At 43.0% G+C, this 140,072-nt stretch overlaps 13 protein-coding genes and 1 non-coding gene across 14 annotated transcripts in view; 7 read left to right on the top strand and 7 right to left on the bottom strand.

The window, feature by feature from the left end:
• The window catches only part of LOC118794134 (SH3 domain-binding protein 1-like), a 13,364-nt gene extending 7,175 nt beyond the window's left edge, over nt 1-6,189 (bottom strand). Inside the window, exons 1-5 of the mRNA XM_036552309.1 lie at nt 5,990-6,189; nt 2,531-2,573; nt 1,702-1,806; nt 1,013-1,089; nt 1-31 (exon numbers count right to left, since the gene is read on the bottom strand). The exon at nt 1-31 is cut by the window's left edge and continues 81 nt beyond it. Of these exons, the coding sequence (XP_036408202.1) occupies nt 1-31; nt 1,013-1,089; nt 1,702-1,806; nt 2,531-2,573; nt 5,990-6,030 (297 nt within the window). The 5' untranslated portion in view covers nt 6,031-6,189. The remainder of the gene's footprint in view (nt 32-1,012; nt 1,090-1,701; nt 1,807-2,530; nt 2,574-5,989) is intronic.
• An 8,169-nt stretch (nt 6,190-14,358) lies between these two features.
• LOC118794559 (interferon-induced very large GTPase 1-like) lies at nt 14,359-21,628 on the top strand. Its single transcript, XM_036552819.1, has 5 exons — nt 14,359-15,001; nt 15,148-15,191; nt 16,781-18,315; nt 18,385-20,122; nt 20,258-21,628. Exons 1-5 carry the CDS (start codon nt 14,359-14,361, stop codon nt 21,626-21,628), a joined length of 5,331 nt encoding a protein of 1,776 aa, XP_036408712.1.
• A 2,466-nt stretch (nt 21,629-24,094) lies between these two features.
• On the bottom strand, nt 24,095-25,150 carry LOC118794558 (galectin-2-like). The gene is made up of 3 exons (XM_036552818.1): nt 25,041-25,150; nt 24,669-24,840; nt 24,095-24,241 (listed from the first exon to the last, which is right to left on the bottom strand). Exons 1-3 carry the CDS (start codon nt 25,148-25,150, stop codon nt 24,095-24,097), a joined length of 429 nt encoding a protein of 142 aa, XP_036408711.1.
• A 1,194-nt stretch (nt 25,151-26,344) lies between these two features.
• pick1 (protein interacting with prkca 1) lies at nt 26,345-34,890 on the top strand. Its single transcript, XM_036552327.1, has 13 exons — nt 26,345-26,710; nt 27,251-27,317; nt 27,778-27,889; nt 28,107-28,235; nt 29,272-29,338; nt 29,620-29,709; nt 30,093-30,146; nt 31,713-31,775; nt 31,966-32,099; nt 32,485-32,577; nt 32,886-32,936; nt 33,627-33,771; nt 34,103-34,890. The coding sequence occupies exons 2-13, from the start codon at nt 27,277-27,279 to the stop codon at nt 34,372-34,374; spliced, it is 1,251 nt and encodes a 416-aa protein (XP_036408220.1). The 5' UTR covers nt 26,345-26,710; nt 27,251-27,276; the 3' UTR covers nt 34,375-34,890.
• Nucleotides 34,891-36,924: 2,034 nt separating this feature from the next.
• Nucleotides 36,925-36,997, top strand: trnar-ccu. The gene has a single exon. It is a non-coding gene; the product is annotated as a tRNA-Arg (tRNA).
• Nucleotides 36,998-37,662: 665 nt separating this feature from the next.
• LOC118794136 (phospholipase B-like 1) lies at nt 37,663-44,470 on the top strand. Its single transcript, XM_036552311.1, has 11 exons — nt 37,663-37,846; nt 38,600-38,822; nt 38,949-39,032; nt 39,165-39,306; nt 39,969-40,115; nt 40,314-40,458; nt 41,041-41,241; nt 41,906-42,046; nt 42,396-42,581; nt 42,807-42,913; nt 43,651-44,470. Exons 1-11 carry the CDS (start codon nt 37,765-37,767, stop codon nt 43,825-43,827), a joined length of 1,635 nt encoding a protein of 544 aa, XP_036408204.1. The 5' UTR covers nt 37,663-37,764; the 3' UTR covers nt 43,828-44,470.
• Nucleotides 44,471-50,031: 5,561 nt separating this feature from the next.
• Nucleotides 50,032-66,057, bottom strand: gucy2c (guanylate cyclase 2C). Its single transcript, XM_036552814.1, has 27 exons — nt 65,856-66,057; nt 64,859-64,971; nt 63,951-64,018; nt 63,386-63,604; nt 62,929-63,047; nt 62,137-62,236; nt 61,624-61,732; nt 61,133-61,280; nt 60,548-60,633; nt 60,115-60,232; nt 59,465-59,546; nt 58,877-58,979; nt 57,756-57,818; nt 57,562-57,633; nt 56,207-56,311; nt 55,929-56,015; nt 55,467-55,599; nt 54,808-54,945; nt 54,372-54,460; nt 53,879-53,970; nt 53,165-53,323; nt 52,868-53,060; nt 51,967-52,141; nt 51,370-51,468; nt 51,151-51,245; nt 50,887-50,963; nt 50,032-50,348 (listed from the first exon to the last, which is right to left on the bottom strand). The coding sequence occupies exons 1-27, from the start codon at nt 66,055-66,057 to the stop codon at nt 50,150-50,152; spliced, it is 3,243 nt and encodes a 1,080-aa protein (XP_036408707.1). The 3' UTR covers nt 50,032-50,149.
• A 5,577-nt stretch (nt 66,058-71,634) lies between these two features.
• Nucleotides 71,635-84,140, top strand: LOC118794148 (phosphomannomutase 1-like). Its single transcript, XM_036552332.1, has 8 exons — nt 71,635-72,062; nt 74,320-74,437; nt 75,440-75,516; nt 75,917-76,008; nt 77,258-77,357; nt 77,921-77,996; nt 81,464-81,579; nt 82,337-84,140. Exons 1-8 carry the CDS (start codon nt 71,979-71,981, stop codon nt 82,457-82,459), a joined length of 786 nt encoding a protein of 261 aa, XP_036408225.1. The 5' UTR covers nt 71,635-71,978; the 3' UTR covers nt 82,460-84,140.
• A 1,443-nt stretch (nt 84,141-85,583) lies between these two features.
• Nucleotides 85,584-90,618, bottom strand: csdc2b (cold shock domain containing C2, RNA binding b). Its single transcript, XM_036552336.1, has 4 exons — nt 89,986-90,618; nt 87,432-87,784; nt 86,893-87,015; nt 85,584-86,187 (listed from the first exon to the last, which is right to left on the bottom strand). The coding sequence occupies exons 2-4, from the start codon at nt 87,608-87,610 to the stop codon at nt 86,025-86,027; spliced, it is 465 nt and encodes a 154-aa protein (XP_036408229.1). The 5' UTR covers nt 87,611-87,784; nt 89,986-90,618; the 3' UTR covers nt 85,584-86,024.
• A 547-nt stretch (nt 90,619-91,165) lies between these two features.
• Nucleotides 91,166-95,269, bottom strand: polr3h (polymerase (RNA) III (DNA directed) polypeptide H). The gene is made up of 7 exons (XM_036552334.1): nt 95,176-95,269; nt 94,586-94,697; nt 94,224-94,320; nt 93,515-93,601; nt 92,849-92,912; nt 92,249-92,465; nt 91,166-91,666 (listed from the first exon to the last, which is right to left on the bottom strand). The coding sequence occupies exons 2-7, from the start codon at nt 94,694-94,696 to the stop codon at nt 91,616-91,618; spliced, it is 627 nt and encodes a 208-aa protein (XP_036408227.1). The 5' UTR covers nt 94,697; nt 95,176-95,269; the 3' UTR covers nt 91,166-91,615.
• Nucleotides 95,270-98,132: 2,863 nt separating this feature from the next.
• LOC118794131 (aconitate hydratase, mitochondrial-like) lies at nt 98,133-110,347 on the bottom strand. The gene is made up of 17 exons (XM_036552307.1): nt 110,296-110,347; nt 107,421-107,563; nt 106,689-106,947; nt 105,973-106,065; nt 105,395-105,553; nt 105,030-105,180; nt 104,704-104,808; nt 104,489-104,580; nt 103,697-103,802; nt 103,237-103,394; nt 103,034-103,107; nt 102,819-102,930; nt 102,147-102,425; nt 101,446-101,637; nt 100,605-100,737; nt 100,056-100,177; nt 98,133-99,756 (listed from the first exon to the last, which is right to left on the bottom strand). Exons 1-17 carry the CDS (start codon nt 110,329-110,331, stop codon nt 99,622-99,624), a joined length of 2,349 nt encoding a protein of 782 aa, XP_036408200.1. The 5' UTR covers nt 110,332-110,347; the 3' UTR covers nt 98,133-99,621.
• Nucleotides 110,348-111,591: 1,244 nt separating this feature from the next.
• LOC118794155 (PHD finger-like domain-containing protein 5A) lies at nt 111,592-113,914 on the top strand. The gene is made up of 4 exons (XM_036552338.1): nt 111,592-111,666; nt 112,180-112,203; nt 112,584-112,750; nt 113,616-113,914. The coding sequence occupies exons 1-4, from the start codon at nt 111,615-111,617 to the stop codon at nt 113,703-113,705; spliced, it is 333 nt and encodes a 110-aa protein (XP_036408231.1). The 5' UTR covers nt 111,592-111,614; the 3' UTR covers nt 113,706-113,914.
• Nucleotides 113,915-114,774: 860 nt separating this feature from the next.
• LOC118794144 (protein Tob2) lies at nt 114,775-121,194 on the top strand. Its single transcript, XM_036552328.1, has 3 exons — nt 114,775-114,984; nt 117,604-117,702; nt 118,045-121,194. The coding sequence occupies exon 3, from the start codon at nt 118,047-118,049 to the stop codon at nt 119,274-119,276; it is 1,230 nt and encodes a 409-aa protein (XP_036408221.1). The 5' UTR covers nt 114,775-114,984; nt 117,604-117,702; nt 118,045-118,046; the 3' UTR covers nt 119,277-121,194.
• A 3,072-nt stretch (nt 121,195-124,266) lies between these two features.
• tefb (TEF transcription factor, PAR bZIP family member b) lies at nt 124,267-132,229 on the bottom strand. Its single transcript, XM_036552331.1, has 4 exons — nt 131,471-132,229; nt 129,311-129,667; nt 128,783-129,003; nt 124,267-127,999 (listed from the first exon to the last, which is right to left on the bottom strand). Exons 1-4 carry the CDS (start codon nt 131,595-131,597, stop codon nt 127,784-127,786), a joined length of 921 nt encoding a protein of 306 aa, XP_036408224.1. The 5' UTR covers nt 131,598-132,229; the 3' UTR covers nt 124,267-127,783.
• Between the last annotated feature and the right edge of the window lie 7,843 nt (nt 132,230-140,072).

The following is a 140,072-nucleotide window of genomic DNA, read 5'->3' as shown; positions in this document are numbered from 1 at the left end:
CTGCATGAAGCAACACATCTCCAGAACCTTCCTGAAACAGAGAAACTTCTTAAACATTTAAAAAAATTCACAGCTTTATTAACACTAAATATTAATTCAATAGAACATGCAAAGGAAAACCTTTCCAATGTCAGTAAAAACAGGAACCGATTCGAGAGACTTGTTGATACTACCGCGCTTTAAATTACCAGACCGTTACAAGAAAGTTACGCTATTAAGAGCTGTTCCGTCCTCTCACAGGAAGCAGCTTTTTTCATTTCTTCACCATCTATGCCAGGGGTGCCCAAACCTCTCCTGGAGGGCCACTTGTCCTGCATGTTTTAGATCTCTACCTGCTCCAACACAGCTGATTCAAATGATCAATTCGTTACGAACTCCTGAAGCTACTGAATAACAAACTGATCATTTGAATCAGCTGCGTTGGAGCAGGGAGAGATCTAAAACATGCAGGACAAGTAGCCCTCCAGGAGAGGTTTGGACACCCCTAGTCTATGCTGAAATCTCATCCACACGTAAATGGGCAGATCACCTTCTCATCTGAGAGGCGGTGAGCAAACACAGCTAGGCTAATGCACCTGCACATCCATACTATTCAGTATTCTATTCCTATTGATCCAGTAGTCAACCCAGTGCCCAGATGCACGCACGTGCCTTGCATTATAAAAATGCATAATTTTGCAGAGAAAGATATGTTCATAGGACAAAATATTTCAGGCAAGCCACGGCTGCAAGAGAGAGAGAGAGGACGGAAAAGCAAAGAAATCAAGTGGTGGGGGGAGTCCGGGGTGTGAGAGGATTGAGTGCAAGAGAAATAGAACTTGAGCAACAGGGTGAAAGATGACCAAGATAGCCAAAATAATGCAAAATAAGATGCTATTGTAGAGGAACTTTCATTTCATTTCACTTCTCAAAAGAAACCAAAGGGAGGGGAGCGCTGGCACTCAGTACAGTGGTGGCGATCAGTGTGGTGATAAATGAACGATGAATGAATTATCTTTCATTCAGTTCTCACCTTATGGGGGACTCTCCATCGAAATCCTTCAAGCTTTCTGCCATGCTGACGGACAGCATCATCAGCGGGAGCTTTTTCTGAGGGGTTGGAGGGTAAGAAACAGGAAGCCGTTAGAATCACGCTGACCGTGTGATCACATATTGTAGAGGAGGCCACAGAATCAGATGTGGCAAAGAAAACAAAGACTCCAGGAGCACAGGGTCAGAGCATGCGGGGCCTGACTCCTGGCCAACAAGAAGGATCCAGTGCCCTGTCACCCTGAGCCACAATTCCCCTCAGAGCAGGGCAGAGTGGTTCAAAATAATTATGAGCTTTCAATAAACAATAACACAGAGAGCAAGACCATACAGGACTACAAATACACACTCCCTATCTTACAATGAACATAGATATAAAGGTATGACACAGATGAATTACATACAGCAATACTGAGGCTCAAAATGATATGATGAGGGGAGAACAAAGCTTCACAAATCACAAAATGGGTGGATCTTTCATGCAATAATAGTGAATTAATGTCCTGAGGATGACAAGATTTTTTTTTTGATTGGTTCATTATGTGTTTCGCTGATTGACAGCATGTGGTTCCCCTACCCATTGTAGCATTCATGAAGCTCAACATCAGTAGCTCAGTTCAGGGCACACACAGAGGCACACTTGGAGTGCCAGACAGGCGTGTCTACGGTTACCGTTCGCTTCTCCGCATCTAGCCCCAGCTGGCTCTGCAGACAGCCAACCAGTTTCTTGTGAATGATCTGGGCAGCCTTCTTGGCTGGCTCCACCCTCTGCTCCACCTGCAGCCAATGAGATCAGAATGTTTGTGCTTGCTCAGCAAATCATACAGGTGGGTGTTTTAACATAACATCACCTGAACACACAGGTATTAAAAAAATCTTTGGGGAAGAAAGCATGGGGTAGGTATAGGGGTGGGTGGGCAGACGAAGGGAAACTTTTTGGTTGAATTTGTTACTGTTCACTATACCTGTCGGATTAACTATGTATCACACAATGAAACAGAGTATCAAACTGCCGTTCTCTCTATGACAATCTAACCAAGACCTCCCAGGATCATATTGTCAGGTGTTTTAAAATGCTTTGATGGGTGGAATGTCTGTATTCCCACTCAAAGATTGTCTATTCTTTCCCCAACAGCCAACGAAAAATAATTAAAAAATGGCACAGATCACCTTCTGGCTAGACACCTAGCATGATAGATTATGAGTAATGGTACTTCTGCGGACTGGTGTCCCCTCCTTTGAATAAGATGTGATGCTCTGTGCTGTCAAGGCTGGAGAGCCCGGCCTACTGTACACTACTTGTGGTAGGGCTTGAATGGTGTTATGCTCACGCTCACTGGTCTGGGAGTGTTGTTAGCCTGGTCTGACACTGTTGCTCATTCAGCTCGAATGGATACACTTCTGTTCTTTTGTGCTCAAAATGAAGTCACTCTGGATAAGAGCGTCTGCTAAATGAATGTATGTAATTATGGCATGAGGACACTAGAAGGGTAGGACTCACCAGTGCCAGATCCTCAGTGAGAAGGTCAGTGGCATCCTGTGCCCTGAGGAAAAGGGGACAGATGAGAAAATCAGGAAATCAGGAGGCCAGACCAGGAGCACAGAAAAAGATGCCCAAATGTACAAAGCGATTACAGAGTGCTTTTTTTTATTGCAGTAACCATGTACTCACTGCGACTGCAAACACATGGGTTCAACACGGTTTGATACACACCTTCTTCAATCAGCACCGATTGTTTTGCAGTTTGTTGTTTATGAGAAGTGTTGTGCCGTCGATCTTAATACAGTAGGTGCGTGCTTATTTGCTCCATTAAATGTTTTGCTGATTGTTCATCACAGTTTTGCATTGTCCCTTGGAGCGCCTTTGAGATCCGAATCCATTCTGCTTTCACACAATGACTCTTCCTCTGCCTACTGTATGCTTCCCCCACCCACTGCACTCAGCCTCTGTTTCATGTGGCTTGAGAAGCAAAAAGGGTAAAAGTCGTGCGCTAAAGTGAAGCCTCAGGCTGAACTCATTAAATGTTCAGCAGCACCGGACCACGGCACCCTCTCTTCTGATACAATGCAGTTGCGATTCTCACTCTTACAATCCGCTTGATATAACAATTAGAAGTGTAGGACATGAAAGACTGTCAAAGCCACACCGTGCAACTTATACCAACCACTTCCAGAGGGAGGAACAATGCAAACAATGAAGAATAATAAAGATGACGAATATAAAGAAGGAGAAGGAAGTCTGTCAACACACATTTATATTAGGGGGTGCTCGTTATTTATAATTCAGCGACAGAGGGTTGGCAGGGACGTCCTAAAATAGGAGTGTGAGGAAAGGGGTGGGGGGCAAGGAGGGGTTTGCGGTTTGGGTTGAGGCCGGATACAAAGTGGGAGGGGAAGTGAGCGAGTTCCAAAACACACATCTGCTGGTGCTCTTCCCCATCCGAGATCCTGCCGTCTGAGGTGATTGACGGCTGCCGTTGCAAAATAAACTGGATTTGTCTGACAGGCATCTGTACAGGGGCCTAAACGATATTGTGCAGAGCGTGTGCTGTGGTCGTATGCACAATATGTCATTTGCGGTGTGAGCAGAACAGCAAAAGAGCTCTAAAGTGACATTAAATCTCCTTAAGCCTCCCCCTCTCGTCCGGTGTTGTCTACCTCCTGTATCACACTTAGTAGAACGTTCTAACGTCACACAGAGGACGTGAGAGATGAGGAGGAGGATAGTCCTCTTACCAGCAGCCCGACTCTCCTGCACAATCACACAATTACACAATCACACAGTTACTCACACTCACTCAGACACAGACAGACATGCACATAAATACAATTAACACTCACACACACACACACATGCATAGGCACACATGCACAAACTAACACACAGATGTATTGAGAGAGTCTTGTCATTTCTGGCCAGTTTCTTTACTCTTAAATCTGGTCACCTGTAGCTACAATATTCTCCTCCAAGTACTGTTTTTCAATCTATTCAAATGTGAATTTGACACAGCAAACATAACAAAGCCGAGTAAAGACATTACCCTTCTGTCATATCTCACTGCAGTTTCTGCGTATCGTCTTAAATGGATCTGTTCCCGCATGGAGTGCATAGAGACTGAAAACAAATGCTTTTGTTTCCTTGCGTGCAAGTAACTTTGAATCACAAAATCTGCTGTAAAACTGAGAAGAGTGGGGGAAAAAACTCTGAAGCACCTGTTCTAAAATAAAGTTGGTATGGCTGCTGCAGGCCTTGCTCTCTGGGCTGTGGTGAGGGTGCAGAGCCTGCAGAGGCGGCACGGCATTGCCGAGCACAAGTTCTGTCATCTGCAGGACTGAGTCGGAGGAGATTAATAATAGCACAGTTACAAGAGCAGCCTGCAGAAGCTCTCTGCTCTGTTGCAACTGCAGGCTGAAGCAGCAATCAGCAACGCCTGTTATAATCCCACACAAAAAAAGAAAGAAGAAAAAAAAAACAGACTCCACAGAAACCAGCCTGCCCTCATTCGTTTGCAGCTACTCTAGCCAGACATGGACAGCTCGTGCTTAAGGTCACAATGATGTAGCGATCCCCCTCCCCTCCCTCCTCCCCGCGCCCCCACATTGTCAGGCTCAGCTACTTTTTCATATTTAAACAGAGGAAATGGGCCAAACATTTTACACTTCTTAGCGGCAAAACAATGCATGAATGTGTACAATGTGTATGTATGTGAACAACGCAGACGCAGCCTTAAAAATCTTGATAGCTGTTATTTATAACCCATTCCAACTAAAGCATCATCATTACACCCTATCTGTTTCTTCTATTCATGTTTTTTAAATGGTCAAATTAAAAGAAGTTAGGTGCTTATCAAACAAATAAGACAATACAAGAACAAATCTTTTAGTAACATAATGCATAACGATAAGAATACCTAACTAACAGGGATAACAATACATATGTCAATTGGGGAACCTCCAAAAGAGGTTTGGCTCAATTGTGAATGCATTCATCGTAGGAGCAGCCTAAGCCCCACAGAGCGGGTTCGAAGCCAGCTATGTCAGCTGCCGATAATAAACAGGAGCCCACAGCACTGAAACAAACTGGCCTTGTTTCACCAAGGACAGGGGTAGGAAGGTTAGCCAGGGTTCCTTTGCCTCTCTACTCTCAAACACATTGTGATTCATCTCAAGCGCCTTTAAACTGATTGAATTATCAATAGTGAAGCCCCTATCCTCCAGTGGTACCTACTTCACTGTGGAGTGCCACATGACTTGTAGCGTGAAGAACAGCTGTTAGCCTCATGTGAGTGTATCAGAGCACTGCCTTTGACTCGCTTCAGCTTTCCTACTGAGACGGGCCTAACAATGAGCCAGATGACAATTTCAAACAGGTTTAAAGGGCAAAAAGCATTTAAAATGAACCTTGCCAAATCCCAAATTCCACATTTCTCACATTTCTTTGACAGGGAGCACTATACAAAAGAACTAACTCTGTACTCTGTTTGCTCACAAAACTAAACAATAAAAGTATCAATGATCACTGACATAAAAAAAAAAGCATTTCGGCACATCAAAGGTTGAGTAACCAGGTCATGTGACCTGAAGAGAATCCATGGCGGTATAGAAACTTTTAAAAGGGCCTTGGGTGACCACTTCCATGACAAAGAGAACTGAATCATTGGACACATCCATGCCTCTGAGGCAGCACCCCTTGGTAAGAGATTATTTTTATTATTTTGTGCAGTGGGGCGAGTGAAAGGGTTTTTGACACCTCTGCCTCAGCTGTCCAAAAATAGAATCCAACCAAAACTCCCAGTTTGAAACACCACAAACCCATAAACAATAGCTTTTCAAAGACATCTGGTTACCTAAGAGTCAAGTAAATAAGAACAATGTCCCAACAAGAGCGTAAAGACAAAAACTCAAGTACACTTTTTTGGTAATGAACAAAAAGGCATTCAGAAATCAAGACAATACTTACTTCCCCAGAGATCCAAACTGCTGTTTAAAGAGGTTCAGCATAGTTTTGCCGGAGATGACTCCTGTCTTTTGTTCCCTATCACTCTCCTCTTAACGACAAAAAAGACATGCAGTCCAACACAACCCGTCCAGTTTGGATCGATTTTCATTCGATAACTGTTTGTCTGAAGCTTTCTGTTTCTTGTTCATACCTAGCCCTGTCACAACCAGCCAGCCAATGGTTTTAGTTCTTGTTTCGGAAGTCTTTGGGGTTAAACTGTCACACACACAACCACACGAACACACACACACACACACACATACACGGGCGTACCTCGGAGGTCACGAAAAAAGGAAGTGACTTTTCAAGCTGCAGATGGCTGGGGTGTTTAGAATTTCACATCACCAAGAGATTATCAAGGTAATTCCCTATGGCTGAAGAGCCATTGTAAACCATCTGCACATGTTACTTCCACATAAGGTATCACATGATTATATAAACAATGAAGAATATGTCAGCAGCACTAAAATGGAGTGGTTGATTTGTTACATGACACAGTGATACAGTGGAAGCTAACTTCATCACCCCGTGAAGCCACGTGTTGTAGATGTATTTCTGAGGCAAAACTGAGAAAAAAGTGGAATGAAGTCACTTATACACTATAATCCCTCTTTGAACTTTCAAAACCCTAACTCATTACAAAATGTCTACCCAACCAAACCCGTCAGACTTAGAGTTTGGAAATGTAATTTGTATTGACGGTTATATCCTAATGAAAAAGATATATAGGTCATTGTACGGAAATCTAATCATACATCATATATATATTTACAATGCATTATATTTTGTAAAAGATTTTACAGTATAAGGATAAAATGACCCACATAAAAGTGATCATTTTGGATTTTATGTTTTAACCTGTTTTAATCACCTTTTCATGCCTGACATGAGGAATGCATATGACACACATATGCAGACAAAATAACAAGCAATAAAGTCGCAGAAGTACACTAAATAAAACGGTTGAAGGAGGGCATTTGTTTTTTTTTTTTTCATGGTAACCAAAAACCAGTAAAGGAGAGAATTCAGAATACCTCACTAACCTGTACAACATATAAAAATAAATTGGGTGTGGGCAGGGGCAGAGGAAGAGCGCAGCCCTTTCACAGGAAGTAATAACTGCATTGCAGTGTGTTCAAGCACCATTGCATAATGAGCGTGACACGTTTCTCTTGGTATCACAATATGGTATTGTGATATGATTAACCTCTGTCGTATTTGATTCGCAAGTACGTTTTACTGAGCTGTGTGGTCTGTTGAGAAGCTGATATCTGTTTCGCAGACTCGAGTCGCTTGCTTGAAAAGATGTAACCTGCGTGTAAGACCCTGTCCTGAAAAATGAGGCAGAGGTGTGTTAACCTTTACATTTCTCATTCTCTTCTGCACCGTCAAGAATTCTGCATTATAATAATAGCATCACAGTTCTTGCCAATGATACCATACCAAACTATATGCCGGGATTCCAACATTGCAGTGAATCACGAAAAGTCTTAAGATATAATCTCACTTAAAAAGACATACAGGCATACGCATAATACATAATACATGATATAGATTTGAAATCAAAAGTCAGGGAAAGCAGATGACTGGCCATGTCGAGTATTTACCTGGTGAGTGTGTGGTACATCAAATCCAGTACTTTCCCTGGGGCATTTTTTTCAAACGTGTGTAAAATTTTTCAGTTGAAATTAAATTCACTTCATGCCTTGAGCTGATGTACACTCAAATGCTGAACTCAAATGGTATTTGGTAGGACAATGACTGCTGTCTTTTTCAGGCAACAGCCCTGGGTGCCATCCACCAGAGGAGTTCAGGAAGTGCTTGTGGTGAGATATCAGTTACAGGGAAGGACAGGAGGGATCAGATTTGAATGAGTGTGCGCCGTAAAAGCAGAACACTTCTTCATCCTCTTTGTACAGTTTCAGAAAAACAAAAAAGAAAAAATACCTTTCAGCTGGGGGGGGTGGCTTCACATCACAGGCTAGAACGGCTACGACGATAAGAAGCTTCAGAGCCAACAACACGAATCAAGCCACTCACGCCTGTTGTCACCAGCACCAGACCCTGCTGACTAAAGGTCAGGTTAGGCTGTGTGCCCTGTGGTTTGGAACACACGCACTGTGGGTGGCTGAGCTGTGAACACCACAGAGCTGCCTGAGAGGAAGGCGGCCAATGGGCTACAGTGAGTAGTCCAGCACAATCGAATACTTTCTCATGATATCAGTGTTAGAGCGGTATAGTAATTCGCCCTGGAGGGAAACATCCTGCACTACTGCAGAAGATACTGGCAGCAGGTGTGCTGTGTGGTCACGTGGTGAATCAGGCTATTCTGCAGTGAAAAAGGGCCCAGGCTGACCAGCTCTCTCACTTGGCTGCTTCCTCTTCTGTAAGAGAAGGGAGACCACAGGCCTCGGGAAGGTGCAGAAAAGTATGCGAGAGAGAGAGAGAGAGAGAGAGAGAGAGAGAAAAGGGAAACAGGCCTCACCGTCTCTTTGTGAGTTTCTAAGGAAATACATACGCTGCATGTAATGCAAGAGCCTCTGTCAGTGGGTTTTTAAAATAGCATGGGGAAAAATAGACCAGTGCAAAACCTTGCAGACACTCTTAAAAGGAGCACATTCACTACAAATATCTGAACCTTCTAAGCCATTCATGTAAACACTGTTCATCAGTACACTGTGAAATTCTGCACATGGAATAACATGACATCTGTGAGCAGGTCTCCCTTGAATCACTTTTGGCAAGTCATGTATTTCTATAGGATCCTATGTTAGAGATCAGGCTATGACTTTTTCATGGAGTTTAAAAAGGTCACTGTTTCCGTTCAATGCAGATGCTGAATATGGCATTTGAAAGCAGGAACACAATCCAAAAATCTGAGCATAAAACACATGAACCTGAAATATAAGCTTGAAGCCATGGAATGCTTATAGTTGAATTTTTTTGTCGCCTTTCATGTGACTTGTGACAGTGCTAGCCTATGCACAACCCATAAAACAACAGAGGGATTACCTAAAATACAAATCATTTTATTTAGTTGTTAAACATTTCTATTATGGAAATCAGAAGGCTGTGTGAGTACTGACCAAGCTCCCATACCATACAGCTGCTCTCCTACACACATCTGTGTTTAAACAAGGCAACTTAGAGAGTTAGCCAGTGTCTGCCTTTCTTTGCTAATGCATTACACACACACATACACACACACACACACACACATGCACAATTATTCATTCTGAAGTAAACCTGAGAGAACAGGTCTGCTAGAGATACATTTGTACATGGTAATGGTTTGAACAATTTAATTGAAGTTACACATAACAAACATTCCTCGCTACACATATCTGACACAGCCTCTGGCACAGTTGCAATTTTCCAGAAGAGGTGAAGACTGAAGCTTCACGTGACCATATTGACACTGAGGTGCACACACACAAGGTGGGCTGCAGGGGGCCTTTTAGGTTTTACAACATACCATGAGAGATATTAAGGGGCGTCTCCAGGTCGTCAGATGTCAGTTTTCAGAGTAGAGGAGAGCTTTAACTGTAGCCAATCAATTAACTGCAGCTCAAGAGGCCAGGAAATTACACTCAATTAACAATGCTTACATTGTTGAATCAATTGCACTGAATGTATACATTTGCCGTGATCAATTGTAAATTTAATTTGTGAGATCAATTGCCTGGTTCTGGACCATGATAAGCCCATGCTAAGCTGATAAATTAATAATGTATGATGTTCTTCAGTGAGGACTGATCTCTAAGTTTTCTTAGTAAGAGTCTCCACCTTGTGGTGAAGTCCAAGATTGCATAGGGGAAACTGGAGCTTTAGCGAGATTGAACCTTGTTGCGTCATCAAATCATTATACTGTTGATGCATACTGGTAATCATTAATCATTAAGTTGATCAATAAAGATATAATGATGTTATGTTTGTCTGTTTATTTCTTGTACATGCCAAAATTTCCCATGTTCTGTTTTTGCTTTTTTTTGCCCAAATGAAGAGAAAATACAAAACTATGTATGACAAGTAGGCAGTGAAGGTTAAATCCAAATAAAGGACATCCAGCCATTCCACCACAAATCAAGAAGCACAAAAGAAGTGTTCATTGTTTATTTACTCTAGATTTGCTATTCATACAAAAATCACTAATTCTCAAATGAAAACTCCAATTCAAGCGAAAAAAAACTCCCATACCTGCAGCTTTGGAGATTAGATTAGATTCAGTGTCACGCAGTATGTCAGCTGCTCTTTCTATTATTGAAAGTCCAAAGTCATCACACCATTACGTAACAGATATCTCAGGCAGCCATGAATATATTGACGACATACACTGATGAGCCAAAACATTATGACCATGTGGTGGATATCCCCCTGGTCTGGGCCAAATGGACCGAGGGTCTTCCTCCACATTTTGATACCTTCTGGAAAATAATACGTCCTCACAGAGTCTGAAGTAATCATGGTTGTTTGGTTTATTGCATATGGTGATCAATCACATACAGTAAACCGTGTTGGTCCACGGAGCAACAGGTGTATATGCGGTGTGTATACATTCACAAACACTCCCCAATCACTCTGCCCTCCCCTCAGCCTGCATCCATCCTTTATGCCTTTTCTCACTCCACCTATCCAAGACCACAATTTCCAACTCCTCCCAGGCTCCTCCTTCAAGATCATCCCATTTTCCATTTAATACACCATTATTTAATTTTTGAGCTGTTACATTTACCCCAGCCTGGAAAGTCCTATAAACTCCATAGTCATTAATTGTATATTATTTTTAAACATAACACTTCTGAAATTTCCCATTATTTCCACTCCACACCTATATGATTTTAAACATAATTAAATAATACACAGCATATATGCCTGGAATATTACCATTATTTCCAGGCCCACATTTAAATAATAAAAAAGGTTAAGTAACTCAGTTAGCCAGACCGCGGTGCTGCAGACTGTAAGAAGGCACACAGATATCTATGTGCCATAAGCTACAAGGTTAGGCCTTAAAGCAAAGGGTCAATGTAAGAACTAGGCCCCGTCTGGACACGGCCCAGGAGATGGGCCGCGAGAGCAAGACAAAGAAGAATTAAACCCCGCGAAGGGGGGCTCAGCAGTTGGCTCAGCACTACTATGATGGACAACTATGACAAATTGCAGTAAACCCACATACAGTTTGCAAGCATTTGCCAGTAGATGTCAGCTAGGCCAAAGCAGGCAATCAGCTCTTATTTTCTAGTTGTATGACTCCTAAAAGAAAATATAAAACTAAAATGGGATGCATATGTTAAAAGGAGGCAAAAACATGCTGACATGCTGTAGGGGCATGTCAAGGGGAGAAGATACAATAAGTGAAGGTGGCATGACTATGAGTCAGAGGAAGAAGATACAATAAGCGTTACTGTAAAACAACAGGAGAAGTGAAGGGAGAGAAGATACAATAAGCGTAGACCATGAACCAATAGGAGAAGGTGGCATGACTATGGAACAGCAACATAGTGCACAAAGGTTCTGGGGTGACTTCCAGGGAGGCAGTGTTCCTTCTCCAAGGTCACCCACTGTCCTGTAATAGCCCCCAAGATTACCCCCTAGCAGTGTCTTACAATGGCCTATATACAATGTTTATGACCTAGGGTAACCCCCCAGCATTAGTTAGGCATAGAATCACATCATATTACTTTTCAGTAGTAGTGCTTAATGCATACAATATTTTCCACTATACAAATTATAATAGAATACATATTATTTAAGGCTAACATATTAGATTGTCTGGTTTCCTTATACACTTCCAGACCTCCACATGTACAGTAAAGATAAAATAAATAGCTAATGTAATATAACAATAACTTCAGTTAATATGTCAATAACTGTGGTTAAAATCAAAAGCTAACATCTGTTGGCAATGCTCATGATGTTTGCTGGCAATAACTTATTTCCACCATGTGACAAGCTTAATCGTACCACGTCAAGCTCCACTTTTCTCTGGGGGGGTGAAAGTGGCAATACTCATAATTTATATATGGGGTATACGCTTTATCAAAAAATTTTCCACCACAACCACTCACAGGTGAACCGAATAACGTTGATCATCTCCAAACAAGGGCACATGTCAAGGTCTGGGTAGATTAGATGGTAAGCGAACAATCAGTTCTCGTAGTCAACGTGTTGGACGGAGTAAAGACCTGAGCGACTTTGACAAGGGCCTAATTGTTATGGCCAGACAACTGGGTCAGAGCATCTTATTCATGTTTTGGAATGATTTTTTAATTTGTTTTTATTTTCAAGTTCAGATCTTGAAATGACGGTATTTCATGACTTTCGTGAGTTCGGTGCTCTGAGATTAGGCCTACTGCATGAATTGTACTAGGGTTGTACTAGGGTTGCTCGATTCTACAGCCACCGCGAAACTTTATGGGTCAGATGTATTTGGCTGTCATTTTATAGATATCATTTTATTTCGGTACCCATTTTGTCCAGTTTATCGCTTTGGAAATGGGTATTTCCAATACAGTATGACACGAGACAGTTGTCACGCAGAAGATCACTGAACTATTACTTGACACCAGTTAATATTTAACTGGCGTCAAGAAAAGTACAAAGTCAGTCTTTTAGGGCATTCTGGATCGTAAACTTAAATTATACTTTACTGTAAGTAATATGAACGTTCCTTGCAGAAAATCATTGAACATCTGTAAAACACACCCTTCCTCCGTTCCCCTCGATATCCATAAACACCGCAACAGAGCGCATTGGTTCTCAGTATCTACGCAGGAGAAATGGGAGCACTCCGAATAATATACCAAGTGAGTACAGCATTGAAGTGCTCGCCATTTGAATTGCCCTTGAAATTCAACAGTCAATTTCGCGTTAATTTGTTAATCTGGGTTTTACTAATCGGGCGCTGTTTCATATTTATCTCACTTTTTGTGTTTCAACTTTTTAGAGGTCAGTCTAGTAGTTTCACTGTGACTGTGCTATTGCATTGATATTATAATTTTACTACGGTTGTAGCCTAAAAAAGCGTAAAATTTGACACGAGTATGAGTTAAGTTATACATACTACATATTACAACATTAGAGAAGCCTGGTTTATATTAAACTATGTAGCCCTCTCTGTCTTACCATTTTAAACTTCAAATAAATGCTGACAATTATCTGAGTTGTATTTGTGATCTGACTACAACAGACTCTGTAGTCATGGCTCGTTTAACAGGAAAACAATGTCTAATCAGAAACTAGCTTACTTGTTTCATCGTGTCCACGGTGTTAAAAACACCTTGACAGACAATGTCCAACATCTTGGGACAGCATAGCATACATAGAGCATCACAAATTACAGGATTTCTGCCAGTAATTGTGAAGTTTACACAAAATAATAGTGCTACAATGACTTATTACAAACAACTTATAACAAATGTATAGAAGCCATATTTGTTATTTTAAAATCTGTATATTAGATGGAAGTTATCTTGTCCATTGTGGTGAATGGAATATGAAAATTAGTGTGTGTGTGTGTGTGTGTGTGTGTGTGTGTGTGTGTGTGTGTGTGTGTGTGTGAGTGTGTGTGTGTGTGTGTGTAAGAGAGAGAGATATAAGAATGCACATGTATCTGGGCTTGATTTTAATCATCTGTATGGTGATTAGATTTTGATTGTCTCTGCAGTGACCTTTGCAGTCACAACACACAGGATTTAAGGTCCTGATTTAAGAGTGAAATGGAGGCTGAAACTGACATGCAGATCAATACAGAGGTAGCGGATACCTCACCGAGCTCACAAGAGCTGACAGGACAGGAAGAAAAGGAAAGTGAAAGTTTCAAAGGACATGACGGTGACAATGCAGATATTCTCATGATGGATTTGGAAAGCAAAGAGCCTGCAGAAGAAAAAAACCAAGACATCAACAATGCAGCCAAACCAGATACCAAATTAAACCAGGAATATGACCAGAGAGACAAAATCAGTAGTGAAAACAGTGAGTATTTTCAATGAAGCATCAACAATCTGGAAATCTGTTGAGAAATTATTCACTATGATGTTTATACTCTGTCATCTATTTAGCACGACAGAACAGAGAATAGAAAAGAGAAAAGAGAGAAGACAACCATTTTGTTTGATAAAATGGATGTCAGACCATAAATATGGGAAAGTTTTGCAATGATAAATTTGCATTGTTCTATAGCAGTAATAACAAAAATATGATTTGCCATTTTTGACAGAGTTATTGGATGGTATATACCATGGAATGTATCTAAGGTTGTGCTATTTAGTGTTTGCTTTTTTTTTTTAGTGATGACGTCTGGAGAGCAGAAAATCATTGAGCCAACTATGGTGCTGATTGGAAGCAGGAGATCTGTGAGGAGAGGGTCTGGAAACATCCTGCTGGGCAGAGAAGACTCTCCACCCGATGCCAGTGAGCCCTCACAGAAAACAGCTAGGAGGTGTGAGGTGTCTGCTCGCTGCTTCTCTGTGATTGACATGATGGGTTCATTGGATGCTGAGCTTTCACAGGACACAGCCGATCATCACATGCACCGCTGTGCGTCTCTGTGTGAGGAGGGAATCCACGCCTTCCTCCTGGCTGTACCCCTAGGTGCGCTCACAGATGAAGACAAGGCTGGAATGGAGTGGCTCCGAAGATCATTTGGAGAAAGAGCCCTGGCCTTCACCATGATCCTCTTCACCTATGAGAGGGAGGAGGAACAAGACACCATTGTGGACGATCTGAAGAACAATACTGTTCTGGAACAGCTTCTTGAGAAGTGTGGAGGCAGGTACCACACCTGCAGCAATGCTATGAGCAATCCATCTGAGATTGCTGTACTGCTGGAGAGGATAGACAGCATGCTGTCAGAAAACACACAGAGGTGCTATACTTGGGACATGTGCAACATAGAGAAAAGAGAGAAGGAGCAATCGCCACCTCCAGTTGAGCACTGCAGTGAACCAGATGGAGGGAAACCTGTATCAGGTAACCTTCAACAGATGTGAATTATTGAAATACGTAAATAAGAAGTAAATTGATATTACATCTTTCTCTGAAGAAAGAGAAAGCGGAAATGTTTTTACATTACATTTTAAATGATTTTACTCTTTTTCTTTCCTCTTACTCAGCAGGAGATAATGGAGAACATTCAGACAACAATGAACTTGAAGACAAGGTAATTATATGCAATATAGCATTACTAGTTGCTTAATATTAATCCCCATAAACATGCGGTCCAGTATATTCTTGGATTCATTCATGACATGCTACAAATGCGATGCTCACACGTCTCACTGTGGCAGGGGTTTGTACAGCATTTGCATTACCTCACAGGTATTTTTTGGCTCAGACCATAAGCTTTCTCTGCACCTTCCATCCTGATACTCATTGTCTCCACACCAAGCTAAGAGGAACTAGGCTTTTTAAAATTACATAGTCAAATTCACTAATCTTATATTCATATCATAAATCAAACATCCAGAATAGAATGTATTTGTATTTGTAAATGCATTTTGATGTTGGTGTGTTCCAGTCCATGTGCCAATTAAATAGTCCAAACTTTGTGTCCGCTACTTGGTTTGCAAACAGTGAACTGAGTTGTCAACACATTGTTCAATTTAGTGCTGTTAAATTTAGTAGTGTATATTCTCACATACTTGAGGAATGGTCTTTAAAGAATTAATTTAGATTAGAATTACTTCATATAAACCGTTTATTTCCCCACAAGAGCGCCTGAGAACCCATTCCAAAGTGACGTATTACGCTCAAATTCTAATCATGTGACCTTAATGCCATCATAACTACAATTTAAGCAATGCGACAGAAATTGATAAAGGTAAAAAGTAGCGGCGGAATCATTTTGTCACATACGAATATATACGATGCCAACGATAACTGGGAGTCCATAGTCTTGGAACAAATCGGCTTTGTTCCACCAAAGGATATAAGGGAGGGTAGGTTGGCCAAGAACTTTTTTTTTGAGTTTTATTTCCAGTCATTGTCAGCGTGACTGCACACAACCAGGCCTTTAAACACAGTGTTCTGAAAGTCAACATCAATTGGATAATATAGCCTTGGGTCAAACCTCTTATGATAGCAATGACTGATTGATATTCAATTGAAAAAAAAAATGAAAGAACCACATAAACCTTTTTCTACTACAGGAAAACAGTCATTAGTATTGTTTAATCATCTGTTTTATAACACAAAGTAGGACGTTCCCTGGTATCCAGGCAGAATTCAGCCATATAATCATCTCTTTTAATGTCCATACATGTAAAGGCAGTTCATCATCATTATTACCATTACAATATCATCTGCTTAATGTTCTTGTAGTGCTCAGCTGCTTATCACTGAAGCACTTGCACCATTTCTTCTATATTTTTGTAAACAAACAATCCCAACTGACAAGCACTGTCAGCTTGAGTGATACCATACTCATAATGGTCACTTTAGCTTTTTCAGTTTTGACTATGGGGTTTTTTTCCCATCTGTTGAGAGTTTAGTGGAACTGACATTTGACAGTTATTGATGAAATCCTGGCAAGTCTTACTATACCAGATAAATGCAATTTGGACTTCCACTGAAACAAAAGGACAATATATAGGCTTGTATTATAGCTAATAAATTGCCACTGGACTAGTTCACCATGTTGAAGATATGAGTGAGGTGGTATAATTATTGCACTTATTCTAGTACAGTGAAACATGAGTCTTTATGAATGTTTATTCAATTAAGTATGACATGCTGTAATTGGTTCTCAAGGCTATGCTGAGTGAAAGTCACGAGCCATTGGAAGAACTATCAAAGACACGGCACAAGGACACAGAGGTGGAAGAGCTGATGCACAGACTTCACCTTGAAGATAAGCATCACGCTAAACTAACAACAGCCGATTTTCTCACAATCAGTTCCTTGTCACTCCACCAACATGAGCCCCAGGAAGAGAAGGAACTAGCTTTTGCTTTTTTGCAGAAGTTGTTGATGCTGGACTACAGAGCCAGATACACTACCATCAAACATGAGATCCATGGAAACGCAAACATTGCTTCTGAGACTGTAGGAGCAGAAGAGAGTGCTTTTAATGCTCTTTTCAGTAAAAACCCCCCAACTGATAATCAGGCAGATAAAAACACCCACATTCACCCAATGGATATTCAAATGGCTGTGTTTCATTGTGCAGACAGCTTCCTTAAGCAGTACATGGTTACTAAGCTGTCCTTGTGTCAATATGCTCTACCGCTGCTGGTGCCCAATCCTTTCACTCCAGAAATTGAGTGCCCTCTCTGGACATTTCGGCAGATTACCAAGAGCTGGAAGTCTACTGATGTAGACAATGTAGTTACCAGCAGATGCATGCCCATATACAAAGCAGAGACGCCAATGGTATTTGCCTTCAGGCTTGGTTCTGTGTCTTGCTCCAAGTCTCAGCTGTTGAATGGCCTGTTCAACCAACGGCACAGCACCTTCTTCCACAGGCACTGCCCAGGCAGCAGCAAAAAACGTCTGTTGATGGATGGAGTTGTGGAGATTGCTTGGTATTGTCCTGCTGGGAAGCCAACTGACAATTTTGAGAACTGTATTGCGTTCTGTAATCTCCATGGTGATGCAGAAGACAGTGAGAAACAGAGAGAGGTACTGACTAGGGCTGCTTCAGTCAACATTGTGCTGTTACCAGGTCTCAGTCAGGAGGACAGAAGGATGGGTATTGTGGAGGAGCTATTCCACTCTCCCAAACCTCTAATATGCCTCCTTGCTGAGGATAATAGTGCTGTGACTCAGGTATCACCAGGAAAGTTTAAAATGGGCTTAAAAGACAGAAATCAATCTGACATATCAGAGGAACTGACAAAGACCATTAGAGGCAGTATGTCCAAATCGTGTCAGCGCTTCAAACTCATGGATGTGGCAAAACACTTCAGAGCAGATGAAGATGATGAGGATTGCCGTAAAGGAATGGAATGTGCTCTGAAGATGAAGAAGTTATTTGAGGGTATAGCACCTTACAAAATCAAAGAGAAGTTCTTGCCTTGTCAGGGAAAACTGTGGCATGATTGGTGTCAGAAAAACAAAGACCTTTACCGTTTACAAGGAAACGTTGAGAAGCACAAAAGTAGCATACAAGAAGACATGAAAGAAATACGAAGACAGCAAAGAGAGTCTGGCCAGAGTGACTTGATGAAGTTATTTGTTGGAAATTTGCTCTCACTGACATCAGACCAGAGAACGTACTTCCTCAAATGGGTTGGGATCCTTTTGGATGACTGTTCCTCTGACAAACTGTCCGATCTTCACCACAAGTATGATGAAAAATGGTCAGAACTCCTGGCCCTGAAAAAAAATCATGATAAATCAAAACAATTGAACAGCAGACAAAAGGAGCTGGAACACATCTCAGAGCAGCTGAATGCTGCAACATTCGGCCTGGAGCACATCCTGAGAGAAATGGGTCAGATTTATGAATCTTGGCAATGTCAGCCTGGAAGAAGCAAGCCAAAGCTGAATATTACCGCTTTCCCAGAAATGGCTGCAGAGATCATGATATCAGGATATCCAGTTGAACTGATGGATGGTGATGCAGCACACGTTCCTTTGAGGTGGATAGATGCTGTTCTGGATAAAGTAATTGAGAAACTAGGAGACAAGAGAGTCTTTGTGCTGTCAGTTTTGGGTATTCAGAGCACTGGAAAATCCACAATGCTAAACGCAATGTTTGGACTGCAGTTTGCAGTGAGCGCTGGTCGGTGCACTCGTGGTGCCTTCATGCAACTAGTCAGTCTATCAGAAGAGATGACAGCAAAGCTAAATTTCGACTATGTCCTTGTGGTTGATACAGAGGGCCTTCGAGCTTTAGAGCTTGCCGGCAAAGCAACACTGCATCATGACAATGAATTAGCAACGTTTGTCATTGGCGTTGGAAATATGACCTTGATCAATATATTTGGGGAAAACCCTGCGGAAATGCAAGACATTCTTCAGATTGCTGTTCAGGCCTTCCTGAGAATGAAGAAGGTGAAGCTGTCTCCCAGCTGTGTGTTTGTTCATCAGAATGTTGGAGACATCACAGCTGGAGAGAAGAACATGGAAGGAAAGAGGCGCCTGCAGGAGAAACTGGATGATATGACTCGATTAGCAGCCAAAGAAGAGATGTGTGATGTGGAGTGTTTCAGCGATGTCATTGCGTTTGACATACAAAGAGATGTCAAGTACTTTGCACAGCTTTGGGAAGGAAGTCCACCAATGGCCCCTCCAAACCCATGTTACAGTGAGAGCATTCAGGACCTCAAGAAGACCATTCTCTCTAAGAGTTCAAAGCCAGGAGGTGTGACGCTTTCACAGTTCAAAAGAAGGATCCATGATCTCTGGAATGCACTGCTAAACGAAAACTTTGTTTTCAGTTTCAAAAATACATTGGAAATTGCAGCGTACAGAAAACTTGAAGTCCAGTATACAGAATGGACATGGAAGCTCAGGAGTGCTATGCTGCACATTGAAAACAAACTCCAAAACAGAATTGATAATGAAAAACTGGAAACTGTTGAGACAAATTTCCTCATGCAGGGAATAAAAGGATGTTATGAAGATGTTGAAAAATCGATGAAACAATATTTCAAAGATGACAGAGACAAAGAGGTCTTAGTTCAGTGGAGAGGAAAATTTGAGTACAAGATTAAGGAACTTCGTGATGATCTTGTTAAGGGAACAAAAAGAAAGCTGGAGGAGGTTGCTCAGCAGAAAGCAGCTCGTAAAAATTTAGATGAAAAGAGAACACAGTATGAAAACATGCTCTTCAACAAGAGCAAGGAGCTGGCCATAAACCTGAAACACAAGGCCAAAGATGAAAAGGAACTGAAGAGAGAATTTGATTCTGTGTGGAAGGTATGGGTTTCAGATTTGACCAAAGGCACAACCTCCATTACAGACAAAAACATCTGGGATGATGTGCAGCGTATCCTGACTGAAGTTCATGAATGTTCTCTTGTCTACAATCAAATGGAATGTGCCTCTTTCAAGGACATATGTCATAAAGGAGATTATTCACAGTACGTGTCACTGAAAAAGCATCACGATCTCAGCAACACAAGAGAAGTTTCTGAAGATGCTTCAGTGAACAAACCAGTGAAAGAGAGAGAATCCGTGAGGGCATATGTCTGGAATTCTTTTAGGCGGTTGATTGGTGTTGGATCACCAAAAAAACAACTTGATCCTTGTCAGTCAAGCAGTGTCTTTACAACAGAAGAGGCAGAGTCAATTAGAGGCTTAATCCAAGACATTGAGAGACACACTGAGATCCTTGTTAAAGAAAAACCTGTTGCAGAGATGGGTTACAATGACAGTTACATTCAAGAAGTTTTGAATTATGTCCAAAGGAGAGTGAAGGAGTTTGAATCAAAATCTACAAGATATGCGTTCAAAAAAGAATTCATGGTGGATCTTTCACTATACATGTGTGTTATTGCAGAGAGGACATTTTCTGAGCATCACAGAGCATTCAGAAAGGCCAATGATGCACTAGCTTACCTTGAGGACAAAAAGTCTCAGTACTATAGAATCTTCCGGAGTTACTGCCAAGGTGCTACATCAACCACTGTGTTTGCTGACTTCATTTGCAGCAAACTGAAGCCATCCATTCTGCTGTCTGTCTATGACAAAACTGCCATCAATGTTGCAGAAGAAATGAGGGCCAGTTTCCCGGCATTCAGTGGAAATAGATCTAACCTTGAGAAACACATCCTACGGTCACTGGCTGAAGAAGAGAACTTCAACAATTTCATGGCTTACATTCACAATCCAAGGAAATATTTTCAACAGTTTATATCAAATGCTGTGAATAAGTACTTGTTCGAAGGTAAGAGTTCCAGAATTCTCACCATGATCAAAAACAACATTAAACTGAAGCAGCACTGTGTAGAGCGTGCAGCAGAGACAGCAACTGCACATGTTAAACGTGAATGTGCCGATATCCATATGTGGCTGAAGAGTTTTTCTAATGCACTCACAGATGAACTGAAATTTACAGAGAGTGGCCTAAAGGGCATTGACTATCGAGACATCACCAACTTTGATTTCCTTTTGGAAAGACTTACAGAAGGCATGGCTAAAGTCATTTCAGAGTTAAATGAAGTGTCTTCCGTCAATGTGGAGATGTTCCGGGAGAAGCCTGATGAGATTTTGATCAGACAGTTGTGCAGGTGCTGCTGGGTGCAGTGTCCCTTCTGCAAAGCCATCTGCACCAACACAATGGAGGGGCACCCTGGGGATCACAGTGTACCTTTCCACCGCACAAATGGAATCAACGGATGGAAATACAGGGGAACAAAGTATCTGTGTATCAGTTTTTGCACAACTTCAGTTGCAAGTGATAAGTCCTTTTGGTCATCAGATGAGAAGTTTCCTTACAAAAAATACAGAGAAGCTGGTCCAAAGTATGCCTGCTGGAGCATCACTCCTGATCACTCTGAGCTGCCGTACTGGAAATGGTTTGTGTGCAGATTTCAAAAGGACTTGGAAGGATATTACAAGAAAACATTCCAGGGAAGTGGTGAAATTCCCACTGCATGGAGGAATTTCAAAAAAGAGGATGCCCTCAAGAGCTTAGATGAGCTCATATAGAGGAAGAAGCAAAATGAGCTAATTTCTTGGATGTAATCCCACAGCAATAGTGTGAGATTACAGGCAGAAACTGTAATCTTGACATATTTTTTCCACCATTTTCATCAGACAAGCAGACTTGTGTAATTGAAGATGTGCTGTCAATGGCAATTCATAATCCCAATGTCAGTAATTTAAGTGACTGAACTACATTCATTAACCTCATCCACATCACCAAAATATCATTTTATTGTTTCCATGAAATAAATATTTTAATTCCATTTAGATGTCAAATCATAGCGTCTTGAGGCAAATCTTGAGATAAGAACAGTGTCTATGACGACACTGAAAAGAATGAAACAACATTTTAATGCAATCTTGGTTTTCTGAAGAGGAAAATTTGAGTGCATGATTAAGATACTTCATTGCGCTTGTTAAGGAAATAAAAAGAAAGCTGGAGGAGCTTGCTCAACAGAAGGCAGCTCAAACAAAGTTAGATGAAAAGGGAACAAATTATGAAACATGCTCTTCAACAAGTGCAAAGAGCTGGTAATAGACCTGAAACACAAGGCCAAAGATGAAAAGGAGCTAAAGAGAGAATTTTCATTCTGCGGGGGAAATGCAGGTTTCTGACCAAATGCATCTGGGATGATGTTGTTAAGGTTTATGATTCTCTTGCTTCCACTTAAAAGCACTGTCCCTCACAGAAAGAGATTTTCTGTAAAGGAGATTATTTACATTATGTACTGTTGAAAAACCATCCCACTCTTTGCACCACAGCCGAGAATACTGAAGTTTCTTCAATGGACGCTTCATGAGAGCATATACCTGGAATTCTTATGGCAGGAGACTGGCTGATGCTGGATTAACAAACGATGAAAACATGAACTTTATGATTCAAGCAATGTCTTGACAACAGAAGAGAATGACACAGTAAGAGGCTTAATCCAAGCCATTATGCAACCGTGAGAAAGGAAATCCAGTTGCAAAGATGGGTCACAATCACAGTTATAGTGCAAGAAATGATGAATGATGACAACACTATGGCAAAGCATTCCAGGAACCTGGAGAATTATCCCATATTTCCCCCAGGGATTTTAAAAAAGAAGATGCCGTCAAGATCTTTGATGACCTCACATCAGGAGGGAGTTAAGATAAATTCTCAAAATCATCCCACATCAGTGTCAGATTACAGAGAAATTTATACAAAAAAATTAAATAGTTTTCTGTAATATTTTTCTGGCTAGCAGATGTATGCATTTCAAATGTGTTTCAATTTCCTGACAAATCAGTACTTTCATATCAATAACAGTCTATTGAAATATTTTTGAAATAATATTTTGAAAGAACATGTTTGTCAAAGAATAAAGTGCTATTTCTTTTTAAAATATAAAAAGTTTAGAAAAAGGAACATGTTATTTTGGTTGAGGGTCTTCCTAGCATCATTTGCAAATGCATTTAATTTTTTTTTTTTGTGATTGTTTTTGTAGATGTAATTGCTTAACATACTCAAAAACTTTCAAAGTTGTTATGCTATAGTTGCTCTGTTGCTGTTGAGTCTTATTTCATTTCATTCTTGTTTTAATTTTTTGACTAAATAATCTATCATCATGAATAAAATTGAAATTATCACATGAATTTCTGTTAGTGCCTTTATTTACTCCTTTCTGACATCGATCAAACAAGAAATGAGTTAATGCCTTTGTTTTCTTCTAAACGTTCTGACAAAGCATTTATTGTTGCTCTTGGTGCTGAGCCTATCAGGTCTGAATAAAAATGAATAGTTGCCAAAGATTTGTAACAAGTTAAGAGTCTTTTCTTGGAGAGGAGACATATTCCATCAGAACCTAAATTGCCCTATACTTGTGCAAACGATATGTATACAGGGGCTGTTGTGAAAGTAAAGCAAATCGGTGGCATTTGAATTCTAGCCCTCCCTTAGAGAAATGGATTGGCAGTGGAATTCTGGGTAAATGTATTCTGGGAAGGAAGTACTGCAATCTCCATTGCTCAAAGTAAGTGGAGACTTACATTAGAAATTAAATAAATCCATCAGAAATTAAGACATTGATACAGAACATTGTCCACCAGTTTCATGTTCATGGTTTATGTAAGGTTGATTAATAGTATACAAGTCAAAGATTAATAAAATGTGTGTAGATATTTATACTCACATACTAATGAACTAGCTTACAGTTTCCCACATAAATCAATATGTGGAGTTGCGATGAAACTTGGCACATATATGTTATGTAATCCCAAGCATGTGAAACAGATAGCACTGAAATAATATAAAACCTTATTTTGTCCTAAGTGAGCCATCTGGGTTTCATACATTCCAGTTTGAATGCCATGTGTGAACGTGCTGTTGGAAGAGAAATAAATCTAGATAGATGTTTTAGAATTTTATTGGATTACACAGTCAGAAAACCGATTTCAGCACATGAATACCCCTGTTCTTAACCGACATTCAGCAAATTAATCAATTCAGCAGATCTTGAAGGAAGTGAATTTGAAGTGACCTTTGACCCGAACGTAGGTCAGGGTTTCCAGGCCACGGCGGTCGGGGAACCTTATCTCGTGTCCCTCCGGCAGCTCCACCTCAAAGCCCTCCTCCGTCACCTTTACTGTTACCTGGAGATGAGAGGATGAGGAGATCAGTGCACGCTGCAAAGGTCACCATAGCTCTTCATCCTCTGTTTTCCTCTTTCCTTATGTAATACCTTTTTACTTCTCTTCATTTTGTATGCCTTCCTTGCTCCTTCTTCAGTTTTCCTGCTGTTTTTCCAAACTCTCCCTACCTTACACATCATTTATACAACATTCTTCTTCGTGCTTGTATCTTTACCTTGACAGTAAGCTTTCAAAGTCCTCCACTAAAATTCCATGTCTCCCCTATTGCTTCTCCCTCACAGTTCTGTTACCAAATTGAACTTCCCACATTTTCTATTTCTCCTCATCCATCAAGCCGTAGATTCTAGGTCCCCTCCTTAAAACCCATCCCATACCCTGATCTCTCCCTCCCTCTCCCTCCATGCCTCCTAATCCTAGTCCTTCTCACCGTGACATTTGACCCCCTATGGAAAGGGTTGTAGGCATCTCTCTGTTCATAGCCCCAACAGCCTTCACACAGGGAATTGCACACGATGACTTTGCCATCATCTTCGTCATGGAAACGGGGGTTAAAGTGCAGTGCCAGATCACTGGAGTCACAACCCAGGTCAATCTGGAACCTAGATTGGAAAGATTAGAAGTGAGAGGCAATGTTCCTTTAATCACAACAGGCTGATTTCTCCTAAAGCAATCCAGCCATCACCAAGGATGTAAGCTTTCTACTGTCTTCCTCTAGTACAACTATGGCCACTATTCTGCCACTGTCACTTCTCTCTCATATCCTATCCCTCACAAACTGAGTCACAACTTATGTCCATACCTCTCTGCATCTTCAGGAATCTTCCCTTTCACCTTCAGCTTGTCTCCAGCTCTTAGTGTCACATTCCTCAGTTCAAGTTCCTGGTCACAAAGGGATACGGGCAGCTTCATGCCTAATGCAGATCCATACAGTTTCATAATGTATGTGTGCATCCATGTGTGACTACATTTGCGTTTATGTGTTTGTGTCACAACTGGGGACACTGCTTTGTCTTCTTTCTTTGTATGCAATATTGAGGTGAATAAAAAACATTTTATTTCACCTGTCTCCCTAGATACAGTCATTTTTGGTTAACAGACACTTTGCTAAACACATTATTATTACATTTTATGCATACAAGTACTTGCTTCTCCCTTCTGGTAATTATGGGCCTGTCTGGATAAAGCTCCAGATTCCATCTGACTCTGTGCCTATACTGTAATAATCTGTAATAATTTTTTTACAAAAAAAAAAGTACATCGGGTCATTGACAATGAATTGTAAAAAGGAATCTACAGGTAAACACACATTTTATGAGAATGAAAGGACATACCATTATGGTGTGGTCTTTCGTGAACAGGAGGTGAGTTGGTCTTCCGCTTGGAGATCTTAAGTGTAGCACAGACTCACTGGCTGACCAGAAAACAACAACCTCACCAAAAGATGAGAGAAAGAGGTGAAGTGAGACAGCCTAATCTGCCCTTTTAAAGGAATTGCCTCCTTCTGTGTCCTTTAAAAGTCACTCATTAACACAGACACACACAACAAACAGACACTCGAAACCGACTCTGCAAAACACAAACCCACCAAATCAGGCCTTTGTGTAAATGGCCAACTGTGAGACTGACACTGAGTCTGAATCCCTAACAGACTGTCAGCCGTATCCAGCTGCAGTAACTGTCCACGTTGGAAAAAAACAAGTCATGTGCTTCTTTCAGTTAAACGTATCAGAAGTTGTGTAGTGCCCTTACATCACATACTCTTATTAAAAAAATAGTATACTCCTCTCTCAATTATGGCATTAGTTATGTAGCTCTATGTGCTCCACTGACGTTTGTTCAAGTAGCCTATACTGTGACAATATTTGTGTCATATATTTGTGTTATATAATCCACTGGCGTTCGAACGCCGTTATTACATGCACTTAATGTTTCTTGGTTTATAAGTCGGTTTGTATAAGGTTGTATGGCAAATAAATACATGTACTCCGAACTAGTATCGCGCTTAGTATTCCGCTCACAATGTGGTAACCTGTTGCGGACTCTCAGACTTCAGTTTAGAGGCAGCGCTGCAAAAATCTGCGATATTATTCGAATTGGCTGGTAGCAACTTAAAACTGACAATGACGTCACTTATTAAGTGACGCGTTGGTGGCGCTGTGTAACTAGCGCCATCTAACGGAGAAAATAGTGCGACACTGAGTATGCGCCGTACGTCAATGGGATGAACACGCAAACACTGTTTCCGGCAAAACCACTGGAAGTGACGATTTTAAACAAACAGAACAACCTGTCGTTGCAGGTGATAGGAGAATTAAAAATGCGAAGTAGCTAGCTAGCAATATATATTTAACATATAGGCAAAGGTGGAAAAGTACAGTCGATAGAAACAGGTCGAACGTGTCCGTACACACAGAAATATCTGTATCATTTGATTCAGGTTGCTAGCTGGCCAGCTTGCTGGCCACAAAGGTACGACATTTTCTCTAAGATAATAGCTAGCAAACATTAGCTGTCTTGCTAAAGGAAGACTAGCCGAGCCTCGTCACCCTTTTCATGAGAGAATATTGCACTTTTGTCATTCCGAATGCAGGTTGCGATATAGCTAATTTATACGTAGATGTTCCTTTTTAACCCTATGATATAGTGTTAACTAGCTAGCCACCCAGGCAGTCAAACTAGTTAACGAACGCTAGCTAGCAGCCTGATGTGCAGATAAAGGAAGAGCGCTGGCTAGCCACAACCCTGTCGCTGTCGCTAAATTTGTGACCAAACGGAAGTAATTCGGCTGATTATAATTATTAGCTAGTTCTGGCTAGATACTTGCTGTTTTGCCAGACACAACCAGATGTGTGCGTGCGCGAACTTTCACTTAATGAGGGCGGTAGTACAGCTAACTAATTGTATTCTAACAGTAATGTAACTGCCTAGAGATAGTGTAGCTGTGTGTTGGTTGCGTCCACTGAGTGTGTTGTTGAAGTGTTCGTTTTTCCTCTGGTCCCTCACTGACAGTGTAATAAACGAGCACAGAATCCGTCATGTTCACAGACATGGACTATGAGTTGGAGGAAGACAAACTGTAAGTAACTTGTTCGTTCTGCAAGTTAGCTGTTAATACTAAAAAAACAAAAATTTGGACGTATTTAACTGAGTGGCAGCTTAGGGTCATTTACAGAGTATACATTTTCAGTACTAATAAAAAAGGCTTTTCAAAATTACTTTTACATTACATTACATGCATTTAGCAGACGCTCTTTTCCAGAGTGCCTTCCAGCACAATAGAACATAACTGTAATGAAATTGTATTTCATTAATGCAGGTTCACTCTAGAAAAGGATTGAATCCAAAATATTATTTCAAATAAATTATTTTTTTAACAACGTGTTCTGGTAGTATACAGCCAGAAAGCAAGTTGGGTTACCTGTATTACCTGACTCCATGTCTGGTCAAAAACCTTGCTTGATCAAGGATAGAGGGGTGGAGTTGGGATATCCTATAAATCGGTGAAGGGTGTTTGAATTTGTCATGTTACCCCACAGAGGGATCCCCACTGTTCCAGGAACAGTGACCCTGAAGAAAGATGCTCAGAACTTGATAGGGATCAGCATTGGAGGGGGAGCCCAGTACTGCCCCTGTCTCTACATAGTACAGGTACCACTCACAGTGTTTTTACTTAATTTCTCTTTTCTCAGTTATGATGTGATGTCTGTTTGGTTTTTTTATCCAGTTGTTTCTTAATCAGTGTGGAATTTTGATATGGTTCACAGTAACTACCATGCAGTTCACAGCATTTGATAACCTCCCGGTGTATCGTGTTACCTGTTACCTGTCTGCGTTTGAGCCGTCGGTCTCCCCCTCTCTCACCCAGGTGTTTGACAACACTCCAGCCGCGCTGGACGGGACTCTGGCTGCAGGAGACGAGATCACAGGTGTTAATGGCAAACCCGTGAAGGGCAAGACCAAGGTTGAGGTGGCCAAGATGATCCAGGCTGTCCAGGTGAGGATGCTAAGAATGGGAGTGAACGGACCGGGGGGGGCAGTCTTTTGTGTAAATGTAAACTTGTGAGACAGATGTCATAGATGAAGGATCTGGCACTAAAATCTATCCTTCATTTCAGCCTGTAATTCACAGCACGAAATTCTGTCTTTGTTTGCTGCGTCTGTATCTGAAGATTTTCATATTGTAAAAACAATGTTCTTCATAGCACAAAATGATGTTAATCACACAACACATAGATGCCAATAGATATAAAAAGCTATTTAAAACATGCATTCAGTATTTTGCCTTACACTACAGTTAATTCACTTTGTAATGTTGTTACTGCTTAAGACAGTAATGAGGAGGAAACTACTCACGTGAGTAAGAAGTGTCACTACTTCTTGGAAAAATAGTGAAAGCAGAGTATTCCCCAGTCTGCACCAGTGTGATCAGCAAAGTGTCCCTATTCCAACGTTCTTTCTGAGGCTATCTGCTGAGCCCTGCTGCAGACAATAAGGAAGCCTCCATACAGTACAGCAGGCCAGTGAGTAATGGGAATAGTGTTGTACCATGGCAGTGCTCTCGGCAGTGTGATTAGCAGTGTTGTTTTTAGGTCTTTTGTGACGAGAGTTGGCAGTATGCTGGCTCTGGGATTTCCTCTTTGTGTAATGTACGCAGGCCTGTTCTGGTGTCGGCATTGGACAGTCCTGATCAGTCCGCATTAACGGATTAGTTTCGGTCCTCGTTTCCTTTGTCTCTGCTTCTGTCCTTTTTGAAAGCTTTTCTGTCAGTTGGATCCTCACCGGAAACTGACATGCTGTCCCAGAAACCTTGCAGTTATCATAGATATGATGACAATGACTTGGATTGAAACGACTATGGAATTATACAGGAGTGTTATAATACCATGTTAAATCCTTATTCATAGACCTATATGTATGATTTTAAATATACAGTCCCCAATTGTCATATGTTGTTCATCTGCGACTATTAAGGCTCAAGTTGATGTATGTGTATTTCTATATTGAATTTCTTTCTCTTTTTCCCAATATAGGGTGAAGCAACAATTCACTACAACAAACTGCAGGCTGACCCCAAACAGGGAAAGTCACTGGACATAGGTACTTCAGGGGCAAAGTGCTTTTGTGTTGTTACAGTCACATACAGTGGTGAATCTGTTACGTGTCACTGTGAGTCGTTCGTGATTGTGTAATGTAGTGTTGGGACTTTTGTGTATTTCATTTGGAGTTGCTGGTGATTGTGTATTGCAGTGGTGGGACCGCTGTGTTTTGTGTGGAGCTGCTGGTGATTTTGTGTTGTGGTGTTGGGACTTGTGTGTTTCAGTATGAGTTGTACGTGATCGCGTCTTTCACTACAAGCCGCCGGTGGTTGTGTGTTGCAGTGCTGAAGAAGGTGAAGCACAGACTGGTGGAGAACATGAGCTCAGGGACAGCTGATGCCTTGGGTCTGAGCAGGGCCATATTGTGCAACGGTAAGACAGGGTGCACACACACACCCACGGTCTGTCTGCTCTCCTACCACATCTCTCTGTCTCCTCCATCTCTGCCTGTTACCAGGGGCCCAGGCTCTGTTTCTGCATGTCCCTTCCACCTGTCTGCTGTCTTTTCTCTGCATCTCTTGCTCAGATTTTTCCCGTGTCGTACATCTGTCTGAGATTTAACCGTAAGGGCAAAGCACATGTGGCATGAAGCATCTTCCCTTACCCCTCTGTAATGCTCTCTCTCTTCGTGCGCTGAGAGCGTGCGGCGTGTCCATGTCCTTTCCGTCCGCCGCGGATCGTGGAGCTCTGTGGGAGGATTTCAGCTGTGTGTTTCAGAGGTGGAGTGTGCTGAAATGAGTCTGCCTGTTTTTCAGATGGGTTAGTGAAGAGACTGGAGGAGCTGGAGAAGACGGCAGAGCTGTACAAAGGTAATGCCCCAGCGGTCCGCTGTTGGCAGGAGTCACATGACTTTGGGATTGTGCACGCACTATAAGAGCATGGAGACGGCTCACGGTGTAGGGGTCCACGACACCCCGGTGGCGGACGTACCTAAGCGGTGAAGGATGGCGTGTAGTGTTACCTTTAGTGATTCCAGAACAGAATCAATCAGGTATTATTCAACACTCCATTTATCTGACTTCAAAGTAATGGTAATTGCTCACACATCTCTCTGTTAACGGTTATTTATTGAATGTCTTGGTATGATATTGTCCACCAGATGAGGGACTACAGCCTCTTATCTTGTGTAGTGTGGCTCTATATGGGTAGCTGTCTCTGGCCTACAGATTCTTTTTTGTGTGGGCAAGCGGCCACAGAGTGCACCTATCAAAATGTATGTGTGTGTGCTGTTAACAGTAACATTAAACCACAATGTATGACTGCAGTATTTAACATTAAGAAGTACCCAGTTTACATTGCATTACATGCATGTAGCAGACGCTCTTATCCAGAGCAACCATCACAGTAGAACTTAAGTGTATCCATTTAAACGAGCAACAGTGTCAGACCAGGCTCACAACACTCCCAGACCAGTGGGTGTGAGTTTAAAACCAATCCATTTGCTAGCCAAAATGTAAACTAGATGCTGAACATGGAAAAATGCAAACAACATAACAACTCAACACAAAATGATGAGATGGCTAAAGGCAGGTGGTACACAGAATGTCGGAATAACGAATCTCCTGGAACTCTTCCAGTTCCCCTTACATACCCAAACATCAAAGGAAAACCTTAAAACATGAAAGGAATAGCTGGACTGGGGCCTGTGGAAAACATGTCACAGGTGGAAATGGTGTAACAGCACAGTGATGAAATAGTAACAATAAACACACGGTCTTCCTACATTGTCTTATAAGCACAGCACGCCACACCAATCATCAAATGATGGGGGTTACAGATGGGCACTGGCAAATGTGAAATGCAGGGGTAATTTGCATTCCCCAGTTTTCAGTGTTCTGAGATCTTTTTTATGCACCAACCATACCAAATCACCAATGACCCTAGCTTGTTTCTCAAGAAATGAGCTTTTCAGTGGCAGCAAACTATGCTGTATGTGAAGATGTCCAGATTTAGTGATTTTGTTAAAACATCACCCCAGTCTTGAGTGCAGGTGCCCTCTGTGACCTGCTTGCCAGAGGCTGTGGGGCACCAATTTTTGTGAGGGGGGGGGTGCAGGGCAACTGAAATAACGACACAGTTCCTTAACTGCATCCTGCTGGCTTCCTGCCAGCACAGAGAAGAACACTTCTATTCCTTTGGGGGATTAGGCAAGAGACGTGATTCTGTAAACCACACTACGACTGATCTGAGCTCTGTAAAAGTGGGATATTACAGGAACAGACATTTTCAGATGCTGTTAAGAATGTGAAAATCACAAAAATTCATAAGAATGGTTATTTTGTTTATTGGTCTTAAGTCTCTACCTGATTGATTTGATTTGGTGGGGAGATGGCAATGTCCTCTGTCTCACCCGTACCTCTCTCCCCATCTCCCAGGATTAATGGAACACACTAAGAGGCTGCTGAGAGCATTCTTTGAGCTCTCTCAAACGCACAGAGGTAAGTTTCCATAGCCTGCCCAACGCTCAACGCACACAAAACGGCTCCCAAAACATTTACATCATTGTTAATTCCACCACTATAATGATAATCCAGTGTTAGGTTTGGGTCAGTGTGTATTTGTGCTCAACCTCAGCCATGTCATTGTTTGTTGTTCTGCGTTCTCTCCTTCACGTGTGTGTGGCGCCAGCCTTTGGGGATGTATTCTCTGTGATTGGGGTACGGGAGCCCCAGGCCGCCGCCAGCGAGGCTTTCGTGAAGTTCGCCGAGGCCCATCGCAGCATCGAAAAATTTGGCATCCGGTTGCTCAAGACCATCAAGCCTGTGAGCGAACAGATTTTAATTCTCAGAGGCACCCTTACTCACTATCACAAATACACACAAACACTCACTCTCTTTTTCTCCCCCACTCACCCACATACACTCTCATTTCTTTCCCCCACATGCACACACAATCTTTGTCTCTTCCCACATATACAAAACACACACATTTAAAATCCGAAACTCCGGTACATTGTCAGGATGTATCAACCATTCCATTTTCAGAGGTTTTTCTTAGGACGTGTTGTCATAGTCATTAACATTGCTTTGATGCACACTCTCTCTCTCTCTCTCTCTCTCTCTCTCTCTCTCTCTCTCTCTCTCTCTGTCTCTCTCTCTCTTTTTCTCTCCCCCCCCCCCACCCGTGTTCTTTGTCGCGTGTGTATAGATGCTCCATGACCTGAACACCTACCTGCACAAGGCCATCCCAGACACCAAGCTCACCATCCGCAAGTATCTGGATGTCAAGTTCGAGTACCTGGTGAGAGCTGACGTCTTCTCGTCCTTTGTCACAACGATAGCCTCCCAATAGCCCTACATTTTCCTGCAGACCTAGGTATCCGTGGTCTCTTGAGTTCCAGAAACACTTTTCAGCCAGCATGTAATTGGTAACTGAAACAACAAGGGATCCGACTTCCCCTCCTGTAAAGTAACCCCATTAAATAATTAAATTTCATAATAGAACAAAGACCTGAAACCTATGGGTCTTCAGGGGCGACTGTGAGTGTTCCCTTCAGTATTATCATGGCGTCCCCATTATGCTGACATGTCAATCTGTTTGTGTTCCAGTCTTACTGCTTGAAGGTGAAGGAGATGGATGATGAGGAGTACAGCTGCATTGTGAGTGTCTCTTTTTGAGCAAGCCCACTGCATATTGGGCAACAACTGTTTACTGAGCAATTTCAGTGGGTGGTGGCGTATGTCACAGTAATGCGGTGTACCCACAGATTTCTGTTTAGTCATTGTGAATGGGCACAACTCCAGAGACGTCAAGTAATACAGCTTTTCCACCTGCTTTACTGTTATGGACAAGGTCACAGAAATATATTTTTTTAAATATTTTTATTTTGTTCATACTATCTAGGACATTGGAACCAAAGGGTAGCATTTTTCTAAGGTGCTATTGTGTAACTTGACATCAGCCCTGGACATCAAATCCCATCTTTAACATGGCAAAATGTTACCCTTTTAACAGACCCCATATCGGATGGCAAGGGAAGTGACCATATCTGTCCAGTACCCACTAGCGAGCCTTTGAGCTACATGTGAACCGTGTTTTAAGTAGTCATCGTTCATACTCCTGAGATATTATTGGCAGCCGTAGTGAGTAGGTGGGACGGCGAGGAACCCATATATAAACGTGTGGGATTTCTTTCTTGGTAGTAACACAGCAAGTCTGCATTTTTTTTGTTAAGGTGATGTGGTTCATAACCTAGTGCTAGTATGCACAGTGGTTGGTCAGTGTCCATCCAGTGACTCATATACCGTCTTGCTCAACCAGGCATTCTGTTTGTGTCTGTGTGTGTGCAGGCAATGGGAGAGCCCATGTACCGGGTCAGCACTGGAAACTATGAGTACCGATTGGTGCTGCGGTGCCGGCAGGAAGCCCGGGCCCGATTCGCCAAGATGAGGAAGGATGTGCTGGAGAAGATTGAGCTTTTGGACCAGAAACACGGTCTGTCTCCAGCATGGCTTGTCTGTGTCGTTGTACCTACACCATCTTTTCAGATATGACCAGGCAGCTCTGTTTGTCTGTGACTGCAGGTGACACGGTTTTGCTGATGACGTTAGATCAGTCGTGAGTCAGTGCATTCATCATCCTCTCTCCCTCTCTCTCCCTCTGTGTGTGTGTGTTTGTGTGTTTGTGTGTTTGTGTGTGTGTGTGTGTGTGTGTGTGTATGTGTGTATGTGTGTATGTGTGTGTGTGTGTGTGTGTGTGTGTGTGTGTGTGTGTGTGTGTTTGTGTGTGTGTGTGTGTGTGTGTGTGTCTGTCTCCCTCTCTCCAGTCCAGGACATTGTGTTCCAGTTGCAGCGCTTTGTCTCGGGCATGTCCCGCTACTACGACGAGTGCTACGCCGTGCTGAAGGAGGCCGACGTCTTCCCCATTGAGGTGGACCTCTCCCGCACCATGATCAACTACGGGGGCCAGTCCCACTCCTACACAGAGGAGGAGGATGAGGAAGAGGAGGGAGGCGGAGGAGGAGGAGGCGGGCAGGAGGGGGGCTCCGGTGGGCAGCAGGCCGAAAACGGAGCCGAAAAGCTGATAGACGATGAATAGCAGAACATGTGCGATCATGCACTGAGGCACTGGCACCCTTCATGGGGACGAGTGTCAGTCATTCTGTACCTACTGAACACTATCGAATTTACATAAACACTAATTCTGGCCTCGAGAGAGAGTACGTGCTCGCCAAATTGGGCTGAGAAAACTTATTTCACGCTTGAAAGATCCACTGTTAAGAGCTGCTAACTTACCGTCTCTCTGGCCACATCCTTTACTGGGTGGGTAATGATTGCGTCCACGGCCCTCCGTTCCGCCCCGTCAGGCTCCGTCTGGAATCTGACCCCCGACTCGAGTATCCGGAGGCTCACCTTCCTCATAAACGAGGTGGAGTGCTCAGCAAACCTCAAACATCATGGCTGCACAAGTGCGAGAGAACGCGTTACTCACAGCCAACCGATCACGTCAGAGCAGTTGCGCTGAGAGTAAGGTTGTCAGTGCCTCCGTCTGTGGCAGCATGCAGGGTGCCGTTGTGTCATGCTCTCCCCTTAGAAATGAGGTCTGACCCCCCCCCCCCCCACAGCTGGTCTCCGTTCAGCTTCACCAGCTATAATTTTAAACTGAAAGGCAGACAGCAGGTGCTGCCAGTCATTTGCCCTTATTGCTCAATTTTCGTAAGCTATATTTGTGGAATATAAATTAGGAAAAAATGTAAACTGCTGTGCCCTGGGAGTCAGATCTACATTTCTTGGGATGTTTATGTTTATCAGCTCACGGAGGAGTATTTTTCAGCCCAAAGGAACTCACAAATAGATTTTGTATTCAGGTTAAACAAACGCCCCCCAGTTTCAAGACAGTAGCTCCATTCACTGGATTGCGCTCCACTGCTGCAAAGGCTAAACTACATTTAATACTTGGGATTTCCCTGACCTGAGACTTAAGACGAGAAGAGATGCACTACTGCTGACAGAAATGATCTGAGTCAGTTCAGGTAGATTTTGCTGCTTACTACATCACTGTCAGGACTGACCACAGTTCATCTGAGTCATACTGGGGTTTACCAGACAAGGGAGTTGGAAAAGTCGCACTGTGTGGCAGTCACTAATCCACAGCAGTTTGTATGTCTCACTTTCACTCTAGTGCAGGGGTGTCCAAACCTCTCCTGGAGGGCCACTTGTCCTGTGTGTTTTAGATCTCTCCCTGCTCCAACACAGCTGATTCAAATGATCAACTCGTTATGAACTCCTGAAGCTGCTGAATAACAAACTGATCATTTGAATCAGCTGTGTCGGAGCAAGGAGAGATCTAAAACATGCAGGACAAGTGGCCCTCCAGGAGAGGTTTGGACACCCCTGCTCTAGTGCATTGTGTCCATCCAGGACGGCCTCTGGGTCTTGGCTACCGTGTGTACTGATAGCACCTGGATGATTGCTGGCTTGATGGACAGGGGGCCAGATGTCCAATATTTATCCTCTCAATTGCCTGCGCTTGCTTCTAAACTGGACCAATTAATGTATTTCCCAACATGAGATGTTGATTATTTTAAGGGATCTTTATTATGTTATACTGTATGTAAGGGCACAGTGTGGTATCCTCTGCGCCCCCCCCCCCCGTTATCCTGTAACAGGTTGAAGGATAAGGTTGAAGGGTGCAGTAAAGGGTTATATCCACTGATAAACTGGAATGTACTACTGTAAGGGACCTTTGATGTATTTATTTATTGGTCATTTTTTATGGGTCAAAGCAAGTGTGTGCTGTAGCTTTAACCTAATGTATGTCTCCTTCAATTCCATTACCGGAGAACCTTAAACCATTCCCTCAGTACCTTTGGGTGTTTGAAACGTGTAAACGCGCACATTTTCTCTGCGGAATTCCGCTCTTCGGCCCAAAGTGACCCGTGTCCGACGTGTGCACAGGGATAACAAAAAAAATCAGCTTGGCGCTAATAACAAAATTGAATGCAAGTCAAGTTCTATACGTATCTGACACCTTGTGGAAAAATATCAGAGGACTTTTATTTCGCTTTGTTGTGGGTGTTTACTTGCGTTTTGGCTTTCTTTCTTTTTATTTGGGCAAGATGTCTTATAGGAATGATGCATAAAGAAAAACGATAATTATTTATAATTTAAGATCAGTCTGATAACAATAAAAGCTTACAAAATGCTTCGTCTCCCATGAGTTTTTCTTTGTTAAAGTACATAGACCTAGCTGTATTTGTGGTCCTGCGCGTACACGTGACGTGTACAACCGAATTGTTCAATCTGCATGGTTTGGTAATGACGACCAGTGTTATTTCAGGTGATCAGAACCGAAGAATCACTGAATCAGGTGAAAATTATTTAACATAATCAGAAAATTTTCCCCACTGGTGGATCCCCAATAAACGCCAGAACGTTGCGGGACCAACATGTAAACTTTGGCTGCTATAACGATGATCAGCAACGTTAACTAGCTACGACAGAGCACGCTCGTTCTTAGTCTTGATTATTTGTATTTCGGAACTCAATTAAACGTTGTTACACAATGGTAAACAGCGCATGTAACAACGTGTAGAGTCCCGTCCATGATACCTTCAATAGCATGAGAAACGAGACAAGCCGTGTACTAGCCCCAGTGGCCTAATGGATAAGGCACTGGCCTCCTAAGCCAGGGATTGTGGGTTCGAGTCCCATCTGGGGTGATAAATTTTAGGTAGAAAAATATGAGCACGTGTCCATCGGGCAGCAATTTTATGCTGTCTATACAGCTTGTAGGACATTTATGATTTTTATTACAAAAATCTATGATATATTAATCAGGTCGTCGGTTAGCAAGGTCACATTTCTCTCCGCGAAATTACTGGCTAGTTAAATCAAATGGAGGGCAATGTGTTAACTTGTTCTTCAGTTAATTTTAATTCCAAGAAGCTGTACGTCGGCTAAGAAACGCATTCGCATTCTCACATAGTTAGCTAGCTAATTACCACATAATTAAGTTTCATTGTTTTACTAGCGAGATATTGCACTCGTGTCTGTACCAGTTAGCTGGTACCCTGTCTGACCAACTATTGAAACACCATGCAGCGCTACTAATATTGTTGACTCCTTAAACGCTTTTTTTTGCTTGTGTTGTACTCTACCTCACGAGTAAGTGGTTTTGGATAAAAGCGTCCGTCAAATGAATAAGTGTAAAAGGTAATATTTTGTAAGGTAGCTAACATGTTACCGGTCGTATGTTTTTCACCTCGACGGTGTCCTGCGTATGGTAGCCAATTGGAACTCGCCCAACACCGTCTGCTCCAATCAGTGAACTTCCCAATACGACTTCCAACCAAGTTTCACTTCTACCCTTAAGTGAGAAGTTGTTTTTAAATCGCGGCTTAAGTCGGCGAGAAGTCTCTCACAAACAATTGCGTTCAGATTTTTTAAAGTCATAATAATTATCTGTAACTCGGTAGTGTTAAAACAAATGGATTTAATTTGTGAAAGAAGACTGTGGGCTGCTGTTGTTGTTTTATCTGTTGTGGCTGCGACCGTCGCAAAGGCAGACAGTAAGTTAACGTTTAAGTTGCTAAGTAAGACAAATATAGCTAGTTGTAGAAGTAGTTGTAGCTAAGCTGATTAGCAGTGTTAGAAGCAGTGGTGAAATTTTACGATCTCTGGTTACCGTCGCTGTTTCTCTTTCTTCTCACCCGGCATTAGTTTTATTAACGCTGTGTATTATTAACACATTATTTCTTATGCAATTTACCGCACGCGTGCAAAACCTTTCCTCCGAAATGTAAAACTGAAAGTTGAAAACCACTCCAGTTCAGGACGTGTTGTGAAGGCTATAAGCAGTACAATAAAAAATTGTGACTACACCCAATGGAAGATTTCGTACTCACAGCCAAGGTCTCTAGCGAAACAAAAAAAAACTTCCACAAAAATGGATTTTCTTATCACAACCGCCCTATATAGTTTCTCCATGCCCCTTTTTCTACGAGCAATATGCAGATGCCCCCGAAATTGAAGCCTGTGTGTTTTACCTTCCAACAGTCACACGATTAATTTGCTGGCATGATAGTTTGTCTTGTGTTGCACCTTTGAGCAAGGATCCGCGCCTTACGGCTGCTGCCGCGCATAACTGAACAGTTTCAGTGAGTTACAAATGGGTGGAAAAATAATTAAACGAAGAGGTAATTCTGGTTAAAATATCGCAACAACATATCAGACTTGATTTGTGCTGTTGCTACCCTAGAGAGCAAGCTGCTGAGTCGTAAATGGCGATTGCTTGTGTTGGTAATGGAGGTATGATGCTTCAGAAATGCAGGCAGCCACGGTGTATTGGGATGCTGCGCACAAGGTGGTGCAGCTCAAAGAAGGAGTGTTGGAGAAAGAAGGGGACGCGTATGGGTACTTCAACGACACCCTGTCCAGCACAGGCTGGGGGCTTCTGGAGCTGCGGGCAGGGTACGGGGAGACCCCAGAAACTGACGAAGTCGTCTTCTTCCTGGCGGGATACCTGGAGGGCTTCCTCACTGCACCGTAAGAATGCCGTGACAAATTCAGGACCGGCGCTGTGTTCTTACCAGGTTTCAGCTGCAGCTGAACAGATTTTTGTGGGATCCGTGCCAGTAACAAAGTTTCATCATGTTTTTTCATTTCCGTCAGGCAGATGTTTAGTCACTACGCTAACATGTATCCCCAGCTGATTAAAGACCCAAAGGTGCTTGGCCCTGTGAAGGAGTGGATGAGGTAAGCATACTCTCCTCTTCTTTGCCTGCATGCTTATTTTTGAAGTACAATCAAAGCAAAATTTTACACACGCATTTACAGACCTTCCTGTCTGTCCCTTTTGCGTGACCGTTTGTCTCCTGTCCCTTCCAGCAAGCAGGACATGTGGACAAGGGATCAGGTGAAACGCAACAAGGCCACAGATCCCCTGTGGCGCCACGCAGGCTTCATAGTGGCCCAGATGGATGGGCTTCAGGCTGGAGCCGCGCACTGGGCCAAGATCAATAAAAGAGAAGTAAGTGTGAGAGGTGGAGGGGTGGGGAAGCAGGTTCCTCCCACCTTTGTTCCCAATCAGGACATCTGCAAATCTGCTGCAGCCTTGCTTACTGACAGCCTTCATCATGTTGGGGTGATGAAAGTTATCGCCAAGCAAGCCAGCGAGCTGGAGGAGGGTGAGAGAGAACTGCATGACTGGATCGATTTGATTGGGTACGCGGGCAGATGTGCAGGGCTGCCTGGTTGTGGTTAGCGCACGTGTTCAGGCCTGCAGTTCTCACTTACCGCAGAAAGCCCCAGGGCAGAGATTGGTTTCGAATCCCCCTATTGTGTTTTGCATTCCCTATACGGTTTCCAGTCATTTCCTCTTGTGAATTGTGCAGTCAGTGAGTGTCTGGCGAGTCAGTGCGGATGGAATTTTGGTTACTTCACATTCAGTTCTGTTGTGCCTGAAAGCAAAAAAAAATCTCCCAAATGGCTTTTGATTATATTTGCACATAGAGGTAAAGTGAACATTTGGTTGCACTAGCATTAGAGCAGTAGAGTGTGGAGACACTGTTTTGTTTCTTGTTTTTGCTCCCTTTTTTGTCCTGGACTCACCACAACTTTAAGTGTGTGCATGTGATTCTCTGTGGTGCTGCGATATGACTGAGTCTCTTGTTCATTGTCCTTCTCCGTTAGCCCCTGTCCATGTTTGCTGTGCAGTTCCTCAATGCAGTGGGGGACCTGCTGGATTTGATCCCAGCCCTGGTGCCCGACGCCGACCCCAACAGCGGGAAGCCGCCCTTCAAAATGCCTGGCATGGGACACTGCTCTGCTCTCATTAAGGTCAGAGGTCAAAGAGGTGCTTTTCTGTTGCTGCTGATTTTGTACTCCGCACAGAGAGTGATTGTTCTGTTGGTTCATAAAGGATTTGGAAAAGCTCTTTTCCCTCCGCAATTTCTGTCTCAGTTTGAAAGGGTGATGCACTGGCAATATCTTTGAGCTGTCTTGGCAAAGCAGTCACCTCTAGTCATCCACCCTCAGATGTTGCCGGGGTTCGAGAACCTCCTGTTGGCGCACTCCAGCTGGTACACCTACGCGGCCACACTGCGCATCTACAAGCATTGGGACTTCAGGGTGACTGAGCCAAATGCCGCAACAGGCAAACTGTCCTTCAGCAGCTACCCGGGTCAGTGCAGGGGCAAAGTGGTGGGTCTGATGCATCACAGTAGTCAAAAAGGTGTCCGTGGGAGGATTTGGAGCATGGTAACTGCATATTTAAACCATGTGGGTTGAACTAATTGATGCCACTCCTGTTGTTTTTCCATGCTCCCACATACTTTACCGGACAAGCTAAAAGCCAGAATGTAAGATGATGTAAACAAGAATCAGATGTGCCTATCAAATACATGAAGGCAGCTAATTAAAATACAACAAAAATGTGAACAAATCACTTTTCCGATCTTATTGTTTTTCATTGTTGTTCTTATTCTCTTTGCGATGCCTGAATCGAAATGTGACCTCAGACAACTAAGTTTTGAAACAACAAACCAGTGATGTCATCGTTGTTTTTAATCTACCGAAAAGAGATTGGCCATTAGCCATCATTAGGCCTCCAGCTTTTTTTTTTTCTCAGAAGCATCTGTTACATGTTGAACTTTTCTTTCTCTGGAAAAAAAATATTAAATCTCAGTAAAAATTCTTTACATGTCTGCAGTGTTGATCTGATATATTTCCTGTGATCGTTCTGATCCATTTCCCTCCTCTGCAGGCTTCCTGGTGTCCCTGGATGACTTCTACCTCTTAGGCAGTGGCCTCTTAATGACCCAGACCACCAACAACGTCTTCAACACCTCCCTCTTCTCCCTGGTGAAGCCCCAAAGCCTGCTGGCTTGGCAGAGGGTGCGGCTGGCACACTCCCTGGCACGCACCGGAGAGCAGTGGGCACAGGTCTTCTCCAAGTACAACTCTGGTGAGCGCCATGAAGCGTGAACTCTCTCTGAGGAGTGGGTTGGTGATAGTCTACTGCACAGAGACAAACACTGTTTCATATTTTTTTTTATTTGTGTTAGCATATACAGGAATTAATTTAACAGTGATATTAGACTTTTTTTATTGGTGTACATGGTAGTATTATAAAAAAAAAAAAAAATACAGCTCTTATTAATGATAATACTCATTCAGGTAAGTTGCTTTTGTAAATGACTTAGCAAACATCCCTGTCCAGGACACTGCCATATTTCTTGTAGATCTCAAAAACAGATATAAATACCTCATATATATATATATATATATATATATATATATATATATATATATATATATATATATATATATATATATATACATATACACCTTGGTTTTTGCAAGGAGACAGAACCTTTTTGTTGACTTTCAGACAGAACCTTTTTATTGACTTTCAGTGTTGCATTCAAATGTATATCCATTTCTTAAAAGCATTGCAGTATTTTAAAAGGTATCATTGGAATTGTTTGAAATGGAGTCATTTTTGGCTTTAAATGGATCACACTCTTGGATGTTTCATTCCCCTTTCATTTCACTGGGACATATCGCGTTGTCAGAGATGTGGGACGTATGTATGAGGCGGTAAGACAGTGCCTGTGTCTGCCTCCCAGGCACCTACAATAACCAGTACATGGTGGTGGACCTGAGCAAGGTGTCTCTGGGCAGCCGAATCGAGGTGGGCGCTCTGACGGTCGTGGAGCAGATCCCAGGGTTGGTGGAATACTCTGACCAGACTCAGGCTCTGCGCAGGGGTGAGATACTGATGGGCATACACACACACACACACACACACACACACACACACACTCACATAGGCACATCCCGTCAGACCCACTGACATCATCCACATACATACACAGTGCACACACGTCTACATTTATCAGTATTAGAGAGGTATACCAGTAGAAATGGAGACAGAAGTAGATTACATCTTCATTACAGTTGGGACATGGAAAGGGTAGAGAGAAAACAGCATGCCTCATCGCACGTACAGCTGAAATGCATCTCTCTGTCCAAGTGCGCACGTTCGACTGTGCTTTTCTGTGTGTATGACCCCCTTCAGCCTCCAATCCTCTGTCCCCTGTCTCTCTCCCACCTCAGGGTACTGGCCCTCCTACAATGTGCCCTTCCACCCGAAGATCTACAACCTGAGTGGCTACGGAGAGATGTGGGAGGAGCATGGAGAGGACTTCTCCTACGACCTCTGCCCCCGAGCCAAGATCTTCCGCAGGGACCAGGCAAATGTGGCTGACCTTGCCTCCCTGAAACACATCATGAGATACAACAGTATGTACAACTCTGGTTTTCCTGGCAAGAGTCCCCATCTCAGGAGAGTTGTTCTAAACTGGTGGGAAGTTGTGAAAGCAGGGGGGTGTTAGTCCATGCAGTCAGGTGTTTGTGTCTGCCTTTTTCTGTGGCCGTACGTGATAACCTGTGTCTGCATTTTTTTGTCTCTCTCGTCTTCTCTCTCTCTTTCGCTAAATGATTTCTGTCATGTTCTGTCATTTTAAGATTACAAGAACGACCCCTACGCCAAAGGTGACCCGTGCAAGACCATCTGCTGCCGCAACGACCTCAGGGAGCAGAACCCACGCCCAGGAGGCTGTTACGACACCAAGGCAATGACACCTTTCACAGCATCAAACATGCACCCAAGCCTCGTGATTCATCAAGAAAAGGGGCACTACACCAATGGAGTTTCATTCGTGCTGCTTCTTAGCTATGAAAGAGTCTGTGTTTGCCTTGTAAAGCCACCACATTAGCATTGTGAACAAGTCATTGCCGGGGTAGAGATGTTCGTCAGCGCTTCTCCTGTAAATAAAATCACTGCCATTTAGTGGCAGCCTGATGAGGGAATGGCAGCATCTGAACACAGAAGAGGTACCGCTAGCATGTCTCATGTAGGACACAGCTGCTCACCAGAGCTTTCCTGTAATGAATGAGGCGCAGCTTTGAGGAGCCTCCCTCCTCTCTGACTGCCAGGAGGATGGGATATGATACTGTATGTCTGCTGTAAACTGGTGATTTACAGTCTACCGTGTGCATTGGTTCAAAATCCTGGACTCTAAAAATCTTTCCCAGCACCCATTGTTCCACAAAGCACCCTTAGGAACTGATTTTACAGAAAAAATATTGCAGCTGATAGTGGGTATTTTTTTTCTGAGAAAAGTGCCAATTTGAATGAATGCAAGGTCAGATAAGGTAAGTTAAACAAGCTTCCTCTACCCCCCCCCCCCCCCCCCCCCACACACACACACACACACACACACACACACACACTTTCTGCCTCTCTTTCTCCCTCTCTTTTCCGTCTCTCTTCTGGACCTAACATTCCCCCCCCCCCCCCTCCCTGCAGGTGACAGACTTCCACATGGCGCAGCGGTTTGAGGCGGAGGCGGTGAACGGCCCCACCACACAAGGCGGGCTGCCTCCCTTCTCCTGGAGCGCCTTCAACCACACCACACACGAGGGGCTGCCGCAGACCTACAACTTCACCTTCATCACCGTGCGGCCCGCGCTCTTCCTGCCCTGAGTCAGCCATGGAGCGACCGGGAAGAGGCAGAGAGGGCAGGAGATTCATGTATACGTGAAACTGTACAAGGAATCTAAAAAAAAAAATCTAAGCAAGGAAAACTCGCCGCACAAATCTACGTAGTGTCTTCAGACGTATGGTCTGTGTTTGAATCCATATGAAATACTTTTTTCAAGCACATTTTGTAAAGGATGTGAGCCTACGTTGGGGCTAAAAAAGTTTAGAGATGATGGATGACGTAGCAGGTTTTTGATTGATTTTTTTTTTTTTTAAAAAACAGGGAAAGGAAAAGAAGTAGTATGTTGCCTGAAAAATAGGGTGGAAAGAAATGTCATGGGATTACTTGTTTAACTACAGAAAATCAATGCAATTGGCCACTGGGGACAAATTGCAATGATATATAATTATGCTCGCTGATACTTTGATACTTTATCTTGAATGCTTAAGGAGATATCAGTGGGTTAATATCATTTTACATTGAATGTGCCCATAGATTTTTGCACCATTAAAAATGTGTGTTGGCCGCAAATGAGCACCATTGATTTTTGTGCAGTTGTATAATGATGATGAAAAACTCAGGGATATAATTTTGGTCTAAATTGCCTATTGTAACTGGTTTAATACCCATTTAAGACATGAGTATGAAAGGTACTTTTTCTTTTTTTGTGATACTTTTGAAAAACTGCATTTGAAAAAAATGCTGTTTTTACGTGAGATTGAATAAATAATAAACGTGGAATGTATTCCTCACAGACAAGTCTCTTCAGTTTTCCTTGTAGTTTGTACTATGTGTATCTAATGTGGTGCTATCCACTACCTTATCCCTGAAGGCTACTGAGCTCCCATAATGGTAGTCTGTGACCAAACAAGATATTCCAGCTGTCTTTAAATCACCAACACTCGCAGAAATAGATGGAGGCTAATGTGACGGATGTGTCTCATATGTCATAAAAAACGTAACCAGTTGTACGTCAATCCTGCAGCTCATTTCCATATTGTTTTGGCACAGTGAGGTCTATTAAAGACCACCGAGAGAAGAGAAATGACTCATTGACGTCAACATATTAGTAAGCAGAACTGATACTTGGCAGTTAGCATTTTATGTGGTGTTTTGAGAAGGCGAGACCCTAAATAAGAAACGCCTCTGTGTGTTGTCCATACTGAAGAAGTTTTTTTTTTTGTCGTGTCTTAATTTCAAGACATTTCCTGAATCAATTTAAAATGGCTGGGGGCACAACTCACAAAGTCTTGGTGACCGGAAATGGTCATCTGACGCTTTTTAATGCTTACAGCGCAGACTCTATAGACTCATGAATATTAAAGTAATTGTTTCTCTCCTTCCTGAACCACCTCTATTTCTCTTGTCCTCGGTTTTAGACATCCCTTTACTTACATTATTTTTGCTTTGTCGTTCCCTCCTCCACAACATTGTTTTTTAGTCTCATTCTTCTCTCCCTTCTCTGACCCTTCCTTGCTGTTTCTGTCCTTCTGTCTGTCTGGATACTCCCAGGGGACTTCATCTGTGTGATTCATATTTTCCTGCGCAACAGAAGAAGTGAAACACGTCTGTTGGGTGTTTGCATTACTGTCGTTCCCTTCTCTCTCTCTCTCTCTCTCGCTCTCTCTCTCTCTCTCTCTCTCTCTCTCTCTCTCTCTCTCTCTCTCTCTCTCTCTCTCTCTCTCTCTCTCTCTGTCGCCAAGGTTGCATTTTTATACTACTTTGTGTCACTTGCACTCGGGTGTGTATGTGTGGCAGTTGTTGCTGACTGGGTTTGCACTACAGCTCAGAAGACCAGCATGGCCACAAGGACGTGCCTCCCTGGATTCACATTTGATCGCCTGGTTAACGACTGCCTCCCATCACAGACTCCCAGTGGTAAGTTGTACTGACAGAGGGCTGTAATCAGGGTGATGGACAGGATATGTCTTTGTAGCTGGTGAATATATGATGAATTATAATAGTAAATGTTGTATATGAAGGGATGAACTAATAAAAACCCCACCATAACTGAAAAATACAATGGATGTAGAATAATTGACAGAATAAAATGTAACTTTTTTTTTCCTTTTCCAACAGAATCATCCATTGTTTTGCAGCCTAGCACTACGGTCCCTTCCCAGGGTGCACCAGAGGTCAGCCTGTCAGTGTGGATCACTGTGGTGGTTGTTGTGAATGGGTCGATCCTCGCACTGTTTCTATGGTTCATCATCTACAAAAGGCAGACAACACGTTCTCACACAGCAGGTAAAGCACTGGCTAAATGAGTGTTGACATGGCTTTGATTTACGCTAATAAGAGTTTATTAATTTTGATATCCTTATTTCACACTGTTGATGGTTGTGCTTCGAGTGCTAGGCGTGGTTTTTCTTTTCTTTTGTGTCTTATACGGTATAGTTATATGTATGTCGTAATCTTTTCCCCATGCTTTGTTAAGGTTAAAGAAGGGCCTTTAAACGTCTTTCTTTCTTTCTCTCTCTCTCTTTCTCTCTGGGGTGGGGGCTAGAGGTGGTGTGTGCAACAACTGATGCTTGACCTTCCTGCCTCTACCACTCAAAGTCAAGTTTCTGTTTCCATCTTTACTAATGTCTCTTGGGACACCCCCCCCCCCCCCCCCCCCCCACCACCACCACCGCCAGTGGCACCACTAACAACCCAAAATACTACATGAAGCCGTTAACTTGGGGGGGGGGGGGGGGGGGGGGGGGGCAAATACACACGAACGATACTTAACAGTTATCATATACATACATCATCATACACATGGTGGGATATGAGGTTATATTAATGGCCCAGTCAAACGTGCTTTGCTACTTTCTGCTGTCAATTTATGCTCTTCGTCAAAGAATAATCTGCACTTTACCTGGTGATTTAACATGTATGGTGTATATATAAATGGAGCTTCAGATTATTTGAAAAAGACGATAAATATTTGAAACTCAAACCCTGGGCAAGTGTTTGGTCAGATGCACTGTGTCGATGTCAAGTCAGTGGATTTCAGACAGATTCAAATGCTTGTTACATCCAACCCACCATGGCTTTCTCTGAGATTTATTTCTTCATAACCTCTTCATAACCTCAGAACCTCAGGTGCATTTAAAAGATTTAAAATGCTTACTGATGGGATTCGAAGGAATGTTTTCGCACAACAGACATAAAAGTTTAGTAAATGTTTCTGGTGATAGACAGTATCAAGGAACATATCAGAGTTTTCTTTCCTCATAAATGCCCTTGCGGTGTGCTGCATTCTGAGCATAGTCATTCTTTATGTCTGTCCTCAGCCATGGTATTTTTCATATGAAGTAAGCGGTTAATATTAAATATGATAAATGTTAAATATGCTGAAGTGATGATGGAGTTCTGTTTTACACACCAGTTGACACAGAAGCCGAGTGTTCCTCCGAGGTGCAGCCGGCTGGAAGAGCAAACCCGTCGGCGGTGGCCGTGGAAACGGAGGAACCTCCCATTTCCTGTCCACACCTGAACGGAGGGCCCCCCAGCAGCGCGAAGCAGGAAGCTCCCACCTGGCAGGAATCCTTAGAGTGTGACGCAGGGAGCCCGGGCGGCACGTACGTGTGTAACGGCAGGAAGGACAAGATCCCGCTTCCTGCCACCGAGCTGGGAGACGCGGCCCTGGTTACCACTAAAACAGTGCAATGTACAGAGTGAAGGGTAGGGGACAAAGCTGCTGGAAATGAGTTTTCACATGTAACATCACTCACCTCTTTCTCCTCATGACTGGGTTTTTTTTTTGTGTACAGCTGGTTTGACTTCTACAAACCCCTTTTTTTATGGTTACAGTATTGGGTCAAGAGCCAGTGTTGGCAAAAAAAAAAGCACAATTGGTGGCTCAGGTTGAGCTGAACTGCTTTTTTTTTTGTATTTTGTAATTAATTTGTGTCCCGATAGATGGTGGCAAACGACCCTGCTTTTGTACAGAACACATACAGTGCATCCTGTGTCAAAATTTAACTGCCTATTTGCACATCAAATTCCAGAAATTCTTGCGTAAGTGAATGGAAATATTAAACTAAATTAATAACAATCTGGCGTGGATGGAACAGTATTGCTCTTTTCGGTATAGACTCACCTCTAGTTTATTTCTATGTTAACTGGGCTTCGAGGGCAAGACTGCGTTCCATTAGTAATTTCACACCCAGTTCATTTGACCTGTTAACTTATTCGGATAGGACTACCTCTGAGAGCAACAGCATCACGCTGGAATGCAAATTAGAGCAACGGAGCTGAGGCCACTGTCATTTCGATCTACCTAAATTTATGTGCTGTAAGTGTTAAAGTAAATGCGTTCGGGTTTATTTGAAAACAAGCCCCCTTTCAGGGGCAATGAGCTGTGAAAGTGACGTGATGAAATGACACATTTCCCCACCCTTCAGCTGCCTTATGTCCTCCAAACGCCACTCCGTGAGTCACTTCCAAAAGGTCTCTGTCTTCTGACTTCTGATACCCTTTTGAAATGACCAGTTTACGCAACTGCTTACACATTGGAAAAAAATAACAGCGTAGCACGCGGGGGTGTTCCTATTCCCCGTCACACTTTTAAATTGTCCCGAGAATTTCCGCTGCAGAACTGGAGGCATTTGAAAAGCTGCGGTGTGAAACGGATAGAATTCCGGCTTTGCGCGCAGCAGCAAGTGGACTTAACAAACAAACGTTTGTTTGCAAATGAATTCAGGCTGAACTGAATTATCCCGTTTTGTATCAAAGAGAAACTAAACTGGAAAAAAAAATGTTCTTCCAAGTGAACCTGGTGTGAAAATGCCCTGTGTGTTTATTACATTCAGAGGAGGCGCCATTATCAGAAGAGGAACCTGCACTACTATAGTTCCCCTGTGGTTGAATGGCATGCAGGAACTCTGTATATCAGTGGGATTCACATGTTTGGTGTCTGTGGAAAATGTGACATTTACTATTTTTATTACTGCTGAAAAAATGTTATATGGATTATGTAACAGTTATAAAAATAGCATACAATAATGCAACATGATGGAGCAAAATAAAAAAAATAGATGGCAGTTTATTTTTAACATAATGTTTCATTATTTTGCTGAAATGTTTTCAAATCAGCATTGCAGTAGTATACAGTTTTCATGTTTTTGGCCAAAACTGTCAAATATCTAAACATCTCCTAATCCCTTAAATTATCTGATTCTTATTTTTCATTGTGAAGCCCTCAATATTACTTGTACACATTACGAAACCATAACAACCATAAGGCACCACAATTCTCAGTCTGTACACATGCAAACTCCAGCACAATATGAGGCATATACATTAATGTGTGTGAAAAGAGTGAGATGGGGAAAAGGAGGAGTTGGCAAAGAGGAAAATCTCCTGAGGTGGAAGGCGAGTTTGAGAGCACCTCAACTGTAAAGACCCTCATCAACATAGCAGTAAATCTCAAGTGATCTGAAGTCATTGCGACACAAGGTTATACAAGCACTTGCAAAGGTCACTGCCGGGCAGGTTAACCACACTTTACCAATGACCTGGAGGAAAACAGGCGCTGCAAGACCTGAGCTTTGGGAACACCATCGCTATGGTCTTCAGAGGTTTTCTGGAGGTCCATAAACTTTCGCCCTGCAAATGCCATCTTTACATCTCATCATTTTTTAGCAATACAGTCGAAGTTATGCATTTACAGTTGATTTAAGGAAAGTCATACATAACACATAACTATATTTTATAAAGCGCAAACAATAGTGCAATCCCATGAGTACACAAGTACAAAGGAGTATTTTTTTAAGAAACAATGAAAATGAGAACTTAGATTGGGCCACCTGTCATTCCATCTTTAAGACGAAAACCTCATTCATTATAAAGAATATAGAATGCAAATTAAAGTGACTGTTGAAATGGGGAAAATCTATAGTTTTCAACCAATTCAGGAAATAAAAGTGCTGATGATAATGAAACGGTAATGATATCGGCAATGGAACAAAACATTATTCGGCACAAAATATAATACAAGCAATACAACAATCTTTTTTTGGATACAAATATTGATATATTAACCCAAGGTGCAAGTGTGCACCTATGGATGGACAAGACCACTTGTTTCCACAGGCAGTCATGTTGTGAAAAGAGCAGTGTCATTCATAGAATTGTTTCATTTAGAATGCAGTTACCTATAGGAGGCAGGTTTTAAACTGTAGCATACTGAAAGTACAGTGGAAATTAGGGCCAGTATATTCTATGTACAGCTGATAAATCTGGACAGCTGTATGAGGATGTTTCTGCCAGAGGGCGGAGGGTAATTTGAAGTCTCTCCTGGAGCTCAGTGCTCAGGTAGAATGGAGTGGGTCTCTACATGTAGGTGTTGAGGTTGTCCACCAGGTGCAGGTACTCGGGCTGGTGGTCGCTTTGGTTCTCCTCCTTCTCTCGCTTCCGTTGCCGTGTGGAGAGGGTCTTCCTCTTTTCCAGCCCACCCGCGCCCAGCGAGCGCTTCTCCAGGCAGGAGACGATCATGTCGGCCAGGTCCTGCTGCAGCCGCTGGAAGTTCTCCCTGCGGGGTGCGAGACGGAGAACATCACAGAGGTGGCCGTGGCCAAGGCAAGGCATCTGTGCTGGTATAGGTACACCCCCCCCCCCCCCCCCGGGCCATGGAGCATACCTCCTCATACCTGAGCCTCCTAGTCAAGTCTTTGGAATGGCTACAGTGAGTAATGAACCCAGACTCCCTGCATGGTAAAGCCTGTGAGGATATAACCCATCGATGTATAATGCCTGTATGCCTGTGTAGGCAAAGCTGTCTGTGCCAGGTAAAATTGGCAATAAATGTGCACCCACTGCAAATATGAAGAAAACTCTGGACCCACACCCATCCAGGCGTATGGTAGATGCTCACTCCCCATGAGTACTTAGAATTAACAGAGGGGGCGGGACAGCTGAGTGATGCTTGAGAACTAAGCAGGCATCTCAGAGACACTTGTGTTCAAGTGTAAAAGGCGAGTCTGGGAGCAGCACAGCCAGGTGAGTCCAGGGTATTATGTGCAGTGGTGGTTTGGATTTGTGTGCATGGATGGATGTGCGGTGGAACTCACGCTGTTGGGGGGGTGGGCAGGTTGTAATCCTGCCCTGTGACTCCTGTCAGCCAGTAGGTGGTCAGTGTGCCTTTTCCCTGGAACACACACATGGATTCAGAGGTCAGCAGCCACTGCACATGGTCAGTGGTCACATGTGGTCAGCAGCCACTACGGTCATCGGTCGCACATGGTCAGCTTTCACTACAGGTGGTCAATGGTCACTGCACATAGTCAGTGGTCACCGCACACCATCCGCTGTACTCCCACCTCACGCTGCCTCACCTTGAGGTAAGTCTCCCCTCGCCTCTCGTACTCAAACTTGCAGTCCGTCCTCTGGAGGATGTTGATGGTGGACTGGCTGACGTGGATCCGCAGGGCTGGCGGGGGGACATGAAAGGTGAGTTACTGATGTGTTCAGTCACCACGCATCTCCCTGCAGCTCTCCTCATTGTGCGGAACTGGGTATGGAAGTGTGCGTGTGTGTGTGTGTGTGGTCCTTACGCAGGCCTGTGGACTCCATGCGTGAGGCTGTGTTGACCGTGTCCCCAAACAGGCAGTATCGGGGCATCTTTATGCCCACCACTCCTGCTGCACAGGGCCCTGACCAGGAAACAGAAAAACACAGACCAAATGCAGCTCAAATGTCCCAGCCTCTGAATAGTATTTCAGTAGAGTATAATAAGGCACTCCACAAAAAAACTATAAACAAATTAACAATCAAAATATGAACAAACACATGTCACTGATTAATTTGAATCAAGGCTTAAAAGAGTGCATTCACTCTATGTGACCAATTGGATTTGATTAAAGTACCAGTTAGTCTCTGGCTATTGGCCTTCTGTATACTACAGATCTAAATGTATACGGTGTCCTACAAATGTGAACGAAAGGAAGTTGGATGGAATTGTAAAGGCCTCTTCTCTAACTCTTATTACACAGTAAGTTTAAAAGATGTCACAAATGACTTTATGAAATAAAAAGTTCATAACATCCTGACAGTTGAAAGCAAATGAATGGTTATTCCTTTACAAGGTTTATGTGGCAATAAACAGGTGTCCCTGATCACCGGGACTGCGGGGCGTGGTTGCCCTCGGGTACCTGAGTGCACCCCGATGCGGATCCACAGGGGCAGCCCTGGCAGGTGCCGCAGCTGGAAGGTGCCCACGAAGGCCAGGATGTCCAGCGCCATGCGGGCGATGTCCACCGCGTGCCTGTTCCCGTTCCTCTTCGGCAGCCCCGACGCCACCATGTATGCGTCACCGATGGTCTCCACCTGGGAGAGAGAGGGAGAGAGAGAGGGAGAGGGAGAGGGAGAGGGAGAGGAAGGGAGAGAGAGAGAGGGAAAGAAAGAGAGAGAGAGGAGGGGAGAGGAAGGGGGAGGAAGCGAGAGAGAGGAGGGGAGAAGGAGAGAGAGAGAGAGAGAGAGAGGGAAAGAGAGGAGGGGAGAGGGAGAGAGAGAGAGGGAGAGGGAGAGGAAGAGAGAGAGAGGAGGGGAGAGGGAGAGAGAGAGAGGGAGAGGAAGGGGGAGAGAGAGAGGGAGAGAGAGAGGGAGGGAGAGGAAGGGAGAGAGAGGGGGAAAGAAAGAGAGAGAGAGGAGGGGAGAGGAAGGGAGAGAGAGAGAGAGGGGGAAAGAGTAGGAGGGAGAGGGAGAGGGGTGGAGAGAGAGAAAGGGAGAGGGAGATAGAGTAGGGAAGAGAACGACAGTAATGCAAACACCCAACAGACGTTTCACTTCTGACTCCCACATTTATACCACACCGTGGAAAAGCCTTGGAAACACTACACATTAAGCAAGAGGGAAACGTTGCCATTACACAGGCTGTGTTTCTCTAGAATACATGCAGTATATGTTGGGTCACATACAATCCATATTCTCAAAGTTGGTGAATATCACACCACATCAAGTTTTATATCAGCGTTTACCCACTACAAACAGCATTGCCCTGGTGACGCCCCTCAGGCCAGAATGGACACGGGTAGTGATGCATATCATCTGTACCTTGTAGACGTCGTGGTGGTCAAGGATGCTGTCGAAGTTCTTGTAGATGTCATTGAGCATGTCCACCACCTCCATGGGCGTGCTGTACTGGCAGAGCGTGGTGAAGCCCACAATGTCGCTGAAGTAGACGGTCACCTCGTCGAACAGCTCCGGCTCCACGCGGCCCGTCTCCTTCAGGGACCGTACCACAGGCCTGTTGCGGAGAGGGGGGGCCAGGAAGTTAGGTTTAGAAGTTAGGTAAACCTTAGCACCCGGTTTAGGGGTGTACACGCTGATAACCCCTCACTTTGGACCTACCCCGGCAGCAGCATGAAGTTGAGGCGGTCGGCCCTGTCCCTCTCCGCCTTGTACAGCGCCGTCCGCTCCTCCACCAGGTGCTCCAGGTTGCGGGAGTACATCTGCAGCCGGCGGATCAGGTTGTCCATGTAGCTCTCGTTGGCGTCGTTGTGCAGGGTGCTGGAAGCGCAGCGCAGCGACACGGCCGTCAGTGGCACGGCGCACGATTGGCTTCGGCTATCATTTCTGCCACCATCAACACCCCCCTCTTTGTAAAGGAGCAGTGCATAGCTGTCTTATGCAGCAGCTAGGCATGATGCACGGGGCAGGGAAACACAGGGCTAAAAATAGGCATCGATGCAAAGCGTTTGGGTGCAGAGACTTTCCTTGCAGAGTCTCTGCAGTAGTGCGGTGACACGCACAGTGACGTGATGAGTCTTTTGAGATCACACTCGGTAACGTGCCTGTTCCTCATTTTGGAGAAACACTTCGGTAAAGACTTCAGTTAGGATACAGATACATACTGATGTATACTTCCACAAGGGAGTAAAACTGAGTACCTGGGGCTTTGACTCTTTGGCTCATTCACAATTGAGCACAGTGCAGCCTAGCACAGCATACGCTGAAAAGAGGATCTGTGCAAGTGTGGACAAGTGTGAACGCCCATGCGACAGCAGAGCATAGACTGAGACCTAGCCGCTCCTTTACACAAGGGTCTGCAGGCATTTGCTCTACCTGACGATCTTGCCCAGGGAGCTCTCAATCTTCTTAAAATCCGGTCTCTTCTCTGGATCCTCATCCCAGCAGCTCCTAATCAGCATACACAGCTGACACACATGGAACACACAGGGGTATGGTTACTCGCAGTGTATACACCCATACACACACAAGGACATGGTTACATGCAGTGTATACATACACACAGAGACATGGATACACAGTGTATACATACATACACACACACACACACAGAGGGACACAGCTATATGCAGGGTACACACACACATACTCAGGGACATGCCAAGGACAGGTTTAAATACACTGGGCATATAGATACATAAACACAGCAAGACATATTTAGATACATATTTATGAGACAGTCATAATTTGGTTTTGACTGACCAGCGTTTTGAAATCATTTGGTGATAATATAGCATGTCATGACAAACCGTAAAAAACGAATCTTATCAGTTTTACTGCACGGAGAGGTTGGGATGGACATTCATACTTCCTGCTCTCTCTCCAACGCTGCCTCCATGTTAAGATCCGGCCTGAAGAAGGTCATGGAGTCAGGGAACTGCACCCGGTACAGCTTCTCTGGAGAGAAAGTGAGGGGGGAGAGCTTAAATTAGACACATCAGGAACCTTTGAAATTAAAAACAAAATCTAGAAACATGTTGGATAACAAAGTATGAACACCATAATGTTAAATTAAGATAGACGCGCACACACCCACACACACGTACATGCAGGTACATGCATACATGGCCACTCCAGCAGGATCCAAGCAGTGTCTTCTTGAGAACATATTCCCAGAGTGACCACCAGGGGGCTCTGTTAGACTGTCAGTCCAAAGCTGAAGGCAGCCAGTGTAGCAACCTATTGCTGTGGACAGATTGAGGCTGATCCTGTATCAATTCTTCCGGGCCTCAGGTGGTGCTCACCTGCTTGACTGGAACACTCCTTGGTGTAGTAGGTGCACCTCCTCAGCAGGATCTCCTGGGCGATGATGGCAAAGCTGTACACGTCCCCCTTTTGGGAGATGCCCCCCTTGCGCAGGTGCTCCGGCGCTGTCCACAGCTCTGAGAGAGGGTCGGAACAAAGAGCAGCAGGGGAGGGGAGACAGAGGCGGAGTGAAGTGGAAAGAAAGAGCGGGAAAAAGAGCGTGAGGGATAGAGGGATGCAGGGATGGAGGGACAGAGGGATGAAGGCAGAGAGACAGAGGAATGGGAGGGCAGGGAATGAGATGGAGAAAGGGGGAAGGAAGGTAAGGGAAGGAGGGATGGGGACAGCAAGAAAGCGGTGTGACTGGAAGACTAGAATTTAGTAGGATTGGCTTTGGAGGGAAGCATATCGTCTGAGCATAGATTCTTTAAAGTATGTTCCTTTTAATAATCTCCCTTGATATCACTGCAAGACATTAGACTGGGAGGTAACAAAAATAAGAGAAAAATTAAAAATCTGATAATAATCGCATCCCAGTTTTTACAGCTGTTTTTGGACTGGAATTACTGGTGAGTTGTAACCTCACAGTGAGGGTGTGGTACTGGCCTACACAGCCTTAGGTGGAGCGGTGGGGGGGTGTGGGTGTGGAGCTTCTCACCTTTGCCAGGGTAGAGAATGCTGTTGCAGCCGAAATCGGTGATCTTGACCACCATGCGGTTGTCCACCACGCAGTTAGTGGACTTGAGGCGACCATGAACTTCGATGTTGCTGGAGTGGAGGTAGGACATACCCTGAAGGAGCCAGAGGGGTCAAAACACACACCCGCATGCCGTCAGCTTCTTCCATAAGATTTTACTTGACTTTCATGATTCAGCTATTAAAGTGTTTTATTGAGCAGGGAATTAAAACTGAAGAATTTTCCATGTATAGCTTTCTAAGTTTTTATGAAGTTCCTTTGCTATATAATTTTTTTTTACAATACCTCTACAGATGTTCCCTTTAATCTCTTTCTCTCTAACACACACACACACACACACACACACACACACACACACACACACACACACACACACACACACACACACACATACACACACACACATACACACACACACAGTACCTTGGCAATGTCAGACATGACAGAGATTTTGAACTCCAGGTCCATGAAGGTCTCCTCTGGATACGATATCTTGTCATTCAGCACATACTGCAGAGAGATTAGAAACAAACAAGCTCCAAGTTTTTGTGTCTGTGCATCTCAAAGTTCAGCTCCGGGATTCCTGAGTACAACAACAGGTCTATAAATTTTATATGTTTATTGTTTGATGGTAGTTACTTGAGTCTGAATGAAAGGCAGTAAACAGAACTTGACCACAGCCTGTGCTGTACTCATCTTACCCGAAGAGATCCTCTCTCGCAGAACTCAAACACTCCAAACACACCGTGCTCGAACTTCACCGTGCCGTAGAACTTGGTCAGGTTGTAGTAATCGATTCGCAGGAGCTGATCAAGAGAGTCGTACGAGAGGCATGAGAGGCGGGGAGAAACAGACAAGATCTAGAGAGACTTTTCACAGAGAGAGATTCAAAGGGAAAAAAGAAAAATGATGAAAACACCTAGGAGGAGATGACTATCAGAGATAGGCTAAAAGGATTGCTTGTACTGTTATATACAAATATTATCCTTTAATGATACACTCTTTACATGAATGCTAAAGTCACAGCTCTGACCACACTCTTTTTTGTGATCATATCAATAAGGTATTTGAAACTGAATTTAAAGGAGGGACAATCAAAGACAGATGAAGAGAGAGAATGAAAGAGACAGACTAAACCAGACAGATACAAAGAAAGAATAAAGGGGCAAGGGGGTGAACCCCAGTGAGGTTAAATAACTTGATCCAGTTCATAGAGGGCTTTGAGGAATACCCTCCACTAACCTCATACCTTCCTGTCATTTATTGGTACACATACTCTCTCGGGTGGTAACACCCCTGTGCTATATTGCCCCCACCTCTCATAAACTCCTGATGGCAATACGCACACGTCACAGCCACCATATCTCTGATGGACTGTGAGATAGTGACAGTATCAGATACAGAGGCTCATAAAAGCCGATTTCTGTCTGACAGATCGGTAACCAGGATCTGCAAACACGTCAACAACCCCAGCTTAAATATAAAAACAAAGCCATGTGTGGAGACTCAGCCAGTCTGACAGTAAATGGGTTTGTATGATACTGTATTTGTGATGCCCAGGCACCAACGGGAACAGTGTGCTGCAGTTGGCAAGGAGCAGGGTTCATAACTACAACGTTGCTCTTTTGATTCATTATCTTTACCCCTGGGCAACGCACTTACCTCACCATTGCCTTATTAAATATCCAGCTGTATAAATGCATTGTAAAATTGTAACCTATGTAAATTACTCTGGATAAGAGTGTCTGCTACATGACAATAATCTGTATTTATCGTCATCCAGCAATTTATATAGGTTAGTGCTTTACATGTTATTTATTTATACAGCTGGATATTTACTGAGGCAATTCTGGGTTAAGTACCTTGCCCAAGCGTACTGCAGCAGTGTCCCAACAGGGAATCAAACCTGCAACCTTTCGGTTACAAGCCCTGCTCCTTACTAATATGCCACACTGCTACTGCTACTGCTACCGCGGTAATGTGTTTCAGGGTTCAGGGCAATCCCATGAAAGGGATGAGAATGCGTGATTAGAATGCATGTCGCTCGGGTCTGTACCGCGTTGAGTTCGATCCTCTGGTTCTCGTTGAAGTAGCCCTCCGTGTGCTTCAGCTCCTTGAGGATCACGATCTGAAACGAGAGGTGCAGTTACAGCTCTGCTCTGTCACACCCCCCCAGGTCAACAGCAGGGACACACCCGCCAGCGCAGACCGGCACAACGAGGGGTCACGGGGGGGGGGTGAGAAACGCACCTTTTTATCATAGCGCCCCCGATGGATTCGGTCCGTACTGTCCTTCCTGTGGTCCTCGTCAATCTGACAAACAGACAGAGAAAGAGAGGGTAAAACAAGAGCGCTGGGGCAAACAGCACTCTGACAGAACTGCAGAGACTAAAACAGCCAACAGGGGGCGAATTATCTCCATCCCAACACATCTCCCACCCACTTATAAACCTCTAGAATCATACTGGGGGTTTACATCAGAGCTGTAATTGAAGTAATGTTTCTAATCACCATTTATCTCAAAATAGAATACGTACAGCAGCACCCCCAAATCATTTAGGAGGAACTTAATTCATAATGCCACCTATACAAAACTGCTAAGCTCCGCCTCATCTTAATGTTCAATGCAGCAGTGGTTTAAAAGCTTCTCCATGCTTTTCTCACTCCTCCTTTAGATTTCTGCAATCCCCGGTGTGGCTGGTGTTCCCACCCCAGCTCTTACCAAGCTTCTGCATGTGCAGAGCTCTCACTCACGCAGGCACACGCCAGCACATTTCTCCAGCACATTCCTCCGGGCCTTTTGAAATGATGCTGGCTGCGGGTCAGATCTGGGGTGTGTTACATAATATTGCTTCAGACCACAAGGCCCTCAGAGGAGCACCCCCCCCCCCCCTCTACACGCCCTCCCTACTCCCTCACATCTGCAGATTCAAGGCTGCGTGAACCACCCAAAACTGGATTCTGTGTCTGTGAGCCACTATCTTTTACAACACTGGCCACTGGATTTTATTCTGTCATTTTTTGTGACTATTTCTCCATGCTTTTACTCTCACACATACTTTGTGTTAATTTTGACTTGTCCTTGTTGTAGCTTGTTCTACTAATATATTGTGATTGATTTAGATCACAAGAAGGAATGCTCATGTTTTTTTTTGGCACCAATCAATGAAGTAGGTTTCACTTGCATCCAGACAACAGTGTATACGAAGAGTGATATAAAAAGCTGCACGTGCGATACTGTGTTGACTGGGGTGAAACTCAGAGGTTTGCAGACAGTCAAGTGAGGAGCTGAAGACAGCCTGAAGGGAGGTCACCCGTTTACCCTGTCTCTGGCACAGAGGCACACCTCCTTCAGGTAAATACGGGCTTACCTTGAGTGACACCAGGCTTCGCTCTCTGTGGTCCAGAGGGGCGACCCGGTCTGGAGGGATGTGGGACCACTTTTTTTGGATCTGCCGTTCTCTCCTGTTTTGCCTGGGGGCCAATTACAGGGGGTTACTCAGTTGGCCAGTTGAAGCTATATTGCCGGTCAGTCAAAACCTATACAAATGACCACCCACCCATATCAGCAAGCAATTTCAAGCAGAGAGATCAAGGATACATTCTATACTGTCAAATAAGAGGTTTGCTTCCTAAGGACATAAACTACCACAGTTCAGATAGAGATAACCTACTGACCTACTGACAGGAGAGTACACCTGGCTGGAATGAAGAAATGTATAGCGCATAAAACAGATGCATTATCTTGCAAAAGGTCAACTAAGACTGCCGCACCCTACTTTTCAGCCTTGTCAGCTGAAATTAAGACGCAAACCTAGTTTTTACACTGGAGTATAAAATACACTGCAGACAGCAGAGGCAAAAACCAAGGGAGTGCTTGTGTGTGTGTTTTTGCGATAGAGAGAGAAAAACATAGGCAACTTTTTAATTTCAAAAAAACAACTATGAACACTCCTTACCTGTAAAATATGAGAGCAATGGCAGTCACCACCACGACAACGACACTCAACACAATGACGATGATGTCAAGGAGTTCCAGGGCTGGAGACACACACACACACACATATGCACACATACCATGGTTAACTGCAACTCCAGTAGGACTTCAGACCCCATCTACTCCAGTAAGGTGACTGACTTCAGCACACATTATTGTAATCACATTACTGTAATCATAGTAACATATGTTTTTTAACAATAATGTGAACGCTGGAAACACTGTCTGACCTGACAGTCTCTTTGTGTGCCAAACATTGCCTTGTTGTAGCAGCAGATGGGTGGATATGGGTGGCTTTATGGGTGGCTGAGTTTGTGAATAATAACAGTTATCCTGATACTACTGATGCTTAGGCAATATTATCATGATTTCTACTATTCATAAGAATATGATTCTGACCTTTCTAAATGTTTTTTTCTCTTTGTTGTTCAGGAAATAGCATGTGTGGATTTTGACATTATCTTGGGTCTTAATGAGCTGTCCTCCCAGTTCAAATTGGCAGTCTCCTTACTGCGGCTTGGATTACAGGGAGCAATGAGGAGCGCAATGGAGAGACTACATAAGATGGTCCTGGATTGGACAACACTCCCGCCCTCTGGGGTCTCCGCCCACCTGTATTGCACTTCGGCTCATCGTTTGGGAGACGGGATTTGCTCCAGAACAGGGATGGGTTTGTGTGGTTGACCCTGGTCTGGTTTTTGGATGTGTCGAACTCAAACAGAGTTTTATACTAGAAGAGAGGAAAAACACCACTCAGACCACGACTCGGTTTTGAGGAGAGGCTAGGCTAACTAACACAGCGAAACAATATTGGTCATGGGGATGCTGAGTTTTAAGAGCCAATATTTATAGCCAAAACCAGCTAAATATAAGTGTAGACAGAACTGACAGATGCTCATACACTTAAAAAGGATGCAGGGAGAAGGACTTACTCACACAGTAATAGCATTATTGTGTCACAGTAATATCACAACAGTCAAAATGAAGATACAACAGACACATAAATGACCATCAACAGTGATGATGGCAGACAGGGGCAGCTCACCTGGTGGTCAACAGTGGACCTGTACATCACTGAAAAATTCACATCTCTGTCCCCAAAGGCATCCAGCTGATAGCGTCCACCCATACCTGTGTAAATATACACAAATGAATCCACTCATGGCAGCTCCTGCTCTAGTGAAGCTGTGAGCTCTAGTGTTCTAATGGAGCTGTGCTCTCTGGTGTTCTAACGACGCTCTGTTCTCTCAGGTTATAAGGGAGCTATGGCAATTACTGTATTGGGCTGTGCAATGTAGTATTCTAACAAAGCTTTGCTCTCTCATGTTGTAGGGGCATTGTGCTCTTTGGTGTTCTAATGGAGATGCTCTCTTCAATGTTCTGACCAAGCCATGTCTGTCCCACATACTGTTTCTGTGCTGTTCATTGACAATGAACCCATCAGCTCTGATAGCTGTGGAAGTAGCTTTGGATAAAGACAGGAAGGGGTTCAGATGAACCCTGCCAATTCAATCTCAGAACTCCTTTCTCATCAAGCCTTTTCCACCAGCATCAACGCCAATGTTGTGCAACCACTGTCCAACTTCACAGCGAGTGTGAGGCCATGGGGTACGATCACTGCAAGCTGTACCACTGAAGGTGACGTTCCGGAATGGGTTAATTTTCAAGATTTCCGCCATCTCGCTGCCTTCACCACGGCGTAGGGTCTCTCTCAGCACATGACCAAACAGCAGCACCCCGTCATGATACCCAGCCACATAGTCATTAATCTCCCGCAACTGGAGACAGAGGGGCACAGAGGAGACACAGGCAGGCTGTCAGTCAGGCCTCCAGAGGGGTCTACAGCCCTACCGGTGGCCCAATACAGAGCCAGCTGTAACATTCTGAGGCACAGTCAGGACTCTGAGAAGGGGAAAGTTGGAGACTGAAGTAAAGAGTTCAAATTGATTCATTTAAACATTAATATTATCATCATTATTGCTGATTTTATTGGTATTATTTTCTTGCTCCACATACACAAGCACCACCACTTCCTGTGTCAGGAAAGAGGAAGAGGAGCATGGATAGGGATATGGGAAGAAATGGAGGCGTGAGCAGAGAGTGGCGTGAGCGACGTCTCACCGTGGCATTCTCCGCCCAGCCATCTGTGTAATTCCTGATGTCAGGCAAGGTGACAACCAGCACATTCTCCATGGCTTTGATCGCTGGTTCACCACTATGATAGTCATGGCTGACGGAGAGGAAAGCACAAGTAAGACCAGAGGTGCTGCTAGTGATTTAATCGCAAAGAATGCGAAGAAAGTTGGTCATGTTCTGGTGTGCACTACCAGATTAACTTAATTATTTTATTATTATGATTATACTTAATTAAATTAATGGAACTCTGCAGAATGGTGCCATCATGGTGATCAGTTGTAAAAAAATTTTGTTTTTGCAGTCACCGGTACAGTCAGCTAAAATATCCAAAACTGCCCGTAGAAGGCTGTTGTGATCAGAGGTGGCCCAGGCCAGAGGTACGGTAATCGAACTGTCAAAATAACACCGGGTGAAAACCCTACAAAGGTTCCACTCTGCAGTGCTGACACCAAAAGGACTGTAAAGTAAGGAAGAGTAAAGTAACACAAAAGCACTGACTTGTAAAGGTCGATCAAAACGAACACAATTTCAGGGTCTAGAGGAGGAAGTCCATTTGTCAGATTGGCGATGTAAGCAGGAGTCGCACAGAGAATGAACACTGCAAAAAGAGACAAAAATCCTTTATGCGTGTGTGTTTGTTTGTGTGTGTGTTAGAAAATGCCTTGTTTGTTATTACGTGAATAACAAAGTGCATATACTCATTTAATATGAGCATATTTATAGGGGAATGCAGATCTAATAATTGTTAACTCCTCTGTTAACAACACAGCATTGCATAGTATGTGTCTGTTCTTATGTAGTCCTTGACCCCTCATTTGAGGGGAACCACACTAAGAAATGGTCCATTGATATTAACTGTTGTCTGCTCTCTGACTTCACCCATAAAAATATACATTTTCTGCCATTTTACTCTCTATTGTCAAAATATTATAAGTAGCAAGAAGTGTCATGTTCTGTTCTTTTTCCAAGCTTTTATTTTTATTAATTATCGATGCTATGAAACATGGAAACAAGCCTTTTTGGCCTGAAATATTCACAGCGAATGAAATATTCACATTTCATTCGCTCTCTTTCCCAAGCAAGAAGAGAGGCCGTTCATTCATTCATTCATTTCAGTGATTATGAGCTGAGTGGCCATTGAACTAATGTAAATTAGCTCAAATTACTTTGAGCACAAGGCATTTACTTGTGAACGAGGCGACAAAATCCGTAAATGAACTAGGCGCAGTTCTAACTGCTCCTAAGAAACTGAAGGAGGGCTGAAGAGAGGAGGAGACGGGCGTTACGCACAGTTGCTTTTCCTGCTTTTGCACGTTAAGAATGAGAGCAGCTCCTCCTCTCCACGAAGCACTGTCCGGTTTACCGTGCCTGGGAAGACAGCCGACGCCGCCTCGAGAGAGTTGATATACCTGGGAAAGCAGCAGAGAACAGACGAAGTGATGTCAGCTCACACAGGGCAACCAACACTGTGACGCTCCAGCAGAGGACACTGTATAACCTTCAGCGAATAACCAGGCATGCTGCCCACGAGCAAACTGTTTTATACAGTTATACATCAAGCATTATATTCATATGGAGGTTTATATACCACCCTACAGCCAATCCTCTCTGTCATAAAATCATTTTTTAGCTTCAAAGAGAGATTAAACAGACCAGAGATCATATCATCAATGACATTTCTGATGTCGCTGCAGCACAAGGCAAATCAAATTTGTTGCCAATGCCTTTCTGCAATGCATGTTCTCACCAGAAGCAGTCTTCTGTGTTCTCCGGTTTCTTGTAGACGTACGCAGACTGCCAGTGTGGCTTGAGTCCATCATACTCGAATTCCCAGAAATAAGCAAAGAAGTCCGAGACCTTGCGAGCAGGGGGTAGCAGGCGGGTGAGGTTGGCCTTGTAGTCACATGACAGCCCAAAGCTGCCAGCTGAGATAATGGGTATGCTCAGAGTCAGCCCGATGTCCCAGCTGTAGACACACGGTCAGGGGGTTATAGACTGGTTATATGGTTATACAAAGTCTGAATTTTCAATGCTTGTAGGTAAACAACATTGCGACTGATACTGTGTGTCAATTAATGATACTCATCATAGCAAAGGATATCTGCACACTACAACAAAAAGGAGATGTGACACAACAGTGGAGGCAACACAGAGGAGAGAACTGGAGAAAAGAGAGAGAGAGAGACAGAGAGAGAGAGAGCGAGAGACATACAAGAAAAAAAAAGAGAAAGTGAGTGAGACACAGGGAAAAGCCAGAGAAAGAGAGAGAGACACACACAGGAGAGAGAATGTGAAGATATCACTCTACTCACTCTACCAGCTGGAAGGTGGCATAAGTACACGAGGGTCCCAGCATGGCACACCCCACCTCATTCCTGTCCTGAGACACAGATTGAAAAGAGGCTGGAGAATGTTGCAGAGACACTACATACAATACACTACATTATTGTCATTTGGCAGATACTCTTACACTCTTAGTGACTTACACAGACTACAATTTTTACAGGTTATCCATTTACACAGCTAATTATTTACTGAGGCAATTAAAATATTTTGGTTACAAGCTCTGCTCATTACTACTATACTACACTACCAGAGGCAGAGGGACATTCATATATTATATAATCTTTGACATTAAACAAATATTCCTGTATGTTCTTCATTCCTGATTGACATCACCAATGCTTAGTCCCTGTTCCTGATCCAATCGGCACACCCCAAGGCTCTCAGTCCCAGTAAAGACTAACAGTAAAGTTAGCTTGCCCAGTAGAGGCATGTACTCTGTACTGACCCAGAGTACTCAGGGTCACGAAAACTGCCCTTTTTCCCCCCGTGTGACCGCCTTCTGATTAGTTTGCACTTGGTTATGTGACAGTGAAGTGCGGATACTGCAAGTGGAGCTACTCCTGTGTGCGCACCAGTCAAATGACTTTGCAAGTCTATGCAGTCAATAGAAAATTGGGGAGGTGAAGACAGAACCACCTAGTTTGAGGTCAAAGATGCTAGTTTCTTTGTAGCACCGTACCTGTGCTGTGTTTGTGAATTTGTTAACTTGTGAGTATGTGTGTGTGTGTGACTGTGTGTGTGAGTGTGTGTGTGTGTGTGTGTGTGACTGTGTGTGTGTGTCTGAGTGTGTGTGTGAGTGGGTGTGTGTGTGCTGGGGGGGGGGGGGGGGGGGGCATGACAGAGGATGATGGGTAGAGATCGTAGCTGTACTCACATGAAGGTCCTTCAATATCTGAACCCCCTCACATGTGCTGCTCCCACAGCCCTTGCGCCGGTACAGAGAGGTGTTGAAGCCGCTGTAGCTGGCCGTCAATGTGAAGTTCACACCTTAACACATATTAGTCATCGGGGCACAAACAGTTGGAGCAGTTACTTAGTCAGCCATCTTGCAAGTTATATTAGGTTGGAACATCAATTTTTGTTATAAATTGTTCATTACATCAGTGCATATCACTTGTTGATAGTAATTTCTCGTGAATCAAACAGTACAGTCATAATTTTAATAACCAAAACAAATGGAGTAATTAAACTATAAAAACAATTTTGCTGTCGGCTTCCTGGTTTTCTCTACCACAGACAAATTCTCCTTTTACCAGTTGTTCATCTAACAAAACAGGGTTTTTTTTCTGCGTGTGTTGTTTTACAAACACAACGAAGTGATATTTTTGTTTCATATCTAACATCACAGCATAAATTCCACAGAAAAAGTATGTATGTTTTAATCCCTTTCCCATTTCAGAACTGAGAATCCGAGAGGGTTCCTGAATATGTCAGTTTGGAGAACATGAACATTTTGGGAATACTTATATTTCGATATCTGTAGTGGTGCTGAAGTTGGCCAAAAAAAATAAATAAATAACAAATGAAAATTCGCTTGACCCACTGTCTAGCACCTGCGTTACGGACTTTTTTCATTAGAAACAAATGAGGTGCTACGTATGATGGTAAAGCTGCAGCTGGTCAAGGTCGTCGTGCCATTTTAAGTTGATAATTACCAGGTCAAGACTCCAAGGAGAAGTATATCATAAAATTAAATAAATAAGTAACGGATGTTTGTGCTCAGAATGTCCCTCGAAATCAAATAACATTGCAAATCTTGCACTATTTGCTTGAAATTTGCTACAGTGGCAGTTACTGCTTGATGTCAATTTCTTCAGACAGGGAGCTACTTTTGATGAGAAAGGGTGTTTGATGAAAATGACGGTTGTTACCTGCTGCAATGTTGAGTCCAGCATCTGTTTTAATTGCTTTTTCCACTGCCTTCCTCACATATGCGAGACGCCACAGTGAAACATCGTCCTCCAGCAGCACCACGTTCAGAGTATATTTCGATTTCAGGCACTGGTTCGCCAACAGACCCTGGATCGCAACTGCGAGAACAGAACCGACGCACAACCAACGGCCGCCTAACATTTTTTAATCCTTAATTTGTAGTGTACATCAAGACAAGATATCACGTTGATGGCAGTGTCAGTGTAAATTTAAGACCAATGATAACAGCGAATCACACTCGCATCAAAGCGATTCAAGAGAAAACACAGATATTCGTATGAATTTACAATATGTGTAGCGTTGAAAATGATTTGACCTCCCTGAGCCAATGTCGGCTTAAACCGTGGCTGCAATTTGTGCCGTCAAAATTAAATTAAAATAAATTTTAAAAATGTATACATATCACATCCCAAAGACCTTCCAGGACTTTTTTTTCTTGAATTCAATCCTCACATCTGCAGTTTATTTCCTTTCTTCAGGTGACGGAAATGTTGTACTCCAAAACAAAAGGGTAAAATCCGTTTTAAAAAATCTCCGAAATGCACACACAAGATGACAAATCCAGACGTAGAGAACGCTTACATTCGGGCAAAAACTATTATTATGAAGTTCAGTTGAACCAAAACAAGCAGATTAATTGTCAGCATACTTCATTCACAGACGTGCTCTGATGCTAGTCGGTTTGTTCCCATTTCTTTCCCTATGGCGTGTTAATGAACAACTAGGACTGAGAAGGACTAGGAGGAGGGAGGGAATGACTTAATACATTCTAATATATCCTTTTTTTAATTAACTTTCTGTATATCGACAAATACGTGGACACCGCCAGCATTCCTACAGTCGATTTTCAAACTAAATAATAAATGTTGTTGTAAAACTACCAAACTCACTGAGCATGGGAATGAATTTCTCTCTCTCTCTCTCGCCGTGTGTGTGTGTGTGAATTTGTGAATAAAAACAACTGAATATGTCAGTGAGTCAAAGAGACACTGTTACAAAATCACACACCACTCTGCCATTGACTGACAATCCTGGACCTGTAGAGCCCTAGGTCTTAAAACTCCATCTTATCTTCCTGCATCATGCAACAGATACAGCACAACGTATTCACTCTAATGGTTAAAATATTTTTTTACACTGGAGGTGTACAAGCAGCTACTGATTATTACACGTCTGTTGTTTATGGATGTTTGACACTAGGGGGTCTTTTAGGGGCTTACATCACCTGACTGTTCCAGTACAGCCTACACCATTGTATAATCAAAATTCTGTACCACGTAACTCAAATGGTTATTTCATGTGACTTTTTAAGGGTAATCACTTACCTGCAATATGGATGCCTTTTGGCAGCCAGATGTTACAGAGTTATGTGGTATCCCTATTTTGAATCTTGTCTACATGAATATGATACCCTACTCATATATTGCATGACCCATGAGGAGGGCCTGTGTAGAGCTGCTCAGAGAATCTGACCATGTGGAAACAGTGTTGAAGGGTTGTGTGGGCCGTGTATTGCCAGAGCCATTTGGGGAATAGCCAGGGGAAATGCTTTTTTTGTTGTATTTTGTTGTTTTTTGTTGTATTGTGAAAAACACAACTTACTACTTGTTTTAGTAGTATTGGTTTTTTGTTTTGAATTGTACATTGTGTGTTTGTCGAGTTTTGTGTGGGATTCAGGGATCTGCACTTGAACTGAAATAAATAGTGTTTTTTAAGGATGGATTAAATGGGTAGCACAGAGGATTTCATACATGTAAATGCTAGTGGAGCATGGGAATTTCTGACTGTAATCTGACTTTTCTGTTAGAGACAGACAGATCTGGAATGACGGACAACTACATAGGTGTGCGCCATGTGAAGAGACTACGAAATCATAAGAGAGAAAAATGGGGGAAGTGCAGTAACAGGGAAAAAAGGGCAGAAAATCCCGGCATCACAGTCATTGATCACCAACAGACTGAACACTGACAGGTCGAGGCCGGATAGAGAATGTTCCAGAAACACTGTGGACGGGAGAGGCTAGAGAGGAGGAGCAAGAGCAATGGGGAATCGGGAAAGAATCAAAGGTTGCAGTGGCTGTAAATCAGAATGCCCGTGAGCTGGTGCTAAATTATCTGTTGTAAAAAGCAATCAGTGCATTAAGCACCTTTCCATATACTGTAACACTGCTTACCAGGGACAATTGTGCCCTGAGGAGAGGGATTTTTCAGGGATTTGATGACCGACTCACTGAATGTCCCCTGGCTTTGTCTATTCCTCTCACTTTATTTTTTCATTTTGAACTCTGACCTTTTTCCATTGCTTTCCTCATCACCTGTTTACCTCTCTGCCCTTACCCACCTTGTTTTCCACCATACCTCTCCTTGCTTCTTTTTGCTTTTTCTCAGACCGTTTTTTCAACATATACGCATACACAAACCATTTTGTTACCTCCTCTTCTCATTTTTCATGCACAAATGCTAAATAATAAGCATGTTATTCAACTTGCAACATAAAAATGCCCTGTAAAAATCTGCAGTTACTCTAGATAAGAGAGGCTCATAATAAATAATCTTATTAAATATAGTATTACTGTAATGCACCCACACCCAAGTACACACACACACGCATACACAGAGCACAGAGCACCGTTTTTGATGCAACATATATTGTACTTGACTTTATAAGCACATTCACGTGTGGCGGCAGTGTAGCATAGTGTAGCCAGCTGTGTTTCCCAGGCGTCCGAGCCCCCAATGCCTAGGCCACAACAGTTCATCCAAAGTGTGTTAATTACCACACATAGTGATGTGTTTTTGAACGAGCAGCAGATGGTACCTGGGAATCAGAGATCCAGGCAATAAATTCAGTGTGTTTTGTGACTCCAATAAATATGCCATGGTGGCAGACTCTGTACAAACAATGTGTGGGCTCACCCTGGCAGATTCAAAGCTTTTTATGTGCATAAGGACAGTCCCCAAATACCCGAGTTTAATAGAGGTAGGTCATAAAGTATAGAAAGGCAGATCTTGGATAAGTTATCATATTTTCCTGTTGCTCTACACCACTCACATATGCTGCAAATGGTAGGTTTAATGTGACAATACATCTGCAAACAATGCTGCAAGCTCTTACAAAGAGGCTTTTTAGGATTCACAGGTTTTAAGAATACATGCACATACATACGTGCATGTAAACACACACATACTCACGGACATACACGTATGCATTCTTATAGACATGTACATGCTCACACACACATACACTATGCTAGCACAGATATTGTCATACATGCATACATACTTAAGCAGACATACGCATACACACACGTACATGCACACACACGTCCACACATACACAAAAACACTGTAAATGTATAAACAAGCACACACATACTCACAAACACGTACACACACACACATTCATACAAATGCAATTCTCTGTTCCCACTTTCTTATCATTAAACTTAGTTCATTAACATTCAGTCTGTCTGTGACATTTGTGCAATGTCTTAATTTTGCTCTAACTGGAGTTTGTTTTCTCACACTCCTGTAGACAATCAATCATGTTATTTGATAAGGTTGCTGCAATAAAATCATGTTGTTTCCTCTTCCTCACATTTCAGTCCGTCCTCTGTTAATTACAATGGCAAAAAAATACTCTGCATGACTTTTTTCCCTGTGTGCAGTATGTGGTACAATTGGTAGAGCAGTAAACCCTGGACTTGAGGGTCAGGTAGGCACACCTGTTTGTACACACCTGCATGTATGTGACTATGCAAGGCCCCTCAGGGAGTAATTACAACAAACTATCACCTAAAATGAATTACAGAAAACTTGTATTAGAAGACAAATGAAATGGAAACAATTAGTGATTTTGTGTACCTGGATAAATAACATTTTCATGCTGAAATAGATGTGTGTAGCTATATACTGTTAAAATGAATTAATTGTATTGTATAATAAGGAAAATATAAATGTAATAACTTTATCAGAAATCAGAAATACTAAAAATCTCTCCACTCAGTCTCTACAGATTTTTATTTATTTATTTATTATTGCTGTTTAAGAAAGACCTCTTATGGATTTTAATTAGTGCTGGGTCCAGAATTTGATTTTCACTTTCTATCAACTTTCTATCAACACCAGCTGACCCAGGATCAACTGCTCCAACCGTCACGCTAACACCAAGTGAATTAAACCTGGCTGATGAGCAGCGCTTGTGGGTAGGATCCACCTTTCAAAAAAAAAAAAAAATCCCCAAAACAATTGATGTTAGACTGCCGTCTGGTGGTGTAATTTACGGTTACGAAATAAGCAAAGTTTCCCTTTCTCCCTTTCCAAGAGATTCCCGGAATGTGTTCCTGAGATCACCGCGAACTCAGCGAATAGTGTGGTCTACGCATAATAAAGTTATGCCCAAAGGGGAATTTGTTCCTGACACACAAAAACACATTTAACGTAATAGAGCAGTAAACAACTTATTGATGTTTTCACAATAATGTGATATAGGTGTTCTTTGGTTAAAGAAATCACTAAGGTTAAAGGTCTTTATAGCAAACATACTTTGATTAATACGTTTAATATTTTTAAAAAATATATTTTTATTTTAAAAAGAATTCATGCTTAAAACACAAACCACAGGAAGCTATTCTAGAGAGAACAAATGCTGGTGCTTTTTAAACGATAAACGAATTTTGTTTGTTAATAAAAGTGACAGCGAAGAAATTTGATGGGTTTCCTTCTAACTAAACCTGTTTATTACATTATTAACAGTATTATATGCATAATATATTCACAGTCTCATTTCATGAGATCTCAGGAATGGTAGGGTGGCATCTGAACGGGCGTTTATTATAACTGTAAGGGGATATCCTGATGGATGAACTGCAAATCAGACTGTGTTAAAACTAAAATGCAAGTCATGGTGAAAGTGTAATAGCGAGAAAAGAAACGTTAAATGGCGCGTTTTTACGAGTTAGCAGTGATCATACAAAACCGTTTCAAATCTTTTCAAAGATGAAGACGCTTATGCATCATGCATTAACGTTTTGAAGTGAGGGCAGAGACGGTTTTAACTCCAGTGGAATGTTAACGCATCCTAATTAATGTATAATAATGGTTGTATTGTAATTGTATTTCGGGGTTAAAAGTACACTTGATGTTGTGTATTTGATAGTTAATGTCAATTTATATTTACTACTTTTCTTACGTCACATTTGGTCGCAGTGTTTATTTGAACTTTATTCCAACGCAAAAAAAAATGTTGAATACAACCACTTCAATCAAAGCGAAGTCCTTTTTTGTCGGTAGCTGTTTAAATGCCTATTGGAACGATCTGCACCACAGCTGATAAAAACTTTCAGTTTCAGGTCATAGCTCTAGTACTCTTTACGTGATGTAGCCGATTCAATGCAGCGTCTGCGCCGACTGATTCGTTTAAAATGATCTAAACAGAAAGTTGACTGATTCAGATCGTGCGTTGATTTAATTTAGATAGTCGGCCTACTAATATGTGTCTTGGATCAGATGATGCGTAGGGCAGACCGGCGTGAATACGGTCTCTGTCCGCTTGTGGGTGAAAGGTCGCCGCGAAGACGTGCGCTGTGCTGACTGTAGGATGACACAAGAGGCCTGCGCTGTGCCGATACGTAGCCATCGCCCCCTGCGCATGTGACCATATCGGCGTACTCTGATTGGCTGCCTGTAACGTTCTCCTTGAGAATGTAGCGACGACAAAATGCAATGAGGCGTTCAATGACCACGATTTTTGTCAGTATCGCGGAGTGGCGAGGACGCAGGGATCTTGAAAATGCCGAATTAGTGACAAAGTGGCTTTGATTTTGTTATGACATTTATCTACCAGAACTGCCTTCCAGACGAGGACGTCACATACTCCAGCCACTGATTTAGTTCATTGATTTAGTTTTCGAAGTATTACCTGTGTTTAAGTTATTTTTTAATGATATTGCCATAGCCTACAGAGTTTGTTGTCGTTTTCTGTGCTATATAGCCTCTTATTTGCTGATTCAGCTTGGCATTGCTGAAGTGATTACGTTTCCAGCTGGTTTTTCCTCAGTGGAAATGGATGAAAGTGGTTGTCTTCCCACGAACAGAAACGAACTGTGTTTATTTGATGTGGACGGCACACTAACTCCTCCCAGAGAGGTAAGTTACATTCATTTCATTAAGCGCTCCAAGTGGTGGCAGCCTGAATATATATATTTTTTAAAGTGTTGATTTCATGACTAAGTTAACATTATATAGTTTGTCTTCTTGATGGTTTATCAACCGGTTGCTGCTGTGTTGATAGTGTCCGCGTGTATTATGTAACAATATTGACTATTTTCGACACAGCCTCTTATCCCAGACCTACAGTGGCAGAAAGTATTGTCAGTTCTGCATTTTCTGCAATTAGTTACCGCGGTGCATTGAAGTGTGATTGTGCATTGTGTCCGTATATTGCGATTGGTTTGTGTCTGCGACTGTAATCAGATAGTACTGATCACACTCGTCTCTCGCGGAGCGTGATGTCTTGTGCAACCCGCGGCACCAGCATGCTGGCGAGGGTCAGAGGAACGCGCCGTCCCGGGCAGTTTGAGCATCACTTGCATAATCCCCGACGTTCTTAAAGTATCAATCGGATTGCAGCCGAGAAGTCGGTCACCGCACGTCCGTCGTGCTGAAAGCGCTTGCGCAACGTTGACTGGTGGCGAGTGTGCGGTTCTTGAGTTCCCCGCTTGCTGTTATGAAACTCGATGCCAGAGAGGTTATCTAAGCATTCAAATTAACCAGCTGTCAGCATGGTACAATGATTGGAGTATGAAGGCCACGACCACGTTCATTTGTTGTTGTTTTGTCTTCTCTTCAAATTGTTAATTACAGCCCGATGTAACTTAAAAGAATGGGACATTCATTATCACCAGGCACGAGTTATCACAACATTAACTTCTATAATTAAATATTTTTCACGCAGCAATCCCTTTTTGTCGAGATTGTAAATTCTCTGCTGATATATGCAACCTCACAGGTGTGTGTGTCTAACAGATTTGGTCAGCAGATGCCAGATGACAGGACTACAGTCAGTGTATGATTTAAACGGTGGTTATTTTGAAAGCAGTTTGTCAGTTACAAAACTGAATTTATCACAGTGATGAGATTTTTTTTTTTTTTTTTTTACCAAACGCGTAGGATGCAAGGGTCACAGCAAGTGAGTTCACATCAGGGTAATATCGGACACAATTCACAGCAGTCCACTGTTGGAGGTATAGTTTAACAGCCATTTATACAGTTGATGAATTTGCTGCTGCATTCTTCCTGGAGTCTCTCAGAGATTTAATGATTTAATGAACACATTCACTGGGATGTGTATTCATCTGACTCTGAAGTGTCTTCTACGGCATAATCCAGTTGGGCATTAGATCGTGATGCTTGTTTCCTTTAAAAAGGTAAATCAGCGAGTTTAGCAGGTGAGGCAGTAAGCAAATAAACAAAAGATTTCCCTGGTCTTATGTAAATTGCCTTTTTTGTTTGTTTCTTGGAAGATGTATCAGTCGGTTGTGGTGTTAGTGTCTGAAGGTGAGCAGGTTGTGTAACATTCCTTGCAGTAGCCAATCAGCACAGATAACCAAGGCACCCATTATGACACAACAAAGCCTGTCTGCCAGCTTACCCCACACCCTCAGCGCAGGGCAGATATCCGCTGCATCTTTTCACTGAGACACTCATCACTGCCAGTGTCCGTAGTACACTTTCAGACCCAGGCACCCTCTCAGTCCTTATCTGCTTAAGATACTTGAGTAGGAACAATGTGAGCCTCACGGATGCTATTAAGGGTTTGTTCCCACGCCCTGCCTTTTTTAAACATGAAAAATAAATAGTAAGAATATTTTTTATTTTTGGCATCTCTGCCCATTATTCAAGACCGAAGTTTGCAAAGGTAGTTTTTTTTTGTCCTTTTTTCAGGTGCATATTTACAAAGCAACTGAGTCCCCTATCTGAGGAATATAACCGGGACGACTCTCTAGGAATCAAAACTGCAGCGTTCTGGTTTTCTAGCCCCGTTCCTTAACATCTACTTATGCTGCTCTGCTACCTCTGCACCACCCCCTTTGTTGCACCTTGTCGACATCTTCAGTAACATCGGCAAACAGATAGGCAGCAGTCTGAGGTCCAGGTCTTCAACACCGTGCTACACAAGGGCAGGAGGACCCTGTTGACAAGATCCGGTCAGGAGCCACAAAGTGTTGACTGAAACTCTTATGTCACGGTGCATAGTGTTTGTCTGACTTCATTCCAGTGTCCTTAGCGGACGTGCGTGCACTCCTTGCTCTTGCTGTTGCACCACTTGGGAACATGCTTGTCTGAATTTTTTGTTTTTGCCTGTGAGGGTCAGACAGTGTCTGTGTGTCTGTCTGCCCTACAGAAGATCGACCCACAGCTGGACTCGTTTCTGCAGTCCCTGCGCAAGAAGGTGAAGATCGGAGTGGTGGGGGGCTCCGACTATTCCAAGATTGCAGAACAGCTGGGCGAGGGTGATGAAGGTAACCGCTTGTCACTGCCAGCCCTGTTTCATTGTCTCTGTACCTCTGTTTAAATCCTCATATTGCTGTCGGTGGAGGGAACCCGAGAGTAAAGGTACCAAGCTGAGGCCGCTGCTGTCTCCCTGGCAATGTGAGCCCAGGGTGGAAACGCTGAGAATTGACTGGCTGAATCAGCCCTTTGAGGAAGTGATTACCATGCAGATGCGGCCGTTTGAGCATGCCTGATGTGGCGGTGGTGAACAGTCCACGCTCATCACATTGCGCTTGTGCACTCACTGACCTTTGGTGTGTACCCTCTGACCCTCCTGTGTACTCGTTTCCCGGGTCAGTGGCATTCCTGACATGCTAGAGCGGATTGACTGACCCAAAGCCACTGAGTCAGTGATAGTGAAAATTCGCATTTTGATGTGAAGATGCCTACACTGCATCACTCTCAGCCAAAGGTGCGCTGACATATCTTTCATCTGATAAAACAGAAACATCAGTGAGATTTAACAAGGCCATTCTGGATGGTGTTCCGCATGCATCCGGTAAATTGCTGCTGGTATTGACAAGAGTTATTTCACCATCCCATAAAAATCTCTAACCATTCCATCCGTCTGTGGACTTATCAGTTATTGTACAATGGATTTTCTACATCAAGGAAGCTCTCGTTTTTTATCATAAATTCATGTAGTCGTTAAAGTCTAGATATAGACATGAACTGTCTGTAAAAAAAGACTATGCATAAATTTCCATAAAAAGAAGAGCTCTGTGTAAGAAGAATTTTCATTTGATGATTTGTACTGACAGACAGGTGGTATTACAGAGCACGGCTGGTGTTTCTCTGTTTATGGCTCTTAAGGCCAAGGGTTTATGTCTGAGGACAGGAGGTGGTGACTCCTTTGTGTTTCACTGCTTCTGGGAAAACATTAAGTTGTCAGATGTTTCGCAGTCCTTGTTGCCTATCATTCCTGTCCCCCGGTGGACTCGCACGTAATCATTCCACCTTGTCTCTTGCAGTCATTCACAAGTTTGACTATGTGTTTGCGGAGAATGGCACGGTCCAGTACAAGGACGGGAAACTCATCTCCAAACAGGTGAGCGGAGTGATTTGCGATCACCTTCAGTCATTCTCCAAAGAGGTTTATGAAGCAAAGGTGCAAAAGTATATAGAAATTATTTCTTACATCATACATTTTGGGGAAAAAATTACTTTATGGTTTCATGCTTTACCTTTATCTCTGCGAACTAGCTTGTACCTTCTCCGGCCAACTATTGAGACTTGATCATGCTGAGCTTCTTATACTGTTGACTCCTTATGTGGCTTTTTGCTTGTGATGTACTGTCCCCAACTTGTAAGTTGCTTTGGATAAAAGCATCTGCCAAACAAATAAATGTAGATGTAAATAAGGGGGCCCGGACACATGTTGCGTGCATACATCAGGTCGTAAAACCTGCAGGACTCAGCTTTGCACCTCTCTGTTCTGTTGTCTCCAGGCCATTCAGAATCAGCTGGGGGAGGAGTTACTACAGGACCTTATCAACTTCTGCCTCAGGTACATGGGCCTCATCAAACTGCCCAAAAAGAGGTGAGGTTTTACACAGGCACATTATGTGATATAACAATCTCTGCGCTGACACTTCCTTTCACTTAATTTCAACTACCCAGATATGATACCGAGTGGCACCCATGAGCACTGCACAGCTAAGAATCGTTACATACGCCATAGTTTCAGTTTCTTAGCATTGACTTAGCATCATAGCTGTATTAATGTTGCTGTCTGACATGATATTTAAAAAAAATGCCCAATTTAATCTTCACTCAAAATTTCATTTAATGACATGTCTCAGTTTGCATCTGTAGGCATAGGTCACTGTACTGTGTCAGGGGAGATCTCAAGTAAACAAACAGTGCAAGACAAAGTTATTGGCAGATGTCGACCCAGAAATATCTTGTTGTGGGTGCTGAAACGTTCGCAGAAGCTCAGCTCACCCCTACATAGCTGACACCGTGCCAGTAGATTGTTTTGTTCCTGTTGTTACACTATAATTAGTGTCAAGTAGGATTCTATTATTGTGTCTGTGCCATTGTTTGTGTGCTGAATATCTGCTCCCTCTTCCTGCTGTTAGCTCTCTGTCGCTGCATGGGTTTTGCTCGCAGCTGCCAGTATAATGTCGTTAAACCAAAGCAGTCTCATTTCTGCATTTAAATGAAAAGGGGGGCAGTGAGAGTTATGCTCACCCGAGTGCAGGGCTTAAAGAGGCTGCAGCGAAACAGTGACATGCCCGAGCGTTAAAATGAATGAAATGGGAATGCTGGAGGAAGCGTTCTGTTGTCACAGGGCTTTTGCTGTGATGAGAATATTTAGAAGTGATGAATGCTTTGAAATAAACAATCAAGGAGTGAGAAATGGCTGAGATGTGGGTGGATTCAGGGTGTCAGTATGAAAAGGGAATCTCACCTTTTTCTCTGTCCTTAAAAGCCTCCATAGATTTTACACCGTCTCAAATAGTTTGCAAGCTGTTGCTCGAACGAATGCATTTTCAACGCATTTAATGAATGTAATTTTAGCAAATTGTAGTGATAATCCATTCCCATTTTTAATGACTAAAATGAACTTAATAGCAAACAAACTACTACATTAAGTAAGATCACTCTGTATCTGTGGGGAATTTTGAGGCTTGTTAATCGGCCATTGCGTAATAACACCGTACAGAACACGACACGAGTTATTTTGTGAAATGCACGAACCTAACACAACACAATGATCATCTCTGCCTTGCTGTCTGTGCTCCCTCTTTCTCTCCAGCTTCATTTTCTTGTTTGTGTTTCCCCAGGGGCACGTTTATTGAATTCCGTAACGGCACGCTCAACATCTCCCCCATTGGCCGCAGCTGTACGCACGAGGAGCGAATCGAATTCTCCGAAATCGACAAGGTAAGTCAAGAAGTTTCACGCTAACCAAACGGCCCTGCGGGCTCTTTGAATGGAACTCTCCGCTCTCTCTGGTGGTCCAGCAGCTCAAGGCAAAGTGGTCTGTGGAAAGGGAGTGTGATATTGACCATCAGTTCTCAGCCATTTGTGAGCGTATCTGAGTCATTGTGAATGTGTGGAAGTGGAATGTCGCTTTTCATGAAGTTTTGTCTAACGCTCTCTCAAAAAAGTGAATTAATACTGCATGACAGGAGTTTGTCTGTTTGTCTGCTTACCTGTTTTCATTTGGTTTTTACAAGATTATAACTCATAAAGACATACATAATACTTTCTTATTTCAGTTTAAACCAGCAGCTCATCAGTCTGTGTTTAGCTTTATCATTTTTTTAGTTTAGATGAATGGATGGGAACTATGGGTGGGGATTCAAACTGCATACAGTTTTCAGTATGACAGAGGACATGCCCTATTGAGGATCCAAAGCCCTCATCTCCTGGTGTTAATGGGCACATTGCTGGTAATTAAACTGGCTTTGAAGGCGTCTGTCTGACTCTCCTCTCCACCACAGAGGGAGAAGATCCGGGAGAAGTTTGTGGAGGCCCTGCGCCAGGAGTTTGCAGGGAAGGGTCTCTGTTTCACCCGAGGTAAGCGTGGCAGGGTTTAGTGTCTGTGGAGCCGGTTCATTCTGCATTATTTTTGCTTATGGTACGTGTCTTGCAGTGAGCGTCAGGAGCATCGACTCCTCCATGCGTGTGTGTATTTGTCTGTCACCAGTTTTTGCGTGCTCCTGTGTGTTTGTGTATGTGCTGAAGTACTGTAAAGACAATCACTCTGAATACGTCACTGTTTGTTTGAACTGCCCATCTTCATCTGGGTATATTGTGTCGTACAGTCGCTGTAGGGTACGCTGTCAAGCTTTCGGCATTTTTCTCTCACAGGAAAGAAACTTGTGGTTTTTAGCACAGAGGCTTTGCATAGGTGTTCCATTGAAAACCTCCCACTTGCTGTTTAGCGGTTTCCAATAACTATGGTCAAAACTTCAAATTTATCACGTTCCAGCTGCTTGCATACATCCTGCAGGCAAATCACCCCACTTTCCTCCTCCAGTAGATGATGCAAGTTGACCTTGCGCTCACTTTCCAAACCGGTGCAATCATCACCACACACACGCACCTCCCCTCCCAAGAGGTCTGGTCAGATACTGTGTCATTCTTTGGCCCTCTAAGCAATGAGGTCCAGGTTCTGGGCTTATAGAAGGCAGTTTGCAATTATCAGTAATACATGCAAGCTCTTGATATTCATCAAAAAGTTACATTCCATTACATTATTGTCATTTAGCAGACACTCTTATCCAGACCAACTTACATAGGTTACAATTTTATCCATGTATACAGCTGTATATATATTGAGGCAATTGTGTGTTAAGTAACTTGCCCAAGAGTACAACAGCAGTGCCCAAGCAGGGCATTGAACCAGCAAGCTTTTGGTTTCTTTTTTACCACTACGCCACGCTGCTGTTCTGTTTAGAGCTGTCCTTTGACCTGTCACAGTGTGTACAAGACATGATAAAAAAGAGTGCCCATTCTCACGTCAGAGCCCCTACCCTGTACTTGTTTTTGAACTGTTTTTCTCCATTTAGGGAAACATCACGGTTTGCTCATTGCTTAACCTGCCGCATCCAGTTAATGATCTGTGAAAGAAGCCTGATTTTACAGCGCAAACAGCCTCAGGAGGTTATGTTTTTGTTCATCACTTTCAGTTACTCCCTCCTTCAGCAGCATCACCTTCAGACCTTATCAACGAACACCCACTGCGTGCATGCATGTGTGTGTGTGTGTTTGTGTGGTGATGTGACTGCTCAAAGCCTATGTTCATAAGTGTTAAATGTTAAATGCCTGTGTGTTGATTGACCTGAGATAAGATTTGTAACTTGAGTAGTTATTTGCCTATGGTGAGGATCACTCACAACGTTGAGGTATATCATTGAAGGCCATTAGTATCCTTTGCTTTAGGGTTAATAATTAGTTACAGGTGTTCTATTTCCCAATATGAGATGAAAAACATCGCCTCCTGACATAGTCTCAGGACAGGGTCCGTGTGCGCCTGATATGTTTTGCACGTTTTTAGCAGTTGCTACTTGCAGTTGAGGATCTATGGCCAAATGAAAGAATAAATCCCAGGGAAGATGGGCAGAAACAAGCGGTTGTAAATTACTCCTGTAAGTGTCACTGTCTTGATGCGTCCAACTCAATACACTGCAGGTTTACTCCGAGAAAAGTCGTATTGTAGGAAGTATTATAATTGGGGTAAATTTGGCCTGATGCGGTACAAACAACCATGGTCTTGTGGGCTGTAATTCCAAGAGTTTGTGTCTTTTTATCACCCTCATCACACACTCAGAGAGAAAGTACAAAATGTTCCAGTGCCTGTTCTGAATGGAAACTCTTTCACTGCCAGTAACTCATGACCCAAAATACATGTTGTTAATTGTGCCCGGCAGAGACATGTGTTTCATGTCTGCCCAGTTGGTTGTGAGTGTTTGAGTCTGTGCCATTTGTTTCAGGGAGAGTGGTGGGGGAGGGATTTAGTCAGGGGAGGGGCTTATTTGTGACTTCACCCCCTCTCTGTATGTCCTGTGTGAACTTAACTTGTTATTGAAGGTGTGCTTAATGACTGTAATTTGATGGTGACCTGATTCTTGAATACTTGGCAGGAGTTTAGCTTTGTGTAGTTTATTTTGTAGTTATAGAGGTCTATAAAACAGTGAGCAAGGGAACTGAATGAACGATAGGAGTGAATGAATTTTTGCTTAGCTGTACAATGTTCTGTTTATGGCTGCTGTGGGTGCATGTCCACATCGTGGTTGTGTGCGTTTATGCATTTGAGCGTATACACTGTGCTACCTCTGCACATAGGAACTTAGTACCTTGTGTCTGTTAGTTTGTGTCTGCAGCAGTTAGTATCTTCCTCAAAACTGTGTTCCCTTTAAGCTGAATACCTCAGACACTGTCCTTTATTTTCAAGGGGGAGAGTTCACATGGGGGGGTGGGATGGGGGATGGGATGGGGGTGTGTACAGCCACAAGGCATACGATTGGTTGCTCCAACATTTTCAGCCCAATAAATGGTTTAGCCCATAAAAGGCAGGGTGGCTAACACTAATCAGAACCACAAAAATGGTTCTACTTACTTTTACACCCAGCCCTCCCCCTCCTCCCTCCCTCAACTGGTGTAATTTTTTCTTCCACTTTCATTGACAGAGATATGTCTTCTGCTTCTAAATGTACACTTCTAGATGATGTATGAGTTCCATTCCAAAAGTAAGAGAACTCAAATGATTCAACAAGAGATCAACAAGTCTGAAGTAGTAACTAATACTAAACCTTCAGCTCTGAGAACAGAGAGAGAAAGGAAGTTCATTTATAAATATATACCTGAGTGTTATGGCAAAGAGATTTAAAGGGAAGTGTTTTGGCATGGCCTCGAAGAGGAAAGGGAGAGAGGGACTTCTAGTAAGCCTGGGGCAATTAAATAGTATCTTAATTTATATTAAAATGTAAAATGCGGCTGGCTTTCAGTTGAACATAACACTGGCTAATTACATTATTGCTCAGAGCTGATTTTATTATGCATGAACGACTGTGCTATTTAATGTTTGAAGTTCTGAATTACATGGTTACTAAATGAGGTGCTCTCAGAGCAAGTTCCAAGAACTGTTATTCAGTAACCATGTTTTGTTTCATATATGGATTTTCTCTAATCCTCCTGCTTTGCTGTTTGCCTTTGAATTTCAAAGGAAAGTTCAGTCAAGCATGATGACAACATGTGACTTCCATGAACACTCGAATGTAAAAGTGCGATAAACAGTAAAAGTGTACACTTTTTCAAATTTGTTCAACCCTCTCTCTCTCTCTCTCTCTCTCTCTCTCTCTCTCCCTCTTCCTCTCTGTCTCTCCCTCTCTCTCTCCCTGTCTCTCTGTCTCTGTCTCTCTCTCTCTCTCTCTCTCTCTCTCCCTGTCTCTCTGTCTCTCTCTCTCTCTCTCTCTCTCTCTCTCTCTCTCCCCCCCTCTCTCTCTCTCCTTGTCTCTCTGTCTCTCTCTCTCTTTTTCCAGGCGGTCTAATCAGTTTTGACGTGTTTCCCGAAGGATGGGACAAGAGGCTGTGTCTGGACGTGCTGGAGGAAGAGGGACTGAGCAGAATCTACTTTTTTGGCAACGAGACGTCGTATGTAAGTAGAGGAGGACTGGACAAGGAGAGCATGGATGATGGCTTAAGGGGGCAGGCGGGAGTAGAGCAGGGTGGGGGGGGCGGGTTTGAGGTTGCAGCCATAGGGGTTAAAGGTGAAAGGTTAATGGAACATTGTGTCTGGCTATGGTAAGAGCAGTGGACCTGAAAGATATGTCCATGAGCATTTTTGTACCAGTGAAAGGTGCCTGCCATGTCTGTGAAGTCTGTTCTGAAAGTTGTCCATTGAGATGCTGCAACAACCATTTTTTTTACCTACATGAATGGGTTAATCTTTAACATACTCTGAACAAAATGGCCGTGCGCACAGTGAATGTGTGTATGAATTGAGTCTGAATAGTATGTAATTTAGTTAGCAGAGGAGATTCGCCAATTATCATTGGTACCTTATTGCCTGTCATGCTCTGATGAAGCCGCAGATAAATGAAGTTGCGGACGACTTGGATACAGTTCAGCTGGGGAGTGTTTGTGTGTTCAAAGGCATGTGTGAGTGTGTCTGTGTTGGTTCGTGTGCAGTGGTGTGTGCGAGTGAGCATGCATGTGTCCCAGTCTGTCTCTCTCACACACACACACACAGACAAAGAGAGTAAATGAATAATGCACTGAGAGCTGGGCATTGGACAGAAAGTGTAGAAAATTAATTTGCACTGTGAACTTTAAAGACAGATACTCATTCAAAGCAGAGTCCAGAGCAGAGACCATAATTCTGGGTTAAAACAGTCTCCCGTCTCGTGCTTTAGGGAGGAAATGACTACGAGATCTTCAATGACCCTCGGACCATCGGCTTCACAGTGTACTCTCCCGAAGATACGGCCAGACTCTGCAGAGAACTTTTCTTCAGTGCTCCTCCTAACGAGTGTTGATGTCACACATGGCACCCACACTCCACACACCCCTCATGCTCCCCCTGGTGTTCAGGACGGTAATTGCACAGAGCAGTGTGCAAGGGGGTGGGACCTACACCAATCATGTATATATAAGTAAAATCACTACTGATTTACTATTTTAGTGTTAATTATAATTTTACTAATAATAGTAATTAGCGTTGGAATTTTAAAGGGAGCAACAGTGATTTGCATCTGTTGACCTGGACATGAAAAAAAAAAAACACTCGTTATTGCCATGGACAAAATGGCAGCATCTGTTATTTACCAGCAGATCCAGAGAACCTTCTTTAAAGGGATACCTTTATCAATGTGGAGGTTTGTTTTTGGGTTTTTTCTTTCTAATGGTTTTACTACAGTTTAAAAATTACCTACAATTTCATATGAAAAACTGTTATGTAGCGATATTAATTTTGTAGGGTGATTTTTTTAAAATATAATTTGGCACTGCTAAATGCCCTGCATGTGCACCTTTCTGGTTATTCTGTGGAAATGACCATAGTGTGCTGTAAGCAAGCCCTTCTTGTGAGTGTTTTGTAAGTTGTATATTTACGTGAGTACCCTGTATTGTTTTGCACTCCAGTTGTCAAATGAATCTGACAAACTGTTGTAGATGGCCAAAGTTTACATTTTGATTGTAGTGAGCCAACAACTTGTACTTTAATACTGAACAATGATTTGAATTGTGAAAAACAATGAGCAGGCATTGATCGAGAACTGTCTGCATGTAATGGTGCTTTTGCTTTAAACGTGATGTATAAGGTTATGGTACTAGAATGGTAATGTATGTCCTTGACTCATTCTGTTGGAATCATTCCACTCCATTTCAAGCTTTCACATTCATAATTGCACACTAATATAACAGCCTGCTTGGATGTGACATCTGAAATCTGTTAAGAGACAGACAGTGTTTTCTATAAGCTTAATCAGTGAAGATTACATCAAGGTATTGGAAGAAAACCAGTCACTAAGTGACAAGTTTCCATCCTTGTTGAAAGTGATGTTGGTTTTTCAAATGCTTAAGTATTAAATCCATCTTGCACTTTGGAAGACTTGGACAGTCCTGCGTTCACAGTCCCTGGAGTTTTGGAGATGTCTTTCCACCAGCGTCGGACTGATATTTTAATCAACGGGTGATTCAGGTTCCTGCCCAGTAAGTGTAATTAAGACCTGAATTTAAATGAAAACCAGTAACCAACTGATCCCCAGTGGATACCACCTTGCTCCTGCTTTCCTGTCTTTAGATCAAAGTTTCCCTAGTCCTGGTATTGAAGGATTCTGGTCTGGCAGGATTGATTTCCTGCTCTTTTAAATGACCGACACTCTCAGAACAGAGAGGACTGGTCCCATGGTTTTGAAAAATGCAATGATTGGCTAAATCAAGTGCTGAAACGGTGTGATTATGAAAGAATGGACTGTGACACTCCAGGAATACAGTTGGACACTGGTCAGGAATGGACACTCCTTGTGTAGAGTGAGGCCCTCGATTCACCGTAAAAATCAACACTCCCCTTGCCCTAAACAGCTCTATGAAGAGAATGCCCAGGAACCAATCAGTATAATAAATAAAATGTTTAAATCAAGTCATGCAGTAAATGTTCATTGTTGAACATGAGGTCTGTGACAAATGTGTTTGTTTTTTTAAATAAAATGATGTGTAAAGCAGCAATGTCCTACTCTGCATGGTTTACATACGATAAGCACATTCTTTTCCATCACTGGATGTGTCAGTTTGCTTCACACGCTGTCCTTCACAGAATTGCTAGTTTGTGGAGTGGTGGAACCCCACAGCTCTGGGGTGCAAGGTAGGACCACACCCATAATAGGATGCCAGGCCATTAGAGGGAAGAATGAAGAGATCCAGGTTAAGGCAGGCAACATGTCTTTGAACTGTGTGGGGAAAAGTACTGAATACAGAAAACTCACACTGGACACAAGCAGAACATGCACCTAACACCACTGAGTTTAAAGCCACTTTGAAGCCTTGGACTCTGTAGCTAAAAGGAGACTGTTACCCATTGTGCTCCCTACCAGTTGTATTTACGTAATATTCCACAGGTCCAAAGTGTCCAAACTTTTTTAAAATTATAAGTAAGCACAAAAATTAATGATACAGACCATTTAACATTTTACTTATAATCCTAATATGGGAGACTTTTTCTGGTAAATTACCATTGTTCAGTTTGTTCATTCAAGTAGAGAATATGGTTAATTTTAATCTAGGAATGCACTCATATAATCTAGAGCAACCTTATAAATAAGCCTGGAAATGACCACTATGTCACCAAAATTTCTTTCCAATAGAGTTCCCACATTGCCAATGTTAAAAAGGATGATCAGACAGACTGACAGACATACACAGAGTAACCAATGACACAGTGCAAGCCTGGTCAGAAAATTTCAACACCCATCTAGAAATCATTAAAGTTTTTTATTTTTCATTTTAATTTCTCATCATAATAGCAATACATCAATCACAGTGTTTGACCTGGGAAAAAAAGTGCTCTGACTTCAAATAATACAAACAAACAAAAAAAATCTCATTTGAGATCAATCTGTGTTTGTTAGAAACATCAGCAAAGTCATTTCAAAAAGTGATGCTGAACGGTAGGAAAGTTGCAAAGAAAAACTCTAGACACATCAAATTACATGCAAAAACATGCTGTAACTATGATACTGCATTTTCATTCAAACATTGCTTTAATAAGAAAATAGTTTAAGTACAATTGATCATTTAAGAATTTGAAAAAAAATGTCTCAAGAGGGGAGGGGGATGAAATTAATATTCTACACTCTATTAAGTATCAGTAATTCCTATTAGACTACAATGCTATAAGATCTGCTCTGAACGGCTTGACAAGCGATCTGTGAGAGTTGTAAATTTGGCAGTATATTTTCTGGAATCTTTTGGGATCGTGTGCACTTTTTGTAATGCAACACCCAGATCCAGAATACGTTTGTACAAAAACATTTAACCTAAAAAATGTATCTAAATTGGAACACAATTGATACTTGGGATTAAAAATAAATTAGCAGATAAATAAAGGCCAGGTACGGATAAAATTTCAGGAAAAAAAAACTTGCATTTTGTTTCACAGTAAAATTAATCTTTTCCTTAAAACCTCCATTTTATGTTTTCACTCAGTCTCGCCTCCATCTTAAATTTCCCAGAAATTCTCCACAGAAACCCAACAGGACTTCAAAGGTAATGTAAATATTGTCCTCTTCATTTCCTCCACCTCTCCCACTCCTGTTTTTTTTTTACCTTATCATCATTTTGTTCTCTCTTAAGAGCTCTTCACCCTGACTGACACATTACATTTTATCAGTCACGTCTCCTCCATAAACTTCCATTCCTCTGTCTCATTTCACTTTCAGTGACAACACCAATGCAACACAGACCTCTTTCACCTCCCTACATCCCTCCTTTTATCACTTATCAATGCTTTCTATCCCCCCCCATACATTTTCTTTCCCACAATTCCACTCCCCCCGCTCCCCCTCCCCCTCCCATTAAATAGCAACAGCGGCTCGGAGCTGAAGCCTAGGAGCTGATTATCTGCCCAGACCAAGTCTCATGCTTCGTCCCTGGGTTCTGGTGAGTGATGACCACCTCCACGGCCTGCATTTTCAGATTCTTGGGTGGGATGGGGCACAGCTTGTATGTCACTTCATCCCCCTCCATTGGCACGTACTCCCCCTCAATGCTAGGTGAGAAACAACAGAAGTACCAGTTACAGTCACTACAGCACTGTCCATCGCTTATCCATTGAACTTATCTATTTATTGCACTTTGGCTTTGCACGATAATGAGGAATACTTGCTTGATCCATACATACATACTCACAGGGAAACAAATGGTTGCAGAAAAACTTGGAAAAAGCACTGGAACACTTTTAATGGTGTGTAGAATTATATTGACGGTGTGGGTGTGGTTGCAAGTTTTCGTATTTCGTATGTTTCACGTTTTGTTTTTCTGATGTAAAATATTTTTGATGAGATCAACACAACTGATCATTGTAAGTTGAATTGCTGTTCATTACTAAAAGAATTATCATGTCTTTTCATGTATCGTCTAACAAATTTACACATGAAATTGACTGGTAGGTGAACTGAATGCCTGTGAAATTCCTTATTTCCTTAAATTACCTTGTCTGGTCAACTACTGAAACTTGGTCATGCAGTATGTGTAATATTGTGACTCCATGTATGACTTTCACTTGTGTTGAACTCTGCCTCACTTGTAAGTCACTTTGGATAAAAGCATCTGCCAAATGAATAAAAGTCAATGTGAATAAAACAGGGCCAGTATGGGAGTGAGAGGAGCTACATGTGGCCCATAAAAGCTGCAGTCCCTGCAGACAGTCAATAGGGGGCAATATTGTCCTAATGCCAAAGCTCCATTCACTCACTCTGAGATGTGGACGAAGATGTCCTCCCCGCTGTGGGAGGGGCGAATGAAGCCGTGACCCTGTGACCTGGAGAAGTTTTTGCACACGCCCTTGAAGATCGGCCCGGAGTTGGCCCTCGCAGTGCTGCAGGCAGGGGGGTGGGGGTTTGGGGGGTGGGGGGTCACAGAAAACAATTCATTTGTGTTATACGCCCAGTTGTGAAGATTATTTTTAGAATGATTTCTGGTGGCTCAACAACACATAAAACTCTTAAAAACAGAAGGCATGCAATCACAATTTACGTACTTAATCCCAAGTGCACGAAGACCTGGCTACACGTATTCACATAATCCTGCAGGAATTTCTAGGCAGTGATGGGAAAGTGAGGCTGCATGAGCCCAGCTATGGGTGGGGCTACCCTGTGCTGTCAATCACTGAACAAAAGGCTTTGCTCTCTACAGCAAATCACTGCAATCTGTGTCAAGCTATGAGTCACTGATAACACATTTTTGGGGTCCCACAAAGCCTCGCCCTGCCATCACTGTTCGCTGGATACTTACGCTGAGTATGTACGGGTGCGCTTGGTGGGCAGAGGGCTGGGAAGTTCCCCCGGCTGGGGAAGACCCCCTCCCCACATGTGACTGCCGTCCTTCATGAAGGGGAAGGAGAGGGACAGTGAGGCACTGCGGGGGGGGAGCAGGGGGGCTTCCGAAGGGGACGACAGGCCTGGTTCTGCCATGGCCGCAGGGCTGTACGTGGCCGTCAGCGCAGATGGAGCCTCTAGTCACGACTCTGCCGATCTGTCTGGCTGAATGCACCTGCAACTATCCGTCCCTCAGCAAACCTCCGTCTCTGGGGTTGTGGCTGGACAGTGTCCGTATGTCACTTCAAAACAATGTGAACATAGGACTTCCTGTAACACAGAGGAAGACGGAGGGATCAGGGACGGAAAGACACTCAACAAACATACTGTCATCCACAGTCTGTAGTGACAACATGGTGTAAAGAGCAGGATGAACAATGACACAATACGAATGGAAAAAAGCAACGTAACCAACTCAGCTCAGGGCAGTGTTTCAGTAATACAGATATGGTACATGGTAAGAGTTTTTTAAAAAAGGAAAAAAGTTAATAGTACAAACAAATATGAGTGATAGGTACATTGCGCTTAGTTGCCAGCTGTGTGCAAATATTTACAAAGCCCAACTGAAGAAAGAATATTTTTTTTCTTTTTTCCCCAACCAGGTTCATTTCTCACTCTCTGACAGCCTATTGAAAACACATGTCAAAGGAAAAATTTAAACATTTAAAAGAATGTCTGAATGCTCTGTTAATGTACCGAGGCTTCTGGAAGCGTCTCGTGTTGAAAGATTGATTAGCTTTTTTCTTCCCTCAGCCTAACACCTGCAATAAACACATGCAGTGTTAGGGACCAAGACAGGAAGTCAAACTTAAAACATCCCCAAGTGGGGCAGCTTACTAGAGACTGTCAGCAAAAGAGAGGCAAAAAAGAACACAGAGAAGAGGAGTGAGAGAAAGAGAAAGAGAATGAAGGGAGAGAAAGAGAGGGGTAAAACGAGGGACAGAAAGAAAGAAACAAGCAAACGTAGTAGCAAGGGTTGACAGACAAGGAGAAGCACTGGACACAACTAGAGACAAATGCTTATTGTGCAGAATACAAGAGCGGCCTGGTTTCGAGGTACACCATCAATAACCCAAACTGCCCTCGTGTCACAACGAGTGAAAAGTCTTCTAGGGTCCAACTGAGTTTTGGGCTCCTGAATTCCTAGAATACCACTGCGGGGACAGCACAGGGCAAATGTTTCTGCACGAGTCCGGTGGCGGTGCGATCCAAGCCACCGCCGGATTGTTCATTCAGTGCGTGAGTCAAAACATCTACTGTCCTCTCTCTTCAAGCACACAGTATATGTCTGTGTGCTGTTTGTCTTAGTGCTTGCATTTATTCCGAGCCTGGTTGGGTCCCTAGGGCGGAGAGAAAGTGCAACCATGAAGATGTCCTCTATTGACAAAAGAGGTCATTCTGCAAGATATGGTGGCATAGATTGCAGAGAGGCGTCATGTGGCGTATGTATTTCAAAACAAGGTCGACGACGAAAAAGAGGCATTCAGGAAAGTTTATCAATACATACATATGTCAGTCTTTCTATCGCACTGGACTATACTTGCTTGGCTGCAAAGCTCCCACAGGGAATACAAGCACAGATGGCAGCCAAGTTTGACAAAACACCCCTGCTCTCTGAACAACAATGCTCAACCCAAATATTGCAAACAATTAATTATGTATTATGTTTAACCATTATTAATATAAATTGTCAAGTAACCTGTCGTTTTAAATGGCTATAATTAGCTATGTCTGGTAAAATTAGCTGCACACAGTGTAATGAAGCGGACATAATGAGACATCAGCAAACGGCGTGACCAAGCTCAGCTTTGAGCGAGGAGAAGAAAGACAGAGTGGCAAGAAGATCGCACTGACAGCATGCTAAATTTGAGTTCTGCGTTCCTCTGGATCGCTTGTGAAAAGAACACGAGGGGGAAAGATGTTTTAAATTTGTGTCATTTCCCCAAGATGTCGTTACGCTTCTTGCAACAGAAGCGCAGTCCGTGCGGGGGACAGAGTCGAATGAATGAGCTTGTACACGAGCGTCACCAGAAGCTGGATATAACTTTAGGTTAGACGCAAGTCTCGAATTGATCGATTTTCTGTCTTTGCGACAACAAAGACGTGTTCCAACTAAAAAAGGACGACAATCTAGCGATACAGTATCAAGCGGCGACACAGCTCAAACCCACGGCGGGAGCCAAAACAAACAAACTCTCTTTGATAATCAAACTGTCCCCCTTTTTATAATTCCAGAACATTCGCTATAGTTTAACATGTGAATGCACACAACCCGGAGTAGGACAAACGGACTGGGTAGTTGGTGTTTTTTCCCCCCCCCCCCAGAGTCAGAGTACAATATGTACCCTGAACAGCTTAAATCTTCCTGTTGGGAATAAAGATCGCATATAGTGAAAACAATACAAAAAACTACAGCAAACAATGCAACCACATGATATGCAAATTAAAACGAGACTGAATTTGGTTCTTACCGCAGAATATTGCCCGTTACGCCGGGCGAGGGAACTGCACGTCTTGTCGCCACCTATTATATAACATAAATGAAAAACAAGCATAAATCCGTGCAGCGCAGTGGTATATACCCTGTCTTTGAAGCTATGTTATGGGATTCAACGGGACTCCGCCGTCTGTGCGGATTGGGCGAATGTGTCTGTGCGTGACCAGAGCCACACGACCAACGTAAGTGAGGGGGGAAAAAAGACGGGGAGTGGGGTTCGTTTGTCGACAGAATTGGACGAAAACCAAGATTGATTTGCCCTTTGAAATAAAACGCTCTGGACAGCGAGCGATTACGATCAGCGCTGTACGAACCGTCAACGTGTGTTATTAGATGAAACGCACTGTCTGTATGAGGTGGAATCTCCCTTCAACCACCAAGCCGTTGCAGTAAGAGTTAATGGAGCATCAGTTCAAAGTTTACGATCTCAAAACTCACGCAGCCGGAATTATCTCACGTCTCACGATGAACGCTCAACAAACTTCACTGGTTACACATACGGTGCGCGCACACGAGCACTAACAAAAATGGCAGCACAACTTAGTGGGAAACACGGAAAGCTACACCAGAGCCTTCGTTTGTACTCTGAACATACAAACACGAGCAGCACCGCCGCATGCTTCCCCCAGCCAACACTGGTGTGATTAACCTCTTCAGGATCAAGCCCGATCGTACAGCTGGACTTTTGATTACCTGCTACATTTTATCTCACGTTCAGTGGATTTCAAAAATAATTAAAATGCGAAGCTTAAACACATTTTTGTATTTACTACAAATAAATTTGCTCAGACGTCCAAATGAAAACAACATGCATATACATTCAAGTAAGCAAATAGACACTTCTATTTTTTTTATGACAGTACCAGAAATCCACCAGTTTGCTGTAAAGTCCTTCCCTGCAGCAAGTGTTTAAGTGTTTGGGGAAATAAGGAACTAACCTATGCTTTGGAAACATGTAGAAATGCGGGCTGTAGCTGAAACTCGCTTTTTAGCGTTCAGCTGCTGAATCCCCTTGACAACAAAGCTTGCATTGCATGGTCTGCGTATGCTGAGTCGAGTTAAGGTTTCAGGTCAGATGCAGACAAACATAAGTAGACCAAAAGAAACCCACGCCAGACACCAAGACACAGTACCCAAATGGAAATGGTCTCTTTTAATATGCACCGAGCCACAATCTGTTTATATATATGGTCACAGCAGTATTTACAATACGACCTACAGCTCTCAGACAATCAGTCACTTCACTCTGCAGGACACCTAGAGAAACAGCCCACTTCTTCCTGCAGACTGTGTCCATAATGCACAAAGTCAAGTCTTAATGATCGCTGTTGCCCTTCTTGGTCTGAGTCTGCCGTTCACTGTGGGTAATATTTCCTGTCCAATAGCTGCTCTTGGGACAGGCCGTTCGCATTATCAGTGCTCCAACTGCACAGTCCATCAAAGTTGTTTGCACCGTCCGCTCGGATCCAATGAGATCACGCAATCGCAGTTTATCCGAGTTCATCACAAGCAGGCGGGAGTTGCACTGGGGGAGGGGCCAGGCAGAACGGACAGTCCCTTGAGCCTGCCGGCTCGCTTGCTCTCCTGTCCGTCATTCCCTGCCGTTAGCTGTTCCACCAGGACAGCAGTCCCAAGCCAGGCTCACTGATGGATCCCTAGAATAGAGGGAGGGATAAAGAGGGAGGCAGTGAGAAAGGTACAGACTGAGTCCATGTTCCAGCAAGATGCAGTAAGTAACAAGTGCACTCAAACACCGAGCAGCAGTGTAGCATAGTGCTTAAGGAGCAGGACTCGTAACCGAAAGATTGCCGGTTTGATTCCCCACAGGGACACTGCTGCCCTACACTTGGGCAAGGTACTCAACCCACAATCGCCTCAGTAAATATCCAACTGTATAAATGGATCACACTGTAAAAACCTGTAATTGATGCAAGTCGCTCTGCATAAGAGCGTCTGCTAAAATGCCAATAATGTAATGTAATGAAACAGGTTAGAGTGGAAGGACACATATGCTGGAAGAGTGAAGTTTGGCAAAAATCTGTGAACCCATTTTCTCTCACAGTCAGCCACTACTTGGGTCACTTCACCCATTTTGAACGGAGTGACCCCAGGCATAAGACAACAATGACCGCACACCAATTCTGAGCAACAAACCAAAGTACCACATGAAGTGAAAGATTTTTTTCCCCTGTAAGAGCCACAGACAGCGCTGTATTTGACAGTGTGGGTTCTCTTACTATCAGCGTGTACGGGGCCTCCTTCTTCTGCCCGCTGTCCTCGGCCCCTGGGGCCGCGGGGGTGTCGGTCGCCGTGACCGCAGGACCAGTGGGGGAGGTGTCCAGGAAGAGCTCGTCAGTAACCCGGAAGCGGATCTCCTCGCCCTGGTCCATGTAGAGGTCGTGGGCTCCCTCGTCTGTCTCGTACTCCCAAACCCACACCTGCTCAGCCTCGTCGCTGGGGGTTCAGTGAAGGAACACACTCTCTGGCTTTTTTTTTCTTCTATGTATATTATAAGAAACACCTGCCTCATTCCCACCTCCATTCTCATTTGCATGTTCAGGGTCCCAGCAGACAGGAGTACATCTAAAAAAGAAGCTGCCTTTCTTTACACTATCCTCAGATGCTGTTAGCTAGGAAAGGGTGTCAAATCCTCTCTCCATGCTGTGTAATACCAAAGACACTTTGAATGACTGATGGATCAAGACGCTTACATGCAGTGCACTGCGATGGACACAAATTTACATGGAAACCTGGCACTGGGAATCATGAAGGGGGTGTCAAATACAGTCAGACAAACTTGTTTTTACACAAGTCATCACTGCCATTGTCCAGGATACAATTTGGCGGGCTGTTGAAGAGACTCTGGTGGAATAATGATGTCATCGAAGAATCCCAGGCTGACTGCAAGATACAGATACCAGCATATTTCAACACCTTGAAACATTAACGCATTGTTTAATCTGGAAACATTCCTACATATATAATGATATTATACTGCGAGGAAGTGGGGTTAGGGAGGGGAACATTGATATATTATCACAAATAATCCTTTTATGCATTCAAGTTTTATAACAGTGATATTGTGATAAAGCACATTATAATTGTTCATATCCTTAATATGCTTAACGTCTACTCTATACTGTGTAACATCTACACAGTGCAAAACACTGATTTTCTGAACCCTGCTCAGGAGCAGGTGTTGAGCAGTGATGTGTAATCAACATTGTTAGGAACGGTTGTTTTAGGCATACTGGGAGAGCAACGTATTTAAGCAAACAACCGCCATAGAAGAAGAGGGAGAACTCAGAAGGCAAGACTGACAGACAAACAAGTTTTGTGAGTAAACAGAAACACAGTCCAAACAAGTAAAGGTATGCAGGACATTCAGACAGGTCACAATGGATGCCACCAAGTATAAATAATGGCAGAAAAAGGGACGACGCAGACCAGTCCCGCAGAGAAACAGAGGACAGAGAGATAGCAGACAGCCACGCCTCGCTCACCGTGCACCCCCTCCTGGCTGCAGTACTTTATCTTCCCCACCAGGATCTCGTCCAGAAAAGGGTGGAACACCACGTACCTGAAGTGCACTGACGAAAGGAGAGACAGAGACAATTTTTCTCAGGCTGTGATCAGCACTGACCTTGAGCCAGCTGCTGTTCGACTGATACAGCGAAATGCAAAAGAGAACTCCAAAAGGTCTATTACTATGAACTCATGGCATTAAAAAGAAATGAAGTCCAGAGAATTCAAGAACACACAAAAACAAGGTAGGAGAATGGACTTTTTCCCATTAGTGCAAAATCCATTTTTAAGATGCAGGTGTAAAGTTTGAACTGTGTGATATATAACAGGGACATAATTCCCTAGCGTAGAATTCAACATTAAAAACATTATCTTAAAAAGGTTGAACACGTGAAAGCTACTATCAAATGTGTTCCAGGTCCCACACCTACAGCTCAGACTCAGAGAAAGCAAATGTGCCACTCCTATTATGTTGCACTAAATGTAACCCCCCCCCCCCCCCCCCCCCCCCCCAAAAAAAAAAACACATCATTAAAACAACTTTTGTCTGTCTTGCATTGTGTGCCTGAACACAAGCATTACTGAGTATACGGCTGAATGGGTCTTGTTATTTTGAGTGGTCACTTTTCCATCTAAGCAGATTCCTGTATCAGCACCTGGCAAGTTACTTTGCCTTGTGTCCCATACCTTTGGTGTGTGAGGCCCCATCACCTGGGAATATGTAAGAGTCCTCCAGTTTGGTGATGTCATACAGACAGATGCACAAACCAACATTGTAGACTACCTGCGGGGGAGATGGACAGACATAGTGAGAACAGGTCTTCAGGAATATCATTATAATAAAACCAAAAGCAAACAAACCTTGGCTTAGTTTTGTCCAATTATTTTAAAATACTAAGCTTATCCTCCTCCCGTAATTGTTTGCGGTTCGACACCCGCGCTCTCCAGTGTGACTTTTGCCAACTTCGAGCTCATTACTATTACGCCCATGAGAGCAATTTTGCGCACGTCAACATCCTAAAATATCCACTAGCATCCATCACACCCACCTTGTTGGCCAGCTTTTTGTTGAGTTCCTCCGCGATAGCTTCGTTGAGTTGCCGTTGAAACTGCCACGGAGGAATCCTCACGGTGTCCACCATCTCCACCACCACGAACATCCTGGCACGAAGAGAGAAGGATCGAACGGACGAAACAATCCAAGTTCAATTCGCACTAGAGGAAGCAACGCGAATGAAAATTTCGATTCAGCCAGGTAGGAATCTGACCTAAATATAGGCATTGTACAGTTGACAAATAGCTCCATAACGGCTGGCAACTTAGCTTAAGGCTGGCTTGCTAGATAGCTATACAGTACATGCACGTAATACAAGTGCTAATTTTACGAGTGGCAGGAATGTAGCCGGTAGCTGAAGTTAGCTAGCAAACTACATTGTCTTAAAACAGGTCCAGGTTTTTCTTCTCCTCCAAGACAAACAACGGTATTTCCATTGCAAACCGAACGGAAATTCAGTATTTGATGTTATAGTCTAGCTAGGCATGTAGCTAATCAGTTAGCTAAAAGGCTAAAAACCGTATATAATACGGTGGCTAGCAAGATATCCACTGGCCATGACCCTTGACTGTAAATTCAGTTTACCTTTTTCCTTGTAAGTCTTGAAGACGTTCAGCTGGAAACAGCTAACTTTGGTATGTAGTCATGTGTAGATCACCTATTCCCCATCTTGTGTCAAACTTATGTACGACCAAACCTCTTCTTTACGACCAGCATGTGCTTTCATTACGACAACGAAAATCTATTTACGGCAAATCCTATACATGAACATTATTACCGTTTTTTTTTTTTTTTTTTTTAAATAAAGTAAGATTCCCGGTTGCTTCCATAAAATGCTTCTCTTTGTATTCCAGTTTTAACACATAAAACGACGGTTTTATGTGTTAAATAATCAGATTAAATTGTAGATAAGAATTATAACAGTTAATAGTAAGGAAAGAACTGATATCAACCATATTTATTAAGACGAGTAAGAAGAGTGTAACCTATAAATCAATTACTGATTGGATGCATGGACTTCTATCTAGTTGTGCATATTTTAATTGTACCACGTGAGACCTAAGACAAATCATGAATTTCCATTTGATGATGTGAAAATGTAGCAAAATTACACTGCCAAGTGTTGCAATTGAACTGCAACTAGTTATTCAAGACTACCAAGTGTAAAACTAACTTTCCATAATGACAATAAAAAAAAAAAAATCAGGAAAAAAGAAAGGAGAAACAATTGCACACAAGACCACTCAAATGTCTTCATAAATATTTAATTACTGTCATATTGGAAAGATACTCAAATCTCATTCTGACCTTGCGAGCTGCAAAACTCCAAGCTTTCATTATCTACTTTTATAAAATCAAACTATTTAATCAAAATGAGATATGGAAACAGAGAGGAGAGTTTGTTAACCACAACTGGAGAGATAACAGGAGAATTGAAATGCCTTCACTGCTTGGATTTCTTGGAGACGTGTATCTGTCATGCTTGTACAGATGGTCAATCAAGTTTATCAGTTATATATATTACACTAATGCTTAAACTCATACTATACAAAACAGACATTAATTAGCTGCAGACTATTATGAACCGATCATTTCAAATTTGCTCACATGAAACCTTGACAGATTGAACTCCGAAATCCATGAGGCATTTCAGCCGATTACACAACAATGTTCTGAAACTCACAGATTTGAACCAGTTAGCAACAATATCTTGCATTGCATTACATCACAGTATTAGCAACAGTTGAGTATGGGAGTGCAGTCCGTATGGGTTGTGATGCACAAAAGCAGATTCGGTTTTACATCGCAAGCAAATCAAACAGGTCAGAGGCACTCTATCACACTGAACGAGGGGTGCAGATTCCACAAATAACTGCTCCAGATACAACATAAACAGATACTGTTGGTCAATATTCTGTTTATGTTTTGACCAATGGCCCAAAGCTCAGTAGTCACATATTATTTAAACAGTTGTTACAGTTCATTGTGAAATGTTACATGTGTTTTGCCATGAGAAAATTCAGAACTTTAGCTTTCTTGGGTGTGTTTTTCAAACACTTTAAAATGACTGAGGCATCTGGAGATTACTGCAAAAGACTGGTCGCAGGCAAGCAATTGATTAGTAAGATCCACTTAGAAGGTAGTAAAGCGTTTAACATGTAACAAACATGACATATTGGGGATTATGACAGATTTTCACGTATAGAAGCCAATCACCATCATCTGAATCGCACCAATCCATGTTCTGACAAAGGTAACTCAAACCATTTCCATCTCTAAGACCTACAAAAATTCAATGGAAATCAAACAATACAGCTGCCCTTGTCCATACCACCCCCACCCCCACAACTTGCATTTTCACAAGGGTTAGAAACTGGCTGGGTCTGGGAAAGCAAGACCCCACCAAAACCTTCATCGCACCTGTTCAGAAATATCAGCCCATAGTCTGACTGACTATGTTTCTTAATGACAATTTGCTCTCCTGATGTGTCAGACCTCCCTCCCCAGTTACCCAGTTAGCTGACTCCGGCCAGGAAACACAGAAATTAATCAAAGGAAGCTTGTTCCACTGTATTCCACACACAGAGCAGGAGCAGCAGAGAGGAGCTGGTGTGGTCAGACACACATAACCATTCAGTTCATGCTCCAGTACTCTTCTGTATACATGAGCACTCTCCAAGCAGCAATGTGATCACTGGATTGTAAAGATACAGTGCATTGCTGGTTTGGGCTTTATCCTTGGAAGGACAATGGACAGGAAGGTCTCTCTTTTACATAAAAGACTATCTGTGTGGGTTACTCCCACACAGGAAGGAGCCCTGTGACCAGAGCAATCAAACCGGCAGCTGCCAACATCCCTTGTTCATTATTGCCTATACAAGCTTCACAGCTAAAATTACACCCCCCCACACACACACTGTCTCTGACAACATGTGCATCAGCTGACTTAGTGCTGCAATGGGTTAAGTGCAGCAATTTAAGGATTAAGCTACAATTTCATTAGCTACACATTCTCAGATTACACCGTAAATTGCAGCATCGATATGGCAAAAAAAATTTCAAGTCCCAGACGAAATCCAAACAGGACTGTGGCAGGCTTCAGAGTTTTGAAATGAATCAATTTAATGTACTCCACTGCATTTAGTTTTGGTTCTTTGTTTCTTGAAATTGATTGCACCATCTAGAGATTCAATACCAGAAAAAATGTTTAGGGTGCATAAAAAACCTGTGTACAATGGCTTCTCTACGTACTACCAAGCAGCAATGCATAGGCCTTCGTACACTAGATAGATTGTGCGTATATTCTGACAATATCTGGATGTGGTGAACTATCCTACAGCCTGAGCATTATCACTGGCGGTAACACAAAGACTGAGGACAGGCGCTAGGAGAGGACCCATTTGATCATGCAACAGATAGGAGAAAGCCACACACATATGAGAAAAAGACCCCTGGACAGAGAGCACAAATTCAGGAAACACAAACAGGAAACACAAATTCAGGCACTTCCACCCCATGGACTTCTGTCTCTTGCTCACACACACACACACACACGGGCAAAGAGGTTGCTATTCATTGAAATGTCACTTTATGTCACGGCCCACTGTAGTGGATAAGAGCTTAATTCTGCCAAGAGGAGGAAAAGAGACAAAAACAGTATGAACACAGGACGATCAAATGCTCCAATACAAGGAGAAACAGAGGGAACACACGTAAGAGAGTGAGAGTGTGGAATTCTGGGAATTGGAGTGGTTACCCCTTAGTGGGAGGTAATAAGAAAATCTGTATGTGTGCGTCTAGTACAGAGAGAGCAATAAAGCTCCCATTACCCAGAGGTCCTCAGTATTTCTTGCATATAGGCCCACAGAGATTTGTAGCTAAACATTCAATATTCTCATCAGAGGACAGTCGCAGACCTAGGAGACATAAAAAGTGTGATAGGCCCAAAATTCACTTTTACTTTGTCTTTGTGGCTCAAGTTTGGTTTGGTTTACAGGTCCTGAGGATGTCAGATCAGTGTTGAGTCTGTGGGGACATTGCTTTTCACAAAAGTCTGATTTCTTACAGAAACAAAAATACAAATACATAACCCAAAGGAAAAAGGGTTTGCATTCTTCCTGGGGCAGAATACAAAGGGAAATTCAACCAAAGTTTCCTCATCAAAACGGCAATGAACGAAACAAAACAAGATAGACTAGATCCACGTTTCACTCTTCAGTAAAATAAATAAATAACTTCTCTTTTTAAAATATGGAAATATTGACCTCTGTAGAATTCAGTAAAGGAGTTCAAAAAAAAAAAATGACACGAAGAGGGGAACTTTTCAAAAATATGTAAGGACCTTATCTTGGAGTACCCGCTTTTGTGCGTGTGTGTGTATGTGCGTGCGCATTGAAAGACAGTGCAGGATTTGTGAAAAACCCCAAAGTATGTACACCTGGGGGTGGAGCAGTGCATTCCAATACAAACACAAAGCACCAACATCATATGCAGCTTATACTGGAGTAGAGTGAGTGTGCGTTTGAATGAGTGAGGACCTTGTTGCAGAGTGTAGCACAATCATTGACAGCAACTGAGACTATACAGCGTGCGCAAACCAGAGTCGCAAGAACCGCATTGGAGTGACAGTGTAGAAACTGCTGTCTGGAGGAGTGTGGCTTTATCCTGTGCCAAAGCTTTCACTGTCAAACTATGCGTACACCCTTCAGTCTTGTTCAGGAGTGAGTGCGTTATGTGTCAATAAACGTAATCTTTACAGGTGAGAAATACTGCCTTGGTGCACACACACATTTTACTGGCACCAGGACGTGCTGTGTGTCTGTGGGGGCATGGAACGGTCCCTTTTTGCGTACAGCTGGCTTGTCTATACAGTACGGACATAAATGTAAAAAATGGAAGGTGTGGACTGGCATGTGTACATGTACGAGTGTGTGCCTTTTATGCCTTCCCCACATCCTAGGGTATAACCCCTCCCCTTTGTGTGGCCCCTCCCCCTTCTGCATCAACCGCTCCTCTCCCGGCTCCCCCCACTCAATGCTGCAGCTCCTTCATCCTGTTGAGGGCGCTGCCGGCCTGGAACCACTCGATCTGTGTCTCGTTGAAGGTGTGGTTAAGCTGGATGGTTTCCTGGCTGCCGTCTTTGTGCTTAATCACGGCCGTCAGCGGCTGAGGGAGAGAGAGGGAGGAGAGGGGGCACTGAGGTGGAGCCTGACTCATGCAATCTATCGGCATACTGCTGTGAGGTAGTGAAAGGGGAAAAACTGGGGATGCGTTTCTCCACTGAGCTGTGTCACAGTCTGGAGTGAGGATGTCCTGCCATATGGGGAGGTCACAGGTCAAAAATGATGCACAGAAAAGGGTATAGTGATGTAGTGATAACAAATGAACAACAAGTGAACCCAAATGGAACCAGATCAAGCAGAAGAGGTCCTGAAGGACTCCTGGGGGGAGGGAGTGTTGCTCACCTTGCCGGGGGCGAACTTCTTGAGGCCCTTGATGGAGATCTTGTCATCTGGGCGAATCTTGTCGTAGTCATGGGGGTCTGAGAAGGTTAACGGCAGCAGGCCCTGTTTCTTCAAGTTGGTCTCTGGAGAGAGGGAGAGCGAAAAGAAGAGAGAACTGCCTCAATTGGATGTAGGAGGGAATATTAATGTGTATTTAAAAATGTTGCATAAAAGTGTAAGGTGTAAGGTGACAAAGAATGCCATGTACGTGTACCCATCTCCATCCACTCTTCCCCAATTCATGTGAGGAGGGTGTAAATGATGGCTACAGAAACCTGCACTGTTTATACTAACCCTGCCACTTCACACATCCACTTCCTGGTTCTGTAACACCAAACCCCAGTGTCCCGCCCCTCCCTCTCAGTGCACTTCCTCTTTCTCTGCCCCTCGCATCTCTCTCTGTTCCTCCCTCAGTGCACCTCCTCTCTCCCAGTGCACCTCCTCTCTCTCAGTGCACCTCCCCTCTCTCTCAGTTGTCTGCTGCTCCTCCCACAGTACTCCACCCCGTACCGTGGATCCTGGCGAAGCTCTTGACGATGATGACTCTTCCCCCGAGGTGTCTGGGCTCTAGGGCAGCGTGCTCTCTGCTCGAACCCTCGCCGTAGTTCTCATCCCCCACCACGGCCCACTGCACGCCATGTTTCTGCGGGGGGGGGGGGTCAGTGCAGCACGCAAGCACAGAACAGAGCAGCGTGCATGAGCAGTGCACTGTAACTGCGCCTCAGGCAAGCAGCACAGTAATCCTGCTGAATAAGCACTTTGCTACTGCTTTCATGTGTATTATGTAGCTCTGTGTATGGATATCTAGTGAAATGCAATGCACACAATGTACACTGGAGAACACACACACACACACACACACACACACACACACACACACACACACACACACAAACACGGTATGCAAACACAGTCATTTCAAAACCTATGGAATCCAGATATGAGAAAAGAGTCCTGAATTATGACCTTTATCAGCTTGAAATGCCCTCTTTAAATGGAACCTATTGCTCTCCTATGAAAAAGCCAGCAGTCAGATAGCAGTATTTCAAATGAATTGAAATGTATTGAAATTGAAACTTATTGGAGCATATAGTTAATAAAATTTCCTTGAGAATGGCTATCTGTACGTAACCCCAGCAACTCTCTGTCTGGACGTACCGTAAAAATACACCAAGTCAAAGGCATTTATAAATGCTTAATTTGATTAACTGTTTCCAGGATTACATGTGGCCAGGTAAGATTCTTATAATCATTGTTTGCTCATCCCACAGATACCATGCGACACTGTTGCAGAGTCAGGTGCTCTATGATATGATGATATGATGAGATGATATGCGTCTGTCATGCTTACCTTGTAATACCGGGCCACGTCAGGGACACCCCCGAACTCTCCTGTCAGTTGATTGCAGATCTTGTTAACCGCATCGTTCTCGATGTTGACCGCCCCGATCAGCAGGTTGTTGGAGATGTTGTCCAGGTGACCGCGGAACTTCAGCCAGGGGCCGGCAGCACTGATGTGGTCTGTGGTGCACTTGCCCTTAACCTTGGGGGGGGGAGAAAATGAGCATCCACTCCCTCAATACTCGTGAGAGGCGCTGGGCAGTATGCAGATTAAGCCTCTCAAAATGCCAGCTGGACCCAGCTTTTCTTTAACCTGAGTCATCTGTTCTATTTGCCTCTCCACTAGATCAGCTGTTCACTGCAGATTTCTGTCTTCTCTTGGCCTTGCAGCTGTTGTGGTCCATCCCTCACACCCTTTTCCCTGCGCCCCCCATTGCTTTTATGATACTTACGTTTTTTCCCCATGTGTCCCAGAGTCAGTGGCTGTGCATGACATTGGTTAGCAGTGGCAGCATCTCTGCACAGGATTGGCTAGCAGTGGCAGTATCCATGCGCGGGACTGGCTAGCAGTGGCAGTATCCCTGCACAGGATTGGCTAGCAGTGGCAGTGCTTCTGCATGGGATTGGTTTGCAGTAATAGCATCCCTACATACATTTTCACAATATGAACAGAATTAACACAGCTGACGCCCTCCCCCCTCCCTCACGTACCTTGATGAGCACTTGCAGGTCTTCCAGGTCCTTGCCGTCCCACTTTTCGAAAGGCTCCAGCAGCTGCAGGCGGTTACTCTGGGGGTTGACGTCCACACGCAGGGAGGTGCCGTCGTTGGGTGGGTGCTGGTAGGTATCCTGCCCCGGGTCAAAGTCTCGGAGGGGCAGCTCGTCGCCCGTGGGCGGCTCCAGCTTGAACTTCTCACCATTTGGAGCGGTCAGGTAGTCCTTCTCTGGGTTGAACTTGAGGGTGCCGGCGATGGCCAGGGCAGTGACAATCTGGACAGACGGAAGGAGAGATGGAGAGGTCTTAGGAATCAAGATGCATTAGAATGTTAGAATGTTAGAATGTGAGAGGTTTATTACCTTAGGTTCTAGATAAGGAGGCAAGTGTGAGTGAGTGAGTGAGTGAGTGAGTGAGTGAGTGAGTGAGTGAGTGAGTGAGTGAGTGAGTGAGTGAGTGAGTGAGTGAGTGAGTGAGTGAGTGAGTGAGTGAGTGAGTGAGTGAGTGAGTGAGTGAGTGAGTGAGTGAGTGAGTGAGTGAGTGAGTGAGTGTGTGTGTGTGTGTGTGTGTGTGTGTGTGTGTGTGTGTGTGTGTGTGTGTGTGTGAGAGAGAGTGAACGTACGTGTGTGTGTGTACGTGCGTGTGGCGTTTAGAGTCACGGCCTGTACCTCGGGGGAGGTGACGAAGGCATGAGTCGCAGGGTTAGCGTCATTCCTGGCAGTGAAGTTCCTGTTGAAGGATGTGACGATGGTGTTCTTCTCTCCCTTTTTCACATCACGCCTGAAAGCAAGAATCGGCTGTAAGATTCCACTGTTCAGACCACAGATTCCTAACACAGACTTGCGCGTCAGAGCTGCGTTTTACTGAAGAGAGTCCTGTTTACCTGTCCCACTGTCCAATGCAGGGTCCGCAGGCATTGGCCAAAACCACACCTCCGACATCGCTTAGGATCTTAGCCTGCAGTCAGAAGCAGATAAACTGTATTAAGTACTTCCTATCGTGAGAGGTTGTGTCACCATCTGTCTGTATTTCCATCGGTTGCCCCACACTGAGGCACGTGTAGGCCTACAAATCGCTCTGACTCACGTAGCCGTCTCTCTCGATGGTGGCGCGGATCTGCTCCGAACCGGGAGTGACAGTGAACTGGGCCTTGCACTTGAGCCCACGGTCCAGGGCCTGCTTGGCCAAAGAGGCAGCCCGGCCCATGTCCTCGTAGCTGGAGTTGGTGCAGCTGCCAATCAGACCTAAGGGACACACGTGTCACCCAAGTCAAGTCAAGGATGGGAGACAGCTGGGAGGGCACACACACTTCTGTGGACAGGGTTTCCCACTCAAATTGCTCATGTTTTCCATGACTTTTCAATGAATGAGGATTTGTTTAAGATTTTCAATCATTCGTATTGCTCCAAGGGTAAAATTCCCACAAAACTGAGCCATATTGAAGAGAACCTGTACACAGGATACCGTTTCTGGACCGCAGTACATGACAGTGTGAATAGGAGGCGCCATTTATGCGCTGTGCTATGGGGCTGAGTGTAGTGCCTACCGACTTTGACCTCAAGGGGCCACCCGCTCTTCTCGGCCACCGCCCCAATCTCCTCCACGGGGTGAGCCAGGTCGGGGGTGAAGGGCCCGTTAATGTGGGGCTTCAGCTGCAATGGAGAGGAAACACAGGAGACACGTTCACTGACTGCCACCTCGTCACTGGATTTGATATAGCAGCCAGTATATCCTGTAGTCTTACAGCGTGTGTGTATATGTTTGCAACAGACATTAATGTAACATTGTTAGAAAGATCCAGAATGAATAACATATCAATTCATTTATATTCATTTTAAAAATTCCAAGCCTTTTTTGCATACACTTTGTGTAGCTTAAATGCATACTAGCCGCACGTCTTTCAAATGATACTGTATACGCACTTGAACATAAGCAAAATGATTCTGATCAATGTGTTCCCATGTGTTTTTAGTTTTGTCAACTGCATTTATAGTGATCTTCACCCCAGCTGATTTAATGATTAAATTTGCAATGTTTCGACCATAAAAGTCTTAACCTAAAGGTTTTTTTTTCACCTTAATGGTGAAAATATAATGCAAATTATGTTGCCTGGGAGCCCTAAATACCACGTGGGGAATCCAGTCTTTTCAGTATTAATTGTACCTTCCCAGCACCCGTTAGGATAAATGCATGTGCATGTATTCAGGTTTTGTTCTTAATAATGGGATCATAATTATCGCATGCACTGAAGGTCCCACCCCTCCCCAGGTGAAAGCATCTGCCTAACGGCACACATGCAGGGGTAATTTGCTGTGCTCTGCGTAGCTGAAGGACTCACCTCGCTCAGGTTGATCTCAATGACCTGGTCATAGTGGCAGCCAGGGTCAGGAACCAGGTCGTCTTTGTACTCTTCTGCCAGCGCAGCGATGTCTGGGGGGGGGCAGGGTAATGACAGAGAGATACAGAGTGGGTGTGAGACAGGGTACTGAGGGACACGCTTCTGTGAGACTTCTGTGAGAGAAAGACCTCACGTGTCAGAGTGTCAGCACTGACCCGCGCGACCGGTCTTCTCTAGGTAGGTCCTCATGCGGTGGTTGTAGGGGAACACGGAGGTGGTGGCCCCAATTTCAGCGCCCATGTTACAGATGGTGGCCATTCCTGCAGTCAGAGAGAGGGAGAGGGGGAAATCATTCACATTGCAAACTACAATCAACCCTTTATATGTTAAGATGTTCTGGATAAGAGCATCAGCAAAAAGACAAAGTAATATGCTAATGTCTACACTCCATCTTAGTATTTTTTTGTTTAAGGAGTGCCTCTTTTAAAGACTACAAGAGTATCATTCCCCTCTATGCCTTATACAGAGAGCGGGCCCTCACCAGTGCAGGAGATGGAGTCGACACCGGGCCCGTGGTACTCCACGATGGCCCCAGTGCCCCCCTTCACAGTTAGGATCCCGGCCACCTTCAGGATCACGTCCTTGGGGGAGGTCCAGCCTGACAGGGTACCTGTCAGCTTCACACCGATCACCTGGGAACAGCGCCAAACACAGACATGGGTACAGGTCACTGGTATTGCTTTAGTGTGCGGCGGCAGATCTGAGTTACCAACCAACAGTAAGTAACAACATAATGATAAAATAACGATTGGGACAGAGGGACAATTCATGTCATACTGTGAAAGAAAAGGAGTGTTATAAGACAGAGAGAAAGAGATGGGGTGTCAGGCTGTCACGGCAACTCACGTTGGGACATTTGAGCTCCCAGGGGATGCCTGCCATGACATCAACAGCGTCAGCCCCGCCCACTCCGATGCAAATCGCCCCCAGGCCTCCGCCATTGGGCGTGTGGGAGTCTGTGCCGATCAGCATCACCCCGGGGTAGGCGTAGTTCTCCAGGATGATCTTACAGAGGTAACAAGAAGCTCAGTTAGCCACCATCAGGGACAAAGACATTAGTGTCTACAGGTTGAAGAAAAATTAACACACAGAGTAAATATACACAGTTTCTTGGAAAATTAAGGTCTAAAGCAGAGCACTACAGCAATAATTCTATATTTGGTGTTTGTCTGCTACATGTGCTTACCCATGGCAACTAGCATAAATTACAATTTACATTCAGTTCATTTATACAGCAAGATATTTTTAGTGAAGCAAATCAGGTTAAGTGCAATGCTAAGCATACAACACTAGTGCCCAACATTTCCACGTCCATCTCCCTCACCACAGGTAATCTCACTATCACATGCTTTTCGAAAGAGCAGCTCAAAATAACTGACAACTGTACAATAAACTTCATAAATGGCAGCAGCCTACTGCAGTACCTGGTGGATGATTCCTGAGCCAGGTTTCCAGAAGCCGACTCCATACTTGGCTCCAGCACTGGACAGAAAGTTGTACACCTCCTGGTTCACCTCCTGAGTCACAAGGAGAGAGAGACAGAACCATTGTATTTTCAGTGTGCCATTACATAACCTTACTGTGATTTAGCAGATGCTCTTATCCAGAGAAACTTACGTAGGTTACAGTTTTACATGTCACTCGTTTATACAGCTGGATATTTACTGAGGCCATTCTGGGTTAAGTACCTTGCACAAAGGTACAGCAGCAGTGCCCCCAGCGAGGGATCAAACCAGCAACCTTTCGGTCGCAATCCCTGCTCCTTACCACTACGCCACACTGCCGCTCCATGTCCTTTACGTAATCCCTTTGACAGACGCACTTAGCGACAGCCTGTGCCTAATTTCTTTAATCCCCGTCACTCAGCTTGACCTTCTACACTAGATCCAACAGGTGTCACCGCTACTGTAATTCCTTCCATACAGTCCCTGCGTCTCCCTGTCCTTACCGTTTCCCTCAAAACAGCATTAATTATTATTCTGTTTTTCATCTGGTAAATTATTATCATCTACCCATCGTTCCTTCTGCCTTCTTCACACATCCCCGCATTCAGCCTGTCTCATCACTCCGGCCTGAAAGCTGGACCTGGAGGCTCCGTCCTCCCCCCCGCCACCCCGACCCCTGACCTCTCACCCCTCACCTTGGCTCTCTGCAGGTCCTCCGCGCCTCCGATCTGGGCCTCGATGAGGTGGTCGCAGTGGATGGTGGAGGGCACGGCCACCTGGGGCAGGCCGCTGCTGATGAACTGCAGCATGGCCATCTGCGCGGTGGCGTCCTGCATGGCCACGCGGTCCGGCCGCAGCCGGAGGTAGGTGCGGCCCCTCCCGATGTCCTGCCTGTCGGGGTCATCCAGGTGTCCGTACACGATCTTCTCTGACAAGGTCAGGGGCCGGCTGAGTCTGGAAAGGGGATGGTGCACAGAGGGTTTAGCTACTTTGGAGACATTTTGTCCATTTGCATCTATAAATATGTAATGGGGAATTTAGTGGTGTAGCTGAGAATAAAATCCAAGCATAGGTTTAAGTCCTATAAAATGTTTTTTAAGAAACATCTAATGTTCATACAGTAATGTACTGTTTGAGTTAGAGCTCTTATAAGTGCTACAATCATTTATTCCCAGACTAAGGATTCACAGCTTTACTACAAAAAAGTTATTTTCCTGAATCACAAACCATCATTTCATCATTCATGTTCTTTGTATGCAGGAAATCTGGGGTCATTTGTGAACTCAAGCCAAAACAGAGGTGACAACAGGACTTACTGAATTTAAAAAAATGACTGAAGAACATCAAATAAGGCTTAGGGTACAAGAACATCCTAAAATGTCTTCTGCGGGTATTGGCTGGGCAACGGGGCCTCCCTCGGGTCTTACCTCTTGCGGACGATGTTGATTTTCGAGCGCATCTGCTCATAGTCGATGCTGGAGCCGGGTTCGAAGCGGCTCATGGCCACCTTGGCCTTGGCGCTGAAGGCTGCCGACACATGCAGCCACCGCACTCCCTCGCCAAAGACGAACTGAGAACAGACCAAGAAAGTCAAGACCGACCAAGTCACAACTCTCAACTCCCCTCAGCGTTCCCCTTCAAAAGCCTTTTTTTCTCTCCGATTAATGAAACAGCCAATGGCTAAAAATCTAAAAAAAAATTACATTACACTGAGAGATTTTTTTTTTTACAGAACATCAAGACCAATTCACAATTGTGTTGTTCTTTTTTGTACTGGAATTGTTAAATAACATGACAACAGTTCAAAGCAGAGATTCAGCTATCCCCTACTGTTGTAGAATTGCCTAATTTGCTACATTTTATACTGCTTTTATATATCATTTATTTATGTCTTACAAAAAGTCACATGATTGTTCATGTCTTCATACTAGGATAATTAATTTAAAGGCAAGCTACATTTGAGACTTGTCTTCAAAAAAAAAATCACATGGTGATGCCTAAGCTTAACCATTAACCATGATTCATAAGGACAGGCTAGGCAGGGTTTTTCTGAGCACAGGGTAACTTATTTTGTCAGAAGATCAAAGAATGTGAGAAGTTTAACCATCTTAAGAACTGATGCCAGATGAAATGGCTGTGTCTGTAATGTTTTCAGATTCAGTTCAGCTGAGCAGGTTCCTTTATTTCAGACTGACATGAAACCAAACACAAAAAGAAGCCAAAGGGTCCAATGATAAATGTTAAATACCTTTCAAAAGGCGAACAACAAAAAAATTAATTATATAGACGTCCTTAACAGCACCAGTACTGATAATGAACAGAATCCTTACAAATCTGTTTCCATGGAGAAATAGCTTGTGATCCACACATTAAAAATTATGTTTACATTAGAAGAATTAATTATGAAGTACATCTTTGTCAGAGGCACTGCATATTTAGCATGGACACACACTACACAAAATCTTATGTATTAGTTTAGCTTCTGAATTGCCAAAAATTTTGATTAGGAAAAATGTATGTGCGCCTTTGTAACTGCCCACCATTAGTAAAATAAAATGAACGTTCTTTGACCATACAATCATCTAAGGTAACAGAGGAAATTGAATTTACTCCTTTTATTTAAGGTTAATCCATGTCAGGGCATGCCAGTTCAGTTCACAGTATCCATTTATAGAGATGATACATGAGTTTAAGTACCTCAGCCTACATAATACAATATCAAAGTGACTAAAATGTTCTAGAACAAACCGTTCAGAATGCAGTGTCAAGAGAGTTCTGTCAACAAAACCAATGCAGACCACACACAAACTTTTACAACTAGTTTTATCTACATGTGACCTAGAAACTCTGAACTCCTTTAACTACAATTAGGTTGTATAACTTTATATTGTCCTGTACCTCACAAGACCTGTGTATTTGAAGGACAGCAGTTCTGTTAACCAGAAGTGAGTTAATGGTTTATTATTGAAACACATATTCAAATAATAAGGTTTTCCTTGCAACTAAAACTCCAGAAATACCAAATGAAATTCAACACAGAGAGTCCCGTTTCCAACGGTTTATCTGTGTTCAGCTCTGAGGTGAAAGGGGTCAGGAGGGGTCATTGTAAAGGAGCCACACCAACACACTGGTCATTTGTCACCTTGTTCTCCCCTTGAGATTCCAAAAGGAGAGAACAGGTGCTTTGCAATGGAAAACCAGGCTTGTATGTTCATTTCTATGTAATGCATTTTTTGTAACAATGTAACTTAAGCTATATCGCAAGGTGAATTTCGTGTTTAAAGTTATTGTATAACTATATAGTAGGTAGGGGAAAATTCAAAGAATATCTAAAAACTACTATCACAAATTAACCATTCACCTGCAAAACTTTCTGTTGAAACATAACAGCATGAACAGCCATTTCTTACAAACTATTGCAAGCAATAGATCTAAATGGTCACTAAAAACAGAATCAATGTAACCGGGTGCCGTTGTTGGCTTGATGTGAGACCCGACAGAGATCATAATTATCTATAGCCATTTTCCCTTAGCCACAGATTTACTTATGCTTATGACAACAAGCATTATCTAATTACTGCCTCGTATTAGTCACATTTGGTTGTTACAAAATGGGAGAAATTAAAAAAAAAAACCTGTCTGTCCTCATAACACCGACTTTCTCAAAGTACTCGGGCAGCTAGTCTAACTATATTACCTAAAAATACAAAATATTGTGGAAAAACATCATCATAATTTTTATTAGCACCTGAAACAAAGGCCTCTGCAATGCCAAGGACATTTGGAGCAAGATAACAATGATGCGACACAGATTACTCGAGCAAAATGCCGTTTTTCGACATACTGTGACCCCTGTCGTTTACAGAAGCGCTATGGGAACCAACTGCGCACTTAGAATAACAGTAACCTTGTGATCACCTTGCAAAAAATCTGAGCGCTTTTATGTTTATAACTAATTGCACATATAAGACCACAGAAGCAGACATGACATGAGCGAGTATTCAGATTTATTTTCTTGAGTATTTGCTTGCTATCTCTTCAGCTAGCTCTACTGTCACGGTAGTGACGAACTCACACCCAGTAAGACGTAGCATAGCGGATCTACACGGGGACACGGTGACCTGGGATAGCCCGGTTAGCTAGCTACGTAGGAAACAGATTATTTCCTGTAAAACTTTGCACCAAGGCATCCCTGTTACCATCGACCAATGTGCTTAATACATCTTTGGTATATACGGGTGACTACTGCTGAGCTTTAAAAATAAGCTCTTGGAATTTTGACACAAAAAAATAATCACTTACCTGGAGCCGGTTGACACTCAAACAGTAGGACGCCATTTTGTTCACTGACAAAGATGTGTCGCATCATGGTGACGTCAGCCATTGTATATGTAGACTGTGGGAGCTCGTTGTCCTAAAAGAAACATAAAATCGTGTGTACGCGTTTGTTTAAGAGCTTAATTATTAACAGAAATGTTTTCAAAGCCTACATGTGTGTGCTGTGTTTAAATGAAGTGCTTCATTTTGTGTCATAAAATACCATACAGATTAAATAAATCAAATCACGTGGTTATTTCTTACACTACAGGTGCCAGGATAGTGGCAACGTGGTCGTGCGCCCGGTAGGAGAACGTCTATAAAACCTCCACAGCAGCGCTCGAGGAACGGACTCGTGGTTGATGCAGGCTAATGTGATTTGTGTCAAAATTTAAAGACAAAAATGCTAAAGATGGGGAGAACATCATTAACAACGGAGAATGAAAACCAATGCAAACAGTCAAGGCGCGCGCCTATGGCCAAGGCAGCGATTTTCAGATTTTAATCAAATATATTGAAATGCTGTTTAAAACACAAACGTCATCTATATCCATTAGTTTTATACTTAAGAATAAACAGCTTGTAGGAATTATACATACATACATGATGAAGGATTCTTTTTCCTGGGTGCACGTATATGGCGAAATATTTTAGCCTACTTTTAAAAAATTGAAAAGGGTTTCATGAAAAGGTGCAATGACGTTTTAAATGTTGCCTACTGATGCTTTAACAACACGGTGCTTTTAAAGTAAGTAAATCATGCTGAAATGTGTGTCTAGATAACTATCAGGGTTTTACATCACTGACCATTTTCACATTTTTGTTGACAAGACAGCCTATTTACTGCATTGAGGTTTCCGTTTCAAATAACAGGTTGTTAAGGGTTCACAAAGCAACGTAAACTCATTTTTGTGTTGTGTGTTGATCTACTGATCCCATAATATTGGCAAACGGTTTCAGGATTACGTGTCATTCACAAGATCTTCTTGATTTTGAAAAGGATATTATCCAGCCTACCAAACTTCATGAAACCGACCACTCCAAGTAACTATAGTGCGCATGTTCTTAGAACCTCAAAGTGGGATTAACGTCGTTCATCACTGAATAAACTGTGTGTTAAGTAAAAACGGTTTGTTTAAAGGCGGTACAGAACAGCTCTCGTTAAGTGTCGTTGTATATGAATACATATGAATTGTGTTATTGGTTAGGGCAGAGTCCGAAGGTGAAAGTTCATAGGCCAAAGTTGAACGTGCTAAACAAACTACGCATGCGTACCGGTGTCGCGGCTTTAGTCACTATTCAAAATGGCGAAACATCACCCTGACTTGATCTTTTGTAGAAAACAAGCTGGTGTAGGTGAGATGTATAATATATTTAAAGAACACATCAGTGTATTTCGTTTTGCTAAAATATTGTGCGATGTAAAATTTGAAACAACTTAGGGCATGGGAGAGAAGATTGTGGATTTGTATTGCCGTTAACGGCTGGTATGTGGAGGAGCGAAGAACCCTTCAATAGAACTGACCTGGTTAATAAGAATTCATCTTCACGAACCTCCTTCAAAAAGATGAACCAAGCCATATTACACAAGACAGCTAGCTGGCGTAATAAAGTGATTCCAAAGCACATAGCCAAACCAGTGCTGGCTAGCTTCCTCTAGTTGTATTAATGGTAAAAAGTAATTTAACGAAAATAAATTAACTCGCATCATTTTGGACGGTATTTTGCAGTTTATCTTAAGCTGTAAGCAAAGATCGTCTGTAGCAACATTGCAGAATACTTAATGGTATAGCTGCAGTGCATAGCTAATTATGTTGTAGCTACCTAATGTATTGTTTGTTGACAACTTGTTCTGTTATTACTTTTCAGCCATTGGCCGATTATGTGAAAAATGTAAGTTGTTCAACCCATAATCATCTTAAATTAACTTGGGATAGAATTTCTATGTTTACCCTCTGGCTCCAAATATACATTACTGCCATTTTTTCATTGATGGGCTTTCTACACACAGAGTGGTGTAATTTTGCAATGCATGTGTACGCAGCCTCATCATAAGCTTGAGGCTTTGTGGGATTCAGTTACCTTATGTCCCAGACGTCTTGCTTTGAGAGTTTATGTGTGAATGAAAACAGCATTTTTTTATTCTGTCTTGTGGGGAAAAAAGAGTACTCTACTTAAGATGCAACATAACACCCCTCAGTCAGTGTCCGTGCCTAGAAATGACCACTTCCAACCCCCATTTCGCACCCTTGGCTCCTTCCTTCTGTTCTCAGGTGACGGAAAGTGTGTCATTTGCGACTCGTACGTGAGGCCCTGCACGCTGGTGCGCATCTGTGACGAGTGCAACTACGGCTCCTACCAGGGTCGCTGCGTCATCTGCGGAGGGCCGGGAGTCTCTGATGCCTACTACTGCAAGGAGTGCACCATCCAGGAGAAAGACGTCAGTGCTGATCCCTTGTGTTCCGCTCATCCCACATCAGTCTTGTCTTTGTAATCTTCATGGTTGTAACACATGACTGTGTCTGCCGATTCTTCAGTTTTCTTACAAGTTAACCTGCTGTAGCACTTTGTCCTGTGTGTGTTTTTGTGGTGGGTTTTTTCTTATAAGGAAGATATCGCTCCTTTGTTAATACTATTGTTCTGTATTAATGTGCTTAATTCCACAAGCATATTACCAGTCTTGTATTCAGTTAGTCAACTTCAGGTAACTGTATCAAAGGGCCTACGTTTTAGTATTAGGTAAACACAGAAACATCCCAAAATATATTTACCACTGGCTGCTGCTAAGGTATCAATGGGGGAGACAGAAAATATTATAATGATCAGTAATCTATTCAGTAAGTCAGTCTTCCAGACAACAGGTACATATATGGCAGGGCATACATTTTTACCATTCTGCAAAGTTATGGGGCTTTTACTAGAAATGTGCCATATAAAACGACCACTGGTTGCTGCTGTTGCTTCTGATGGGTGATCTTTACTTAAATTAGCATGCATATAAATGGAAAAACAGGTTCAGGATGACCGACAATTTAAAGGTAAGGGCCCTGTCTCCCCTATTGCTCATTGACAGGCTACAGTGTCAGAGCACCTGCATACTTTCTTTAGAGTGAAGTACTTAACCGCCTGATTCAATTAAATATTGTCATGATTGAACCACTTGAGCTTTCCTCTCCATTTTGGGGGGCATTGGTGGTTTAAAGAGAACTTTGAAAACAGCGTTACTGTCATCATCCAGGGCTGGGGTACCCAGGATGTGCAGTGTTACATCCAGTTTGACATTTACCATTTTGTTCTGCCCTCAGCGGGATGGTTGTCCCAAGATTGTAAACCTTGGCAGCTCCAAAACAGATCTCTTCTATGAACGGAAAAAGTATGGCTTCAAGAAGAGGTGATGTGTTGGAAGTGAAGCTGGATCATCAAACACAACAGCTCTATTTCTGCAGTCTGACCACATCCAGAATTCAAATGGACTGATGTAGATGTGAATGAATGGGGAGCCAAAAACAAAGACTATAACTGCTGTACCCTCTTCATTACATTCATAGTGCAAACACCGCCACAGTCTGCTCCCTGTTGTACAAAATTTCAGTGTTTTTCTGCACACGGGATTTGACAGTATAAATAAATTTGTGTTGGAAGAATTGTCTCCATTTACCTGCTTGTGTGTTTGTGTTTTAATGCAAATGAAGGAATGGCAGTAAACTGACAGCTGTAGACTGTAAGAGGATCATTTAGAAGGTTTAGAAATTGCGGAGGACCTCAGATAAATATCTGGCCTTCCACACAGCTAACTAAAACCATGTTACAACGTAAAAAAATATAGAGCAACCTTAGTAGAATCGTGCAGAGGAACAACATTACCCAGGATGCCTGCCAAAGCCTGGTTATGCTCAGCCTTCACGTAACTTGCTGACTGGCCACTCTTGCCAACCAATACACTGCTAGCTCTTTGCTTCCTTAACCAATAGGAGTTCTGTTGCTATCATGGCTAGTATTTTTAGAAAAAGGTACAGGACTCCCATCACAACGGAAATATTCTGACGCGAAAGAAACTAGACACAGTTATCGCTCCTGTTTTAATTGGTGATTATAAATGATTACTATGAAAAGTAACTGAAAACCTTTAGCTCAGTTCACATCTAAAGGGGTTACAATCATATACTAATGGCAGAAAGTGAAAAATGCATATAATATGTTCAGATTGTTGTATATCAATTACAAAAGTTACATTTAGGTAGCATAAACGTCTACTACAGAAAATATTTCTATACAAATTATGCATATAGATTAATCTGTATAATTAGTCGACTCAGTCTTTGCAGTATTTTATGTCAATATATTTTCATTGCCTGTCCAATGCAAAAGGTTATTGGAGAAAGCACGGAAAAGAAGTCCCAGCCTGAAAATACGTCAGAGCGGGCGGTGCGGGCAATAGAAGCTGGTATAAATGCGCAAGGTTGTCAAACAGTAAAGTTTGCTTTGGGTTGCATCTACCCTCCGTAGGTTGTTGATACGGAGGCCCGTTTCTACCATAAATGAATATACAATAAAATAAAACAAAAGACATTAGCACTGTCTATAAGCAGCTAATTTCCAAAGCCATATAGGTTGCCACTCCACTTACATTTACGGGACTTAAAAGCGCAGGAACAGAACACAAGCTTGGCATCAGTAAGTATACATAGCATCCGCGTATAAACATGTATGGCATTTTACATACATTTTATATATCAGCGGTAAACCGTGCCTTTCCCTACAGTCAAGTTTATATAACGGATTAGGAGGAATGCTTGATATATTTTTTGACTCTTAGTGTCGAACGTAGCCAGGCTGTGTAATTGGTGCTGTCATCCATTTTAGAGGCTGATGTTTTGAAAATGCCATTTTAACTTCATTTTAAATGGATGATTTAATCATTGTAATGATTGGGCTTAATATACTTTGCAAGTTTTTGCACAACTATTCGTTAACTGTAATGCATTTCTCTCAGTTGTTTTCATGGAATGAAAATGTCCTTGGTGCATATTTTATATTTTAAATATAGCTGTGTTTTCATTGTTGTCTTCACCAGATATGTGTGAAACCATTTTGAGGCTAGCAAACTGTGGCCTTTCATACAATGTATATTGTAAATCTTATGGATTGTTTCCAAACGGTGTGTGCCTCGAGTATGTTATGGCGTAAGGTGTTACCAATATTGGGTGAATTCATTATCATATAGGACAAAGATGCAAAGTACGTAACTACAGTATTCGTTTAACTGGCTAATTTCTATGCGAAAAAGACTCACGTACTTATAGTTCTGAAATAATCCAGAAATTGTATACATGCATAAATAATTTTTGGTCTACATGCATAAATAATGTGTGGCTGTTTTTCCCCCAATATAGACGTAGCCAGCTACGTGTTCCCCACCCCCTCTATCCAGCACGCATGAAAACAACTTCAAATCCATTCCATTTAATAGCAGTTACATTTTCAACATAGCCATCCCAGAACATCTCAATTGCGATATTACTCCCAGTCTTGCCCTTCGGCTACTACAGCACACAAATTGATATTTTTAACTCAAAATTCTAATAGGCCGTGCACCTCATCATGGGGCTACTGTTTACCATGTCGTTACGCTGCCAATTCAAGATAAAATCAAGGGATACTATTGTATCCAGCGTAGTTGTTCATTTTTTCTGCGTTTTATAGGACTTCCTGTTGAAAAAGACACATTAATTCAAGTCGCATCTAAAAATGCAAATTCTATTTCAGCCTAGGGCACCATGTTATGAGGAAATAAATCCACATGTCTGCTTGTTCAGCTCAGCTGGGTGGGTCAAGGGTTGGACAAATGTGAGTTTCATTATTGTAGTTTTGTTACTCTTTAATTTGCCATTTCTAATGTTGAAGCTAGAGTATGTATTTTACGTTAACCACGACATTGACGGAGTGACATTGAATGACATTGGACGAAATGAATCTACTGAGAACACGGCAGCGTTTTCTCTCCAAACGACATTTGCTAGCTTTATACATTTGCGTATGCATGCAATCTTTGTAGCTGTCAGTTTTCGAAACTGCAGTGTTTAGATAGTGAAGCCAATGATAGCTAATTACTAGCCACCATTTCGACACTTGGCACTTAGACTTTATGCCACAGTGTTTGATTACGATTTGGTCCTTATTCCCATGATCACAAAGAATAAAACAAATATGCGACACAGGCTGAATAAGAAACTGGATACATGGGATAGGTTTTAACGTCGGCTAGCTAAGTTACCTTCCTAACCAGCAACCTGGCTAACTAGTAGTATCTGTCACGATTGCCCGTTTCAATGTGAGTAGCTAGCCATATGGCTGGTAACCACTTCAGTCGTCTTTTTACCAGCTAATTACATGGTGCATCGGATAAAACGAAGTAAATACTTCGATTTAATTTGATTATGACAATTAAGCTTAGCTGGCGAGGTCTCTCCCATGTCATTCCGCTTCAGCACACCAACGTTCGCTAACTAGCTAGGTAACTTTAGCTAGCTAGCTTGCTTGCTTGCTGGTTCGTTCGCTTGGACAAACAATGTCACCTTTCAGTGCAGTGACCGACCACGAATTCCTCTTTTTGTTACGATTTTAGCCTCTTTGCTACAGATTTACGATATGGTGTCAGTTTCTCATTACAGCAAAGCATGTTAGTGTGAAAATTTGGTCTGCTAATTGCATTCGCACCAAAAAACACCAACGTTCCTGTCAATGAGATGGCTTTTGTTTTGATTATGCGGAGGCGGACGCCTCCGCTGTGCACGCGTAGTGATGACGTAAATCACGGTAACTCCTCGATGTATTTTGGGAAATGTAGTTACAACCGGGTTGCCCGAGCGACTGCCATTTTATGTGTACATATCTGCAAGGGAAGAGGGATGTGCTGAAAAGGAGAAGCATCCAGCAGCGGATATCCACTCCAGTTTCACCCTCCCTCTGTCCTCCATCTCTCCCTGCCCATGTAATCTTCAAGTGTTGAGCCTTTGGCAGTAGGGAACGCCAGGGGATTTCAGATTATCAAGGATTTCTGCCTTTCATATAGCAGCTGTAACACCCCCCCCCCCCCCCCCCCCCAACCAACACACACACACACACACAGAACCAAACCCACTCCATGTTCTCGTATGCTCACTCCATCTCTCACTTCCCGAATCAGTTTAATGCCCTGATATTTCATGCTTCTCTGTCCTCTTTAGTTTGTGGCATTCATCCCCCAAGATGTGTGACATTTACTTTTATGTTTTTTCTTTTTTTTTTTTTTAGATTTTTGAGAGGAGAGGAGAGATGGACATTTGACATCATTGACAGGCTTAACAAATTGTGACGCCCAGCTTGCAGCAGCTGTTACCCTTCTCACAACAGGTTGGACCACTGTTTGTTTTTTTTGTTTTTTTTTCCTTCCTTCAGGTTATTTACACCCTCTCCATTTTGTCTTTAATTTGAAATTGAAGAAGGATAGGGAAGGGACAAACAGTTTTTTCCCACTGCCACAACTGTTCTCTGTTGTGTCAGAGTTTACTGGCTTTACCAGCAAGAACCTAGAAAAAGTCCAAACCAAGGTACCTTTATCTGCAAACTGTAGTGTGGACAAAGTCGACACATTGGCAGAACATAAGAAAACCAGGCTTAAGTGTTACCTTGCTGTTGATCAGTCTCACCTTGTGTTGCACTGCGGACTAACCAGGTCACCTCTGTCCACCACAGCCATGCACTTGGAGGTCAAAGTAGCCCTGAACTTCATTGTGTCGTACTTGTACAACAAACTTCCCCGCCGCCGCGCAGACCTGTTTGGGGAGGAGCTGGAACGGCTTCTGGTGTCGCGCTTTGAGGGTCACTGGTACCCCGAGGCCCCTCTGCGGGGGTCCGCCTTCCGCTGCCTCCACCTGGGAGCCCCCCGGGATCCCGTGGTGGAACTGGCGGCTCGGAGGAGCGGCCTGGACACGGAAGAAGTGCGAGCGAACGTGCCCCCAGAGCTGAGCGTGTGGATCGATCCTTATGAAGTGTCCTATCAGATTGGGGAGAAAGGGGCGGTGAAAGTGCTGTATCTGGAGGATCCACCTGGCCTGGGTGGTGACGGGGAGAGAGCTGAGGGTGTTAGCGGGGGTAGCAAAGGAGAAATGGAAGTAGAGGAGGGCAAAAGTTTGGGGTTCAACCCAGAGGCTCAGGTGTTTGTGCCAATCGGGGGCCAGGTATCTCCAGTCCTTCTGCCTTCCCTTTCCAGTTCTCCCACACCCCTCTCTGCTGCATCTTGCCCAGGCTTATTTGGGTACCCAGCCCCCAGCACCCCAACCAATCCAACTACCCATTCCTCCAACACCTCAACACCCTCCCCCCCAAGCTCTGGCCTTGCCTATTTACCCTCTCAGCAGCAGCCTCCAGTGCCCCCCAACTCACGCCCACCCCCGCAGCCGATCACCTTTACAACTGCCAGTTTTGCTGCCACTAAGTTTGGTTCCACTAAAATGAAGAAGTGCGGCAGTTCAGGATCAGCGGGGGGATCGGGAGTTGGGGTACCCCCCCAGCAGAGAATGCTGTCCCGCTCCCCTACTACCAGTTCCCCTCCAGGGCTGCTGAAGCACAAGCCCCTCTCCCTCTCCCTGCATTCTCTGGGAAGTCAAATCCCTAGTCAGCTCTCCCCCAATGCCAAAGAGTTTGTCTACCCAGCCTCCCCAGGTGCCCTCTATTTTGATACAGATGCCCCACCCTTACCACCACATGCCAGTCCTTTCCAGCCACCACACCCTCACCCTGCTCACCCACACTCCCACCCCTCCTTTGACCCTTTCTCCAGTCCCCCACCAGGCCCTGCTGTGGGAATCATTGGTGGCAGTGGTGGGATTTCCTACATGGAAAAGCCACCATTTGTGGAGGGGCTGGGAGGGTATAACCTGCAGTACCCTAGTCAGGCCTTCCAGCCTGTGGTGCTGGCCAACTAACACCTGCATTCATTCATTGAATACATTGTTGGAGTGATGGACTGATGCTGAATCATTTCCTTCTGAGGACTTTTTTTGTAACCTTGTTCTTACTAATATTACAGCTTAGAAATCGTATTATTACTACCACTGTCATATGTTGTGATGATTGCCATTTCTGTTAACGTTCTTGTACTACTATTTTGGAAGGATTTGAGTTTCTCTTTAGCCTGGGGAGTAACCAGCCTCCTGTTGCACAGTACATTTTTGCATTGAATGTCAAACTGTTTAAATGTTAACCTTTGATGGTGTACCCCCCTTGGGTTTTGATGCTAGACCAGACACTTTCTCCCCATGGCAAAACAGTATGAAATAATCTAGCTTGCACTGTTCTTAAATGCTGTGAAAAAAAAGACCCAAAAACTCAGATGATGGTGGATGGATTTTAGGCGATGGTTATATTTCCATGTGCTGCCTGTACTCAGCCCTTGGTCAACAACTCACAGCAGACCTGTGCTGACACTGTAAAGCAGTCAGCAGTTCTGCAGTGTTTTGCGTTCTGCTGTGTGACTTATGAACTTGACACTCAAGAACCCAGGCATTTTAAAGCTGGATTAATACAATAGCTCTATCGAGGCATTGACCCTAGGGTAGAGTACAGCTGACACCCATGATTGGTGTGTACCCCGCTGCTGGGAAGGGGCCGCTTTTGTCTGTCTGAAGTGTACTCAAATTGTGCAAAATGAACTTTACTTGAGGGGGAGAATGTGGAGGAGTCTACGGAGGGCCAGTGGTGTGAGGCATGAGGGGTCGTGTATGGTGACAGATTACAGTTTTGGGTAGTGGGGGCAGGGGGTTTTCAGAGAACGAGATGAGACGGGGAGAGGCTAATTGGTTTCTGGAAGGAAAGCAGGCCACACGCATGCATTCTCAGTCAGCAGTGTGTGAAGGTGAGAGGGTGGGAATGGATGGATATTGGATGCAGTTAAGCGGTGGAGATGGTGATAAATGGCTTTGCATGACTTTGACAGTGAAGGAGAGATCTTACTAAATGGGAAGGGGGGGAGGAAAGGGGGGAAGGAGTAGTTTATGAGGATTACAGTGGGTGGAAGTACAGGGAGAGCATTGGCTTAGACTGAGGGTTTAAAACCCAGAACACGTTTCTGTAGAGCTTCAGTGCCGTTGTAAACCAGTGGCCACATTCTCTCTCGCTCTCTCCCTTCCCCCCCCTCTTTCTGTCTTTAGTCCTGTAATTATTTCCTGTGACAGTTGCTGCTCAAAACGTAAAATGGGAATAATGCAATGAAAGTTGTGATGTTCTATTTTCCTATTTCTTTAGTTTCATCCAAGGACTTACGAATGTTTCCTATGATTTACATTTAGTCACTTTATAATACCTTGCCAGATCACTTTCCAAGATGGTGAATGGACCCATGTCCCGGTGTAGGGGATGGTACCGAACCAGGGTAATGGCAACCCTGATGTTCCAACCCCATTCAAGTCCATACAGCACTTTATTCACAAATTACACGGCTGTTACTGAGCCTTTGTATTGCAGAGCTACACGGGATCCCCTTGTCTCACCGGTGACAGCCCGTATTCACAGTGTCTGTTCTTGGTGTTTTAAGAGTAAAGGTGGGCATGTAGATTGGATTAAAATAAATGAAACAAAAAAAGACGTTGGAATGATGTTGAGGGGGCTACAGTGTCTGTGGTTCTCGGCGGAGCTGTGAGAGACAAACCGTTTTGTAATGGGGTCGAGTGAGAGGGAAGGGGCTTGCCTCTCCCTGAGCTGAATGTTTTTCTAGACTGTGCCCATGAATCTGCGTGTATAAGCTAACACACAGGACCCTTGACTTGTGCTCACACTGGTATTGCTACATGACTGTCAATCTCATGCAGTTTTTTTTTTTTTTTTAATTTAGATTCTGTGTTTCTTTTCTGGGGCGGGGGAGGCTTGGGGGGGGGGGCTTGGGAGGGTCGACTTTCTCTACAAATACGGGAGGGGAGTACATTTATACATTTATTTGTAATTTATTTACGATTTTTCTATTTTTCCTGTGTGTTTTTCAAAGAATTATCTATGACATTTGTAAAAGTAAGAGATATATACTATACCAATATAAATATGTATATATTTCTTACATTAAGAATTTTTTTTTCATTGTTTAGTTTCTTACGTGCTGAAGTTATTTTTTCAAGAATATATAAATATATATGCAAGATGAAACAAAAAATAAAAGGTATATAAAAGTATTGAATGTGTATTGTACCTTGTACAGAAATTGTTCAATAAAAGACGGGTAAATGTCTGTAATGTTGTTTCTTGGTGAGTTTAAAGAGCAGGATGTTTACAGTAACACCCTAACCGGTCTGTCAGCGTGTCTGTGTGTCCCAGGCAGTCTGAATACCCAACTGGTTGCCTTTTTCCCCCTCAGTCTGTATGAAGCCAAAAAAGCAAGAAATGTGACTCACTCTTTTGCTTCATTGACTTTATTCCTACCTTTGTGTGGCCAGACCACCCATTTCTCAAAATCCCCCCCCCCCCCCTTCTTTGCTCTCCAGTTATGGGTTTAGTACACGGGTCTCCTCTCATCTTGTGTATGAAACGTTCTCTGCTTCCACTTCCATGTCAGCTTCTCCACCTGTACTTCTATTTCTTCCCCTTGCACAGCACGCTCCTGTGCTGAACTTGGCGAGGGAAAGGGTGGTCAAATTCACATTTCTCCAGAGGGAATGTCAAATTCTTATCTGAACGGAATTCCATAGTATTTCATTTTATGCATAAATGCATCTGTGATCACTCTGGTCCTTCCCATATCCATCAGACTGCAGTTATTCCAGTGCAGTGTAAATCAACTGGGGATGGCTTGCATGCCCAACACTTGGGAATGAGACTTGTTCCATACAAATTGCAGTACATTTTGATATGATGTTGCTCTGTTATCGCATGGGGCTATGGGAATGAATGTGATGAGATCAGTGACGGTCAGTCCTGATTATGGAGAGCTCTGGAGTAGGGATATTTTTGGCGCTTGTTCAAACGCTCATTGATTCTTGTTCTATACTCCCAAACTCTGAAAAAAGGTGTTCTGGCTCCCATTGCTCATTGAGCTCCCAATCACTTAATCATTCCATCTGGTCAATAGGATTCTGGAAGCTTCCAATGCCCAAGACAGTGCAGAAAATGCAGTATTGTGCTGCTGCCTGGAGACAACACAATTTCAAGTCACAACAGTCATTTCAAATTTTTTGGAATGGGAAGGAGAATATAACCTCTACAGAGTCAAACTGCATCAATGGGAAGTTATGATTTGTGGGCTTAATGGGCTCATTTAGCTTTGTGTTGCAAATTGGAATTACAGTTAGTCTTGCTGATATAACTTTAGCTTTAGTGTTTTTTTTTTTGTTTTTTTTTTTTTTTTTAAATCCTGCTCAGACAAAAATACGCAGGTTGAGGGGACAGTTATTGTGCAAAGAACAGCTACTTTAAACCTGGTCAACACAAGGACTTTATATAGCCAAGGTTGATCTGAGGGTAAATGTATTTTTTTTTACACACATCTGCTTATTTTGTTTTCCTTGGCTCTCTGGAACAATTTTGTTGAAAAAAGAAAAAAGATTAATTTTATATGGAAAATTTAACATTTAAGAAAATAAGATATTAAAATGTATTCAAATATATTAGTGTTTTCTTTTTTGCCTGTATTTTACTATAATTTTCCTATTTTGTATCTGATCTGTAACACCCTGTAGAATTACATGGATCTTTCACAACTGAAATGCAATGACCTGTTTTCTGTGTACCCTCCAAAGGGACAAACTTCTTGCAGTTTCTTATTGTATCAGATTCTTTTTTTAAGTTTGTAATAAAAAGATGACAAAAATAAGCATGAGAAATAATCTGCTTGTCTTGTCATTTTGTCCATTTTATTTCAATCTGATAGATGAAAATTGCTCGGTATGTAACAACAATGCCAGTTCATAATTCAGGCCTTGTTTTAATACCAGAACGACAGAATCGGTTATTCCTAGACACACTTGATTTAATTTGCCCTTTTGAAAAATTCCTCCCACTCCCACACACATAATTAAGCCTGTACTCTTCTCACTGTGTCTCCCGTCAAGTTGGAGATTAGAAATACATTTGCATATTTTAAATAATGTTTTACATATGACTAATGGGATTTTAGATGTATTTTAGAATTTTATTTTTTTAATTTTTTTTTTTTTGTAAAAGCATGACTTGATTTTTCCACATCTGTGATCAAAGTAATCTTTCAGAGCTTGCGCTCCCTGGTGGCACTTTTCAAAAAAGCAAATTGACACCTCCCACTGCTCCCTCAGTGCCAGCTTTAACCCCTGAGGGTGACTGTTTGTTGTTGATGTTTCTGCACTCCTACCAGCTCACTCGTGCATCGTTTTCCCTCCCTCCTCACACTCCCCCCTCCTCATCTTTCAGGCTGCAGTTACGTAATTCGTGCACACAAGGGAGAGATGTTGCATAACATACTGAACATGTCGAGAATAATAAACTGGGGGGCGGGGGCGCAATTGTAAACGTGAACATCAAACAAATGGCTTTGTGTTGTAGCGTGCGGTATAGCATAGTGGAAAGGAGCAGGACTCTGAAAGGTTGCAGTTTGATTCCCCGCTGCAGCACCGCTGTTGTACCCTTGGGCAAGGTACTTAAGCCAGAATTGCCTCAGTAAATATCCAGCTGTATAAATGAGTAAGGAAAAAACTGTAACCTATGTAAGTCGCTCTGGATAAGAGCATCTGCTAAATGCCAATAGTGGAATGTTTTGTGTGTGAAACGGAGAACATTCCTTTGTCCTCCTGTTCCGCTGCTAACACTGTGCATCTCACTGCCTCTCAAAACAGCGGTCTGACTCAGTAGGTCAGTGATGACTCGCTGAAGTCGGCACAGCACAAACAAAAGGCTGATAAAGGGCACGTGAATGTGATCCTGGGACGCACAGGAGGAAGGTAAATACCACAGCTGGCAGGGAATAAATATTGTATACTCTTTATTAATGTGGCCGACACTGAACATTTATGACATACTGTGGTCACACCGTAAAATACAAAACTTGCGGAGACAAAATGCAAAAATAAAATATTCATAGAAAACTCACCCACTCCAGGAAATGCACATCATTCAAATATTGAGAAAAAAAAAACAAGAGTGACCTAAATGGAGAATATGTTTTGTTTTCTCAAGGATTTTTTTCTATTACTGTGCAATAGCCATAATAACTGCTATATTGCAGGAATCTTAATTTCAAGGTAAAACTATTGATTTGTGTCCTGTAACTCAGCATTGCCCACAGCCTGATCTTAAGCGATCAATTTAGACCATTCTCAATCCACAGTGTAATTTTGAATCAGCATTCATAGCCACACTGCCCATGCATAATGCTGATTATATCAATATCTACATTAGAAAGAGACTGTGATGTACAATAATTAGCCTCACATAATTGCTCAGGCCCTCCACATCTCTGACCTTTCATCACATATGAGGTGTATCACTGTTTCCCTGCTTCCTTCTCACTCTTTGTAAATTGAGCCTAGAAAGTGGGAAAAAAAAAGTGTTGTTGACAAGTTGTCGCAGGAAAAAAAAAATGTTTAATAAAGGAAAAAAAAAATCAATGTCACAGTACCCAGAGTTCTTTAGAAAGAGTAACAGAGTCAGGTGTAGCATGAGTTAAGTTGGATTCAGACTGAGGTCCATTTTTGGCAAATCAGGGTGTAGAGAGAGAGTGACTGTGACACAGTACCACTGAAAATACTCCAAAAAGGGAGATAAGTCCTATACCCCAAAAGCAGTAACTAACTAAACTCAGTAAAGGGATCATAATCATGTCTCCAAAACTTTCGATGAAAGAAAATAAGACACTTGAACCTCCAGAAGAATTGTGGATTAGGCCACAAGGTCACAACCCTAATACACACATGCTTCCTGACACTCCAAACAGACATTTTCAAACAAACACTAGTAAATATAATGGCTACCACTGAAAACTGTTTCAGGTTATCATGCATATACATGGCTTAATTTCTTGTAAGTTCGATGCAGACACGTGAGCCTTTTCAAAGTACTCAAAACAATCTAGATGAGTTACAGTTACTACGGCTGTTATCAATGCAAGATCAGGTTAATCGGAGAAACACCTGTGGTCCATCGCTTTTGAAACTTACAAGGCTTACAATCTTTTGTCCAAAATCACTACAATAGTTCTTTGACATAGTTTCAGACTTTGTTTTATTCAAAAAGATTTCCAAGTACCCTCTGAGGTGATTACATTCTCAGTACATCTCTAAAATGAAGTTAATTTGGTGAACACATGGTACTGTCACAAATTACCAGCAGCCTGCACTGGAAGCACAAACTGGAAGCCATTTCAAAATTTTCTTGGAAAGCTCCACAGACAATTTGCAGCAGACTGGCCACAAAGAAAAGGTTGTTTTCTGACATGTACCCACCAGTGAAGCTAGGCAAATGGAGCACTGAGCCGTAACACCAAAGACACTTGAGGGTTTTGGGTCCTTTTGTTAAACCAACATGTTTATTTGACCCAGAAAAACCCAGTTTTCAACTAGGGTCTGCACTGATGATTCCTCTCCCACACAGTAACCCTGGATCAGTTTCATTTCCCCCCACTAAAAATGGAATGGGTTAGGATAAGAATTGGGTAAACTGACCCCCAGACTTTTGTGGGCATGAAATAACCACTGCGTTTCTGGTTTTGCCTCAGTGCATTTTGATTCAGCTGATCTCGTTTCAGCATTCTTTTAACTGCCACTATGACAGAGCTGATGTTAAATACTTCAATTTAAAGGTCCAATGAGGTAAGCAAGAGATCAGTTGGAACTGAAGTCCTCCAATACAGCCCAGCTCCAGTGTGAGTTAAAAACCCATTCAATTCCAACAATACATTGAATCTGTAAGTCATTCACAGAAATCCCTGGCTTATTTTTTGCAGTGAACATAGATAAGAATAAGAATAGCACAACAATATATATCAAGCAGATATCTACTGCACTGATCATGGTCATTTGTTCATTATACAAAGATTTGTAAGTGAAGATTTAAATGTTCACTTCTGACCGAATCATCTGTTTGCACTTGTCAACAATATTGACAATTTTAGAAAGATATGACAAAACACAGATATTTACAGGGGTTTTAAGCAGGTAGTAGCAACTACTTATGTGAGGGCTCAAATACGAGATCTTTCTAATGGACTACACTGCAGTACAAAGCCTAGTGCCCTGTATTACACTGAGTGAATAAAACAAACTTTCACACTATATACACCGCCTAAGATCCTGAAGAAAGCCCAAAACATGACTTCATCTGCCATATAAAAGAAACAGTCTCCACCCGCTTCCTAATCTCAAAGCCATTTAAAGAAATTCCTGTTAAAAACAGGGGTGAGACTGATAGCTACATTATTGCGAAAAAACATCATCTATATATGGAACAAAATCGCTTCAATGTAGGTCAGGCTATTTCTAACTACTCCCCACGTGCCACATAAAAAATGTATTTTCCCTTTCTTTGCCCCTCCAACCCATCTTTAAACTTTCTGCATGAGATGATTTCAAAACTGCTAAGAGTGCAAAAGAAATTCACACAGAAATTACATTTTTAAGTGGTGCATTTGAAATAAAAAGTCTAGCTATATACTTATAAAAACACACACATATGAATGATGAATGCAATTCTCAAGGTACCATCACAGTCAAGGGACACATAGCTCTCGATCACATTTTTTCATTTGCATCCACTGTCTCGTCTTTTTATGATCCCACGGTCTTCTTTGACTTATCAACTATTAATTAGTCATCTCTTTCACCAGGATCAAGCAATCCTGCAAGCACTAATCAATGAATCAATCACTGCTTATATGACCTCCACCTGTCTCTACAGGAGTACTTCGAACAGAGGAGAAAAACAGTCACTTATCACAGCAGTGGAAAGAGAGGAAGACACGGGGGAATGAAAAGATTTACTATTCATTATTCAAAGTATTCATGCTTTGAAAGAGTATTGCATTTACCTGTTTTGACTTAATCAAGCTCAGTCAGAGCATGATTCTGACCTATTGCTCCACTGATAAGGAAGCTGGCTGGTGGTTCAGTGTTATGATTTTTTTTTTTTGCCTGCAACAACCACCACAGGCAACCTGGTACTGTATTGTGTATGCGTCAGTGTGAGTTCATTTGTGAACCGGCACCTCTCCGACTTCCTGTGTCTGCCACGAGTTGTGTTTTGAGTGTGCACCCCAGGCTCCGTGTTCGTCCCCCCCCCATGCACACTGGTTTGTTACCATCTGTGTGTTAGCAGGGCCTCACGTGTCTTGTGGGTGGAGTTTTCTTGTTTTTTTGAAACTGACACAGTGCTCTGTGCTCAGCCCAGGGACCAGGACAGAAAGAGATGTTCTGAAGCGTCGCTGTGTGCACCAGCCAGCGGGTGACCGAGGGTAACGGACCGACAGGTGTGCAGCTCTTTTTGTCCTTTACAGCGGCCCGTACTTGGCCTGGTAGCGGGTGAGCAGGTTCTTGCAGCGGCCGCAGTCCTTACGCAGCTCAGCCACCTCCTGCCGCAGAGCCGCATTCTCCCGCTCCAGGAAGGCGGCCCGCACCGTGATCTGGTTCTCCTTTAGACGCCGCGCATCGCGAGAGCGCTTGGCTGCCACGTTGTTCTTCTTCCTCCTCTGCCAGTACTTATCGTCCTGAGAGGGTGTTGGGGTGGAAGGGTGAGGGGAAAGAGCAAAGAGAGAGCAGGAGAATGTTAATCAACAAACCCCAGCCCCATCACCTCAACTTCTACACACTATGAAAACAGAATTGCTACAATTTTTAACATAACCGTGGCTTTTTACATGTAATTCACATACGGCCCACTGAACCCACTGAGAAGTTCAGGGCAAGGTGCAGGGCAATTCTGCGAAAGGCTACCGTGACTGTTTTTCACACTAAAGGTCCCACAGTGCACCAGCAGGCAAACGCTGTTGAAGGATGGGTGAATCCCCCTGATGCTGTCAAAGTAACTCTCACGTGCCCAAGCCAGGGAGCCAAGAGCAAAGAGCTGAGAGGTCTGGGAAACCTACCCACCACTATCCCCGGTGGGACCAAGCTAATTTGTTCAGCTGGTGTATTGTCAAAAAATGACATGTCTGGTTTTAAACCCAGGCTAGAGGGCAAAGTCTGTGCTTGGTGCAAGTATTTTTACTGTCTGAGCCGCTTGGGAGCCCAGTTACTTTTTAGGCAATTTGATGAAATATTCATTAAACCTAGACGCATGACTCTAACCATAAAATACAGACAGCAGTGTGTAACAGACTTGTTTAGAGTTGAAAACTATGGTTGTTGATTATTTGAAAATAGATTGAAAGTGTGATTTCCTTGCAGGGTTGTCTACTTTTGTTATGATTCATTATGCTCAGGTCATATTCACCATATATTTTTGGGGTAAAATCATTGTCCCCATTCTACCCCCGCTGGGGAACGCTTACCTTCTGTTCCTCGGGCACAAACACCTTCTTGGCCTTTTTGATCATGGGCTGTGGCTTCAGCTCGTCATCGGAGAAGCGGTGTTTGCGCGGGTTGAACAGCTCACCCCCCGGCACACTGGACAGCACCAGGTCTGTGGGGTCTGGCTGGAAGTTCACATCCACGTCGATGTCCTCCGGGTTGACCGGGGACGGGGTAGCACGTTCCAGCTCCTTGCTCTTTTCTGAGGAGAGAGACACGTTTACAGCGAGCGCCATTCCGTGATCAGTCCTGCTCATCTCCACTTACCAGAGCGTGGAGTCATCTTTACCTACATTCGACTTAACCAGCATGCATCTTTGATTACCCTCTATGTGTTTGCTCCCTGAGGGTGGATGTCAAACTGACATCTTTTTTTAATCCAATCAGAAACCACCTAGGTGAACCTGTTTGTGTTTCAGCACTATGCCTAGTGGACCTCTGCACGTGCTGACATGTCTTGTGTATACAGTGCCTTATGTCTATCTGTCAGCCCCTGCCTGTCCCCTCACCTGTGACAACTTTGGTTGGGACCTCACTGGTGGACTCAGACACAGTGTCGGCTTCCTCTTCCTCTACACCCTGATCGAGCTCCACAGATGACAGCAGGGGGACAGGGGCCTCCCCCTTGGCGTGCTCCTTGCTTAGGTTCTTCTGCAGCTCCTCCTCCAAGGACGCTGGGATCCCGTTCTCCAGCAGAAACTCATCAAGGTCCATGTACTCCAGGTGGAAGGTCTCCCCATCGTAAGGGATGGTCTTCTCCCAAATGGCGGGCGTCAGGGAGGCTGACACCCCACCCGCCCCAGCGCTGCCCCCGCCTCCCCCACTTTCTCCATCATTTTCTGAACACAGCTTCTCCTTGTCTTTCTCTGTGAGGGGGCGGGGAGAAGACAGGATGAGTAAGCGGATTGGAGTGAGAGTGAGAGAAGCAGAGTGTTTGACAGCGTGTTTGACAGAGGGAATGAGAGAGAAAAATTGGGAGGGGGGGGGGTGTTGGGGGGTGTGGTTAGAAAGAAATGAGATAGGAGGTAGGAGATTAAAACTGACATTGATGTGGGCACACAAAACAAAGTGCTCTATAAAAACACCACCATTCATACAGCAGAAGTTTTCCTGACATCCCCAGGGTATTGTACCTGATATTCCAACTCAAGTAACTTCCCACACTTGGATTAACTTTTTGCCTTTTGCTAAGAGGGATGGGGGATTCAATAAAGCTTGCTGTCATTTATTTTGTCAGCCGGAGTTTTGGCTTTTTCCTCGAGCGAATCTGAGGCTGTTTTATGGATGTTTCGCTGAGAACCGCCAAATTAATGGGGGGCAAAAAGTAAACTCCAGGGTGTTCCCTGAGATGGTGTGCTAAAACAAGACTAAGTAAAACAGCTAGTAAAAATCAGTAAACTTTCCTGACTGGTGACTGGCACTATAGTTATTGAGGTGGGTGAAAAGTCAATACATATTTTGGGAACCTCCGAAAAACTAGTCTCACATGAGTGGAACAAGGATTCCATGCTACTGAGTTTTCTCTCCAATTTTCCCCTGAGACCCAGCTATTAATGTTCTCTGTAATGGCCATTTGTGTTTGCACAGTGTAAGGACACAGTATATCTAATTTAAAGCCTTACTTTTACCTATACATTTTCCCCATTACATTCACCACCATATCAGTTTAAAGGGATTTTTTTTTTACAGATTTTAATGGTTACTTCATAGTCATTAGCGACAGCTCAAATGACTTTCTAAATAGTTCCATTACTTAAATAATTAGTTTCTATAGAATCTTGAACACAATTGCATATTAATGATGATTCAAAACATGCTCTTCCAGTGGACAAAGGAATGTGTATTTTTGTATGTGATGAACACAGCTAAATACATTTTGGTTAATATAAACGTAGTACAACGATTATTTAATAATGGGGAATATCGAAGCAACATTTGATTAAGAATAGACAGTGGATGACAGAGCGAGGAAGCAACTGCAGACTCGTGGGACAGAAACAAACACAAAGCCACTTTATCTTTTATTGTAGGAACACATCACATGGTTTGCATGATCTGGACGGTGAACATTCTGGGATACGAAGTTGGAAAAAATGACCGTTTAATAAATATAACATTACAATTCCAAATTGCTATTTCGACTCGAGTCAATTAAAGCAATTTCAATACGTAATATTTAAATTTATGATATTCATTTATACAAACATTTGTCCATGAAGATCTGGCCATAAAAATAAATAAAAAAACAATTCTAATAAACCACTTAGCAAGAGCAAAAGTGCAATAATTTACACTTAGCTACATATTTATGTTAACGGCTGACCTATTCATTACACTGAAGGACACTGGCACCAGAATAAGTAACTAGTCAACCCACATGCATAACTAGCTACCGTGAAGTTACAGCAATACAACAGACAAGCAAGCCAACCCAACCTAATTAGTGTGCTTTTAAAAAAGGACAGGCTAGCTAGCTAACAAGTAACCAGTCACTAACTTTTTAAGACCATTGGCTGATTCAGATCGGTGTGCATGTAGGCTAGTACATGCGTCTGTTCAGCGACAGCTCTCCAGATTCTCATATTGCGCTCAAAAGGGTGCGCTTTGTTGCTTGCGGACGGGTTGATCCATGCACTTGTCGTATTCGTGACATGCAGCCAAAGCCTTACCGTCATCGCCATCCTCAAGAATATTCGGTGGGGGAATATCCATTATCTTCTTTAAAACGAAAGGGAACGACCGCTGCGCATCGGACCTGGGCTCCGGAGCCACTGTGGTCGTCGTCTCTACCGGCATTGTTAGCTTCTGTCTCGCCAGGTGTAAAGATGATACTGCGTGAATGAAAGCTAAACAAAGGCGTGAAGTTGTATTTAGGCTGCCAACCTCTGTGCCCGGGAAACCTGTTTGGCAAAAGCAATGTTTTAGACCAAACAACAACACTGCACTGCCACTCCTGCGCTTGACCCGATTCCCCGCCTCCTCGCAATATTCACCACCCCCCAGTGCGGATAGGTCACATTTGCGCCTTACACATGAATATTACTTCTACACAAAGACGGGGCTATATCTATTCCATACCCTTCATGTCTATTGGTCGACGTAGGTGCCGATCCCCCTCATTATGCATTACGCTGCCTGTATACATTCCGAGGGAACGTGATGACAGAAAGTACATTTTGTCCTAGACAGATTTGTATTCGGTGGGTAGCCTGCTTGCTCTATGGATAGCGCGCATAGGGAACCTGACAAAGAGCCACCGGGGACTAGTGGTTTTATATGACTTTCTCTGCCTCATAAAGCGAGATATATATTATCTCGCTATATGAGGCAAAGGAGGCGCACAGGAAATGTATGAGCACAGATGTGACAGTAATATTTATCAACCTGTGCAAGTAGCATCAAAATACTGAAAAAACGTTAACTGGCTACCTGGCTAGTATTACTGCAAAGTAAAATGTCGTGATCCAGCTAGATGCACCGCCGACTTTCTATCAGTCAGCAACATTATTGTGCAATTATCTGTCCCTTTCGACGTGAAATGATGAGTAGGGTCTGTCCCCTCGCGTGGCAAAACACGTGCAACCTCCGCACTCTCACGTGCCAGCACCCAGCAAGGCTGCAGGAGGCATGATCAGTTACACGTGTGTGCCAGGGCGGGGACACATGAAAGTGCAGGCATACAGCCAAACGCATTCTTTGCGTGAGTGCTACATTAATTTCCTAATGACATGATATTTCGAAGTAATAATGTGTGGAAGTGTTGCTATTCTACCTACAATAATTCTATTGCCAATGGATAAAGATGTAGAGTAAATCTCTAAAGAACAGTGTCCTTGTGGAAAATGAACGACCTTATTCCAGTGTTAAACGTGGGTAACATGACACTTTGGATATTTACAGTAAATAGTCATTTGCAGTTACAAGAATGCATAACGTTTCCCGGTCTCTAATGCACTCTCATCATGAATGGAAAAAAATACAATGAACGCAACCTTAATGCGTTAATGCAACAGAAACCGCATTTTGTTGGAAGGGACTGGACTCTGGTGTTAGGCTTAGGGACAATAACATTTATCTCAATGTCTTCTCCGTCTAATAAGAATAAATAGAAAGGAAACTATGTTGGCAGGGCAGTGTGTAAGAGATGGCGCCCGCGCGCGTCTGATCGCGATGCGACTGTGCGCTGTTCTGCAGGACACGCAAGAACATCGTGTACCTAACTGTTCCAGGCACTGCCGCTTTTCTATTTTTTCTTGCTCTCGAGTCTGTTAGCTATTCAGTACACAGGAAGGGTGCGGGGGAAAAAAGTAAAAGGGGAGGTATCAGGCCCCTACCAAAATGTTTGTGTATACACGTTTAGAGTTGTATTTATAACTGGGGAAGAAATGGGGTGCACTGGTGAAACGTATTTTGGCCAAAACACCAACTACTAGCCACTGCCCTAGAGTACAAGGTTTCAACCCCCGCACAGTACATGCTAACATAGTCTCATGCCTCTGAAACATATTGGAATACAACGACCATGATAATGCATACTACATCTACAATGTATTATGAGAAAATCCAAAGATCTAGGCTCCGTGCATAAAAATTACATTCTCAAAACAAATTGTCTCCCACTGGAGACCTATGCTCTTATCCACAGCTGACTTAAAAGTGCAAGTACATCAAGTGGAAAAATGCATCAAGTGGCATGAAAAGCTGTACAAACAGGACAGTACTGATCATATAAGAATATGCATCAGCACCACACAACACAGTGCTCAGGTCACTAATAACATTTAGAATAAAGTGTGTACAAAAAAGACCACTGAGAGGTTTTCAGTCTCAGGTGTCTTCCATGTTAAATAAACATGTAACATCATGAGAATTGTCAAGAAACAGACATTACACACTAACGACTCTACAAAACAGTACACTTCTACTTTCATCTTTGAAATAATTCAGATTTAATTCAGATTCGCTGTTACATCTTTTTTATACAGCAACAAAGATATTAAGCAGGATTCTTTACATTGCATATGGTTGGTGGAAATTTCCTACTCCCTGTGAAACAGTCTAAGCAGGTTTTATTGTGTTCTGTATTGTCCTTGCCTTCTTTCACAGCTGCTAGCACTGTAAATCAGGTCAGTCCCAGTGATCTTGTTAGAGGTTGGCATATGACACTGCATTCTTAAAAATAGAATAATACCCTATCAACAATCTCCACACTGGCATTGTGATCGACTGTTCACATAATTCTGTGTAGCCCAGATTTTTGAGAGTGGCTACAGGATCGAGCCACTGTTGAGGAAAGCATGTGCTGAACATAAGCGTTTCATTTCAGAATATTTAACTTCTTCATAAGTATCAGCATTAACATTGTCGGACAGGTCCTACACTATATGTTTGTTAAAGCATTATTGTTTTGGAGGATATTGATATTTGTGACATTGAAACATGAAATATTGGCTGCAAAAATTAATCTGTACAATTTGGAGCAAAGAATGTTTGTCAAACAACCTCTATACAGGACAGTCCAATTACAGTATTATATGCTTGCTTAAGTCCTTTTAACAGTCACTATACAGTACTTTTCAATAAATAAAGCTAACTTCTCAATGTAGCACGCTACAGGATCCAAGAATCAAACAACTTATATAATGGTATATTGTACATTCATTGCACTGGTAGCTAGCTAATATGAAACAGCTCACCACCCTTGAAAATTATGAGGCACAATTTTGGCTATGCTGTACATAATTTTAAAAATGCAGAAAACACAAAGAAGAAAGCTAACAAGAAGTGAACCAAATACTTTTATGTTTTTGTAGCAGCCTTAACCAATTCAATGAAAGAAGTGGATAGGAATGCAAATATGCTTTCCATGTTTTCCCTCTTCTGGGGTAGGAACAGTTAAATGTAAAGGGCACCTGTTTCTGTTAAGCTGGTAACTTTTTTCCACATCTACCTTTGAGACTTGACCCCAGGATTACTGAAAGAGATACAGCAAGCAGAACAGGCTCTTCATAACATGACTTTGCTGCAGTAAAAAAAAGAGTCAAACTTCCTATCACTAAGTAGCAGTATATTACTAGCTGGTGGTAATTTAGATGCTGATTGTCCCTGAGATGCCTTGAGAAGCCTCAAAATTAGATATGAATGTTAGCTGAAGTTTGACCTTGTTCAAAAAAAAAATGTCTGCACTGTTGCTGTGTGTTAAGTGAACGTGCAGGCATTTTCCAGCTCAGTTATGACAAACTCATTAAACACTGTTAGTTTAGCTAATGAAATTCTTTACCAACACTTTTCCATTAACTCACCTTGGCTGTGACAATGTTTCTAAAGAACAGACCAGTATTGTTTGTTAAATCAAATATTTTGAAGTGTTTTTTTTAAAAAAGGCCAACATACTACAATTGGCCACTTTTCAGTGAAACCAATGGCAAAAGATTTTGAGAGAAAACTTAGGTGCAACATTCAGAGCTCTGTGGGGTAAAGCAGGTGATGTTATCCAGGTTCACCTGTAAATATAAGGTCTTACACACGTCTACATTCTTTACTTGTCTCAGGGTCTACCTGTGTACCATGCTGCAGTGAGGTTTCACATATACATTAAACAGGTTACTTAGCTGGGGCCTTCTTTGGTGCTGGTTAGAAAATCAAAGGGAACATACATAGTGCAATTTTTAAGCTCAGAAATGTTTTTGTGAATTGCTAAAAACCCGTTCCTTAATGGCTCCATGAGTACATTATCTGAACCATTAATGTACAACCACTGTACAAGGTGTGCGGGCACAGTGCTGTGTGTTTGTGCATAGTATGATGTCATATATGGCCACCTTTCAGCCATCTGTCAATGTTGCTGTGACAAAGACTCCGCCTGGCGTGAACAATGTCAGCATGAGTCTGTGCAGTCTTCACCTCATACGTTGAGCATAATATAAGTTGTGCTGGGTGGGACCATAGTCACAAAAAATGAAAAAAATGTTTCATTACCCAGGTGAGAGCCTGGGTGTGTTTGTGCAAGAAACTGAAAGGGTACATCCATGCCTGCAATAAGGAATGTGATTTGGGGGTACCAGTACGTGGGCGCACCGGCCTGCACTGCCGTGGCTCACAAAAATATTTCTGTGACGTTACATCACACTCATATGTGTCTGCGTGTGTCCAGGTCTCGCCGTGTGTGTGATTTGCTGAAGAATTCATGTAATTTAGCTTTGTTCAAGGACTACTGTGAGTCCCTGTATGCATGCCTAATGGATCTACAAGTACTGCAGTCACTGCTTCTGCCACCTCACTGAAATCACACATTCCATTCAACAAAGGCATGTGCACATTACTGCAGGGAGCAGGGTCCACTTTTACCCCCCCTCCCCTCCCCTCCCCCTCCCCCTCCCCCAAAAGGAGCTGGGAGGTAAGGATATAAATAACAACCCAACACCCTCAAGTGCCCCAAAAAATGTTCTTTCCAAAGTGCAGGCATCTCATTTCTCAAATGAGAGTGCAACAGGCAACAGATAATAAAGGCGCAAAGTAACCAGGAACATACTGACTAAAACATGAATACAGTCTACCACTAATTCCTACTCCAACAGCCAAAAGTCTGAATCAGTAATGACGTCATGCCATGATATAATTTCATGCGCTGAAGAACTACCAGGTTGTTACTGTGTTTTCCCTGCATCACTTTCATAAACTCAAATTAAACTCGCCAACTTGTTGCTGGCCATTCTCCCTTCATGCATCACACAAATGATACTCTTGTTAAATAAAAAGGATACTATGCAACTTCATGCCGCATCTTTATTTGCATTCAAACGGCGCGATTAGACGGTTCAATTACGACTCATGATTCTTCGTCTCGATTTCCAACTCTTTGACGTTACACCAAGTTAGCTCGGGGCAACGGGCAAAAGATTAAGTGCGATTTCAAGTCCTTTTCTATTGCGTACTTTCGAAATCCAAAACCAGAACGTTAATTTACTGAAGCCAGAATGCCACGTTCTGTAATATATATTACAGAAGTGTGATGTTACATATACAGGCGATAGATTGTATTGCCTTACCTTTGCTGTTGATGGTAGGAGCCGAGTAAGGATATTCAAGCAACGCTTTTAAAACTTCTGGAATATCACTTCCGACCTCAAGGAATTCGTTGACAGCAGACATCTCAAATGACTTAGAAAAAATACATTCATTAATAAATTGTAATATTATTAATAAATTGTATCTGCTGAATTCGGGTGGTGTTATCGACTAGACTAACTAAACCCAGTTCGCCTGCAAAGTGGGCTAAAAGCGCAGTTGCTAGCTAAATGCAAGTAGAAAAAAAAATATTTTGATGTAGCCTCCAGGCTTGACCACTGGATCACCTGGGAATTCGGAGACTTCGGCTTCGGGGTCATGAGTTTCCGTGATCACTGTATCCAAATAAGTCAATCAACTAGCTCCACCCACAAACTGCCTAATAATGTCACAACAAAGCGAGCTGACCAATGAATAGCTCTGTGCTTGCATTCACAAGCAGACAAGTTTCGATTAGTGGAGGACTCTGGCCGTTTGGAGTACCAGCCGATTGAAAGCTTTGACGAAGGCTTTACTTGTTCGCGCATCACTATATAGTTCGAGACAACTACGAGAAATAACTGCGCCTTAATTAAACGTTTGATTAAAGACAAAATTAAAATATATCCCCAGATACACGTATTTTCTTAAGTAGGCTGCTATGTCTGAAGCCTCATTTAACGATAACGATAACGATTTGTGCAAAGCAATGTACAGCGTTATAGACAACGAGTGAAATATACCGAGTTACATCATTGTACATTTTCTGCGAAACACTTGTAAAGTGATCTCCTTCTTTGTTTTAATCAGTATCCAACTGAAAATTATGTAGATTTCAACAATTCCTTATTGAAACACTTCATCAATTTCTTCATCACTTTTCCTCAGGCATTTAGTTTTGATAGTCAACGTTTCTTGTTTGACGCTGCACATCATACGTTATCATTATTGCCTTTACTCCACATGCGAGTCAGCAACAGAACAAGCGAGCAATTTGGCACAAGCCCTGAATTCTAAGTGACACGAAGAAAAGACCATCGAATGACAAGTGATATTCACTCTGATGTGTCCACCCACTGAAAATAAAGAATGCAACAGCTTTTCTTTTTAAACAATCTGTTTATTGTTAAAGTTTTTTTATATAAGATTTGGTCCATTGGATTCTTCTTTCAATTCCAACCAGGAAAGAAAAAAGGAGAAGAAAAAAACAATACAAAAGGCTTTTTTTCTTTTCATTTTTTAAATCTCTGGTTCTTATCCACTATCCAAGTTATCATAATCAAATCGATGATAACACATACATCTACACTGAGCTTTATTTTACGTGTATGTCAGCTCACGCCTATAGTTTTATAGGGAGAGGAGTACACTTTTGTATATCTAGCAATTATAAAGGTGGTGCTGATGTATGTTGGTTGAGAAACATTTGTAAAATTGCCAGAGGACAGGATTTGAGACTCTGGCATTTGACAATTTGTTTGCAGATGTACACTGTGTATTGACTGTTTGCTTTCATATTTTTATTCCAGAAATGACTGAGGAAAAAAATGAGCACATCCTCAACCGAAACTGCTTTTCCTTAACACACAATTTTAGTGTGGGAGTAGGTAAAAAAAACATCCATGTGTACAGGGCTGTTTGCTTTGATGAAGTTTGTCAGACAGGAACCGAGTTTAGCAAGAAATAATATATAACAATTTTTTCATGCAAGATGAAGGTAGCTCTTTTTAATATAAAATGAAAGCCTGTGACTTCTGAGCACTTCTTGTGATTTTCCATGTTTTGACTTTCATAATCACAATTTCCGTTCCCCAGGGTGACATCCCTTCTAACAAACAGGCAGGAGTATGTCACTGTATCAAACCAAAAGGCATGCATGGCGTACAGCTAGAAAATCAATTCTTAGCGTACGGCTGGTGGTCATCTTTTTGGACAATATTTTTTTGATCCACTCCTGAACTCGGGTCTGAGATGTAGGACTTTACGTAGGACTTTATATTTATAAAAGTGATCCAACAGGTTGCACAGTGACATCTGCAAACAATGTTAATTTGCAACCAACACTTTGTATCACCTCTTTATCTATGTACCTATAAGTGTCTAAGTATATTTTTAATTATTATATTGAGAAAGAATTTTTATATATATATAAATCGTAAGGCGCTATTGCAGTTGCACATAAATGTCTATGTATGCTTTGAGCTTTGTCACACAACTGCTGATTCAAGTCTGCTAAGCAGTGCAAAGTCCACATTTAAAGGGGGTAAGGTGGTGGTCTGCAGTGTGATAAAGTATTTCATTATCACTCTAACAGCGGGTGCACTGGAATGCACAGTCCCCACCACAAACCTTTTCCCTCCCTCTGTGCTCCTGTGACCTCTCATTTGGTGACATAATTAACCGAAAAAGAAACATTTAGTGCTGTCCTTCCCCACTTTGGTATTGATGGAAGATAAGAGACAAAATAGTTTAGATATTGCCCTTAATGTCCTCCAAATCAGAACATGGGACTCATCAAAACTTCCCTGCTGACACTGATGTCAGGCATGTGGCTAACTGAGAGGCATGCATGAAGCCAATCCTCCTAAATGTGCAAAACCCTCAGTGCAATGCACAAATCGGACAGAAAGCTGGGAATCAATCTGAGGTAGAAGCAGATCAAGAAGCACTCTTGTCCCCCAAAATAAATCGTGCGGGGGGGGGAAGCTACAAGACACTAAGAGGCAACTCCACACAACCGCAAATGATTTCCATATTCATACAGTACCACACTCTACGACTGTTAGCAAAAGGCTGTGTGTCCCGCCAGCTATCATTCTGAGGCAGGATGACAGTTTACCAGCACACAGAATGTGTATGAATTTATGCAGCCATTGTTATCAGTCAAAGCTCTCCACATCAACCTCATCACTCTGCTGCAAAGCTTTGTACACATACATAGACATCTACTTACTGTATAATATGTTCATACATATTCCATACAAGGATACATATATAGAGAGAAAGTTATACATGGCAATTAAGGTATACATATCAATAGCATATAAGGAGAACCAAAAACGTTGGTAATAGAAGTCGCCATCATTGTAATAATAGTAATAGGATCCTTCAATAATGCAAATACCAGGGTCATTCCACAGGGTCTACCTCTTTCTGTCAATGGTAAGCTGACACTGTCAGAGCTGCCCTTCATAATTCTCTGTTGATGTGGACAGTTTTAAAATG

Source organism: Megalops cyprinoides, chromosome 19 (genome assembly GCF_013368585.1).
Source record: "Megalops cyprinoides isolate fMegCyp1 chromosome 19, fMegCyp1.pri, whole genome shotgun sequence".
In the NCBI taxonomy this organism is placed as follows: Eukaryota; Metazoa; Chordata; class Actinopteri; order Elopiformes; family Megalopidae; genus Megalops; species Megalops cyprinoides.
The sequence above is the reverse complement of the archived record's forward strand: the minus strand, read 5'-3'. Positions and strand labels throughout refer to the sequence as shown.

Coding starts and splice junctions, on each gene's coding strand:
- LOC118794136 (XM_036552311.1), top strand. CDS start 37,765: ATGGATTTAATTTGTGAAAGAAGACTGTGGGCTGCTGTTGTTGTTTTA. Junction 38,823..38,948: donor GAGGGCTTCCTCACTGCACC/GTAAGAATGCCG, acceptor CATTTCCGTCAG/GCAGATGTTTAGTCACTACG. Junction 42,914..43,650: donor GAGGCTGTTACGACACCAAG/GCAATGACACCT, acceptor CCCTCCCTGCAG/GTGACAGACTTCCACATGGC.
- LOC118794144 (XM_036552328.1), top strand. CDS start 118,047: ATGCACTTGGAGGTCAAAGTAGCCCTGAACTTCATTGTGTCGTACTTG.
- LOC118794155 (XM_036552338.1), top strand. CDS start 111,615: ATGGCGAAACATCACCCTGACTTGATCTTTTGTAGAAAACAAGCTGGT. Junction 112,204..112,583: donor TGGCCGATTATGTGAAAAAT/GTAAGTTGTTCA, acceptor TTCTGTTCTCAG/GTGACGGAAAGTGTGTCATT. Junction 112,751..113,615: donor GCACCATCCAGGAGAAAGAC/GTCAGTGCTGAT, acceptor TTCTGCCCTCAG/CGGGATGGTTGTCCCAAGAT.
- pick1 (XM_036552327.1), top strand. CDS start 27,277: ATGTTCACAGACATGGACTATGAGTTGGAGGAAGACAAACT. Junction 29,710..30,092: donor CAGGGCCATATTGTGCAACG/GTAAGACAGGGT, acceptor CCTGTTTTTCAG/ATGGGTTAGTGAAGAGACTG. Junction 32,100..32,484: donor TGCTCAAGACCATCAAGCCT/GTGAGCGAACAG, acceptor GCGTGTGTATAG/ATGCTCCATGACCTGAACAC.
- gucy2c (XM_036552814.1), bottom strand. CDS start 66,057: ATGTTAGGCGGCCGTTGGTTGTGCGTCGGTTCTGTTCTCGCAGTTGCG. Junction 53,971..54,371: donor CGTTGGAGAGAGAGCAGGAA/GTATGAATGTCC, acceptor CATGTGTGTCAG/CTGTGTATGCTGATTAGGAG. Junction 50,964..51,150: donor GAGGGGAGACTTACCTCAAG/GTGAGGCAGCGT, acceptor TGTGTGTTCCAG/GGAAAAGGCACACTGACCAC.
- LOC118794131 (XM_036552307.1), bottom strand. CDS start 110,331: ATGGCGTCCTACTGTTTGAGTGTCAACCGGCTCCAG. Junction 103,803..104,488: donor TTGAGATCAACCTGAGCGAG/GTGAGTCCTTCA, acceptor TCTCCATTGCAG/CTGAAGCCCCACATTAACGG. Junction 100,738..101,445: donor ACGTGGCCCGGTATTACAAG/GTAAGCATGACA, acceptor CCCCCCCCGCAG/AAACATGGCGTGCAGTGGGC.
- LOC118794148 (XM_036552332.1), top strand. CDS start 71,979: ATGGATGAAAGTGGTTGTCTTCCCACGAACAGAAACGAACTGTGTTTA. Junction 76,009..77,257: donor ATCAAACTGCCCAAAAAGAG/GTGAGGTTTTAC, acceptor GTGTTTCCCCAG/GGGCACGTTTATTGAATTCC. Junction 77,358..77,920: donor AATTCTCCGAAATCGACAAG/GTAAGTCAAGAA, acceptor TCTCCACCACAG/AGGGAGAAGATCCGGGAGAA.
- LOC118794559 (XM_036552819.1), top strand. CDS start 14,359: ATGGTGCTGATTGGAAGCAGGAGATCTGTGAGGAGAGGGTCTGGAAAC. Junction 18,316..18,384: donor CTGTCCGATCTTCACCACAA/GTATGATGAAAA, acceptor ACAATTGAACAG/CAGACAAAAGGAGCTGGAAC. Junction 20,123..20,257: donor AAGTTTCTGAAGATGCTTCA/GTGAACAAACCA, acceptor ACAACAGAAGAG/GCAGAGTCAATTAGAGGCTT.
- polr3h (XM_036552334.1), bottom strand. CDS start 94,696: ATGTTCGTGGTGGTGGAGATGGTGGACACCGTGAGGATTCCTCCGTGG. Junction 94,321..94,585: donor ACAAAAAGCTGGCCAACAAG/GTGGGTGTGATG, acceptor TCTCCCCCGCAG/GTAGTCTACAATGTTGGTTT. Junction 93,602..94,223: donor TGGGGCCTCACACACCAAAG/GTATGGGACACA, acceptor TCCTTTCGTCAG/TGCACTTCAGGTACGTGGTG.
- LOC118794558 (XM_036552818.1), bottom strand. CDS start 25,150: ATGAAGCTGCCCGTATCCCTTTGTGACCAGGAACTTGAACTGAGGAAT. Junction 24,841..25,040: donor ATTCCTGAAGATGCAGAGAG/GTATGGACATAA, acceptor TTTCCAATCTAG/GTTCCAGATTGACCTGGGTT. Junction 24,242..24,668: donor ATAGGGGGTCAAATGTCACG/GTGAGAAGGACT, acceptor TCTCATCTCCAG/GTAACAGTAAAGGTGACGGA.
- csdc2b (XM_036552336.1), bottom strand. CDS start 87,610: ATGGCAGAACCAGGCCTGTCGTCCCCTTCGGAAGCCCCCCTGCTCCCC. Junction 87,016..87,431: donor CGCACCCGTACATACTCAGC/GTAAGTATCCAG, acceptor CCCTGCCTGCAG/CACTGCGAGGGCCAACTCCG. Junction 86,188..86,892: donor ATCTTCGTCCACATCTCAGA/GTGAGTGAATGG, acceptor TTTCTCACCTAG/CATTGAGGGGGAGTACGTGC.
- tefb (XM_036552331.1), bottom strand. CDS start 131,597: ATGCCGGTAGAGACGACGACCACAGTGGCTCCGGAGCCCAGGTCCGAT. Junction 129,668..131,470: donor TCTTGAGGATGGCGATGACG/GTAAGGCTTTGG, acceptor GCCCCCTCACAG/AGAAAGACAAGGAGAAGCTG. Junction 129,004..129,310: donor CCCAACCAAAGTTGTCACAG/GTGAGGGGACAG, acceptor CTCTCTCCTCAG/AAAAGAGCAAGGAGCTGGAA.